This window comes from Colletotrichum karsti (genome assembly GCF_011947395.1).
Source record: "Colletotrichum karsti strain CkLH20 chromosome Unknown Scaffold2, whole genome shotgun sequence".
NCBI classification, from domain to species: Eukaryota; Fungi; Ascomycota; class Sordariomycetes; order Glomerellales; family Glomerellaceae; genus Colletotrichum; species Colletotrichum karsti.
Window position 1 is genome coordinate 1,497,819 of NW_024065902.1, and position 135,300 is coordinate 1,633,118.

The 135,300-nt window shown below is 54.9% G+C and overlaps 33 protein-coding genes across 33 annotated transcripts in view; 21 read left to right on the plus strand and 12 right to left on the minus strand.

Annotated features, from left to right (window-relative positions):
• Positions 1-6,512: 6,512 nt before the first annotated feature.
• CkaCkLH20_00973 (uncharacterized protein) lies at positions 6,513-9,419 on the plus strand (the record flags this gene model as incomplete). The annotated part of the gene is made up of 5 exons (XM_038883693.1): positions 6,513-6,670; positions 6,908-7,414; positions 8,186-8,280; positions 8,340-9,217; positions 9,276-9,419. 5 exons carry the CDS (start codon positions 6,513-6,515, stop codon positions 9,417-9,419), a joined length of 1,782 nt encoding a protein of 593 aa, XP_038751288.1.
• A 546-nt stretch (positions 9,420-9,965) lies between these two features.
• Positions 9,966-11,537, plus strand: CkaCkLH20_00974 (uncharacterized protein; the record flags this gene model as incomplete). Its single annotated transcript, XM_038883694.1, has 5 exons — positions 9,966-10,182; positions 10,309-10,686; positions 10,736-10,832; positions 10,881-11,115; positions 11,382-11,537. The coding sequence occupies 5 exons, from the start codon at positions 9,966-9,968 to the stop codon at positions 11,535-11,537; spliced, it is 1,083 nt and encodes a 360-aa protein (XP_038751289.1).
• A 371-nt stretch (positions 11,538-11,908) lies between these two features.
• CkaCkLH20_00975 (ribokinase) lies at positions 11,909-12,886 on the minus strand (the record flags this gene model as incomplete). Its single annotated transcript, XM_038883695.1, has 1 exon — positions 11,909-12,886. One exon carries the CDS (start codon positions 12,884-12,886, stop codon positions 11,909-11,911), a length of 978 nt encoding a protein of 325 aa, XP_038751290.1.
• A 1,966-nt stretch (positions 12,887-14,852) lies between these two features.
• CkaCkLH20_00976 (cytochrome p450 monooxygenase) lies at positions 14,853-17,024 on the plus strand (the record flags this gene model as incomplete). The annotated part of the gene is made up of 10 exons (XM_038883696.1): positions 14,853-15,066; positions 15,139-15,271; positions 15,347-15,535; positions 15,592-15,740; positions 15,803-15,918; positions 15,972-16,115; positions 16,187-16,353; positions 16,421-16,501; positions 16,584-16,877; positions 16,979-17,024. 10 exons carry the CDS (start codon positions 14,853-14,855, stop codon positions 17,022-17,024), a joined length of 1,533 nt encoding a protein of 510 aa, XP_038751291.1.
• A 3,535-nt stretch (positions 17,025-20,559) lies between these two features.
• Positions 20,560-22,278, plus strand: CkaCkLH20_00977 (NCS1 nucleoside transporter; the record flags this gene model as incomplete). Its single annotated transcript, XM_038883697.1, has 4 exons — positions 20,560-20,846; positions 20,908-21,075; positions 21,133-21,534; positions 21,582-22,278. The coding sequence occupies 4 exons, from the start codon at positions 20,560-20,562 to the stop codon at positions 22,276-22,278; spliced, it is 1,554 nt and encodes a 517-aa protein (XP_038751292.1).
• Positions 22,279-22,616: 338 nt separating this feature from the next.
• On the minus strand, positions 22,617-23,423 carry CkaCkLH20_00978 (uncharacterized protein; the record flags this gene model as incomplete). Its single annotated transcript, XM_038883698.1, has 1 exon — positions 22,617-23,423. One exon carries the CDS (start codon positions 23,421-23,423, stop codon positions 22,617-22,619), a length of 807 nt encoding a protein of 268 aa, XP_038751293.1.
• A 5,355-nt stretch (positions 23,424-28,778) lies between these two features.
• Positions 28,779-30,653, plus strand: CkaCkLH20_00979 (homogentisate 1, 2-dioxygenase; the record flags this gene model as incomplete). The annotated part of the gene is made up of 10 exons (XM_038883699.1): positions 28,779-28,939; positions 28,995-29,175; positions 29,235-29,518; positions 29,573-29,658; positions 29,707-29,838; positions 29,890-29,968; positions 30,023-30,206; positions 30,253-30,373; positions 30,423-30,494; positions 30,556-30,653. The coding sequence occupies 10 exons, from the start codon at positions 28,779-28,781 to the stop codon at positions 30,651-30,653; spliced, it is 1,398 nt and encodes a 465-aa protein (XP_038751294.1).
• A 2,662-nt stretch (positions 30,654-33,315) lies between these two features.
• On the plus strand, positions 33,316-33,717 carry CkaCkLH20_00980 (uncharacterized protein; the record flags this gene model as incomplete). Its single annotated transcript, XM_038883700.1, has 1 exon — positions 33,316-33,717. One exon carries the CDS (start codon positions 33,316-33,318, stop codon positions 33,715-33,717), a length of 402 nt encoding a protein of 133 aa, XP_038751295.1.
• Positions 33,718-34,452: 735 nt separating this feature from the next.
• Positions 34,453-35,903, minus strand: CkaCkLH20_00981 (uncharacterized protein; the record flags this gene model as incomplete). The annotated part of the gene is made up of 3 exons (XM_038883701.1): positions 34,453-35,546; positions 35,602-35,802; positions 35,861-35,903. 3 exons carry the CDS (start codon positions 35,901-35,903, stop codon positions 34,453-34,455), a joined length of 1,338 nt encoding a protein of 445 aa, XP_038751296.1.
• A 2,747-nt stretch (positions 35,904-38,650) lies between these two features.
• On the plus strand, positions 38,651-42,694 carry CkaCkLH20_00982 (uncharacterized protein; the record flags this gene model as incomplete). Its single annotated transcript, XM_038883702.1, has 2 exons — positions 38,651-38,982; positions 39,034-42,694. The coding sequence occupies 2 exons, from the start codon at positions 38,651-38,653 to the stop codon at positions 42,692-42,694; spliced, it is 3,993 nt and encodes a 1,330-aa protein (XP_038751297.1).
• Positions 42,695-43,158: 464 nt separating this feature from the next.
• Positions 43,159-43,632, plus strand: CkaCkLH20_00983 (duf427 domain protein; the record flags this gene model as incomplete). The annotated part of the gene is made up of 3 exons (XM_038883703.1): positions 43,159-43,351; positions 43,464-43,544; positions 43,601-43,632. The coding sequence occupies 3 exons, from the start codon at positions 43,159-43,161 to the stop codon at positions 43,630-43,632; spliced, it is 306 nt and encodes a 101-aa protein (XP_038751298.1).
• A 208-nt stretch (positions 43,633-43,840) lies between these two features.
• On the minus strand, positions 43,841-45,090 carry CkaCkLH20_00984 (DNA-binding protein hgh1; the record flags this gene model as incomplete). The annotated part of the gene is made up of 3 exons (XM_038883704.1): positions 43,841-44,662; positions 44,715-44,828; positions 44,887-45,090. The coding sequence occupies 3 exons, from the start codon at positions 45,088-45,090 to the stop codon at positions 43,841-43,843; spliced, it is 1,140 nt and encodes a 379-aa protein (XP_038751299.1).
• A 419-nt stretch (positions 45,091-45,509) lies between these two features.
• Positions 45,510-47,082, plus strand: CkaCkLH20_00985 (rRNA processing protein; the record flags this gene model as incomplete). Its single annotated transcript, XM_038883705.1, has 3 exons — positions 45,510-46,132; positions 46,186-46,614; positions 46,665-47,082. 3 exons carry the CDS (start codon positions 45,510-45,512, stop codon positions 47,080-47,082), a joined length of 1,470 nt encoding a protein of 489 aa, XP_038751300.1.
• Positions 47,083-48,611: 1,529 nt separating this feature from the next.
• On the plus strand, positions 48,612-49,419 carry CkaCkLH20_00986 (uncharacterized protein; the record flags this gene model as incomplete). The annotated part of the gene is made up of 3 exons (XM_038883706.1): positions 48,612-48,834; positions 48,886-48,923; positions 48,976-49,419. 3 exons carry the CDS (start codon positions 48,612-48,614, stop codon positions 49,417-49,419), a joined length of 705 nt encoding a protein of 234 aa, XP_038751301.1.
• Positions 49,420-49,785: 366 nt separating this feature from the next.
• On the plus strand, positions 49,786-51,055 carry CkaCkLH20_00987 (uncharacterized protein; the record flags this gene model as incomplete). Its single annotated transcript, XM_038883707.1, has 2 exons — positions 49,786-50,355; positions 50,405-51,055. 2 exons carry the CDS (start codon positions 49,786-49,788, stop codon positions 51,053-51,055), a joined length of 1,221 nt encoding a protein of 406 aa, XP_038751302.1.
• Positions 51,056-51,953: 898 nt separating this feature from the next.
• CkaCkLH20_00988 (uncharacterized protein) lies at positions 51,954-54,720 on the plus strand (the record flags this gene model as incomplete). Its single annotated transcript, XM_038883708.1, has 4 exons — positions 51,954-53,396; positions 53,445-53,606; positions 53,665-54,093; positions 54,145-54,720. 4 exons carry the CDS (start codon positions 51,954-51,956, stop codon positions 54,718-54,720), a joined length of 2,610 nt encoding a protein of 869 aa, XP_038751303.1.
• A 3,064-nt stretch (positions 54,721-57,784) lies between these two features.
• Positions 57,785-58,822, plus strand: CkaCkLH20_00989 (uncharacterized protein; the record flags this gene model as incomplete). Its single annotated transcript, XM_038883709.1, has 1 exon — positions 57,785-58,822. One exon carries the CDS (start codon positions 57,785-57,787, stop codon positions 58,820-58,822), a length of 1,038 nt encoding a protein of 345 aa, XP_038751304.1.
• Positions 58,823-59,993: 1,171 nt separating this feature from the next.
• On the minus strand, positions 59,994-61,030 carry CkaCkLH20_00990 (uncharacterized protein; the record flags this gene model as incomplete). Its single annotated transcript, XM_038883710.1, has 2 exons — positions 59,994-60,635; positions 60,728-61,030. 2 exons carry the CDS (start codon positions 61,028-61,030, stop codon positions 59,994-59,996), a joined length of 945 nt encoding a protein of 314 aa, XP_038751305.1.
• Positions 61,031-62,594: 1,564 nt separating this feature from the next.
• On the minus strand, positions 62,595-65,014 carry CkaCkLH20_00991 (developmental regulator flba; the record flags this gene model as incomplete). The annotated part of the gene is made up of 3 exons (XM_038883711.1): positions 62,595-62,717; positions 62,784-64,118; positions 64,244-65,014. The coding sequence occupies 3 exons, from the start codon at positions 65,012-65,014 to the stop codon at positions 62,595-62,597; spliced, it is 2,229 nt and encodes a 742-aa protein (XP_038751306.1).
• A 5,985-nt stretch (positions 65,015-70,999) lies between these two features.
• CkaCkLH20_00992 (uncharacterized protein) lies at positions 71,000-71,374 on the plus strand (the record flags this gene model as incomplete). The annotated part of the gene is made up of 1 exon (XM_038883712.1): positions 71,000-71,374. The coding sequence occupies one exon, from the start codon at positions 71,000-71,002 to the stop codon at positions 71,372-71,374; it is 375 nt and encodes a 124-aa protein (XP_038751307.1).
• An 8,274-nt stretch (positions 71,375-79,648) lies between these two features.
• CkaCkLH20_00993 (uncharacterized protein) lies at positions 79,649-80,410 on the plus strand (the record flags this gene model as incomplete). The annotated part of the gene is made up of 1 exon (XM_038883713.1): positions 79,649-80,410. One exon carries the CDS (start codon positions 79,649-79,651, stop codon positions 80,408-80,410), a length of 762 nt encoding a protein of 253 aa, XP_038751308.1.
• Positions 80,411-83,591: 3,181 nt separating this feature from the next.
• CkaCkLH20_00994 (uncharacterized protein) lies at positions 83,592-84,954 on the plus strand (the record flags this gene model as incomplete). The annotated part of the gene is made up of 2 exons (XM_038883714.1): positions 83,592-84,843; positions 84,893-84,954. The coding sequence occupies 2 exons, from the start codon at positions 83,592-83,594 to the stop codon at positions 84,952-84,954; spliced, it is 1,314 nt and encodes a 437-aa protein (XP_038751309.1).
• Positions 84,955-87,022: 2,068 nt separating this feature from the next.
• CkaCkLH20_00995 (methyltransferase) lies at positions 87,023-89,751 on the minus strand (the record flags this gene model as incomplete). Its single annotated transcript, XM_038883715.1, has 3 exons — positions 87,023-89,306; positions 89,358-89,584; positions 89,644-89,751. The coding sequence occupies 3 exons, from the start codon at positions 89,749-89,751 to the stop codon at positions 87,023-87,025; spliced, it is 2,619 nt and encodes an 872-aa protein (XP_038751310.1).
• A 927-nt stretch (positions 89,752-90,678) lies between these two features.
• Positions 90,679-91,674, plus strand: CkaCkLH20_00996 (class II aldolase adducin domain protein; the record flags this gene model as incomplete). Its single annotated transcript, XM_038883716.1, has 3 exons — positions 90,679-90,927; positions 90,980-91,118; positions 91,175-91,674. The coding sequence occupies 3 exons, from the start codon at positions 90,679-90,681 to the stop codon at positions 91,672-91,674; spliced, it is 888 nt and encodes a 295-aa protein (XP_038751311.1).
• Positions 91,675-91,836: 162 nt separating this feature from the next.
• Positions 91,837-93,612, minus strand: CkaCkLH20_00997 (obg family GTPase CgtA; the record flags this gene model as incomplete). The annotated part of the gene is made up of 1 exon (XM_038883717.1): positions 91,837-93,612. One exon carries the CDS (start codon positions 93,610-93,612, stop codon positions 91,837-91,839), a length of 1,776 nt encoding a protein of 591 aa, XP_038751312.1.
• Positions 93,613-95,929: 2,317 nt separating this feature from the next.
• CkaCkLH20_00998 (uncharacterized protein) lies at positions 95,930-96,718 on the plus strand (the record flags this gene model as incomplete). Its single annotated transcript, XM_038883718.1, has 2 exons — positions 95,930-96,057; positions 96,112-96,718. The coding sequence occupies 2 exons, from the start codon at positions 95,930-95,932 to the stop codon at positions 96,716-96,718; spliced, it is 735 nt and encodes a 244-aa protein (XP_038751313.1).
• A 1,372-nt stretch (positions 96,719-98,090) lies between these two features.
• CkaCkLH20_00999 (nuclear segregation protein) lies at positions 98,091-99,713 on the minus strand (the record flags this gene model as incomplete). Its single annotated transcript, XM_038883719.1, has 3 exons — positions 98,091-98,219; positions 98,272-99,429; positions 99,573-99,713. The coding sequence occupies 3 exons, from the start codon at positions 99,711-99,713 to the stop codon at positions 98,091-98,093; spliced, it is 1,428 nt and encodes a 475-aa protein (XP_038751314.1).
• A 762-nt stretch (positions 99,714-100,475) lies between these two features.
• CkaCkLH20_01000 (uncharacterized protein) lies at positions 100,476-101,357 on the plus strand (the record flags this gene model as incomplete). The annotated part of the gene is made up of 3 exons (XM_038883720.1): positions 100,476-100,559; positions 100,685-100,767; positions 100,832-101,357. The coding sequence occupies 3 exons, from the start codon at positions 100,476-100,478 to the stop codon at positions 101,355-101,357; spliced, it is 693 nt and encodes a 230-aa protein (XP_038751315.1).
• Positions 101,358-103,578: 2,221 nt separating this feature from the next.
• On the minus strand, positions 103,579-108,334 carry CkaCkLH20_01001 (uncharacterized protein; the record flags this gene model as incomplete). Its single annotated transcript, XM_038883721.1, has 3 exons — positions 103,579-104,776; positions 104,889-105,278; positions 108,126-108,334. The coding sequence occupies 3 exons, from the start codon at positions 108,332-108,334 to the stop codon at positions 103,579-103,581; spliced, it is 1,797 nt and encodes a 598-aa protein (XP_038751316.1).
• Positions 108,335-113,519: 5,185 nt separating this feature from the next.
• CkaCkLH20_01002 (beta-tubulin cofactor d) lies at positions 113,520-117,391 on the minus strand (the record flags this gene model as incomplete). Its single annotated transcript, XM_038883722.1, has 3 exons — positions 113,520-114,252; positions 114,305-117,177; positions 117,230-117,391. The coding sequence occupies 3 exons, from the start codon at positions 117,389-117,391 to the stop codon at positions 113,520-113,522; spliced, it is 3,768 nt and encodes a 1,255-aa protein (XP_038751317.1).
• Positions 117,392-119,315: 1,924 nt separating this feature from the next.
• CkaCkLH20_01003 (uncharacterized protein) lies at positions 119,316-120,124 on the plus strand (the record flags this gene model as incomplete). The annotated part of the gene is made up of 2 exons (XM_038883723.1): positions 119,316-119,547; positions 119,610-120,124. The coding sequence occupies 2 exons, from the start codon at positions 119,316-119,318 to the stop codon at positions 120,122-120,124; spliced, it is 747 nt and encodes a 248-aa protein (XP_038751318.1).
• A 9,922-nt stretch (positions 120,125-130,046) lies between these two features.
• Positions 130,047-132,781, plus strand: CkaCkLH20_01004 (eukaryotic aspartyl protease; the record flags this gene model as incomplete). The annotated part of the gene is made up of 4 exons (XM_038883724.1): positions 130,047-130,138; positions 130,190-130,317; positions 130,377-130,730; positions 130,779-132,781. The coding sequence occupies 4 exons, from the start codon at positions 130,047-130,049 to the stop codon at positions 132,779-132,781; spliced, it is 2,577 nt and encodes an 858-aa protein (XP_038751319.1).
• Positions 132,782-133,670: 889 nt separating this feature from the next.
• CkaCkLH20_01005 (flavodoxin) overlaps positions 133,671-135,300 on the minus strand; it is a gene marked incomplete at both ends in the record, with an annotated part of 2,401 nt that continues 771 nt past the window's right edge. The window contains one exon of the mRNA XM_038883725.1: positions 133,671-135,132. Within this exon, the coding sequence (XP_038751320.1) occupies positions 133,671-135,132 (1,462 nt within the window). The remainder of the gene's footprint in view (positions 135,133-135,300) is intronic.

Here is a 135,300-nt window from a genome sequence, read left to right on the forward strand (position 1 = left end):
GACCGTGACCGGTATGGGAAGAGTTCACCGCAATTACTTCGGGAGAAGAGCGGGGGAGGCAAGAATCGGAAGCGCGACAGGAAGGCGCCTTCCGTAACCATTTCCCGCACAGCACCTGCCTCAATGCAGCTTGCCCTGTCTGAACGGAAGGGCTCCAAAAAAGGTAGGTATCACGGAAGAAACAAACGGAAGGAAGTCATCGGCACCTCAACTACCTGGCCAGGTAGGTATCTTTGGTAGGTAGGTAACGACGGGAATACCTGCATTTCCAAATCCACATACATTCCAGCCCAGTCTCTCTCTACCCACTTGATCCCGTGCCTGCCTACCTGTTTATCTGCCCTGTCTACTTCAGTACTTGAGACACCTAGAGCCTACCTATCTAGGGCCTAGACATACATCATTGCCGTGCGTGATATACCCCTACCCAAGACATGCAAGCAATCAGACCGCGTGGTTTGGATTTCTGCTGCTTCCGTTTGCCCGTTTCGAGAACAATCAAATCGACGGCACTTGATTGACTCGCTGAAGTCACTCGGTCTGCCTTCTGCCGCATCATCCTCCCTCTCACTGCATTTTCCCGCCCCAGGTTGGTACGGATACGTCGCGTCGCAATGCGGCTGCGAATACCTTCAAACGCCAATCTGCGGGCTCCTGCCGTCATCGGGAATCGCCTTTCCAACACCGTGTCTGCCTATCTGCAACAACCCGACATGTCTCGAAATCTAATCATAGCCCGACAAGAAGGAAAACAAAACACCATTTTCTCGAATCATACACAGTGTTCGCCGTGCTCCGCTGCCGCCTCCCGCCTTACCTGCTTCCGTCGTTCGTTGGCTCTGACAACAATCTATCTCCCCGTCGGATCTCCCTGATCTCATCCGGCCTGACCCGACTGCTGCAAGTATCCATTCAATCATTGTTTACGACCTGCTGCTTTTCTTTCCCAGTTGGGGAATCCAAGATCTGCATCTTGTCATCAGCCATCACACAGACTAACACATCGCGCAGTAAGCCGTCATCTGATCAGTCTTTCCTTTTGTGGCTGCAGCGTCAACCTCGAGTCGCATACACACCGCATACCGCCTGTCGCAACGCAGCCCACGAACATAGGCTGCCTGGCCCGCCGCGGTTTTGCCATCCGAAAGGAACACACGCGAAATCAATCGATTCGGCATGGTGATGCTTGGCACTGATTAGGTGCCAACACCATTCTACGGATACAGACTGCCAATCCACTGCGGTGACAGCTACCCGTGTCCAAGCTCTATCACGCAGTTCAAGGCATGGGCAGGCGTCGATGGCTCAATCCTCGCAGAGTAGCATGTATGTCACACAACGTCCAGCTGTCGGAGCAGTTCATCCCTTGATTTGGACTCGGTCAGACACACACAAAGTCCCTTTCCATGCGTGAAGCGACGAAGCTGCATCCCTGCACTTGGTTTCGGCAACCGCACGCACCAGCTGCCAAATTCAATATCGACCCATTTACAACGTCCAGTGCATAGCAATTGTGGCCATCGCCGACTATTTGCTGGCAGTGGTCACGCTACCTGTCAACGAGAGCGCCAAGAACATTGCCGTCCGACGACATGCTCAAGACCATGAATACCGAGCCCTCCGTACGAGACACACTGAAGGGAGGGTGTGGCGACATTCTTTCTTCCTTTCCGGAGCCTTGATTAGATTTTCACGGCCTATCAGACCCGTCCAAGCTCCCTCCAGGCTCCGAGGCCGGGTTTTTCAACAACATCATCAAGTCGCCCTGTTCATCGACTGTGGGTCACCAAAGACGGCCCATTGCTTTTCGCAGAAGCACACTCAAACTTTTTCCTGGGGCTCTGTATGCAACAATTCTGCCAACGGACTTATCACCCGCGTTGGCAATCAAGCAACTGCTCTTTCTGCGACCCATGGCGAGCTGGGCTGCACATGTTGTTGGTCGCCAACAACCACTTGCTTTTTTGCCTTACGCCTCACCGATGCCCGACCTTGCCATGGGACACGGCATCAGACGATGATTTGCCAGTTGTCTTGCTGATCACGAGTACAGATCAAGTTGCGTTTCTCGCCAGACTGTTGCCGCTGCTTGATATGTTTCTCGCAAGCTGCACCTGCATTGGGAAAAGTGAAGCGATTTCCTCTCCCGTTTGCTGCTCAGAGGGGCTTTGATACTCCCTAGTCAAGTCTCGCAGGCACCTGAGTGCTGAAATCCATCATTTCCACATCGCTGGGGTCTGTACGCCCGTTTCTCGGTTGCTATCCAACATCCGTAACGTTGTGGTCTAGGATATGCGAAAAAGAAAATGTTGGTAGCGGATGAAGAGCGTCTGGGGCATCCCACGGAGAGGAGCGGTGACATCTGCTTTCTTCAACTCGGCCAATCATTCATGCAACCTGTTCCACAACGTCCCCTGGCGCATCCCGACCTCCGAAGCCCGGAAGCCCGGAAGCCCTCCATATACCCTGGCGGCCGCATTGGACGGTAAGCAAGGATCGGCTGATCCACTCCCGTCAACTCATTTCGAGTATCCCCGATGGCACAATTGGCTAGCGCGTCAGACTGTTAATCTGGAGGTTGGTGGTTCGAGCCCACCTCGGGGAGAATTGGTGGTTAAATTCCACATTGACGATCAACGATATCTTTTGTCTTTTTTGGCGGCGGTTATGTGTTTGAGACTTCTATGCTGCATGTCTCCGGCTCATGCATGTATCAGCCGGCCGTCGATAGACTACATTGTCTATTCTACGCTTCCGTGCGAAGTCTTCTTGCCCCCTCAGTCTCCAGGGTCCCCAATCAACCAATGTACGATCTCTTGGGAATTGCGGATTTGTCTCTTCCAGCCTATCGTACGTTGCAATGTCAATCGTCTGCTGTGTCTCACGGTTCGCTGATCTACAGTGACTGGCAGGGTAAGGATCCGGAAAGCCTGTCGTTCACCCCCGTGAACGTGGCTCAAAGCGATTAGACATGCATGTTGGTATTCCATTTGCGAGTTACACCCGGACACGGCCGTACAAGTACATGGGTTGCCATCCAGATAGGTTGGCCGGCAGGTCGAGTGTCACACCCGGCCCTGCGGTCAACATGGGTCCGTCCACGTCTGCGACTACGAGTCCAGGGTCGACCCAAATCCGTCTTTCCTGAACTCGCCTGCGAATTGGCGACAAGAGATTCAAACGATTGTTGCTCGACATGACTGGAATCGTGCCAACCCAAAAGTCGCAGTAGTTGTAAGTTACAACATCCAACTACGTAAGTTTTCACATAATACGAGAAGCAGCTGGCTGAAGTTTCTAGGGATCCTTGTCTCTTGTACAGGTCTTGCATTTTCTCATTGCGACTTGCAGTTTGCTTTCTTTTTGCATGCCAGTAGTTGGTCATGCTAAAACCCCAGTCACATGCCCAGCCTGGCTTCGACTGAAGAACCTATGTAGACGGCGCTATTGGATGGCTTCACCTTCGGTCAAGGCTTTCTCACCGGTCTGGTTTGCTGCTGGATGGCATGGGCTTCGTCCCTGTAAGGGGTGTTTCTCCACCTCAATATCGCTAGGAGCCTTAAAGCTTGGCTTCCGTATGGTCTCGGTGGCCCCCATGTGAGTTTCCCCGTCATCGTCTTGTGACAGGTCACTTACCACCATGTTGTAGCCTCGTAGATCTTTCACCGCCGGCCATCAAGTGAGGCACTGGGGTTAGAGGTATTGCGGCTGGAAGGGGGCACAAGCCGATGACGCATACAGCTTATTGGCCAGCCGCGCAGTTCCATGTTGTGGCATTTCCCGACAAGGCTTTTAGTGATGGCAATGCATGTCTCTCGGGTCCTCGAGATTTCCTAAAAGCAGCATTCTTCAAGGCTGAGATCCTTGCGGCAGGCATTATCACGTTACACAGCCTTAGACATTGCCTGCTGCGTTGCACTATCCCTACTTAGGAGCCTGGATTCGGGTCGAGATCTTTACCATGCTCGCCCTCCTCTGGCACTCCTGGTCATTTTTCACGTCTTTCCTCTCTGCCCCGGGACCGTTTCCAATACGCTATCCATGGATTAATCACCTGTTGAGCAACAAGGGGCCCATGGAGCCTCTGCCTCATGCCCAACGAGGGCCAGCTTCGAAGAACCCGGGATTCCGATCAAGCTGATACGGTGTTTTCATGGGTCTCCAACAGCCTCTCGCATTCCGTTCGTCGGTGTATGCTTACACCGCTGCTTGGGATTGGGGCGATGCTTCAGTCATCCGAGTCGTCCGGGGCCCAAGGCTGACAGCAATCTCTACTATCCCGGCTGTGAAGCATTGCCGGTTCTGACGCACGCCGCTCTAAATGGCAGTCAAACCCAAGCAACAACTGGCCAACATCGGCCTAGACCGTTTAAGCGAGCCAAGGTGAGGCGAGTTCGAGTTTGGAGATGTTGGATTCTGCCTCCTATTATTGTTGTCAGGGGCATCTGTGTATTGCCAAAGGCCCTCTATCCGGTAGAGCTCCGCAGGTGTCCAAGTTGGTCCTGTTGCCTAAGACCAAGAAACGTATGCGAATGAACACGTCAGATCATGATTGACGCGTGTCCAAGCCTAGCGAAAGGATCCTCATCTCACTGTCCAGGAAGTGAGGTGATATCATCCAGGCTGTAGATTCCGTTGCTTGCCTGGGCCGGTCACAAGGAGACCAGTTGATGCGGAGGCCAAGACGGATTCGACAGCAGCATCGGCAATCCTCGGCAAGCGCAGCCAACAACTGATTGCTGTTGACATCGGCATGCCGGATACATGCGAGGCAGTTGATCACGGCTGCGTAGCCAGAGGCTTGTAGCTGTGATAGGGATTGGTTGGGCAGCAACGTGGACGAGCAGGTGTCGGAGATGATGGCCAACGTCGAGTTGGAGGTCTGGCATATAGGGCCGGATGGCTCAATTGGGTGACACTTTGTGCGACAGAAGGACCGGGAGGGAATTTCCATCACAGATGGCCCCCGAGGATGCAGTGGACGGGAGTGGCAGTGAGTGATGAACTGGCAGATGCTAACCACATAGGCACGGTCCGATGACCCTGAAACCGATCGATATCTGGAAAACGAGGCGTCCTGTTGGCGAGGACAACGCTGCAATGTCATGAATGGGGGGGCTGTCAGACTTCACGACGCATGAATGCCAGCGAGATGTGAGCCCTCCAGCAATTAGCTGCATGTCGCGTCGCTGGACGGACCTACGACATCAGGTCTTGGTCCTGAATAGGGCAGGGTGCTGCAGCATATCTTGACCGAGCCTCTCGCTGAATGGTCGAGACGTCGACTCGGTGAAGTAGAGACACGAATGGGTCGGTACTTTGAGATCAAGTCCTCGATACATGTCGTACGACTTCAAAAACGCGGACGCCGCAGGCAGAGGCTTGCATCAATGTCAGCGCAACCACGACACGAAGGCGGTGATTGATGAATGGGACGAGCGAGAGTGGTCGGGATTGATAGATGTTGATGGATGGATGCGTGGGCGGCGGAGGAAACAAGCGCAGATCTGCCCTGTTCGGCCGGGGAGGCGGCCAACGTCGGGCTGTTGGATGCGGAACATGATGTTCTGCGGCTCGTTCCAATTACAGAGCGACCTGCCCGACGACGGCCGGATGAGTGAGAGTGAGTCCCGTGGTCATGTTGGCCAACCCCAGCCATCTCTGTGCGCGCAGGCAAACTGCCTGAAGCTATCGAATGTCGTGCTTTGTTGTTTTTGATATCGGCGGAAGCACGAAAACGATGTTTCTCGGAGGGTTTTTGGAGGTGTGACGCACATGCCCTGCGCCGTTGGCCTGTACCGCAATCACAATGGAAGTTGGCGGCGGCGGCGGGGGAGCCGACCCCACTATCGTCCGTACCGTGTGTCGCACAAAGACCGACACTGTACCTCGGTTGCGACTTCATCACCGAATGACTCTGAATTTACAATTATCTGGGCGACGACGGACAGCAAGAGATGGACCCAGCCTGTCGTTGTTGCAGTGGCTTGTAGCACCTCATGGAAGCAATGGAAGCTGCAGCGGCTCTCGCTGATTCGTCCGAATATGTTAGCCGGGCTTCGGATCGAAGTAGTACCACCACCTGAACTGAACCTATCCGCTGCTACACCTACACTGTCAACACTCGGCCTTTTGTCACGGTTTCTTTTTTTCCCTCCCCTTCACTTCTCCCAACTTCAACCATCCCTGACCACACTGCACCGCGGTATCCAACGCCGCCCTTCCGCTCCGCCCATCCTTCCTTGTTCCATTTTCAAACACACCTCGACCGCGGAGGAGACAACAACGTATCCGAGCCTGTTTTCTCTCGTCCTACCACTTCCTCGGGTCGCACAAACTACCCACGCACACGAGATAGCTTTGACGCACCAACAGGCGCCAGCCACGAGCCACGCACGCGGACACAAGCTACATACCGCACGCAACCTGGTATAGCAGCGCCTCGCATCGCATCGCACCGCACCGCACCGCAGCACACACACCGCCCTACACCAGGAAAAGAAGCAACAGCCATGGCGGGCAAGAAGGGAGCAGGCGAGAACAGCAAGAAGGCTGCCGGGAACGCCCGCAAGGCCGACGCTGCCGCCCAAAAAGCTGCCGCCGAGGACGCGAAGAAGGCCGCCGTCGAGGATGCTGAGTGGTCCAAGGGCTCCAAGAGCAATGCGAAGAAGTGAGTGACAAAGGGCAATCCCTCCAAGAGGGCAAGATGAGAGATGCGGGCGGGGCACATGCTTCTCTCATGGCAGCAACCACAAATCGCGCGACAGATACAATGCTGTCACATACACCATTACTACCACCCATCACCATCACTTCTCATCCGCATCTGGCGAAACACACCGGATCTTGTTACCCCGCAAAGAACAGCATGGCACAGGGTATTGGCTGACACGTTCTTCGATCCCAGGGAGGCGGAAGCTGCCAAAAAGGCCGAGGCGGCCAAGAAGAAGGCCGAGCGCGAGGCCGCACTGAAGGAGGAAGAAGCCAGCTTGCCGTCGCGAGCCGGGCCCAAGAACGCCAAAACGGCCGTCAAGAAGACCCGCGGGCTCGATCTGTCACAGCTGGACGACAACGGCGGCTCGCAGGGTGCCCTCAACGCCTCTGGTATCGACAACGCCCTCGACGCCCTCTCGCTTACCGGCTCTTCCGACGCCAAGATCGACAGACACCCCGAGAGACGCTTCAAGGCTGCCTACGCTGCCTTCGAGGAACGTCGCCTCGAGGAGATGGAGGCCGACGGCTCGGGCAAGGGCCTGCGTCTGCAGCAGAGGAAGGACAAGATCAGGAAGGAGTTCGAGAAGAGCCCCGAGAACCCCTTCAACCAGGTCAACGCCAAGTTCGACTCCACCAGGGAGGAGCTGGCCCAGCTGAAGGCGAGCGAGAAGCAGAAGATTGAAGCCAGGCTTGGTTCCAAGTAGGCCTCTCTTCGCATCTATCACGCCAGCCAGCCTGAGATACACATATAGACATAGCACAAGGATGCCGAGGCTGGGACGAGTCTAGCATCGGTCACATCCCTACGTGATAAATGACCTGATTTTCGATATTATGCATTTGATCATGAGGCCAAATTTACCCCTCCATGGCAATTGTGCGAATGAGATTTCTTTCCGGTATACACGACATGTAACGTTCACTGACGGACAACCGCCATCCATCGGGGAAATACTCGGCCACGCCGTCATCTCTCTTCCACGTTGTCTCTTTTTTGTTCCCGCCTCAGCCGACCCGACAAGAACGACGATTCACTCGACCGAGATCGCTGCGAAATTTGGCGGGGTAGCTCGCTCTTACGTAGGAGGTGGGGTAACGTACTGACTGCCCTCCAGATAAGATTAGAACGAGAGCTTCTTATCGTGATAACGAATAATTCCGGCAGAATCATACACCGCCTTTCTTGACCGCCCTCAGCTATGCATGAATGAGTCCGTCAACAACCGTCTCATGTCCTAACCGCATCATTATTGACAAAATTTCATCTCATCAGAAAAAGGTCCAGCTCACGAATGCCTCATCGAGACCCAAGATGGCGAGTCTAAGAATGGGCAGTATGCCGTCGTTGAGACGGCAGCACCTTCTGGCCGAATTGTGAGGTTCTCCCCAAGTGTCAAAACACACATACACCACCCCTGAATACGGGAATGTGGACCACACATACATGTAATCGCTAACACTCCGCTTATAGCGCCGGTCTCAAGCAGGCATGTCCAGAGGGCGTATTTGTGAGCTTAACACCAGGAGACCCGATGCTGTGGTCTGGCGTCATGTTCGTGAGGCACGGTACTGCAAGACCCATGATGAGAAAGGCTCCAGGCACACCTGGCTGAGACTGTTCACAGGACCCTACGCCACGGCCATCCTTAGATTCCAAATTTCGTTCCCCGACACCTACCCGCGGCTACCGCCCCTCGTGACTTTCTCGACGGACATGTTCCACCCGCTCATCACTCCATTAACGACGTACATGTACACCACCGACATCCAGGACAACGGCACCGTGAGCGCCACCGACGCCGAGCGTTTGCCGCCCGGCGGCTTCAGCCTGCGACACGGTTTCCCGGCTTGGTTTGGACGGGGAAGTCGGAGCGCTGCGGGGAGCAGGCAAGTTAGCGGACAGCAGCAGCCGCCCGCGACGCCGGCGAGAGGGGGTGCGTCGAGCAGTGCGGCCACAACTCCGAACTCGAAGGCAACTCCGCCCGGAGGACGCCCCGGGTATTTGGACACTTCGAGGCGAGAGGTCTCGACTTACGAGGTTTTGAGGTATATTCGGAGCACATTCGACGACGAGAGCGTACTTGATTCGGTGCCGCTTGAGGCCGCGGGAAACCCCGGTGCGTGGCACGCGTGGAAGTCGCGTCAGAGACAGGTTGGCAAGGGCTCTGTAGTTGCTGTACCGCAGCCAGAGGAGAAGAAGGAGGGGCAGGAGCAGGAGGAGCAGATCAAGGAGGGTGAAGCTGCCGATGGCGAGGGAAAGACGGAGCAGGATGCCCCAGTACCTGAGGCCGAGCCTACTCCTGAGGCCGAGCCCAAGCCCGAGCCGTCGACACCAGTCGCCAACGCGATTAAGAGGAAGCCTGTGTCTGGTGTCGTTCCGACCCCAAAACACCCGGGAGAGTGGAACTGGGAAGGCGTGTGGGAGGACAGAGTTCAGAAAGGCATCGCGGCATCTCTTTCAGAAGCTGTCCTATACGGAGCAGCGAGTGGCGGTGATGATCTGGTGAGTTTTCTCTACTCGTTGACAGGCAACCTCGGAAGCAGATGCTGACTCAAAACAGATCAACTTCCTCGCAATGGAGGACATCGAAGTGGACTCTGTGCGGGATAACCTGCTGAGGACGCTGGGAAGCGGCACCGCGACTCCTGAACGGAAGAGCATGGACCGAAGGTCTAGCATGCAGGGCGTGCCTGCCGCCGAGTGATTGGTTTCTTGATAGCGACTTCCTTCTTTTACCTCATGACATTACCTTAGATGACCCCTCCTATATCTCTGCTGCTTGCATGCAACCGCACTTGGGCTTTTCTCCCGACTTCACATCACTCATAGCATCGAGACTCTTCAATAATAATCATCTTCAACGCCAGACCACTGCGCGCGAGCATCTCTTCTCGACTATGGGCATACCAGCCGCCCTATACGTCTTTCTGCTTGTCCTTGCCACCATAAGCTTCCCCGCTGTCTGCTTCGGTTTACTTTGGGTCTTCGTTTTCCGGCATTTCAGAGACGCCGCCGGGCTTCGCGAACCAAGCACTCGACGCTAGTTGGGTTTGAGGCGGAAGCATTCCGGAAACAGCCTCGGCTCGCGTTCTCAGATCCTCGCGGACTCGTGGCCTGACCTCGAGAGTGCTCGCGCACGCGGTGATACACCTCCCCCGCGACTAGGCCTTGACATTGAACTCGCCGACTTCGCAGGCCAGGTTCAGGAACCGTCAGCTACGTGGCATCCCCCGAGAGAGACCCGCCTGACATGGAGCTTTTCGCCGACGAGGTTGGATCGGGATCGGAGGGCCCGGCGGCACGGCCACGGCCACTCCGCGTACTCAAGAGACTCGGGAATCGGGACGGACAAGTCGGAGGACGCTATGGAACAACATTGCAATTGAGCAGCGAGACGAATGACAACGAAAGCCAAGGTAGTGGCCCAGAAGAGGCTGACGAGCCCTTGGTAGTCATGAAGAAGAGAGGTGAGAGACATACGCCTAGGCCCGTTGGACTTGGTTAGAGCCCGGCCTACAACTATCGTCCGCCATTTCCGCTTTCTACTGGTACGTGTCTCTCCTACATGAGAAATATGCTACTGACAAGAACAGTGCTCCGCGGGACTGCCAGCACCGACAACGAGGGAACCGGTACAAATAGCAACGACATACGCGGCTTCGACATCGATAGAAATGAATTGCCGCTCAGTTCCTACGATGGCCATCATCTCACTACCCAGCCATGTAACCGCCGCCAGCTTTCCGATCCGTTCAGCGACCCAATTCCAACGCAGGAAGCAGCAATTCTCGTGCCTCGAATCATTGTGACTCCGTCAGTCAAGGCCATCGAGGGCAGCAGAGGTTCCATGTGGGTTGCGATTGAGGTTTCAGCAGAACTCTCTCGTCCACCTAATGTAACACTCAATGCAATGGATCTCGTCTTGCCAGGCGGCTCTAAGCTTTCTGAAGATGGCTGCCGCGAACTAGGAGGTGCGGGAGCATGAAGATTTTGCTCGTGCCGTTGCTAATTATAGCTCAGATCGTTACGGCTGCATATACGACATGAATATTCAACTCATTCCAGTAGGGAATAACTGCATCCTTGAGATGATTCAAGAAGACGAACCCACACCAACGTAAGTTCTCGTGTTGGACTCTCTAGGCAAAGTCTAATGAAATTGCAGAATGATATTCCTAGGGTTGAAAGTGCTTGTACTTGCAAACATCCACTTTGAGCCCCAGGGCCCTGTCCCTTTCAAGCCCAACGGTCATATCCGGCAGAGATCTGACGAGTTGATCGACGACCTGGAAAACCAACTGGGGAGCTCGAGGGTCGAGTACCTCCGCATTGTGGTCACTTATAAGCATTCAGCATTTCCTAAACATGACAAGTCTGATCCAGTCGACGGCGTTGCCGATGTGGGTACCAAGCTGGAGACGTCGGCCACAGCCGTAATTCAGCAACTCAACCACAGATCGCCTTGGTCTCCGTGTCCAACGCCAGCGACGAATCCACTCTTTGGCATCATCCATCAGCATTGGCCTTGGGAGACCAAGAAGGGAAAAGAGGTTATTCAACGAATTGTCAGGCAGCGGGCACCTCCTGAACCACCAGCTAGGTCGAAGCTCAGATTGCCCATAGATGACTCGCCAATGTCGATGCGAACACCGCCCCAGGTGCCCAGACGGCAAGCGAGCCTGAGCAAGGATGCCACGGTGCAACAACCGGAAGCAACTCGACCCGGATGGTCCGAGCTCCGGAGGACTTCGGCGACGACATGGCGGAAGAGCCGCGCGGGTTCGCATCGACGGGTGCCGTCTTCTGCAACGTGCCCCGATGAGCCGGAGGCCGGTGACAGGGATCTTGGATCCGTGAGAACACTCAGAAGTCGACGTTCAATGGGTACCGTGGCTCTACGAGGCACGGGGTCTTCAACCCCGGACAATGTCGACGGTCACACAGCAGAGAGAAGAAGTTTAGCTGGTTCGGTCCGCGTGCGTTCAAAGCAAGCCAGCCGTTGGGGTTGGGGTTGGTGGTAGACGAGGTTTCTTAGTTTGTTTTTTGGTGCAGTTGGTTCATAGACTTAGATTCAGGGGCATTCAAGCACTTTTCCAATGACACTCCTGGTTTAATCATGACGTTTGAACTTTTTTTTCGTCTTCGTCTTTGTAGGGGTATTTTACTGTTTTTAAACAAACTTTACGATCCTTTTTACTGGAGCTCATCCCTCCAGGGAATGGAGGTCTGCGCGCCCTTACGCTCGACGGTCTTGGCCGCGGCGTGGTTGGCCCTACGAATGCTCTGGGCGATATCAAAAGTCTTTCCCTCGGCCTGGGCGGCGACGGCAGAGACGCAGTAGGAACCGACAAAGGTGTCGCCGGCGGCGGTGGTGTCGACGACCTTTGCCTTCTCGGCGGGGATCAGCTCGGAGGAGCCCTCCTTGTTGACGTAGTAGACGCCGCGGCCGCCGAGGGTGATGATGACGTTCTCTACCTTTTTCGCGATGAACCACTCGCCGACGCGCTTGAGGCCGTCGAGGGTGTCGAGGTCGGACTCCTTGCAGCCGGAGAGGATGGCGGCCTCGGTCTCGTTGACGACGAGGTGGGCGAGGCCGTCGAAGGCCTCGTCGGGGAGGCGCTGGGCGGGTGCCGGGTTGAGGAGGACGGGGACGCCGGCGGTCTTCGCGGAGCGGAGGGCGGCGAGGACGGTCTCGAGGGGCACCTCGAGCTGCATGACCAGCAGGTCGGGCTTGGGGGAGAGGGTCTCGGGAAGGGAGCCGAAAGACTCGGGAACGACGGCGTGGTTGGCCTCGGGGGCGAGGATGATGCGGTTCTGGCCGGTGGGTTCGTCGACGACGATGATGGCCATGCCGGTCTTGAGGTCGTCGCCGACGGTGACGCGGTCGGTGCGGACGCCGTAGCCGGCGAGGTGGGAGAGGAGGAGGGAGCCGTAGGAGTCGTTGCCGACGGCGCCGATCATGGAGACGGAGGCGGACTCGGTGGCGGCGTCGGAGGGGGACTCGCGGGGGCGGGAGAGCTTGGCGCAGGCGACGGCCTGGTTGGCGCCCTTGCCTCCCGGGGAGATGACGACCGAGTTCGAGGTGAGGGTCTCGCCCGGCAGGGGGTGGTGGGGGACGTAGGACGTCAGGTCGATGTTGAGGGAGCCGAGGACGGTGATTTGGGGAGCCATTTTGGGTGGTGGTGAGGCGTCGGTTGATGTGAGGTGTTGTTTGTTTTGTTTTGGTTTCGGGTGACGGAAAGGACTTGACGATGTCTTCTTATTAGATGGTCTTCCTCGTCAATCGGCTGTTCGAGCAAGTGAGTGATGTGCTGTATCCGAGCGAAATGAAGGCAGCTCGGGTAACTGAGGCACGGGGACGATAACGGTAGGGCGGATGGCTAGAAAGAGATCCAATGACGATGAGGGGCACAAAAGGAGCGACAATTTTTTTTTTTTTTTCCCTTTGGCTGAAGAATTTCCCAGCCGACGAACGGTGAGGGGACCCCGCCGTCGGAGGTGTGGGATGATGATGTACTTGGCGGGGCAACTCGGTGATGGCTGCCAGGTTCGCGGTTGGAAGGGAGGGGCACCCCCCCCCCTGAAGAGAGACGGAATTGGCCCTATGGGCTTGGAGGGATGTGCTTGGCCCTGCAGTGTTGGCTGTTTTAGCGCTGCAATGGAATGTGTGTGGAATGTCCACAGAAAAAGAAGAAGAAAAGAAAAAGGAAAAAAACGCTGCGAAGAATTTCGAAGCAAGGAAAAAGGGGGGTCGTTAACCAGGGGGGGTTATCCACTACTGCTTATTTTATGCCCTGAAATTGTGAACAAGAACTGCATCGTCGAGGTTTATCTGGGCGGTGTTGGACCGATACTGCAAAGCAGATGCTAAACTGCCCGCGGGAAACTAAGGGAATTCGGAGAGACGGTTAGACTCACAGTCTTGGCTTTTTCTTAAAGGCGGGTTTACTAGTAGTATGCGGTACGGTACGCGGTAGGTGCTCGAGTGTTAGATCCATACTTTTACCTCACGTTAAGCCTGGCTGGAAAAGAGCCGAGCCGAAGAACGGAGCCACCCTCGAGGTTACTGTAAGCTGTAAGCACATCCGACCCCTTAGCTTAACCCTTAACGGGTCACGTAGGTAGTCCAGGTTAGAATCCGATCGGGTGTTGCACTGATCCTGCCCTTCCCTTCCCTTCCCTTCCCCCGTCCGCCCGCGCCCAGATGGGATGGATGGATCTGAGATACATATTACATTACTCGACGGTCTAGACTCTCCAGATGACCCTTATCTTTCGTCATCGAACATAAAGGACGCACACTTCCCTCGAACGTAGACAGAGGGCATCCGTCTTTGCCTCCATTGGATATCTCTCAACTTGGACGAATAGTCGGGAGAACGACTGCAGAGTCTCTCTCGGCTTTCGCTGCCGCCATCCGGCCGGGCTGCCGGAGAGAACCGACCGTTTGTTTCGTTTCGCCCAACACGTGGAAATGAACGACATCACGCCCATTTATACTTTGAGCGTGCAGACGGCATGCGAGTAGACCCGATTCCCTTGTTGCCTCTTAGCTGCCACGCCACGCCATGCTGCATTGGGGGTGCTATCAGCTATGGGTCAGGGTCTTGTTGGTGTGTGAGGTTTTACGTGTGCGTGTGTGTGTAGAGCTCCACGCGGTGTCGGTGTTGGCGCACCTTGGGATGAATGACTTGTAAAGGATCTGGTGGAGGGCGCGAGCGTGACACGGAAAAAGAAGGGTCTGGCGAGAGGAACTGGAGGAGTAGAGATAGACGTAGACGTAAGGTGGAAGCGCCCAACCCTCCTTTAAGGTGCTTCACATACCTACCTTACCTGACCTTACCGTACAGCACCGTCATGCACCAGCGGACGAAGAAGGGAAGGGCCGTGTCCTACGTCGGAGAAGGTTCTCTTGCCCCTTCAGTCTTCAGTCTTCAGCCATCCGACTCCTGCCTTCTTCTAGCCTCAGCTTCTGATCCACCATGACTTCTTTCTCTTCTTGCAGTTTGCATTGGTAATCATTCTCATAGCGATTCTCTCCTTTGCCACTTTTTTGCGTTCCCAGGCCTGCACCAACTTACTTCTTCCTTGACAACGAAGCCGCGAACTGCCATTTCCTCACTCCTCCGTCTGTGACATGATGGACAACGACCGTCACACTTCAGCCTGGACAACAACAGCGGCCTGTCTGGCGGTTGTGCTCCTTCTTCTTCTCGTTAGGCCGCGCTCATCTTCGTGGGGTCATCCTCCTCTGCCCCCCGGGCCGCCGGGGGAGTTTCTCCTCGGCCATCTGCGTGTTATTCCCAAAGAGAAAACAGCCGAGACGTATGCGGAATGGGCCAAGAAGTACAGTAAGTCGTTAGCACTCTTACCCCCTGGCACCTCGCCTCCGGAAGGATTCATCAAGACTGAGACCTTCTCAGATTCAGATGTCATCCACGTCAAATCTCTTGGGCAGCACATTGTAGTGCTCAACAGTGTCGAGGCCGCCAAGGACCTCCTCGACCGTAGGGGCGCAAACTACTGCGACAGGCCCAGATTCACCCTCTTTGAGGTGTAAGTTGCCCCGAGACCCGTGTGGACGTACGTGTCTTATCAACGTCATGCTGAAGCAAACTACCCGCCCTGCAGCATGGGTTGGGGCAAGACGCTGACCTTCCTACCCTTTGGGCCCCGCTGGCAAATGCACCGAAAGCTGCTGCAGACCACTTTCAGCAACACAAATGTGCGACAGTGGTACCAACTGCAGACGACAGAGGCCCGCAAGTCCGTTCACAGCATTGTCGGGGACCCAGACAACTGGGAGGTTTCCATGAAGAGGTAAACGGCCCCCAAATACCCCTAGTCGATATGCTTTGGCTCATACTACATGCCAGGTTCGCGGTTGCCATCGTCCTCAAGGTCAGTTACGGAGTTGATGTCAGAGATGACAACGACCCATACGTAAAGATCGCCGACGATGCCATGTACGCAACTGGAAACGGTGGTGCACCCGCCAACAGCATCGTCGACATTTTCCCCCCTGGTAAGTTGTGGATGCTCAACACACACGCCTGAAGCTTTCACTGACAGCAATTCTCGCCGCAGTTCGCCATCTGCCCAACTGGCTGGTCAGAGACTGGTCGCTGAAATTCGCGCGAGAATGGGGCTGGGCTATCCAGAAATTGCACAACGTTCCATTTGCCGTGGCTCAAGATGAGGTGGTAAGTAGGCCCTGGTTCATCGTGTCAACGCCCGCAAGCTCTGACAGGTCAAGGCTCGAGGCAAGGAAAACCCGTCCTTTGCGCACACGTTGTTGGAAACGTATACTTCCAACGCCAAGAAAGGAATGAAGAACGAATGGTCACTTGACGACATCAAGGGTGCAGCGGGCGCCATCTTCATAGCAGGGGCAGACACGGTAAACTACGCGCACCGCACCGACGCTGAGACTCAAACCGAGTAAGACAACGCTGACTTCAGCTACAACAGACCTGGGCCACCATCGTTGTCTTTGTCTTGAACATGGTTCTCCATCCTGAGATTCAGCAAAAAGCTCAGGCATTAATCGACCGGGTCGTCGGGCAGGAGAGACTGCCGGACCTCTCAGACAGACCATCCCTCCAGTACATTGACCACATAGTCCAGGAGGTCTACAGGTATGTCAACCCAGTCTGAACTCAGGAGCACGTGGGATAGAGAGATGGATGCTGAGTAGAAACGCAGATGGTCTCCGTTGGCACCGTTGGGAATTCCCCACAAGTCCCTCCAGAACGACGTCTATAACGGCATGTTCATCCCTAAAGGGTAGGTTCTCATGCCCCTCTTCCCCCTCAACGGCCCGAAAAGCTGCATGCTTCTAGAATGAAGTGCCAACTGCCTTCCCCAGGTCCATTGTTTTTGCCAACTCCCGCGCCATGACTCAAGACGAGAGGATATACCGGGACCCCAAGTCTTTCAACCCAGACAGATACAAGCCGCCGTCTGCTGGCGGTCACGGTGAGCCCTTGCCCCTTGGCCAGTTTGGCTTCGGCCGTCGTGTATGCGTTGGGCGCTTTTTGGCGGACAACAGCGTCTGGATAGCTGCGGCCACGATGCTAGCCACTCTCAACATTGGCAAGAAGGTCGGGCCAGATGGTCAGGTTGTAGAGCCAGAGGTGGTTTTCACCAATGGTGGCACCTGGTAAGTTGCTTTAAAGCCCCATAGCTTGCCAGGGGGAGTTGCGTTTCTGACGTCAAAACAAGCCACCCAGAGCATTTCGAATGCTCAATAACGCCACGCAGCGAGAAAGCAGCAGACTTACTGCGCCAGACCGTCTCTGCTTCATGAACAGAAGCTTAGATAAAAACAAAGTGAGGCGGTCTAGCCTCCTGGGGCTGGTGTACTAAGCTTTTAGGCTTCGGCTTGATGAAACCGTGCGCCTTTGAGTTCGAGGGATGCCCCGGATGCCCAGGTAGCATGCTATCCCTCACTGGAAGGAAAGCCCTCAGCGACAACTAAGTCAGCTCTTGGTTCTAGAGAAAGAATCATGAATCAATGACGGCAGCATTGCGATCCATTGTCGAAACAGGGAGACTTGTTCTGGCGCCCCTATCGACAATCAGCGTTGCATTTCAAGTAAGAACTCTCTCAATGAACAAGCAAGCAATCCAAAATCAGTATGGCCACGGGACATCTCCACCGTTTCTCGCGCAGAGCTTTTTAATAAATGGAACCGAATGTTGCCACGGCCTTGCACTCCGGATTGGGAGTGACCAGCAGGAACTTGCTTGGCTGAGCCGTCTGCCGATCTTCAACAGCTCCTAAGCTGCACTGCTTAGCTGGACGTTCTTGCTGCAGTCATACCAAGTCTGCGGCCGAACCAGGACCCTTCAAAACGAGGATCCGGATTCGCTTTCGAGCCGGCCTGATTGGAGATCTATCTGCCACGCAAGGAGGACGTCACTCTTGGCTTTGATTCAAGACAACGAACCGAAGCAACATCCCCCATGCCTGTCTGTTGCAGGACGGACGGCTGCGAGCGTCATTTCTTCACCTCATTTGTGCTTTCTCCTGAGACATATAGTTGTCGACAAAAGCGCGACTGGCGTCCGCGAAAGAGTCATGCGAATAAACGGTCAGAGCCACGTTATTTGCTAAGTGTCGCGCCGTTGCATGAGCCATGTCACCCTCCATCAAATGCTGTCTGCCAGCGAACATGTGAGGTGGGTTGAAATTCATGCCGTCCGCTGACAGTACAGCATTTACGGCCGGAATCCTTGGCCGAGAGGGCATGGACGTTGTCGTCTTCGTCGTCCGTACTAGCAGCTACTAGCAGCCGTTCTGGATGTCGAAATCGAAACATGACGATCGTTCACGCCGGCGCCAGTCTTCATGCCTCGCCCTATCGGTGGTCGCGATGCTAGTCCCCCCGGGGGGGTAGCTGAGCCGCGCCGTTCTTATTGACAGGGTTACGACTCGCGGGAAGGGAAGCAGAGCTGGCAGCAGCATCTCGTGCATGGGGAGATCTTGATCGCGGCGGAACGCGACGGCTGGGATCTGGAAAATCGTCGTCTGAGACGTCCGTCTGGACGCCGTTGAGGAACGACCAACGAAGAAGCCATGAATGAGCCACGAGTTGAGCCGGGATCAAGCCTCCCTCCGTTCTCCCCTCCCGTTTTCTGCTTGGGGGCTGGAGTTGGGGGCGCATCGTAGCCCGCCATCCGCCCTCCCTAAAACTCGAAGCCGCATCTCGTTGACTTTCCCTAAAATGGGACTCGTATACAGCTGCAGTAGAATAGGAAGAAGCAGCTAGCAGAATTTCATGACACATAACGCTCGACGGCGCCGATATAGGCCATCGTGACGGTGGTGACCGCACACCGGCGGGCCCTACACCGGCGGACCCTTTCTTTCACCGCAACCTAACGAAATCATTTCTTCAAAGTTCAGCCCCGGCGGCTTGGCTCCGCGGGGCGCCGAAGGAATCCGACCCGAGTCTTCGCGAAGGCCGGACGCTGGCCCCGGCGTGTTCCTTTTCTTATCAATTCGACGGACTCCCCGGGCTCTTGGGCAGAGCTATTGTCCGCTTGCTTGCTGTCGAGGAGCAATTTACAGCCGGAAACTTTGACAGCTTGGGACCCTGTCGCAACATGACGCAGATCCCCGGAACTTCGCGCTTGACCACGTGCAAATGAGACATGACTTGAGCAAGGGAGAAACAAGGGTCTAAGGTGTCGGGAGACAGAACCGGATAAAGAAGGCGGGAGAACAATTCCAGAAGAAGAATGCATTGCAAAGTGTCAACGTCGAGACCACGGCTCGACGGCTAGTGCGGCAGACGGCGCGTCCCACGAAGCCAGCGGTGGAAAAGGGCTGAAGAAGCACCGTCTTAAGGTTGGATACAAAGGTGACCGACCCTAAATTTCGACGCCGGCGTTTGCGGACTTGTTGATCGTCGTCAGGCGGGACCTCCCCTCCATTGCCTAGGGTTCCCAGGACTGCTTGGGTCCAAAAGCGGCGAACCTTGCATCACTCCAACGTATCTCGAGAGCCCAGCCAAGACCACGGAGAAGGAGTGAAAGGAGGGCCCCTGGGAAAAGGATTGTGACGCAGTTCGGTGCAAGATTTGTTCTTCTCGGCGCCAAAATAACCCGCCATCTGAAGCTTGGTCTTGGCTGCTGCCCTTCGTTTTGAGCCCTTAAAAAAGTCTCGCTCAAATTGAGCAGGACTTCTGCTTTGCTCACGTCCCCGTCTGATGCGCACACGGTATACTGCTGCTACCCCTCATCGGCAGCTCTGGACTTTTCCCCCTTTCCCGTTTCGCGCTTGACGAGCAACCCCCCACTTGGGATGTTCGATTTTTGCAGACGACCAAAAAAAAGTCGTGGTTGTTAAAAATGTGTTTGCGGAAATGAGATATAGCGGACGTGGAGTATTGTCATCGGTGTATCGCGGGAACGTCAGCAGCGTGTACCCCCTCGTCTTTCAAGATTCGCACATCCATGCCGCCCCATCCAGGCCCCCCTGACCCGGTAGAGCTTCCGTCCGCTTAACCTTTGGGGCGAAACGGTGCTCTCGAACTGTAGCTGCGGGGGCTAGGATCGTCATATCAAGGAACGACCTTCGACGGTTTGTAGGCATAACGATGACTCGAGCCGTTTCGGAAGGCGTGAGCTTGCATACGGGCGACTCGTAATCCCAACGTTAAATATTGTCGTCGATTTGAACGACAACCGCGTCTCTTCATATTGCACAAGGCGTGCTAATTGAGGAAACAGGGCCATCAATCTGTCCCCCCGTCATCCCAACTATCTCGACTGCCCCGGATCTTCACAACCTTTTCCCAAAGACGTCGTCTTCATCCAAAAGCTGCCTGCTCGACCAAGCTCCCCAATCGATCCCGCTCGCGTATCGAAGTTTCTCCAGATATTGGCTGCCCGGGCCGTTTTCGCCGGCCGTCGATCCCTTTGCAATCGTACAGTCTGGAATGCCTCTGTCCCGCTGCTTATTTTGACGAATCTCCGACCGATACCTCTCAAGCACACCCGCACGGAGGAAATCTCAGAGCCGCGAGATAGAACACCGAAAGCCTCTTGCGACTGGCAGACCGTCGGCAAGGTCCAGCTGGGGGTATCGGGAGCACGTCACCCATACGGGCTATCTTCTGCCGATCGACGCCCGAGTCTCTGGTCGGGGCGACATCTGATTGCCCTACTCCCCAAAACCCCAAAGTGGCAGATCCTGTGCGTCCCGCCGTCGGGTTAGGAACTTGAGCTTTTCGCGGAAAAGGTGTTCGAACCTTCGCATTCCTAGCAACGTACCGGCAGCGACAGTGGATGGTTGACTGGCTTTCGTCATAACCCAACTCGGAATTCTCGGTGCCATGTCCTCTCGCACTTCTTTGTCGCAGAAGGAGCAGGCTGAGGTATACGACATGGAAAGCCAGTCCCCGGTGTCCAAAGGCCAAGGCGGCATTACCGAGCTTTTGGAGGTCCAGGATGGCGAGGTTTACCGGAAGGGGAACAGCCAGAACCCGAGGTGGTTTCAACGGCTTCTCGACGCCGGCGTGGAGGAGAATGGCATTCGGCCAGTTCCCATCGAAGAAAGAACCAACACCAACTATAGCAACCTTTTCACGGTCTTCTTCTCCAGTTTGCTGTGCTTGCTGCCGTGAGTTACCGAAAACTTCCAACCAGACCGCGGAGCCGAATTGCTGATAGATTTCCGATAGAATTCCAACCGGCGCGCTGGCCACGGCCCAAATGGGACTTAGTCTCAGAGACGCGACGCTGGTGATAATCTTCTTTGCGGCCTTCACAATCGCGCCCCCAGCGTTTATGGGTATCGCAGGCTCGTACACAGGGCTGAGACAGCTTGTGCAAGCAAGGTATTCGTTCGGGTAAGTCGATGCGCCTTTCGTATGCCCGACCCATGACTGACCGGGCTCGCGGTTCAGGTACTACCTCGTTGGTGTTCCATTGCTTCTCAACGCCGCGACGGTGACTGGGTTTTCTCTGTCTTCGGCGATTGCCGGAGGCCAAACTCTTGCGGCCGTCAACCCAGGACATATAGACGTCAAAGTTGGCATCGTAATTACGTGCCTCGTCAGTTTTGCCGCGTCGTTCATCGGCTATCGCGCTCTTCATATGTGGGAACGATGGCAGTGGCTTCCGAGTCTCATCGCCATCGTCATCGCTGTTGGATGCGGCGGCAAGCATCTATCGAAGCAGGCAGATGTACCGCCTCCCACTGCTGCACAGATCTTCAACTATGGAGGTCTGATGGCGGGTTACTTCATCACCTTCGGCGGCATCGCGTCAGATTTTACCGCGTACCATAACCCCAACAAGACGACCAAGTGAGTCCTACGCCACATTGATTAGTTGAAGTACTAATGCAGTGGAGATTCAAAATCTTCTCTTATATATACCTGGGAATGTTCACGCCCTCTGTACCACTGCTGATTTTGGGCGCGGCAATCGGAGGTGCTCTGAACAATGTCCCGGAATGGAAAGCGGGATGGGATACGTATGGCATCGGCGGTGTTATGGCGGCTATGCTGGCTCCTGCCGGCGGTTTCGGTAAATTTCTCCTCGTGGTCCTCGCCCTGACTGTCATCGGCAACATCGCGACGTCCATGTACTCCGTTGCGCTGTGCATGCAGATGATGCTCCCTGTCTTCGCCAAAGTTCCTCGGGTCGTTTTTATAGTTGTCGCTCTGGGGATCATGATTCCCATGGCCATCCGCGCCGCCGAATCGTGGGCCGACTCGCTCGAGAACTTCCTAGGTTTGATCGGGTACTGGGCCGGTTGCTTCGACGCGGTCATAATCGAGGAATTGGTCATCTTTCGCCGCATGAATTACGACTCATATGACCACACTGCCTGGAACGTAGCCCGTATGCTGCCTTCCGGCTTGGCGGCTATCGGAGCGAGTGTACTGAGCTTCGGGTTGGTCATCCCGGGAATGGACCAAGCATGGTTCACGGGGCCCATCGCGAGAACGACTGGGGACATCGGATTCGAGTCGGCTCTGATACTGACAGCTATCTTCTACGCCCCTCTCAGGTGGCTAGAGATCAAGGTGCGGAAACGGGTTTGAGTCGGTTGGGCGTTTGTCGAGACGTGACGTTGGAGGGTATACAGAGTCTGGCGAGGTATGATAGACCGACTTTCTCGTTGATGATGGCAAAGGGGATGTAGTGGCACGATTTGGATTGCAAGACCTGACGTGATGGGGCAGTCTCGACAGTTGTCAAAATGATACCATTTCTTCGGCGTTCAGGCGGGGGCTGCTTCGGCAGCCTGCTATGGTGACTACCCGGCAGCCATGTGCGCACTTCCGTCTCAAACGCTCGTCTATGAAACCCATGGCAGTCGATGCCTAGAGCTGCGATACGTTAGATGAGGAGAGTTGGATGTAAAGAGACAGTAACTGACCTAGGCTTCATGACTTAGTTGTCCACAAAGAACGATGTCTTCCCCGAACTGATGCCACGCGGCCCCGGCCAGGCGAGCGGCAGGTACAGGCATTCCGTCAGGGCCTTGGACTCGGTCGGGGGACACGACAACGCCTCCGCGACCAAGCCAGGTAGGTGCAATGGTTACGATGACAGTGTCGACGAGCTGCTGGTAACTGGGATGAAGGAGGGAGTTGATGACCTGTCCTCCACCTTCAACCATGACGCTGTGTAACCCCTCAGCGTGGAGAGCGGACAGAATGGATGGCCAGTCGAATCTTGGCTGTGACTCCTGGGCGTCAAGGAGAATGAATTTTCCGCCGTGGGCTTCTAAGATGGCCTGCCTCTCGGGGTTGACACCCGCCGCGCCGGTGAGTACGAAAGGCGCCAACCCCTTACGGGCCCGGGCGACTTCGAAGACCTTGCTGTCTTGAGTGAAGTTCCAACGGCCACGAGGGTCTAGAATGATGGGTCGAGGCTGGGCACCAAGATCTGCACCATCCATACGACAGTTCAAGCCCGGGTCGTCGGCGATGACAGTCCCAACACCAACCAGAATAGCAGCATGGTGACGGCGCAGGTGGTGGGTCATGGCCTTGGACTCGGGGCCCGAAAGGCGAGTCCGCACGCCAGGAGCAAGAGAGAGAGAAGAGTCCAATGAGGTCGCAAAAGTAAGGGTGACAAGTGGGCGGTTCAGGGTTTTGGCTGACTGGATGGCAGAATCTGACGGCAGATGCGGCGCGAGCCAGGCGGCATCCGCGTCGGGGATATGAAGGGTCTCTGCCATTATTATTGATGCGTTCTTTTCCGGCGGCCAACGAAGTTGAGTGGTGGTCCTAGTGAGGCGGATGAGTTGTACTGATTTGTGCAATTTAGCAGCTCCCTGCGTAGCGCCAGACCAGAAACTGTGGCTATTCGAGTACCGACCAGGTGCCCCCTAGTCGTCTGAAGGTCCAGACTACCGTCGCTTTGCAGACTAACAGTAGAGAGAGCCCTTCTGCCTGCCTATCAGAGTACTGATAGGCAACAGAGAAGTGACGAAAATGTTTCGTCGGGTATGCCGTCAAGGAGCAGCGCGACAGACACAAGCGGGCGTCCTGGTAGCAAAAGTTGCAGAGAGGCCGTCCACTGGAGTTAGTGCGGTATTGGTCCGGACGAAGTTGAGCAACGGCTCCGAGAGCCAATGTCCTGCGGGAGGCTCGAGTACGGTAACGAGGACTATTCCCAAAGGAGCAGCAGTACGCCTTCGGATGACTCTAGGTTTGAGGTGCCTGCCGGGAGAAGTTCTCACCAGGTTGGACGACAGGGCACTAGAAGAAATGGCGGAAGTGGCGGAGAAGGAGCAGCGGCAGAGAGGCAAGAATGGCCCGCCGTGAAGGAGGCAGTGTCCCAGGATGCCGTGATGAAGTTTTCAGATGAGCGGCAGGAAATGGGGCTGGTGCGAGAGGTCGCAACAAGCGTGATGGTGCGTGTGGTGTGCGAGGTAGCCCGTTCGTACCTTGGCTTGGGCAGTCCTGCGTAAGGTAGGCGCACCAAACAGGATTACGATGAGGATATCAGCTTGACGTCGGACCGGCGAGGTGGTCTGGTGGTCTGGTGGTCTGCGCTTTGTGGACGCCCCCCGTTGATCTGTGATCGGGAACACGATTCACCCCCAAGTTGGAGGAGCGGAGATCTCTCCGCAGGTATCGACTTTGATGCAACGACGTCGAAGGTGAGCGTGACCGAAACGTCAAGCAGTCAAAACGAAACGCGGCAGCCAAGTCCAGACTCCGGGCAATGAAAAGAAGTAAGAGTCGAGTTCGGGATTCGAGTTGAGGTCTCTTAATACTCAAGTCAAGTGCTTGTGGAGGCAGAGATTCGGTGATTGATTGACTCAGAAAGTTGGCCAGGTCTGTGTCAGGTCGTGTTTGTGAATGGCACCGCACGGCACCGGGGGCCAGCGATGGCGAGGCGATTGTGGGAAAGATGGACAACGGCGCAGACCTGAGTGAAGCGTGCCGCGGATCAGGACGATCAGAACAATGCCTCAGGCGACTGCAACTGCGACAGCGACAGCGATTGCGAGTGCAATTATATGAGGGCAGGGCAGGGGAAGATTGTGATGGAGGGTAAAGGTAGTCGCAAGTCGCGATGGAGGAGAGCTGATGCAAGTGCTGCAAGTGCAAAGTGCAAGTGCGAGTGCAAGTGCGAGGCAAGAGGCAAGAGGCAGTCACGATTGGACGAGAGAGATGCTTCCCGGTTTCTCGTCACTCGCCTCGCCAAATGTGAACCCGACCCGACGACGTCCCTCCTTCCTTCCAATTCCAGTGAGAGTCGACCAGTCTGGTGGAGAGAGCGGCCGGCAAGAGCCCCGCCGCAGAAGGACGCACCGTCGTGGTGGAGAGTGGACCGGGGATGTGGACTGCTGGTGGAAACCGACACCGGGTTGGACAATGGAAAGATGCACTTTCGATGCTCCTTATTGGACCACAACAGAGTCCGCTGCTGTGTGTGACTGACTTAGAACGTCCAGCAGCCAAGAGACCGTCTCCATTCTCGCGTGTAATTCTGCGCCCTTTTTAATGGTCCTTTTCTCGGCCTGTTGTTTCGCGAGTATTCCAACGTCTGGTTCTCTGTTATTACCTTCCTGCCTCTTTCAACAGAAGGTATCGTGGACGAATCCTCAGCAGCCGGTCGTCCGAGTCTGGTGGCCTCTGCAGACAGGGGAAAAGGAAATAAAAACGTAAAATAAATGTCAAGTGGCATCTGGTGGCCTATGTTGTTCAACCCATCTTTCTTTTCTCCCATTACCACTTTGGACTTTTGACCTCTCACCCACATGAGGTTGACGTCCTCTTTGACTTTTCCGATGACCTCGTCTCCCTGCCCTATCTGCCCTGCCCTGGCCATATTACACCTCCATTCGCCTTACCACAGACAGCACGCCCGCCTGCGACCTGCCCCTCATCCAACCTTACCCCGAGGTACCCTGCCTCGCTCTCAAGTCTGAAAACTACCTACCTTACAAAGTAGTACCTCGATATCCCATGTCCTTGGCGAAGAGGATCTGTACTATGTACTGCACTACTGCAGTGGGGGCTCTAATGATTCACATTGCATTCTACTTCAGCTCCGGGCAGGCAAATCCGCATACACGGCACTCTCACGAGCACTGACCACCTCCTCTTCATCCCGCTGCGGGAGGGAATCCCTTAGCCTTAGGGCCACCCATCTCCAGGGCCGGGATTCCATCTTGCCAACATTCACGACTCTCGTCGGCTTTCTTCCCTTTCGGGCTATCTCAACACGCGGCTGTTTGGCCTTCAATGGAAGTAAAGCCATGCCTTGCTTCTCTTAGAGTTTCTCTTCTTCTCGGTCTGCATGTTGCCTCTGCTCTGCCTGCACTCACCCAGTACAACTACCTTACGCAGTACACCAGCGGGATAGGCCTTTTCCGGACACATCCGTCGGGCCTCTCGCTGAAACTCCCCGGTCACGCTTTTACTCTTCATTGGATTCGCCTGTTCTGCAGCTGCTCAGGGTCACGATACCTGCCTGCTTTTTGCTGTCGACTCCAACATCTCCTGCGCCCCGGTGCTGGGGCGCCTCCGAAGACACCGACTTCTTCATGTCGTTGCAATACCTACCCTTACCGCGAGACCACCTTATCCTACCTACCTTAGGTACCTTACGGTAAGGTACATGCAGGACAGGCACACTTCGCTCACGTTTGGGTCCGACATCCATCTTACTAGGTAGTACAAGGAAGAAGTCACCACCACATCACGCAAAGCTCAACCTTATCTCCGACATATGCGACGTCTACTTAGCAGAGCTGCGGCTAAACCACCTTACTTGCGATATTCGTCTCCTAAAATATCTGCCCTTACACTATATCCGCCGCCGCCGCTCAGACTGTTTCTTCCGATTGGCGTTGCTCGTCCCGCCCTTGGTTCCTCCCGTCAGCTGCGTCACAATCCCTGGATTTCCCATTCACCAAATGTCCATCCCCGGCCTCCGACAAGTGCCTACAGGACCCAGATTTGGGTCACCCGAGCCCCCCTGGCGCACACCACCGCACAATAGCACGCACTGCTATCAGGATTTCCTCCCATCTTTCCTAGGTACCAAGATGTGGGGAGACTTTGTCCAGCTGCGATGTCGACAAAACCTTAAGAAACCACACTACTGCTACGCCCTCCTTGGCCGCCTCCAGATGTGCCAATCTGCGTCCAACGGGCGGGCACTTAGGCCATCCTTACTCAGAGTGACGACTCCTTCGTCCCAAGCCTTACTCGATGGTAATCAGGCCATTTTGCCTGTCATGAGATCGAAATCCATGGCCGTTACCAGAATAGCTTTGTCTACATCAACGTGGAATCCGACGAAACATGTGCAGTCTAGCAAATCACTGTCTCCAGGACGCCGTTACGGAGACAGCTTCGAATTCTATCCTCCATTCGTGCGCCTAAAGGATCCATCTCAGTTACCCGAGATCAGTACATCTGCAAATTCCAAGGGACGCTACGCTAGTCCATGGGCTGGAGCTGATATCAAGCGCTATTTTGAGAGGAGATGGCGCCCAGTGAGCCCCGAGGCCGACCTGACGGCGGGAGTTGCCATTAGCAATCTACAGGGGGGCTCTCTGAGCTGCATGTCTGGTGCTGAGGAGCTGACGTTGTCGGCCATCTGCTCACTCGTTGCGAATTGCTCGCGGAGACGATGGCACTAAGGGCGACCAGCGGCATCTCGAAGACAGCCCCAAAACGCAGAGCGCCGTGCTCCGAGACAGAAACTCGTACCCGACAACGGGACGCTCATGAAGTGCCTCGGCCAGAACCAGCCTGAGGGGTCTGGCGGTCCAGGCAGTGTCTCACTCCTGAGACTGCCGGTGACGAGCAGTCGATCAGCATGCCACTTCGGTTGACCGCTGGTACGACCTGCAGCACCTTCTACTCATATCTCTACGGATCCTGATGTTAGGTCGGGGACGCTGCAGAGGAGCGATCTGGCGATCACCTAATGCCGAAGGAGGCCCAAATCGCCAAACGTCTGGAGCTAACAATTGCCGGCCGCAGGTGATGGCGTTCCTCTGCAATCTAGTTGGAGCCCAATCATCAACTGTCTCTACCCAGGGATGTGGCACCTGTCACTTGGCTGTGCCTTTGCGTCTTCGCAACCCCATCCCAATGGTCTCCTGCACGCCCGTCTGCGCCTCCTTTGATCCGTTGGACTGCTGGACCGCCGGACCGCTCGCTGCTCAACTTGCAAAACGACTTACATGAACATTCAACTGCCAAGAGGCCTGACAGACACACTGAGACGTACAAGCAGAGGTCCAGATATAGAATGATCAGATCGCCCGGCTTTCCTTCCAGATTCGCCCTACATCTCACATTTTTCGAGGCAGAGTGGTGTTCGAAGCCAGACACGGGATCCTGGTTCGGATAACGGCCGACGCATCCCATTGTCCAACCTCAACAGCCGTAGCAAAAGAAAAGACCAGCGCAGACCAGATGGCGGTCATCGACAACGCCTGTGCGTGAGATCGGGGCAGCTTGGCCTCATATTTCCCACTAAGGCCGTGGGCTGCGCAAAAGGCGAGCGTTGGCCAAAGCTTACATCTGCCCATTCCGAGAAGGCATTGCACTAGTGTTTCGACATTCCGGTGACATCCTGAGATCTGGCCAATACCCGAATGGGTTTGTTCACTTTGAGTTGCAGCAAATCGTCCATCACGGGTGGGGGAGAGTAGAGGAGGGAGGGGGGGACACCAGATGCCCAGCACCCCGATCACCACCGGTCCGGCAGGCAATAGACGATACGTTCCCTCACCCAGTCACCCGGATACGTACCACTGCGCCGTGTCCGTACTTCTCCAGTCGGGATGTCCAATATCAATATCTGCGCCAGCAAAGGCTGGTAGATTGATCTGCCTTAGTGTCATCGGATGCAAGGGCCTGCTCTCGGCCCAGGTTTCTCGTTCCATCAGCGGTAACCAGACGCCACAAGCGTCGTATGTGGAACTTCACATTTATCATTCTTGAGACCCTTCTGCCCACGACGATATGGCGGCCAACTCTACCTGTCCTCCCAACACAGACTTGGACATCATCGTCTAGCCATTCTTTTTCTTCGGTCTCCTGGAAATCCCATCGCCATGGGAGCCATCGTACCCAACTCCAAGAGGTATCCGAGAGTCTCAGACCCACCCCCGACTTTTGGTGCTTCTGCCCAGCATGCTTTCTCTACGGATCCCGCTCCGAAGGATCCGTACACCTATCAGGTTGGATTTGGAAATAGGTTTGCCTCGGAGGCCGTGTAAGTCACGATGCTTGGAATCCTGCCCCGTGAGATTTTCAGCTGACGAGTGAAGCCCGGGAACTCTTCCGCAATCCTGTAACGTGCCGCAGAGGGTCAAATACAATCTGTACTCGGAACAGCTGAACGGGTCGACGTTTGTCGCTTCTCGGGCCACTATACAACATGCCTGGTTCTATCGCATTTACCCGTCCGTGGCTCACGGAAATTTAACAAAAATGCCGCGCAACCCAGATGTGAGTCAGCTTTCGAGCCAAGTGCAACCTCACCAACCCTAACCCCCTTGACTGCAAAGATCGAGTCGAAATTTACGTCTGGCAATGAAAATATTGATTTTGTCCCTGGTGGGCTTTGCTGGAGGGCTTTCCCGATCCCCAACGCCGACGAACCAGCCGCAGACTTCGTCCAGGGGCTGAAGACAATAGTCGGGCACGGAGACCCGATGACAAAGGAGGGTCAAGCCGTGCACGTCTACACCGCGAATACGTCAATGAATAAGCGCGCGTTCTGCAGTAACGATGGAGACATGCTCTTTGTCCCGCAGGAGGGAAGACTCGACATCCAGACGGAATTCGGAAGGTAGAGTAATGCCAGCCCTCCCGATTCAGCTGTGGCAGGCTGACCTCGCCTTAGGATGATGGTACGGCCCGGGGAACTGGCTGTAATCCAAACTGGTATTCGGTTCAAGATCGACCTGCCTGATGGACCTTCCAGGGGCTGTAAGTATACTTGAAGATGTCTGTTCGATAGTCAGCTAAGCGACGCAGATGTACAAGAGCTATTCGGAAGTCGTTATGAGCTTCCAGAACTCGGTCCTTTTGGGAGCAACGGCTTGGCCCTTCCGCGTGATTTCGAGTCTCCGGTCGCCTCCTTCGACATCGATACGTCGGAGTGGGAAAGTACGTCTGCCTGACCTCGTGGTACAACAACGCAAACTGACAAGCATCCAGTCGTGTACAAGCTGGCTGGGAAACTCTGGTCTTGCAAGCAGAACCACACACCATTCGACGTCGTTGCGTGGGACGGAAAGTAGGAAAACCCCCTCCTTCACCCCTATTTCCATGCGCTTAACTCCGTCGGCAGTTACGTCCCTTTCAAGTACGCAGCCGAAAAGTTCGTCACTGCAGCTTACACGGACAAAGATCAAGCGGATCCCAGCTTGTACACGGTCTTGACAGCCAAGTCCAAGATCCCTGGGGTTCCGGCAACGGACTTCATGTTCTTCACGCCAAAATACTCGTCAGCGACGAACGTTTTCCGCCCTCCGGTATGGATCTCGACCAGTGCAGAGCTGCTTGGCTAACACGAATTAGTACTACCATCGAAACATGGCAACAGAGATCGTGGGAATCGTTTACGGCGATTACAAGGGCACGAGCCGCAACCTGGAGGCTGGTGGGCTAAGCTTCCAGTCGAGCTACATGCCCCACGGAGGTAATGCTCGATAGTCTCCTGACTGGCCGCCCTACTGACAGAACGACAGAAACCCACGAGGCATTCGAGCAAGCGACGACAGCCGAGATAAAGCCTCAGCAAGTAGGCGAAGGGTTCCTCGGTACGTTCTTGTAGCTGGCGAGACAAACAACTCGCGATGCGACTAACACCCCCGACCGCAGGGTTCATGTTCCAAGTCAGCACGCACTGCGCGGTGACACAATACGCCTTGGAAAGGAGCGGAGTCCTCGAAGGCAAGCAAACCATTCTGCCCTCGTGATCACCAGAGCCAGCAAACTAACCCGAAGCCACACGCAGTGCCGCCGGCATCTCTGTGGGACACTATGGAAGGGCACTTCTTCGAACACCTCGACGAGGTCAACGAGGACTTGAAGACGCGGGGGCTTCCGCAGCTCGGAGCATTGACCAGCCCATAAGAAACGATCGAAACGAATTTTGCTTTCACAGCGATCATCTCCTATTGTCGTCAAAACAGCGCAGCAAAGCGAAGCGATTGCTTTTATGCAACACGTGCGAAATCTAATTGGAGCGGCACTCCTCGACCGATATCGAGCATTTTCATAGCGATGACGACAATAGTCATTTTGCGACAAATGGGAAGGATGAGAGTTTTAGATTGAAATGTAGAAATCAGTGAATTCAAACATAATTCTTGTTTGGGAGGTGGCTTCTCCAATGCTCGGGTGTGCGTGAGGGTCGAGGTGGGTCGTGCGCGCAACCTACTTGGGACAAAATTTTGGCGGAATCTTCAGCAAAATCCGATATGGTGTAGTGGCCAACATGATGCCCTCTCATGAACTTGAGAGGTTAGGCATAGCCCCGAGTTCGATTCTCGGTTTCGGAACATTTCTTTTGCCTGTTATCCATGTCAACATCCAAATTGGCCCTCAGAGGCAGGCGCGTATTTGCGACTGCTTTTTAATGCGGGTTTATAATAATAAGTCGCACGCAAATAAGCAGAGAAATATCATGTGCATACAGCATACCTATGCAGCAGAAGGTACTAATTAACAAGCAGCAAAGAATAGCACCTACATCGTACTTACTTACCTATCTATGCATTTTAGAGTGAACTATTCCAGCGATCCTTCTGCAGCAGGTGTCTTTCACATCGATTCGCTGAGAAACCGACTTGCCGGCCAACATTTTCACAATCACATCTGCATCTTTTAATACCCTCCATTTGTCTTGCCGAAAAAGTCGCATTCCCATTGGGATTCCCATCCGAAGCATTCTTGGGACGGAAATGCGCTTCTGAGAGGGCGACAGCGCCAATCAGGGCCTGGCTTTTGGATGCTGCACGTCCCTCATCATGCAGATCATTAGAGATGCACAGGGATGCGGCGATTTGCTGTGAGGCTTTTGGTGGTGTGGTGCACTGGTAGGCAGAAGATGACGGGACTGCGGAGGCGAGCGGTGTCTGTTCGCCGTGCAGGACGCAGGTCAAAAGTGTGATGGTTGCGGATAGTTCATAAAATCTGCCAATGCAAGATTCAATCAATAATGGCAAGTAATATCAACGTTCGTTAGATCATATACTGATAGGACGATGAGGCTTGATGGCGCCCTGTGGTACTGACATCGTGATCGTTTGCTGATGGTGAACGCGCGGAAGACGAGACACTGCCTCACATGATAACCGTCTCATACATATTCGCACACCGCCTCATCGCTGTGCGTTCGCTGGCCACTAGTTGACACGCTCCGGCTGCTAGGACTCGCTCGTCCGTCCATGGAACCCCGAAAGCTCCGGGCCCCATCGCCCCTCTTCCGCATCCGCGACCCGAACCAACGGTCCATACCGGAGCCGGGAGTGAGTGGAACCCCTCCCGTTCTGTCGCGCCCGTTGGTTGGGCGCAACAAGCTCAACCAACCTCGACGGCGAAAAGGCTGCGTCAGCTCTTGTCTTGGAAACCCCTCCGCCAATCCTCTGCCGCCCTCTCTCAAGAATGTGAAGCGAGAAAGAAGGCAGGGGGTCAGGGGAATTGAACGACGGGAAGCGAAACATGGGGAGAGGTACCCGCTTTATTTGGCCATGTCGCGAAATGCACCAGCCGGGGGGCCGTCGTTCAATCGGGGGGCCAGTCCTTGTGCGCCTCCCGGAACCCGAAGCAACATGTGAGACGGGGAGGGTTTTGGGGGCTGGATGTTGTTTTGTTTGGTAGACGGTTGATGAGTTGAAGCAGTATTTATTCTCACGGTGATGATTGTGAAAGAGACTCGAAAGCCATGTAAACGAATACTCAACAAACACGAAGTCTCTTTCACAGTGTTGCAGTACCAAGACCACCGGCGCGAACGCCCAGAGACTTGGTCGCAGACACCATCTCAGGCTAGAGTCACGAGCACAGCAAAGTTTAGGCTTTGGAGAACCACTTTTTTGGGTTTTTTTGTGGTGCTGTTGCGACTTCAAACAGAGGAGCTTGCAGCAACAGGACTCAGGAGCTGTTGGTATGACAAGGTACAGCCGCCCTTGGCTCCCTCCCTCAGAGGCGAGAGGTTCTTCCTGCCGCGCACGCGCATGCGGCTTGGCTCTTTCCCATCCAATCCACCCATCCCATCTCTCAACGCTGCTTTTTCCCCCGGTGCCCCCAAAAGACAGGCACACCCTCCTTCCCAGCATCGCCACGTTCTCCCGCGTGGCTTTCTAATCCACTCTTTCTAATCCTTCTCTTTAATCTACCCATCCTGCACACCTGTCCGTTCATCCTTCATCCGTACACCACACTCCCACACGTCGTTTGACCGTTTGCCTCCCGACCGAGGCTCGATCGCCTTCATTTCAACCGCGCGGAACACGATAGAGACCTAAACACCTTCGCTCCTTTCGATCACACTCGTCCGACCGTCGAGCTGCGATAAAACACGCCGATCGCTCTCTCTCTTTCTCCTCACTCACACCACAACCAAAACCCATCGCGATGGCCGACCACGACAAGCCCCCTGCCTACGGCGGCCCTCCCCCTCAACCTCCTCAGCAAGCCTACCAAGGCTACGGCTCTCCTCCGCCCCAAGGTCCCGGCGGCTACGGCACGCCCCCGCCCGGCCATCAGGGCCAGTACTACTCCCCCGGCCCCGAGATGGGATACCCTCAAGGACCCTACCCCCCGCCCGGCCAGTACCCTCCCGGACAATATCCCCCGGGACAGTACCCTCCGGGTCCCTACGGCCAGCCGCAATACGGACCCCCCGGCGGTCCCGGATACCCGCCGCAGGGAGGCTACTACCAGGACAACCGCGGTGGCGGCGGCGGCGGTAGCGGTATCATGGCTGGTCTGCTCGGTGCGCTTGCGTGCTGCTGCTGTCTCGACTGCTTGTTCTAAAGGGTGATTGCGCGCGATAAGAAAAAATCGATACCCGAAATGCGATGGGAGGACCCAAGATGCTGAGAGCAGACGGGCATTGGAATGGAGCAGCAGTTTTGTCGGGTTGTGGGTGAAAGATTGCGGTATCAGCATGAAGAGCTGGGAGATGAGCGGTACTGGCAAAGAGCGAGCATAACTCTGCAAAAGGGCATTCATTTTTTATCGTACGGCGTCACGGGCGAATGGGGGCATCATCACGCGCAAGAGGGAATCACAGCACGACGAGGGCATTCTCCTGAGCTTGGATTTGGGAGATGACAGCCCCGGTCTACTTCGACAGGACCCCCTCCATCGCTGATCGGGGGGTCTTCTTTCTGAGTACACTGATTTTTTTTTTTCATCCTGCGGTGTCTGGGAAGAGGGTTTGGGAATCATTTGTAATTAGTCGTGTCGTATTGGAGACGTTACGGCGATCCTGTCGAGCCCTTCGGCATAATTTCATCACGGTGCGACTTGAACCCGTTCGTGGAAACTCTGTGAAGAAGAAAACAGGAGCTGAGTGCGGGGTAACGTCGCTCTCGGATCACAAGGTACCTGACTAGATGGCGTGGCTTGGGCTACGACACTGTCATTCCAGAGCTCAACGCCACGGGAACAGAATCGAAACTCGCGGGACGGGCAGCCACTTGGGCACGGATGATGGGCACTGACTAGTTCATGCAAGTGTCGAATTTTCAGATCTGTCTACTATTACTACGCCGCGCTCTTGTATAGCTCGTCAAAGTCTCTCTGGATGTTGGCCACGCAGTCGTTGGAGTAAATCATCTTCTGCACGTCGGGGGAGGCCCACTTGTCCGGCACGCTGCCGGCGGCGCCGGACTTGTGCTCGGCGAACATGCGGTCCCGCTCCTCCTTGGCCTTGCCCTCGCCGAGGTGGAGCTGCTTGCCGGACAGGAAGGCCATGTTGACGAGCTGGGAGCACCAGTCGCGGCGGGAGAGCTCGTACGTCTTGAGGCACCGGCGGAGCGTCTCGGGGGAGGTGTCCGGGGCGCGGGCGAGGACCTCCGCGACGACGGAGCCGTCCTCGATGGCCATGGCGGCGCCCTGGCTCAGGTGCGGCAGGGTCGGGTGGCAGGCGTCGCCGAGGAGGGCGACGGGGCCGCGGGTGTGGACCCAGGCGGGCAGGGGCTTGTGCATGCGCAGGCGCCACTCGCAGACCTGGCCGTCCGGGACGAGGTTGAGCATGCGGTGGACGAGGGGGCAGAAGTCGTGGAAGACGTCGAGCATGACGGACTTGGAGCCCTTTGTGGTGTAGGTCGCGTTGGTCGCGGCGGCGAAGTTGGAGTCGGGCTGGGTGGTGGACAGGTTGTAGATGGAGTGGGAGGAGACGGGGTAGGCGATGATGTGGCGCTTCTCGCCGATCCAGCGGATGACGTCGTCCGAGTCGAGGAGGGCGAGGAGTTCGGGGTCGTCGGCCATTTGCTCGCGGGTGAGCATGATGCGGTAGGCGGCCTGGCCGGTGTCTTCCTCCTCGCCCTTGGCGCCGATGGCGTCGAGGAGGGCGGTGCGGACGGCACTTTTGATGCCGTCGCACGCGAGGAGGACGTCGCATTCTACAGAATAAGCTTCGCCCTCGCGCGGTTGCACTGTGAATTTCGGCTTGGGTTCAAACGCGTCGACGGACGCCAGCGAGGCTGCGAAGTGGAACGTGATGGCGGACTCTTTCTTGCAGGCGTCGTACATGCGACCAGCGAGAGACGAGCGGTGGCCGTTGCAGTGCGGGTAGCCGTAGAGCTCGCGGATGTTGGGCATGTCGACGTGAGCGAGCTCGACGTTGGTTGACCCCTCTATTCTCCGGTGTTAGCCAAGTTGTGTGAGGGTGACTTCAGGAGGGCTTCATACGTCTAATACTTGAACCCTTGACGTCCGTGGCCTCCTTTTCGATTTCCGGCCAGCAGCCTAGACGATCAAGTGTCCGAACGACGTTTGGAGGCATCTGGATACCGGCGCCGACGAAGCCCAGGTTCGAGGCCGTCTCGTAGACGTTGATGTGCTTGAACCCCTTTTTGGCGAGGGCCAGCGCTGCGCCCAAGCCGCCCATGCCTACGTTGATTTCATGTCAGTTGTGAGTTGACCAGAGTAAGGGCACAAAAAGACGCACCGGCGCCAATGACGGCAATCTTCAAGTCTTTCGGATCCGACATCGTTTCTGCAACTGTGCCGTAGTAGTCCTCTGAGGCGTAACAAACTGAAGAGCTCAATTCAACCGAGCCGTCCGAAATCACCATCCCCAAGGCTGTTTATGAAGTTGCAGACCATGGAGCCTCACATGGGGAATGTGGGGGATCTGAGCAAACTCGGGGTCCATTATCGGCTGGAGAAGCGGGGAAGCGCGCGACAACTGAGGGGATGTTCGTTGTCTTCTTTGGCTTTTTGGAAATCTGGTAACGGGTCCGGGATCGAGAGACGGGAAGTGACAGTCGCTGGTTGGATAGGATTGGCAGATGAACCAACTGCCGATGCGCCGAAGGTGTAGTGGGGGTAATCCGAACTTTCGAATATTGCCGAACCCCAAAGTCGGGCGGTCAGAGTTGAATGTTTAACCACGTTGGTTGTTGAAGAGTTCTGAATGTGATCACGTTGGATTCGGAACTGAGAGTCGGCATGCACAAACGCTGTGGAAGGTCGTGCACACATTTATGCACATCATGGGCTAGCGCCATCATTGACAGCGGCGATTGTGTCCGTGTTCGACTCTGACATGTTGACGCCTTCGCCTAGCTGTCCGTGTTGGGGACGCCATGCAGATTTGGGGAAAATGCCCGCGTTCGGCGATGATGCGGAGGAACGGCCGAAGTGTTGTCGTCATTCTGCGAGAAAACGGGACGGCGCCCCGATCCCGGGACTGATTTGATTTGCTTCGCTTTTGGCCGTGATGTGGAGCTTATCCGAACGCTCCTGCGAGTGTGCCTGACACACGCTTCGGGACACCTACTCGTCGGCCAGTTCCTTCGGACAGCTGGAAGAGCTGAAAAGAGAGAAGGCCGGGAGTGGTGGACGGTTGATGATGGATGACGGAGTGGAGGGTGGCATGCAGTAATGCCAGATAGCCACCAACCATCGATATCAGGCTTTTGGTAGTATGTCAGATTCCAGCTCCCTCTTTGGGCCACCTCATGTGATGACTGTCTTGCTGTCAACGTCGGGACTTTATGCCAAGGAAATGAATCTCGCGAACCAATGCGCGTGAGAATTATCGAATGTAAACCTCCACGATCTTGGAAGTTGATGGTCTCGATGACGCAGACCCCCTCACACTTGCTGGTATGTGGCTTAGCCTCTGATTCCATTGCTCGGCAGGAACATCTCGAAAGCTTCGATAGCCGGAGCTGTAGCTTGCTCGGTTTCCTGTCAAGGCCTGTCCTTGTATTGTCCAACCATTTCTCACTAAGCAAGGCGTTGCTGCCTTTCTCAATGCGAGCTTATTCCATGCCACAAAACAGCTCAGGCCTAAGACCACGTGAACAGGCGCCTTCCGCGGACTTCAGAGACCTGGAAGGACGACGCGCCATCGTCAGGGTTCTCGGCGAGGTATCCGGCTTGTCGCACAGCCACGCATACTCGCCTCCGGTGGGTGGCCACGACACAGCCATTGGTGTTTATGAGCGTGCCTTGGTGGTGGAGAGGATTCTTGGCGGCTTCGCCTTGAGCATGCATGGCTCTCCTGGTCAAGCTTTGAACCGCCACTGGTATGACTGGCCACCCGTTGCGCATCCGCGTCTCGTCTCGTCTTGTGCAAGTCCAAAGCAACACAGACTTCGTACTCCATACGTAAATCAACTGAAGTAACAGTTCTTTTGTTGTGATCCGTCAGAATGGAGATCGTCCCATTCAACCGGCGAGTAAACAAAACTGGAGATCTTTCTCCGGGGTAGCAAAGTCTTGGATCAGGGAAAGGAGCTGGTTCGGTTAATCGGGTTGGTTGTGGTTAGGATGAAGCGCGCGCTGATCTATTTCTGCGTCAGAAGAGCGCGAGGGTAACGAACCTCAGACGGCGGGAGCGAGAGCCAGACACCAGACAGCTGGTCAGTGGGTTGCAGCAGCCCAGCCCAGCGACTGGAGAAGTCCACAGTCCACGAATACCCTGCAGGAATGAGTTAGCCGAGCGTGGGAGACGGGAAATGATTGGATCAGAAGCAGCAGTAACAGTGAGAGAGATGGCGAACCGTGGCGGGATCCCACTTTTGTCCCGCAGGGCGACAGGGGTATGTTTCGTTTAACGTGACTGGCCAATGAAGCCTCTGATGTCACCAACTGCAGGGCTTCTGGAGGGATGCCGCAGTATTACGGCGCAAAAAAAGAGAAAGCGATTGCCTCTGCAGCAACTGAAGCAACTGAAGCAGCTGCAGTAGCCCCTGTCCTAGACTCCACCCTGGTTTTGTCCTGCATCATCTCAGCCAATCAGTGATTCACTTCTGCCCTGCTAGTCTGGTCAAAACCCTTTCGGCTGGACTCTGGACCTGCTTGGCGCCCTCTTCTTCGTCGCCGTTCTGTCGTCTGTGCCTACCGCTGTCTATCTTTATTTCTTCCGTGTTCAACGCAATCAAGTTGGCCGGGGGGGATAACAAAAAAGAGGCCACCGCCAGTCCTAACGAACCTGCGGGCCTTCTTTGCCAACGGCTTCTCCGATCTATCCTGGTCTTTTTGTTCTATTGATACTTGAAGATTCGACAACGACGCAATGTTCGTCTCATTGTCATCGTGATCCGTCCTCTTACCAACCTCACCTCGAACCGCACCATCGCCGACAAAGAGCACGACGCCGAACTCTTCGTATAATATCCCTCGACCCCGACTATCCTCCTCTCTATACTTGACCGATACTTTCGACACCGAAACCTACTACTACATGGACGGCTGAATATACGTTTGACGGTACAACTACTCCAAAATGTCGGCTACCCCGACAACGGCGACCGAAACGTCGTCGCTGGCGACGTCTCTGGCCTCTTCACTGGCCTCGTCTCTTGCCTCATCCCTTTCTGCCACGCTCTCCGGGACAGCAACTGCGACACTGAGCGGCAATGGAACTACCACTTCCCATTCATCCACCTCCTCGACTGCCGCTGCCACCACTCCTGCTAGTCTTGGTATTGGGTCCGCGCAGACCAAGGAGGGAATGACTCTCGTCAGTTTTCTTACTGCGTTGGCCACCGGTGTGACCGTTTTCGCCATTCAAGTTCTCGCCTTCCTGCTTCTGCGTAACAAGCTGGCGCGTATCTTGTCTGTACCCCATTCTGTAAAGTCTGAGCACAGCATACTGACAATCTGCAGCAAACCAAAGACCTACCTGGTTCCCGAGCGCGAAAGAACCGAGTCTCCTCCCTCCGCACCTTGGAATTTGATAGTCACATTGATGAAATTCAGTGACCGCGAGGTCATCAAGAAGTGTGGCTTGGACGCCTACTTCTTTTTGCGATATCTCAGGGCCCTTCTCACCATCTTCATTCCAATTGCTGCTGTCGCCATCCCTATTTTGATCCCGCTCAACTACAATGACGGAAAAGGTCACGACTTCCTCGACGAAAAAAAGGACAACAACGGAACAAACGGAACAACCAACAGCACGACCCCTTCTCGGCTTCTCTTCAGAGGTATCCAGCTATATATCAGAGCTGAATCGACAAATTCGTCGGGCGACACCGCGAATGGCACCATCCCGTCGGGCTTGGACACATTGGCGTGGGGAAACGTCGGACTCAACCATACTAACCGATACTGGGCTCACTTGGTACTGGCTCTCCTGGTCATCATCTGGGTTTGCACTGTGTTTTTCTTCGAACTCCGAGTATACGTCAAGGTTCGCCAAGACTATCTCACAAGCGCCGAGCATCGACTACGCGCTTCGGCCACAACGATTCTTGTCAATGGTATTCCTTCCAAGTGGCTTACCGAGGAAGCCCTGCTGGGTCTGTTCGACGTTTTCCCTGGTCAGATCCGCAACATTTGGCTGAATCGAAACCTATCACGACTTCTTGAGAAAATCCAACTGCGCGAGAAAATCCACTCAAGGTTGGAAGATGCCGAAACCGAGCTCATTAAAGCAGCGAAGAAACAACAACTGAAACGCCGTAAGAAGGAAGAGAAAGCAGCCAGAAAACAGTCCAAGTCTAAGGGACCGACGAAGCAGGAGGCACTTCTCAGGCGGCAGCAAGAAGATGATGCAGCAAAGAAGATGGCGCAGAGTCACCAAGGTATCAGCTCTGGGGAGCACGAAGAAGTACCACACGACATCGCCGCTGTAATGGAAGATGAGGACAGTAAATCAAGACGGTCGAGCACTTCATCTTCTAGCTCCTCTGAAGACGGCGACCGACCCCAGTCCAGAGGATTCGGACTTCACGTTCTCGGCGATGGCATCAACAAGGTCGGAAAGGGGCTCCTTGGAGGTGTCAGTAAGGCGCAGAAAGAAATCAAGGAATTCGGTCAGGATGTCGAGGATACTGTCGAGACGACGAATGGCTTTGCCATGCTGCAACCCGGCGATCGCCCTCGCAAAGTTCAGATTCTGGCTGAAGGAGAGCGTCCTGCTACCGCAAAGAGCGTCACCAGCACCGGCGATCAGCTGAAGACGCAACAGACTGCCGATACGCAAAAAACTCACTCTCGCAACGCGTCTGCCGCCACGCAAGAAACGTCCGGTCCCAAGCACAGCTACGAGCCGTTTGGAAATGGCAACACCGTGCGTAAGGTTAGCAACCTGGACCACATGTACGACCAAGAAACTCGAAAGTTCTGGCAATTTTGGAAAGCACCCGCTGGCGGTTACGCGTCTCCTATCCCCCAGGGGTACGACCCTGGCGAGTTTCCGTTTGGTCAAGCACCGAAGGACAGGACTGTATGGCAGGTGCTTAAGTCGTTTATTCCGTTCATGGACGATGATGGGGAGGACCCAGTCGAGTACCCTGAGTGGAACGCAATTGGCGACAACTACAAAAAGGTCCTTGATGATGAAGCTGAATGGCGAAAATGGGTCAAGGAGAAAAATAGGCCAACCCATCGTCTGCCGCGCTGGGGCTTCCCTGACTGGCTTGCCTGGCTTACCTTCGGCCCCAAGGTTGACACCATCTACTGGTGTCGTTCGGAGCTGGCGCGTTTGAACGTCGAGATCGAGGACGACCAAGCCCATCCGGAACGCTACCCTCTCATGAACTCGGCCTTCATCCAGTTCAATCACCAGGTTTCTGCACACATGGCTTGCCAGAGTCTGATGCATCACGTCCCGAAACACATGTCCCCCCGAATCAACGAAATCTCACCCAATGACGTTATCTGGGACAACATGGCAATGACGTGGTGGGAAGAATCTCTGAGATCTGGCATTGTCACCGGTATCATCATTGCCATGGCTTTGTTCTGGGCCGTTCCCATCGCTTTCTCAGCGGGTCTTTCGAATATTGATTCCGTCGTTAAGCAATTCCCTTGGCTCGACTGGATTCAAAAAGATCAAACCGTTAAGAAGGTCGCCGGCGCCATTGCTGGTGTCTTGCCAGCCGTCTTGCTCGCTCTCCTGCTGATCATTGTGCCGTTGATTTTGGAGCAGCTGGCGATGTTCCGGGGTGTCAAGACCGGTTCCCAAAAGGCTGAGTTCGTCCAGAGATTCTACTTCGTCTTCCTGTTCATTCAGGTCTTCCTGGTCGTTTCCATCACGTCCTTCTTCATTGCCTTCATCCAGGACTTCAAATCTGCGGCTGAGAGTCTCCAGAGCGTCAACTTCATCCTCCAAACGCTCGCGGAGAACCTGCCCAAAGCAGCCAACTACTTTTTCTCCTACATGTTACTGCAGGCGTTATCTGTGAGCTCTGGTACATTGCTACAGATTGGCGCTCTGATTACGTGGTACTTGTTGGCTCGCATTCTCGACTCAACGGCACGGGCAAAGTGGAAGAGGAACACGACCTTGTCGACCATTGCTTGGGGCCAGTTTTTCCCGGTCTACACCAATTTCGCCTGTATTGCCCTGGTCTACAGCATCGTCGCCCCCTTGATCTCGCTTTTCGCAGTTCTCACTTTCGGTCTTCTCTGGTTTGCTCAGCGCTACAGCATGCTGTACGTCAACCGCTTTGAGACCGACACCGGTGGTGTCTTGTACCCTCGCGCGATCAACCAGACTTTCACCGGATTATACGTGATGGAAGCATGCCTGGCAGGTCTGTTCTTCATCGTCGTGGACGACAAGGGCAAATCTCCAGCCACGGCACAGGGTGTGATTATGCTGGTATCACTCGGGCTCACATTGCTTTACCAAGTCTCGCTCAACTCGTCGTTCTCGCCGCTTTTCCGTTATCTGCCCATCACTGTTGAAGATGAGGCCGTGATCAGAGACGAAGCTTTCCAACGTGCGCAGAATCGACGTCTTGGGCTTCTCGACGAGGACGATGATGCCGATGAAAAGACGCCGATGAACGGCGGCGATGCCAGCTCGGAGTCTCGTGGCATCGAAATGCGGAAGCTTGGAGACACCTCCGCCCCTCAGCGAAAGCCGTCGACCATGCGCCGTGTTAAGAACGTTGGCCACTGGGCGAAGGAGGGAGGAAAGCATCTCCGCAGCAAGACATGGAAAATGGGCCCTGCGACCGTGAAGACCGCGGCCGAATACAGACGCCAACAGCGCGACAAGGATCTCGAGGCTCAGAGGGCGCTCGGTGAAGCGCTGTATGGCGGGTTCCATGACGAAATCGAAGACTTGACGCCCGAGGAGCGCGATGCACTCGTTAAAAACGCGTTCAAGCATTACGCTCTTCGGGCTCGAGCACCTGCGGTATGGATTCCTCGTGACGACATTGGCGTGAGCGACGACGAGATCAAGAGGACGAAGGAGTACAGCGAGCACATCTGGATCAGTAACGAGGGCACAGCGCTTGACAGCAAGGTCCGCGTGGTGTACGGTGCGAACCCGCCCGACTTCTCCGAGATCGACATCATCAACCTGTGATGGTTTGTTTGTTTTTTTCTTAGTGAACAAATGCATATACCCAGCCGGCGTTTGGGGGAGGAACATAGCAATAGAACAAAAGCAAATCTGCCAAGTATTAATCCACTGTATAAGTTATCTCGAGAGATCTCTTTTGATGTGAGGTTATTACTGTATTCTTCCATTGAATTCATTTGTCTTCCTACTATGGTAGATCCCAAATCCAGGGAAGCTTTTGAGACCCAGAGCACAAACCGCTCATCTCAACATCATTGGATGAAGTTCCGGCTTATAAATCATGCGACGCAAGACCAATGACGCCGTCGATACACCATCCCCCGCATCGGCCCGGCGTTCTTTGTCTGTAACTTTTACCTCACCAGGACAACATACATCAACTTAAAGTAAACAACAACAGCAGCCAAAGTCTGAGGAAACAACTACAAAATTACAAACTTTCAATCTCTTGAAACCAAAGAGCGAAAATGACCAAATCGGGCAAGGCCAAGGCCGTCGTGAACGGGACCACGGTCGCGGAGGCGACGGAGTGGGAGGAGGTCGAGGGCAACGTCTACTTCCCGCCGTCGGCGGTCAAGACGGAGGTGCTGGAGAAGACGAGCCACACGACTTTCTGTCCGTGGAAGGGGACTGCGGAGTATTACTCGCTCAAGGTCGGAGGTGAGAAAGAAGTCTCCTGATTATTGAATTATTACCCCCCGCCCTCTTCCCTCCTTTGAATCTTGTCCTTGTTGTATTTCTTGATGGCGCGTGGCTGACGGATGGGGAGTAGGTGACAAGTTGGAGAACGCGGCTTGGTATTATCCCACGCCCAAGGACGCTGCTGGTGAGATCAAGGATCACGTTGCTTTTTGTAAGTCGTGTATTGAATTCCAGCGTTCTAATCGTGAACTGATGATGGTGTTGAAGACAAGAGCAAGGTCACGGTCACCGTTGAGTGAAGGACTTGAGGAATGGACTTGGGACGGTGCCAGTTCGATCATGGGCTACTCGAGACTCGTGAGCTTGAAAACAGAACCGTAGTCTAACGTATCAAAATCTAAAGTGCCTAAATTTCAAGAACATTTTCTTCGTCATCATCCGGTGGACCTGGGTATTCCTCTACATAAGCCATGACGCAAGGAAACTTCGTGCCAGTTCGCCGCCGCGTTAGACTTCGACGATCTCGTTGTCGTCGTCCTCGATCTCCTCCACTCTGGAACCGTTGGTCAGCTGCTTCTGCCCGGTCTCGGTCTCTGCCTCGCCCTCGCCGTCGGCCGGCGCCTCGTCTCTCATGAGGACCTGCACCAGACGATCGCAGGCTTCCTTGACGCCCTCGTTCTCCACGCGAGAGTGCGTTTCGCGGACGATGGGGTAGACCTTGACCCTCCTCATCAGGTCGCGGGCTTCTCTGGTGGTGGTCAGAAGCAGCAGGGTCTCGAGGTGCGTCTGGATGATGGTGGGGTCCGACTCGCGCTTCTTGTCGGGGGACAGGAGCTGGAGGTCGGGCAGCATGCCCTCCATGTCGTCGTCGTCGTACTCTTCGTTGCCGATAATGGGCAGCAGGATGTACGGGAGGATGTCGACCTCGTCCTCGTCGAGGAATTGGGGGTGGAACTGGATCTCGAACGCGACGTTCTTGATGGTGCTTGCGACGCCCTTGCGGCGGATGTCGGAGGCGTGCTCGGTGAAGACCTTGAGCTTGGTGATGGGCACGACCTGGTCGTAATCTTGGCGGGTGACAAAGTGCTGGCGCACCTCGGCGTGCTTGGTCAGATCGGCGAAGAGGTAGGCGAGGTAGTCGTAGTCCGCGTCCTTGTTGTAGCCCTTCTCCTTGACGAAGAGGTCGATGAGCTGGTTGAGAACGAGATCGTTCGACTTGAGTTCCTCGGGAGGAGTCTGCTTGCGGGTGACGATGGTCTTGAGACCGTCGAATTTTGCCATGTTGGCCAGCAGCATGGCCATCAGGTTGGCGTTGGGCTCATCGGGTTTCTGCGACGGGTGAGTTTAAGACCTCACTGGTATGCTCATATGAGAGACTTACAACTATCATTCCGGCAAGTTCTCCGATGAACTTGTCATCTGTGGCAACATTTTCCAGAACATCCTTCTCCGCAGTAAGGTTGATCAGAATTGTAAGGACATGCTCTGCGATTTTCTGGATGAAGGCATGAGTGGATGTTCTTTTGTCTGTTCGATGGCCGGCACTGGCTCACAGGATGGTCTTTGACCAAGAACTTGAGATGCTTTACAGGTGTCAAGCTCTCGGTCTTGAAGATTGCCGGCTGCGCTTGCGAGTACCCAACAAGGTTCTCAACGGCCAGCTTCCTGATTTGCGGGTTTTGATGAGCGATGAAGCCCACGAGCTGTTCTGCATGAGCTGAGTTCACTCTAGCCGGCCGGGTTTTGCTGCCATACATACCTCTTCGAGTTCTGTCGGCATTTTGTATGATTTTTGAAGTGATTTCTAGAAAGTGAAAATCGAATTCCAGAAGTCTGCCAACTTTTTAAGAGGTGTTCCAAGAAGGGTGTCTCGCTCCTGTTGTAAGACAGGCCGAGAGAGTCACTCGCAGAAGCTTTTTGGTGGGGTGTTATGGAGGGGCAGTCGCTGTGGTGGCCGATGAAGTCAAAGCCCAGGGGTGTGATTGGCCTGAGAACGGACTCGACCCACTATAAGCCGGCCCAGGGTTCTGGGCACTAATCAGGCGCGGGGCAAATCGATAAGAAAATCAAAAAATTTCTAGCTCACAGAAGGGGAGGGAAAAAAAAAAAGAGGCACCGCCAATCCCGACTTGTCGCTCTCCGCCAGACCACTTTCTGTCGCAAATTCCGATCAAAAATGGGCAAGGCCACCACCCCGACCGACCGCCAGGCGCGCAGGCACAATCCTTTGCAGGATGACATTTTGGCTACGGGCCCCTTGAAGAACAAGGTCGGCAAGAAGAAGAAGGGCAAGAACAGCGACGACGAGGACAATGGCGACCATTTCGTCGATGCGACTCGGAGTCGAACCATTCTCAGGCTAGGTCGCGAGCTTGCCGACGAAGATGGCTCTTCGAAGCCCACAGAACCTGCAGCGAAGCCGACCGTCGACCTTTTCGGTATTGAGTCAAGATATGGCGCCGACGTTGGCGGCGACGAGCAGACCTACGAGGACGAGGAGGCCTGGGGCGACGAGGATGAGATTGTGGAAGAGATCGAGATCGACCCTGAAGATCTAGAGACCTATCGCAAGTTTCTTCCAGAGGCCGAGGAAGATCCTGCCGAGATGTTGAACCAGGCTGGCTGGGGAAGCAAGGGCGGTGACGAGGATATGGCTGGCGGCGGCACCAACTTGACCGAGCTCATTCTCGAGAAGATTGCCGCGCACGAGGCTGCGGAGGCTAGAAAGGCTGCCGGTGTGCCGGTGGACAATGACGACGACTACCAGCTGCCTCCCAAGGTCATCGACGTGTACACCAAGTATGTGACTCGGCGGCTGTTGTTATTGGGAGGAAATGGCTAACATGCGCTAGGATCGGCCAAATTCTGTCGCGTTACAAGAGCGGACCCTTGCCGAAGCCCTTCAAGATCTTGCCGACCCTGCCACACTGGGAGGATATCATCGAGGTCACCGAGCCCCAGAAGTGGACGCCGAACGCGGTATACCAGGCGACCAGGATATTTTCGTCTTCGAAGCCTGCCGTGTGCCAGAAGTTTATGGAGATTGTCGTTCTCGACAAGGTCCGCGAGGACATTTACGAGAACAAGAAGCTGAATGTCCACTTGTTCAACTCCCTGAAGAAGAGTTTGTACAAGCCGCGGGCGTTCTTCCTCGGCTTCCTGTTTCCTCTGCTCTCCAGCGGATGCACAGTTCGTGAGGCGCATATCGTCTCTGCCGTGCTGGCTAGAGTTTCGGTACCGGTGCTCCACTCTGCGGCCGCCCTCAAGGGTATTACTGAGATGTATGTGATTCGTGACTGTCGATTGTAACATTGCGCTGACGTGCACATAGTGCTGCCCAAGAAGCTTCTGCTGGTACCGAGGGTGGTGGAGCTGCGAACATCTTCATCAAGACCCTGCTGGAGAAGAAGTACGCTCTGCCTTACCAGGTCATCGACTCTCTTGTGTTTCATTTCCTGAGGTTCAGGAGTGTAGACCCTGCGTCCATCAAGGAGGGCCAGTCGTTTTCCGGAGACATGGTCAGATCGCTGCCTGTTGTCTTCCACCAGAGTCTGTTGGCTTTTGCCCAAAGATACAAGAACGATCTGAGCGAAGACCAGCGTGAGGCGCTTCTTGACCTGCTCCTCTCCCATGGCCATGTTGCCATTGCACCGGAGATCAGGAGGGAATTGCTTGCTGGCAGAGGAAAGGGTGTAGCGGTTGAGCAGAACGCCCCCTTTGATGGCGATGACACGATGCTTGTGGACTGAACGAACTACAAAAATGGGAAAACGGGAGTTGGAGCTGGGCCATTCCCTAGGCATTAAAAGGCGTTAGAAGGTGTGATTTGATACCCGCAATCCTAATCGAATGGATTATGAGAACCTACACATATCGCGTGGGGTGGCCCCTTCCCTTTGATATCCCGAATCGAGCCATCGGAAGGGGACGTAAGTGCCTTCACCAAGACCTCGTTACCTCCCATGTTTGTGACTTCCCCCATCCCAACGTGATGAAACGGCGAGGCACTTCCTGAGGCAAGCGCTTCCAACATCCAGGCCTTCCAAGCCCTTGCGGAGCATTTACTCTACATGGATCCGTGGATTTCACATTTCTACGTACATATTGTTTCCCTTTAACTCGGCGCTCCTCAACCTATTGCATGCGACCCTTGCATCCTATGTATATGCGCATCGCCTATCTCTTTCATTCGACCCTACAACCTATTGAAGACCTAGAGCATGGCCGATGCTTTGGTGTTCGGTAGCAGTCACGAGGCGATGGCACGCCGAAGTTCAGGATCCGATCCTCCTGCAGGCGCCGATCCGGTTACCAACTCCAGGCCTACCTATAGACGAGCGTAGGGACCAAGAGGGAAACGGAGAGATGCCCGCTCAAAGCTGATATGTATCTCAGTTCTTCTTCGCAAACGATTGGTGAACCCCGGCGAGATACACAGAGACTTTCGTTCAAAACCGCACTTCGACTCATAGTCCCTGATGGATCTTCCGACACGCCAGCTGATAGTTGGGACGGATCCAGCACCCCCAAGCCGGCATTTGTAGATGGTTACTTCGCGCAAACGACAATTACTCCCCCAACGACGCGTTCGACAGTCCAGACATCGTCAACGTCAACGCCGAATCGGACACCAGGACGAGGATCCAATCTCGATCCACCACGACCTCCGAAGGAAGGCTTTGAATAGGTTTGGTTTCCAGAAGGGTATTGGGCGGAACGAGAAGTCATCCTGAAGGCACCGCGCAAGAACAGCAGCAGCAACTACTTTTAGAAAAGGTCGACCAGGTCACTCGGACGTACTCCTGCAAGTGAAAACTCGCCTTCCGAAACCGAACCATCGCCGTTCACAGCTGCTTACCGTGGGCCATTGAGTCCGTCATCAGAGCAGGCTCTCGTGCTGTCTCTACAGTATCCGCGTTCTTCCAGCATCGAAAGGCTTCATGACCAGCTACCTAGCATCTCTCAGACTATGAATATCGCCGAAACGAAGGCCGTGCAAGAAGTTGAGGTGATCCTCCAGGTAACCCCCGAGGTGAGCCTGGAACGAGACCGGGCGTCCTCGGATCATGGTGGGTATGACACGCCGCGAAGCTGTCTGTCTATCGGCGCGTCAAGCAACAAAAGTCGACGCAGAAGAAACAAGTTCCGCATGCTCAAGTGTAAAGCCGTACGTATGATGTGATAACATACTCCTTGTACTTCATTCATTGATCATGGACAGATACAGGCGCCCAATTCCACGAGCATCTTACCGAAACCTCAAAACTTATCCAACGTCCTGAAGAAAGTCACAACCTCGACAAATCTCAAGGCCCTGAATTGGGGTACTGGCAAGGATGCGGCAAACGGTTCGACATTCGGAGTACGATGGTTCGGAAAGGCACCGTGGCACCGCAAAGATTCTGAGGTTACTGTCGGTAGTGTGTCAAGCTCCGTCCGACAGGTTCTTGCCGGGAGAACGCCTCCTGCGTCTCCACAACCAGAGGCTTTTCTCAATCGAGGTCAGCCCTGACGCTCTCAGCTTCATGTGTCAGACTAACGGTAGACATCAGGGCCATTTGACTATGAGCTGACTCCCTACCCAGCTGGGGTGAGTCTTGCCGAAATCCGTCTAGTCACTGCAATTCTAAGCGTTTGAACAGGAGGCCACCCGCGTCAAAACTCCGCCTTTGCATGAGAATACCGCTGACGGAAAACCGCGAGGCTTCTTCGGAGATCTGATGCCGCCCGGCGAGGAGATCGACGATTGGGATCCTGCACATCTCACTCGACCTGAGACGGAGAAGTACGGCGGAATCTGCGAAAAGAACTTTCCAAAGAAGCCCAAGGAATGGTGGGATGCGAAGCAGCGGGTGCAACTGAAGAAAGTAGTGCCAAGTCCACAGCCATTCGAGTTCGACATCCCGGAACATCTACCGAGTAGCCCAATGTGTCCGTCAAATCCGAAACATTCGTCCGGCGGCAAAGGACTGTGTGTCTACCATGGAAGAAGGAGGGAAAGCTCGGGACTGAAGGTTGAGCAAGTTATGAGAGAGCGACGTCAGGGATCAGAAGTATCCATCACCTCGCAGGGCGACGAGTTCTAACATGGCGCTTGTCGGGTATCTTACATACCTACTACGTAGTAGCTAGCAACGAACAATTCATATTCAATATGCTTAGGTACGGTCGGGTGTTTTGGTAGGTGTACCTTACTTCCAGGTCGTGTGGCGCGCCTATTTAATATGGGACTCTGTTGTGGCTGAAGGTCGGGTGTGGCCCGGGCTCTCCATCTCCCAGCTGGAGCTGATCGCATCCCAAAATTCGAGGCTGCCTCGAACAACACCATCACCAGTGCTGGTCGCGCTCAATTCACATCAAGTTCACCATCTCGCATAACGTAGGCAAAAAATCAAGATTCGACCATACGCGACACAGCTTAACCCGAGATATCAACACCAAAGTCTACCACAATGGCTGCCATTGAGCAGGATCCGCTGCTCCTGCTGCGCCAGTCGATCGCATCCAAACGACCTGCTGTCCCGACAGCATCCTCTGATGCCACCGCGCCCGAAGTTCCCCTTTCGAAAGCTACCCACCTGCGATTCTCTCACCCAACTACGGTTTCTATCCCGCTAGCTACTCCAACGCGCTTCATCTCGAGCGACCGCCCCGTCGACCTTCGATCGATCTACTTCGCCTGGCTAAACAAGGACGTCGCCATTCCCGAGTATAATGCCAGCGCGACCCGTCTTAACGAGGAGCTGGGCAGCCTCGGCACCGTTCAAAATCTCGCCTTCGTTGAGCGTCTAGACCTATTTACCTGGTTGGAAGGAGCCAGCGAAGAGAGTGAGCACATCAAGCCTCTGGCTGGCGACAAGGAGGGCAAGGAAGGAGCTGGTGCGAGCGCGTCCAAGGCTGCTCCTGCTGCGGCATCGAGCCGATCTGGTCGCGGAACGCTGGATCCTCGCTTGGCTGTCATCTACAACGGAGAGCGCAAGATGGGTGATCGCAACTCCGTCCTGCGTGGTGCGAAGCCTACAGTAAGTTGCGCGCCGGCACTCTGCTTGCATTTACTGACATACGTCCCAGGACTTCTCCCACGTCCGCAAGCTGGCCGTGCCATTCATCCAGAAGAAGCCCCACGGTTCTTCCAACATCAGCTCCAACCCCTCCCTCGCTCTTAACCAGAAGCCCCCGACGCGTCGTCCGGACCCCATCATTCTCCTTTCGCCCTCCGCCTCGTCCCTTCTCCGCCTTTCCAACATTCGCTCCTTCCTTGAGCAGGGTCGCTACACCACCCCAGATGGCGGCGCTGCGGCTTCAAACATGCTGCACGTCTCCCGTATCATGAAGGAAATCGACCCCTCTCGTCCCATGCGTTTCATCCTAGTTGAAGGCCCGGAACAGTTCAAGCCTGAGTACTGGAACCGCGTCGTTGCCGTTTTCACCACGGGCCAGTCGTGGCAATTCAAGAATTACAAATGGAGCAACCCCCAGGATCTCTTCCGTCGCATCCAGGGTATTTATGTCGGCTGGCGAGGTGACCAGCCGCCTGACAGCGTCCGCGAGTGGGGCCACCGTGTGATGCACATTGGGGTCGACCGCTGGCGCGATGGTGCTGGTGCAATTGAGGCCGCCAAGTTCAGGGACAAGGAGGCCTCTGAGACAATCTGGAGGACTGTTGAGGCCAACATGAAGGCCAAGGGATGGACAAAGACCACTGCGCCCACTCTGCTGTAAAGAGGCGATAATGAGAAGGCTGGCAAGAAAGCTAGCACGCAGAGGACGCAGGAGTCTTTTACAGGGAAGGAGGGACGCACAGGCGTGAGGTGTATGTATCAACAAAACAGGGCTGGGGAAAATAGTTCACAGCGACGGCGTCAAAATGGGCTGTTTTGCACAGGGCAGAAGTTGGCAAGGGCCTGGGCTGTTATATAGCCCCTATGGATAAGGCTGAGTTAGGTCTTTGCCGCATGAGAGGTTCACAGGGGGGCTAGAACAAAGATTGATAATGAGATTCAGTTTCTCTATAATGTACCGAGAAGTGATGCGCAGATCTTTGCTGTTGAAGAGATGGGGGAATACCTGGCTCCTCTGTAGATCACATGAAGTAAACATATCACAGCTAAAAATCTGTGGTCTATGACTTCAAGGGGTTGGTGCTGCTGGCCTTCTCAGTTCCTTCCTAATGCATCTTGAACGGGTGATTGAGGAGCAACCTTGCAACTAAGAAACATCAATAACAGCATATTTCAAGTTTGGATTTCGAAATCCAAGAATTTGCACAATACAATGAACAGAAATACACTAAACAATGTGAGAACATGTTTTGGGGCCAAAAACAAGCATTCATCTCAACGGAGCATGAGGCGGAAGGCCGGGCAAGCCCCACTCGGCCGAGATTCCCGGGCGCTCGGACCACACCTGCTTCACTTCGGCGCGTTCAATCCCAATCCTGACGACGCGTCGGACCCCTGTCCCAAAATCCCCGACGGTAACCCCAGAGACCTGGAGAGCCAGCCGTCAAGCCACCCCATGTAATTTATCTAGGACTTGCTGGCGACAGCAATACCTTCGTCTTCATCTACACACCTGCCGACCACGTCGACGACTCAGGCTCGCCTTTGAGGATATCACAATGGCACCCGAAACCGGCTCCGCAAGCCGTAAACGCAAAGACCCTGCGCCACCGTCGTCCCTACAGAAGAAGCGCAAGCTGAACGGCGCCGTCAAGTCCTCCCCGACGACGCCAAAGTCCACTCCCGGCGCCGCCTCGTCGGCGGTGAAGAGGTCAATCCGCAAGACCGCCCCGGCGGCCAGCTCTCCTTACGATGTCCAGGCCTCCGACGAAGACGACAACCCGCCGCAACGGCACCGGAACGTTAGAAGCGTGAACCGGCCGACGCCCAAGGTCCCGATCGCGGCTCGTGGGCAGATCGATGTCGATGCGTACGAGGTTCCCGATTCCGACGACGAGCTGCAGTTGGATCCGAAAGAGGCGAATGCCCAGAAGAGGGGCTCTGTGAAGAAGAGCAAAGCCGTGGGAAAGGAGGCGGTGATCGAAACCGGGTCGAAGAAGAAGACGACGACTACAAATGGAAAACGAGCGTCTCGCAAGGGGGAAGAGGAGGAAGAGGAGGCTGTGATCAATGACCTCGAGGACGAGCTTCCTTCGATAGAGGAGTCGCCGTTGAAGGTGCGGTCCAGCGGAAGGCGCAGGGTCCCGACTGCCAAGGTCTTGGAAGGAACGGACGAGCAGGCTGGGGGAAGCCGTTCGGGCACGCCAACATCCCGCGCGAGGTCTTCGGTCGCCCTCAACGACGCTCAGGATACAAAGAAGGCGACGGATAAGGCGGTACGGAACGTGTCCATGCCATTGAAGGGCATTCTGACGCCGTCCAAACGTGACAGGTCGGTGAGGAGAAGCAAGAGCGTCGCTTTTGACTCTTCAAACGAACAGGCTCAAGAGGAGGTCTTTTTCGAGGACCTCCCTAGCAAGTCGGCGAGTAAAAAGCCATTGCAAAGGGTTACTGGGGCGAAGGCTACAGCAAGTGCAACGAGGAAGACGAAGCCGCGAAAGGGGGCTGCCAAACCCATAGAAGAGGAGACCGGGGAAGAGGAAGAAGAAGAACCCGAAGTTGAGTCGGAGATTCAGCAAACGGAAGAAGCGGAAGAGGAAGGGGAAGAGGAGGATGAGGAAGTTTGTGAGATTTGTTCAAAACCGGACTCGAAACGCGGGAACATGATCCTGTTTTGCGACGGATGCGACAAAGCATATCACCAAAAGTGCTACGACGTCCCGAAAGTACCCAAAGGAGACTGGTTCTGCAAAGACTGCGTACAAAAGAAAGAAACCCGGGTCGCGGCGGCGGTGGACGTGGCCAAGATCCCGAACTTCGCGCACCATTTGAGCAGCATGAAGAGAGTGCTGCTGGATCGGTGTACGGGGCGCCGGCGAATCAAGTTGATCGACCAGGACGAGGCATATGACAAAGCACATCAGCTTGTCGAGCAGACGGTACTATCAGGGGAGGGAAACTCAATGTTGGTGATTGGCGCGAGAGGATGTGGCAAGACCACGGTACGTGTTGGAGAAGCAGGACGTGGAGCCAGGGCTAATGAGGAGTAGCTTGTAGAGAGTATCGTCGACGACCTGTCCCTCCAGCACAAGACAGCGTTTCACGTCGTGAGGCTGAACGGTTTTATTCATACTGATGACAAGCTGGCTCTCAAGGAGATTTGGCGCCAACTGGGCAAGGAGATGGATGCCGAGGACGACGTGACAGCTCGGGTGAGTAATTCCACATTGCTGAGTTGAAGAATATCAGCCATCTGACTAACCCACGCAGTCAAATTACGCAGACACCATGGCCTCGCTCCTCGCCCTTCTTTCCCACCCGTCAGAAATGACTCAGGCAGAGGAGGGCGTAACATCGCAGGCCGTCGTGTTCGTCATTGACGAATTCGACATGTTCGCGGCGCATCCCCGCCAGACTCTGCTTTACAACCTTTTCGACATTGCGCAGGCGAAAAAGGCGCCCATCGCGGTGCTGGGCTGCACGACGCGGATGGACGTGGTGGAAATGCTCGAGAAGCGCGTCAAGAGTCGGTTCAGCCACCGATATGTCTACCTGTCGATGCCGAAGAGCCTGCCGGCGTACTGGAACGTATGCAAGCAAGGTCTGACGGTCGACGAGGAAGACATGGAGGTTGAGGGGATCGATGTGAGTCTGAAGGGCCATGACGAGTTCCAGAAGGCTTGGAATGCCATGATTGAGGTATGTGCCTTCCGTTCCCGCGAGAACACGCAGAAGGTTAACCGTCTACAGGGCTTACGCGAGGAGAAAACGTTCCATGGTCTCCTGCAATATCACTATTTCACATCAAAGTCAGTGTCCGGCTTCTTGTCGGAATGCATCCTCCCGCTATCCTCATTATCACCCGGAGCCCTGAACCTCGCCATTCCGCCCACGAACGGCCCGACCGTCTCGCTTACACCACCAAACTCCAAACTACACATCCTCCCGTCCCTCTCGGAGCTGGATCTGGGACTGCTCATCGCCGCGGCCCGCCTGGACATCGTGGCGCATACCGACACGGTCAACTTCGCCATGGCGTACGACGAGTACGGCTCGCTGATGGGCCGGCAGCGCGTGCAGTCGGCCAGCTCGGGCATGCTGGCGCACGGGGGCGGGGTGCGGGTGTGGGGCCGCGGAGTGGCCGCGACGGCGTGGGAGCGGCTCGTGTCACTCGGGCTGCTGGTGCCGGCGGGTCTCGGCACCGGCCGGGCGTCCGGGTACGGCGGCCTCGAGGGCAAGATGTGGAAGGTCGACATGGCGCTGGAGGAGATCCCGGTGGGCGTCAAGCTGAACAACGTGCTGGCGCGGTGGTGCAAGGAGATTTGAGCGGCGATTACGCGCAGAATAGGCAATTCGCCGAAACAAGAAATTTCACGGGCTATATACACTCGACTGTTCTCTTACGTGGGCGCACTTTAGTGTTGCAGCCCTCGAAACATCAGTGCCGCTGCCTGCTCTAGTCTATCCTATGCTGAAGACTACCATATCTGCCTGCATGTGTAGTGTGATGTATGTGAATCTGACAGCATCGATGCGCCTGTGATAGGCACGGGAGGTGACTAGTTTGCAAAGGAGGCTGACCACGCGCGCGTATGCCGCGAGGCGCGACGAACGGTCGACGTATATTTAGAGGGTGAGAGTCCCCTTCGCGCGGCGCTAAGCAACAGCCAGAGCCAGGATCTGTGTAGGCTTGCATCCTCCCGCAAGCTTCGTGTGGAATCCTTCGTTTCTCACGGACAGAGAACGCCCTCTGGTGAGATCTAGCAGGTTTGGAAAGGCTTGTCAGAGTTGGGGAACGGACGAGACGGAAAGTTTTGCGTGGACGAGCCGAGTTTTCCGAGTGAGGCGCCACGGCATAAGGGGGTTTGTTCAGGGTTCAGTCAGTAAGCACTTAAAATAATGATGAGAAGAACAAATAATAAGGTAACACCTGGGGGCTCGAGTGATCATCGGAGGCAGCCTCCCCCTTCCTCGTCTGCGCACGTGTCCACGTGTTTACTAGTACTGGAGATCTCGGGCTGCGATCCTTTGGAGCGCGCAATACGGAGATCGCCAGGAGAACGGACCGGGGGTGGGAGGGAAGGGGCTGGTGACGGGATCTGGTGTGACGGGATCCTCGAGGCGGGCAGGGCGTCGTGAAACGAGTGATCGACGGTGAGGGCGACGGCGACGGCGGACGGCAGGAGGAGAGGCTTGGAATAGGCGGACTGCGTCATGTACCCTTCACCGTTGTGGTACTATGTACTTTTGTACACTTACGAATACTTACAAGCCAACAGGTGGACAAGACAGGATGGGATGTAACGTTGTTGGCCGAGGAGACGGGAAGAATTTGAGACCTTTTGTATCCCAAGGTACGTGAGGTGATGTAAGGTAAGGTAGAGTGAGTGCGGCGGCCGACATTCTTTGGTGGCCTCGTGCCAAGCGTGTAAGTCGCCAACTTGCCAGGTAAAAAGTACTTTGTCAGGGTCATATCGGTCTCGGACAGAAGAACATTCCATTTGTCTTGGGGAAGAAGCTTTGAAACGATTGTGGGCTCTTGACGTCTTTGCCCAGAAACATTGGTACTTTGGTCGACTCCATGCTGACGAACCGCACCACTTTAGTTGATCTCGTTCATCTCGTGTAGACGGCAGAGGTATCGGTAAGGCGGAACGAAAGGGCTCTCTCATATGATGCTGGAAACCAGGACTACATCGGACCGGGGACACAATTTCGTGCGGCTGTATTGATGCCGCAGGCTAGGCGCAGAAGCTTGTGAAGTTCAGGGTTAGTGGGATCGCGGGGCGCAGGACGTCGACCCAATGACGAGAGGCAGAATCGGCTCCAGAATGGTCTTTGCCGTGTGGACTATGGACTTGACCCACGACAGGTGCATTACCCACGGCGCATGGCGGCCGCCGCCACGTTGTGAACAAGCTCGAAGCGGTCTTGATTCCGCCCGTGACCCGCTTGCTGCTCAGTGGATTTCCCACCTGTGCTTCCCTGTCTCTGCCATGTCTCGCTGTTAGTCTTAGCAGGAACCCTCCGCTGGCCAATCCGAGTTGATGCCGACCACGAGACGAGACTCAGCTACACTAAAGCCCGTGATACGAAAGACGGATGACATTGTTGAGCCTCCAACGCTCTATTGTCCAGGAATAAAAGGCCCGGGAGAGGCGCCAAGACAGCAAGTCCATGTAGCTGTCATCCAATACCTCGTCGACAAACCGTCTCACACTCTCGCATTCGATTCGACCCCTGGCCATTTGCAGCCTACTCCGTGTCTAAAACATCCCGAACCCATCAGCCAACCAACTTTTGTGTTGGTCAGGTCGTTCCGGGACGCTGCTCGTACGGATGCTTGGCTGGCTGGTGCCTTGGTGTTGGTGCGTTGGTGCGAGAGGAGAAGAGGCGGCCGCCGCCCAGCTTTGGCAGGGCAGGGACTGAGAATTAAATTCCTCAGTCCTCACATCTTGTCACATCCATCACAGGCAAAATAAATCCTTTTTCGGGAAACAAGGCTCGAGTACGGAGTACTAATTAAGCTAGGTGGCAGCGGCAGATTGATAGCTCCCTTCCCCCGCTGTTCTCTGGCTACCTTACCTAGGTAGGTAGCTGCTTGTCTTATTTGAATCCTTGATTGCCCTCTTTCCCTTCTACTTTCCAACTTTTGCAATTGCCTACGACAACCAACAACTCCTGTCATCGCTTATTTTATTCTTCCCTCTCCTGTTCCCCCAGAATAACCACCTGTCACATCTGTTTCTTCGTTCCTTGAATAACCCCAGCATCCCTTCTCACCTTCTCGGTACCCAACCGGCTTCTTCAGCTTCCGACAGGGAGCCATCCACTGCTCCAACTGGGGGAAAACAGGTCGGCCTCACCGTGCGACGAAGCCACCGCCAGCGCTACGCCCCGCGGATTGCTCCTGACCCGGGGGCACATCATCTGCTCTGCGCCTCCGTCATTCCCCGTCTCCGTCTTCACCTTCACCTGGCACTGCCTCCGCCTCTGCCTCCGAACAGCAAACACCCTCTTCCATTCAATCCTTCACGCGACCGACCAACCGCATCAGCTGCCTTCTTTTTTTGCCCTCCCACAATCTCCCCCCGGCATTGTTCGCATCATCGACTACTCCTTTCGTCATTGATAACCATCCCCCATTTCCTGATTGGCAGAACACAACCCTTCAAGATTTCCGACTCTTGAAACTGAAATCTTGTTCCGTCTCAAGAACGAAGCCGGCCGTTCACCCGAACTCTACAAACCTTAAACTCACCTCCCATCCATCCATCTCCGCCTCATCCAATCTCCCTTGTCGCATGGTTTTGGTTCGGTTCGTTCGTTCACCAACTAATCTGAACCCTCTTCCCGCCCGCTCGTCCTTCTTTTCGACATCACAGCAATCATGTCGAAACGCACCACCTTCACCACAATCTCCCCCTTGCCCGCCGGCATAAGTCGCGAGGCCGTCCTCGACTTTCTTCACAACCACCTCGAGATGATCGACCTGAACCCTCTGATCAAGGAGCGCCATGTTATCAGCCCACCCGCCCATGCACCTCCCGAGGAGCACTCGTGCGTATGGTACTCTCTCACCGACGAGATTTCCTACCTCCCCGGCGGCTTGGCTACCGGCGACGTCACCTACACCTGCGCCTTCCACGACTTGCCAACCGGCCTGCAGACCCACTGCTACGCTCCGATGGGTCTCGAGATCCGGGACAAGTGGACCGTCGCCGGCTCTCTTCCGGGTGAACCCATCGAGCCCGTCGAGCTTGGCATCGGCGCCCCGCTGACCGGCCTCTACCTCCGTGAAGACGTCGACATGCGTTGCAACGTCTTCACCTCTTCCTTCGTCAAGAAAACCCTCAAAAAGAGCCACGGCCAGTTGGTCGACCGCATCAAATCCAAGATGCAGCAGGCTTCCGCACAGCAACCTACGGTTACAGGCCCGCCGTTCAGTCCCTTCCAGCTACCCTCCACCTCGCACGCCCGGCATCACAGCCAGAACTCTCTATCCGCATCCTACACCTCCGGCTCAAACGCACATAGCCCGCCGCAACCTCCATTGCAAACCCAGCATGCCCCGAGCTACGCGACACTCGGGAACCAAATGAACCTCCCTTACAGACCATCCTGTAACAAGTCTCTGCCGGCCACCCCGGATGACGAGAACAAGAGCGCCTATCCGCAGCCTCTACACGTTCGCCACACCTCCAAAGGCAGCATTCCGGCACACGAGCCCTCGTGGCCTGCCATCAAGTCGCAGCCAGGTGCTCGTAACAACTACGTCCACACAAATTACTCCGACTTAAACAACAAGTCGTACGAGGTCAAATCGCCGCCCCAGTCGGTATCCCAGGCGGCATACGCACCAAATGGTGACGCAAATCAACGCGCTGGGCGCCAACAATCTGGTCCTTTTATGGCCGAGCTGGAGTGAGGCTGACCGCACACACCGCCGGCTCTTTTTTATTTCATTTTGGTTATATATAGCATAGCCTTCGTGCGTTGGTCACAAATTTCGATACCCCACAATATCTAGCAAAATCACTTGAACATGTTACCAAACTGTTGGTCTCCCTTCCACGTCATACATGTGCAGCTTGTTGGTGCGGCGCAATCTTCCCACCCCTGCCGGGATCGGTCGTCCAATGGCATGTTATGCTTCGTCGCCTGCCAATAAATACCAAGACAGATCTCACAGCACTAATATTCTCCGGGACCCCCGCGTCCAGATGTGTCCGGTGAGAAATGATCGAATGTCATGCATCTCCTCGGAAAAAAGAAAGAATAAAGTGGTTTGCTCACGGTTCAGACAGATTTTCATGTGAAATGATGGTATTAAGGTATAATAATGATACTTCAAACGATGAGTGTTCCCCCCTCGGAACCAAGCCAAATACAACAAACGATTCTACAAAGGGAATCATCATCAACCGGGGCCCCCTACAAAACATCGTCTCTTCCCCCGGTTTTTCTCCCAGGTTCGGAGCGATGAGGCCGCTTCTACTCTCCGTCTTTCTCTCTCTCTCGACTCCTGTTTTCGCCTAGTCGTCTCCTCAACTCAACTCAACTCGACACTTTCCCTCCTTCCGTCTATGTCTGAGGTCGCTCATCTCTGGGCATGTCGGCGTTATGTAAAAATAAAATAAAGAAATGACGGGGGCGGGAGGGAGACATGAGTTGAAACAGCAAAAATGACGAAGAACATGAGATGCGATAAACCACCCCCTTTTCCCGCTATGTTGTCGATTCCAGCAACTACCACCACCCGCCGGATGTCGTTGTGACTGTCGCTCATGCGTGCTGCTGAGTGTGAATGGCCCGCTCAAGAATCTTCAGACTTCCCATCCTCCCCGAAACACTTCTTCTTTTGTGACACGACCTTCTCATGAGAACCGGGGGGCGTCAGAAGGCGCAGGAGAATCCCTGGCTTCTAGATGACGCCATGCTGGTGGTGGGGTTCCGTGTGTCTTGAATAAGAAGGTAGAAGAAGAATGATGAAAGAGAGAGATGAGAGAAAGGGGGGAAAACGGGATGAGAGCGAGGCTGCTTGATCGAGACGACGAAAGACGACGTGGTGGCGGTTGTTATTGTTGCTCTTCTTCTCATTACAGAGCCAGGACGGCGATGGCACCGGCGACCAGGGCCAGGGAGCCGGCGAGGGCGGCTTGCTTCTCGGCGCCGGCGACGGTGACGTGCGTGGGGCAGGGCAGGCCGTTGCAGAGGGCCGGGGAGCCGGTCGGGGAGCCGTTGCCGCCGTTGCCGCCGTTTCCGCCGTTTCCACCGTTGCCTCCGTTGCCTCCATTTCCGCCGTTGCCGCCGTTGCCTCCGTTGCCTCCGTTGCCTCCATTGCCTCCGTTGCCACCGTTTCCACCATTGCCTCCGTTGCCTCCGTTGCCACCCTCACCACCCGGGGTTCCGGGGGTTCCGGGGGTACCAGGGCTGCCGGGAGTGCCAGGGCTGCCAGGGGTACCGGGGGTTCCGGGAGTTCCGGGGGAGCCGCCCTCACCACCGCCGGGGGTGGCAGGAGTGCCGGGAGTGCCGGGGGTACCGGGGACGGTGGGGACGCCGGTCTGGCCGGGCTGCTGAGGCTGGCCGGGGACCATGGGCTGACCGCCGCCGGGCTGCTGGGGCTGGCCGTCGCCGCCGGGGCCGTTGGGCGGGGAGACGCCGGTCATGGTGGCGACGGGGGGCGCGGGGCCGGGGGCGACCGGGGTGGGCTGGTTGTAGCCGGGGCCGCCGTGGGAGGTCTAATCCGCTCAAGTCAGTAAAACAGAAACATACACAACATAGCCAAGTAATCGTCTGTCGTCATCCGTAGAAGCAGTTTGAATTCACTTACCCAGACCTCGGTGCAGGGGCAGTTGGGGAGGGTGAAGGTGGTGGGCTTGTCGATGTAGTACGTCTTGTTGTTGAAGTAGAGCGTGGTGGGCTCGGGGCACCAGGTCTCGACCTTGTCGTGGACCTTTGTGTACCAGGTGACGGTGCCGTTCATGGGCTTCCGGGGCAGGCCGCCCTCGGGGTTGGGCGCGCCCATGTCGCCACCCGGGCCGCCGTGGGTGTGCTGGAAGGGGAGGTGGTTGGGCTTCGCCGAGGCGGTGATGGCGAGGGTGCCGACGGCGACGAGGACGGATTGGATCTGCATCTTTGCTGCTGTTGTTTGTCGAAATGAGTGACTTGAGTGAGAGAGTGCTGAGGAGGAGTATTTCCGGAGAGTCTTGATCGGGTTGATGATGTATTAGATGGACTCCAAGGAGAATTTGGTTGCGCGTTGCGTGTTGATAGTGAGTGAGTGTGGTGTAAGTGAGTGACTGGGGCCAGATGAAACCACGAAGCAAAAAAGGAGAGGAAGGGGGAGAAAGGGGGGAAAGAGTGGCAGACAAACGAAAGCTGTCGAGTCCTGGAAGTTGTCGAAGTGTGTGAGTGATGAGGTAGGAAATCCAAACCCTCTCTCCTCGAAGCCACGAGCCGTCTCTTTATGCTTCCCCTTCCCATCTCACACATCGAGTCCAAATCAGGGGGCTTGCTCTAGACATCGGATCGGGAGAGACACTGAGGAACAGAAAGAGATGAGCACGATGCCTACTAACCTCCAAGACACGAGGCCTCGGTCCAATGAGCGTGTGCGACATCGCGGGCCGGAATGTCGGTGGACCTCTCGGGCGCCGTGTTTGTTGTGGCCGCCCTTGCGCCAAGAATGTGCGTACCGGCGGCCGGTAATCGCGGCGCATTCCAGACGTCAGGGGGGCGAGAAGAAGGTTCACCAGTAAGGACGTTTTTTTACCGGCCGGGGACGTCAAAAGTAAACAAACGGCCATGCATGTCCCCCCGTTCGAGGCGCACCGGAGCTCATCAAACTCACATTCCGGGAATTGCGGGTTTTGGTACCACTTTCATCTGCTTTCTCTCATTCAGGGTATGTCGAAGGGTTGAGCGGCTTTCCGAGTCGGGTCGGGAAGCGCTGAGATATGTACAGTTGAGTCAGACCGCTCGACGACGACGGCTCTCCTCCCTTATTTTGCTTTTCCCCTTCGTTCGTATGTCCTACAGCTGCTCTCTCTCTTGTCGTCGTGTCCCACATGATCCTCACATCCCGACGTGCCAATGCGGCAGCGGGCTTTCGCCTCGCCTCGTCCCCTTCCCCCTTCTCGAGGCTAACAAGTCATTCGTTGGTCGCCTTTAGCTTCGTCTCGCGGTCGTGGTCGAGATTCCTGCGTCCATGCCGTCCTTCTATGATCATCCACCCCGCCAGCCAGCTATGATTCAAGACAAGTGAAAAAAAAATTAGAAAGAAAAAAAAAGGAACAACATTCAAGTCCGCATGTGATGATGATGACGTGATCATGTCTCGCGGACTCAGTTTCACCGACTCACGGGGTCTCCGTCTAAGAATAGTGTCCGTCCCCAACGCCGTCATTTCCAAAAGAATCCAGATGGGGGGACTAAGATCGGCCCGGATCGGGCCTTTCTGTCAGAGAGAAAAAAAGATCCTGCCCACCGCCTGGTAATGAATCAAAGACCACCGTGTATGCACAAGATTATGGTTTCAGGAAAAGTGCCGTAAATGCCAACATGGGCCTGCGCAACCTGCATCGACGAGGCGAGATTCTAAATAATGCAAATCGGTCGTGTCGTGATGCGAGATGTGCAAAAAATGTCGCTCTTCATTTGATCGTTGCGTCAGCCGTCATAGGCAATGCAGACAGTCTTCATGTGCGGTTGGAACGACTCGTGCTGCGTTCTACAGGACGTCCGCCGCCGACCGAGTCAAAGTCGTAGTTCTTCAGCGTGTGCTCGTATTTGGGGCTTCTCAGGAACTTGGGCACGGAGTCCTGCAAAGACGGGTTAGTAATCAACTCAAAACGGCTCGATAATCACGGGGTTGGGGAAACACGTACGCTAGCCATCAGCTTGAAAACTGCGTTTTGCGCATCCTCGAACAAGGACATAACTTCTTGCAGGGTGTCGATCATGGCGACATCCTGGCCGACGGCCTTGGTCATGCGAGTGGCCAAGTTGTTCCGCAGTTGGTGGTCAATGTTGAGTTCGCAAGGAGAGCCGGGGGCGAGGAATGCGTTATAAATCCCGTAGGCCTGAGCCATGATCTCCTTAATGCCGTCCATCGAGTTGGCGTTCGGGTTCTTCTGGGCGACTCTGATCGCTTGGCGGCAGCTCCGGACAAAGTCATCGACGTCGAGGTAGAAAGACAGGTTCTCCTCGCAGTGCGTTTCTCTCAGGTTTTCCCTAAACAGCAGACGCAGAGCGGCATCGTTGAGGATCTTGTCCAAACGCTGCGTGTTGGAGTCTCGCGCGATGACATTGCGAGACGGGGTGGCCGCTTCACTCTCGGACGTTCTTCCACGCTGACCGACACCGTTGATCAAGTCCTTGCCCTTCGCCGTCAACTGGTAGATGGCGTGCTTCGTGGGTTGGAACAGGTTGTTGCTGGGGTATTGTGCCATGTGAGCACGATCCTGTACGACCGGCTCCATCAGGTCGTATTCCACGAACAGAGACGCAATGTCGTAAGTCTCCCGTCGGTCCACAGTCGTACAACAGTCCATCAACCAATCAGTGGCAGCCTTGCCGGTGAACGTATCCTTGTACGTCTTGCCGTTGACCTTGCGCTCGCTAGCCATCTTGACACCGGTAAGACCGTCCTTGTAATCGCTCAGAGAATCTGAGTCGGCGGAGCTGACGCTCGCCTTCACATTGGGGCCGTGTGTACCGATAAATCTCCTGAAGATTACCTCGATTGTGCCACGGTCTGTGATGAGCTTGTCAGTCTGGCTATCCCTCTCGAGAATGACCAATTGCGACAGGGTGGCGCCGACGAGATCTGAAATGGACTTTTGTTGAATGCCGTTGCGGGAGCAGAAGCGGTCGAGCACGGTGACGCCCTTGGGGGTCAATTGCCACACGGAGCCCTTCATGTTGTACACCTGCTGGTACTTTCCGTCGGCCGACTCAATGAATCTCGCCTCGAGGAATTTTTGGCAAATAGAGCGGGCCATATCCTTGGCCATGGAGAAGGTCGTCGTGGTTGTCGTTGTGACTATCCTGGAGGGGTCCTTGGGGTCGGGCATGCGGTTGGACTGGGAGAACTTGAGGGAGCCGAGGTTGTTGATCGCATCTTCGGACAGAAAGGTGTTTTCGACTCGTGTTAATCGTACGCGGTGGGCAGACAAAGGCAGCAGGCTGACGATGAGTGTCGAGAAGAGATCCTTGAAGTCCTGTAGGTGAGGGTGTTAGCGAAGTCGAGGCAGAGAGCCACGGGCGGGGCGGAAGCGAGGGCACCACCGCCCACCGCGTGAAGGGGATTTGACACGACACATACAGAGTATAAAGGACGACTGACCTTGGTGAACGGGCGTTCATCATCCGTCATGCGGAGGAGCCGCGAAGATGTTTGATGCATCTTGCTCTCTACGTTTGGCAATCGGATTGGAAGAGGCCTGTTTGGGTCGGTCTCGGTGTAGGGTTGAGAGGGTGGATCCTGTACCAGCGACACCTGGCTTGGATGCTTGCCCTCTACGTGGTTGAGAGTGCTGTTCGACGACGAGGAGTAGTTGGAGGGACTCCTGTATCGCGGGTATTTGTCTGTCGGGCCAAGACTGGCAACGTCGGAAGCCGAGTCGGGGGTGAAAGAGGCCCTGCCTAATGCGGAACTTGAGGCGCGCTGGCGGATGGACTGGTCTGAGGAGGAGAAGGTCGCAAGAGCGGATTGCGTCTTGTCAAAGGCTGCAGCAGCAAAGCCAAACAGACCGCCGGAACGTTGAAACTTCTGGAGAGAACTGGTGGAAGGCGAGTGTTGGTGAGAACGGTAATGCGGACGATTCACCGAAGAGACGGGAACAGCGTGGTAGGGATCGGTCGATGATGATGTAGTGGTGGTGGTGGTGGTGGCAGCAGCAGCAGCGGCGGCAGTAGTAGCAGCAGCAGCAGATTGAGGAGCGGCGGCGGTGGTGGTGGTGGTGGTAGTAGCGGTGGACCGTGGATTGGTACTGCTGGTATTGGTGGTGGTGGTAGGGTTGGGGTTGGCGGTGTTGAGTGTACGAGATTGTTCGATGACCTCGTCAGAATGTGGCTCGTGGTTCGGAGGTCGGGAAGTCTTGGAGACAGCGGCCATCTAATGGGAAGAAGGGGGTTAGAAGAAGGCGCGGACGGCGTGCCGGGCGTTCAAATAAAAGGAAGGCGCAAGAAAAAAAAAAAGAGAAGAGAAGAGAAAGCGGGCTTGGTGAGGCAGGGCGTGGAGGAGGAGAGGAGGTGTGTGGTGTCGGTGGTGGTAATGGTGGAGGAGAAGGAGAATAAGGGACATGGGGACGTAAGAATGGAGCAAGGCAAGTACGGTAAGGCAAGGTAATAGCAGAGCGAAGAAATGGAAGTACAGTACAGAGTACACAGGCCTCAAGGGGCTGATGTACATGTAGACGGCGGAACCCTGCAAGTAGAAGATACAAGGGGGGGCTAGTAGGAGTGGAAGTGGGAGGAGTGGCAGTTGACGAGGAGGTACATTGGCCAAGGTACCTTGGATTGAGGAATTTGGTAGAGACAGGACAGGACAGGAGGAGAAGGACACCACACGCCGCACACACACTCTCTCACACACTGGACACACAGCACACAAACAAGACACACCACCACCGCTCATCCGTGAGGTGGCTTTGTAAGGTAGGTATCTCAGTTACTAACTCACACACAAGCCTCAAGGCAACTGGACGCTCGCTACACACTACACGCGCTACTGGGGGCGCGGGTGGGCGGCCGGGCAGGCTTCAGGCCAGTTGCTGCTCGTGGCCGGTGTTTGGTGCCGGTGTCGGGTGTCGGTACTTGAACAGGGCAAAAAGAGAGACGGGATATAAGGACATGTGTGTGTGTGTGTGCATATATAGACGGATATATACACACGTATGTATCGTGGTGAACAGGTAGGGCGGGAGTGAGAATAGACAGCAGAAAAGAAAGATGGAAAAGGGTAAGGTGAGGTGAGGTACGAGTAGGTAAGGTAAGACGAAGACGGCCAGGCCAGGCCAGGGGGACTCACTGGTGCTGATGGTGATCTGACTGATGATACCATGGAATCCAGGGCTTGATAGTCCGTGAAGGACCACGCAGGGCTGGACGATGTTCACGCAGCCCCGGGAGGCATAGGGCAGACGGTTGAGAGTGAGACAGGGCTGGAGCGGAAATAAGAAGAGGCGTAACGGTCCGGTATGGTATGGTAGGGTACGGTATTAACGATCCAGGTACGAATATGAGTGAGGTAAGGGTGAAAAGCGAGTAGCGAGTGAACCAGAAGGGAAATGAGGCACGATGGTGCTTCAGGTACGGAACGGGAACGCGCTTCCACGTCTCCTAGAGTGAGAGCGAGGGTTTGATGAACCGACGAGGCGTTCGGGGTGGTTGATGAGATGGAGAGGCAGCGAGCGAACTAGAGCCGGGCTTGGACTGGGCTGGAACTCAGCTTCGACTGGATGGGAGTTGGCTCTGAAGGTTGTTTCCCGTAAGACGGGCGGCTTGGGTTTTGGAATCGGGTTGGGCTTGAATTAGACTGTATTCGAAGAGGGGACTGAGAGTGGATGGTTTCGTTTCTCGTCGATAGACCGTTGACGTCGAGGAGTCAGTCGGTAGGTATGGTAAGATAGTCGATCTCAGTTCTCAGGACTTGGGTAACAATGCGAACCAGACGGAACGAACAGACGGTAGAGTGCGGAATGGACGACAGACCAGCAGAAACCAGAATACTTCAAACAGGGGCAGGGGCAGCCTGACTTTTTTACTCTGTACTGTGAGAGAAATCCAGAGTTGATGTGAATGGCACTGGCAATGATAATGGCAATGGATCCCGACTTTTTTCTTTCCTTCTTCCTTTTTTTTGCAGAGGAAACTGCCACTTGCCGTTTCCTACCTTACCTCACCTCAGACCCCTGGTCCGTTCTGGTGGATCCCATTACCAGCACCAGTCCCCGCTGAAGGCGGCCCTTTGCAGTATGGCCCCTCCTTTACAGGCCCTCCTCCCCTCTCCTGCCTTCAAGGCCACCACCCCAACCCCAGCAGCACACAGCAACCACCCCTCTTTATGGCCCCCCTCACTGCCAGTCGCGGTTCTCAGTGTCACACTTCACTCGCTATAGTGTGGGTCCCATAGGCGAAAAGGGGGGCTGCTGGCAGTGGCACATCACCTCAACCCTCCTTCAGCGGCCCAGGACACATGGGCTGCCATGGACTCACCCGCAATGCAGAACAGACACCTGCTGAATACCTCTCAATTGACGACATAATACCCGGCTTTCCATGTGTCCAAACCTCCTAGCCATGCCGTATCCCATCATATTTATCAGTCACACCTCACTCGACTTACCCCAGCACGCCTTATACCTCCCAAGATATACCCTGCGTTTCCCTTTCGCAAAATGGTCGATGGTCGTCTGTATGTAATATGTATGCCTTGTCCTGCCCTCCTAGCCATGCCGTGCCATGCCTTGCCATGCCATGTCAACGTGGTGAGCGACTGGAACCTCTGTAGGGATTGTCATGTGGTTCCCCCTCCTTGAAGGCGGCAGTGGGCAGGGGGCCATGTAGGTGCAGCTGCTGTTACTGTTACGACTAAAGAGTATCCGTACCGCACCTTACTGCCACTGGCACTGGCACTGGCACTGCTTGGTTTCCGTCAGGCTCAGCCATCTCCATCTCCATCTCCATCTTGATCTCGACCGGACCTTGGCTACAGTGTGTGAGAAAAGGGGCGACAGTGCATGGCAGCTCAGTTCCCTTTTCGTCCATCTCGCATGTGCTTAGGTTGAAAGAAAGAATTGCCGCGTTGCAATGGGACCCCAAGACGGACGCGGGGGGCGGCGGACAACAATGCGAGTTGCAAATTTTTTGAATGAATGCTACCATCGTCGTCGTTGTCGTACATGGTCCCCGAAACTATGATGCGAAGTAAGATCCATCAGCGATTATCAAGACGGGCAAACAAACTAACGGGAGAGCCAGTTCGCGTCGGGAAGCGCTTTTCGGGTCCTTCTCCGACCGGGGCTCACGCTTGCTATGCATTTTCGACCAATTCTGTCCAGCTGCCATTTTCTTTTTTCCTTAGATTTCTTCCCCGAGGCATCAAAGAACCGTAAGTGATTGCTAATGTTTCTTTGACCGTTGAATCCTCGGTCCCCCGACCGCATAACCCGGATGAATGACGTCGGGAAACATGAGGCCCGTCTGGTCGCCGTTCTCGGGCTCTTCTTTGTCCAGGCAATGCCGCCTCGCCAACTCGCCCCTTTGCCTTCGCCGTTGCACTTTGGAGTAGACGAGGTTTCGTCCGCGGCTGGGTGCCGTTTGATCGGATGTCACGGGCAGAACATCTGCCATGTCATCAACCATGGCTGCATGCGAAGGCAATATACCCCCCTCGTCATGCGCCCAGCTGAGCAGAAGAGCAGGTGCTCCGTATCTGTAATCAGGGAGATCGCTACCAGCGTCTCGCACGCGACGGGTTCCGCAGTCGACATCTCCTCACGGCCGTCTCGGCTCGTAACGTCGATAATGACGTTGGGCAGCCATGTTTGCGCAAGGCTTCAAAGAAACGTTGTTGAATACGGGCCATGTGTCTTGAGATTTGAGGAAAGTCTGTCCCACCGACACCTTCGTCTTCTCACGCAGCAACCGGGCTGTGATACGACGGACATATCCGGGTCGGCGATGAAGCATCTGCAGCCCAGGCTTTCACTCCTGATTACCTCGAGGGTAGACAATCTAGACCTCGGGGTTTACAGCATACGTGCGTCCGTCCAGATGCCTACTACGGTAGGCATGTCTGCAGGCTTCGTGCAGAGCCTTGAGCGATCTAAGCACAAGGGACGTCGTCGTGGAGGGTGTGCTAGGTATGTATGTACCGCCGCGCGCTGAATGGCAGGCATCAGTACAATGCGGTGGCAGACAATGTGAAGGAACCCGCCCCGACTCGGAGGAGGCGAATGAGAAAGAGCTCCGACGTGTCGCCATCTGATATCGGCCTCCCAACTTCAACTTTGTTCCTCCCACCTTGTTGGAAAGCAGGAAACACTAAGGCTGAGGAACCGTGTCAAAGCACCAAGGGGGCCTGGCCTGGACAGAGCTACTGAAGTACACCACACCAACACACAAAAACCAACAACTCGCCCTGAAGCTTGAGGTATGACGGGTGGTGCACCAATATGGCAGCCCATCGTGCGCTGACTTCAACGATGTTGTCGCCAGACCAAGCAAAACGTGGGGTTATGTTAAAAAATGTGGAGTGGGCCATGGCACTGAGAAAGACAGTCAATTGTAACGACCAGACCAGACCGAGTCTAGAAGAGACAGGAAACGGGGTCGTTTATCGAAGAAATGGAAGAAGTCAAAGTTGAGGCATCTCTGCACTGCGAAACTGATGGGCGGGTATTCCCACAACGGCGGCAAGGGTTGAAAAAGGCGGTGATGTTCAACGCTCGTCCACTCTGGGACTGGGCGGAGCAGAAGAAGCTGGCTGACGACGTTCTCGATCATGATGGTACAGATATCCGTGGAGTGCCGGGTTTTACGAATAGCGCAATTGGATGGTTTGGTGATGGTAAAGTGGATGACGGTGGATGAGAGTCCAAGGAGTGAGACAGGCCAAGCAGGTAGAGTACAAGACCTCGTGCTGACAGGGGAGTGGCGGTACGTATCTATCCGGTACCTCTGCTCACATCAGTTTGGAGAGAAAGACCTCAGTGACAAGAGGCGTGCAAAACAATGGCACAGCATCGGGTGGCTCCATCTCATGGCTTCCATGTGTCGCCGGGTACTTCAGGCAGGTACCCAGTCGATTCGACCAATGAAAATTGGCGAGTGGTGGATCCAGTGGAGGTGACGAGGGTGGGGAGGTAACAGCAACACCACGACTCCACTGAACAGTACGAGATGGATGCAGATGCCATGCTTCGGGAGAAAATGGTAAGGCGGTGGGCAGTACGTACCGTTTTGCCGTGCAGGTGAACATCGAAAGGTCGACACTGAACCAGGCAAGTGACGGCTGAACATGGCCTGCCATTCGCCTGATCATCGCGTACTATTCGTACGAATTGAATGCTCCGCGGTTCGCAACAACGGCACAACAGCATCAAACCCTACGCAACGCATAAGAGCACAATGCACCTTTCCGTACGCCGTCCTGCGTTCCGCATCTCGACGCCGGGTACGGATAGTCGCGTTCGTGAGGTAGGTAGGTACCGTGGAGAATCTTACGGTACAGAGAGAACTCACTGAAGCAATGCAACGGGTGAAAAAAACACCAATGAGGCAGGGGTCGGGTACCACTCCTCAGATCTGCGCGTGGCCTCAGGGATTTCTCCCACCAAGCCAAGCTGTTTTGGGCCCGCAACTTCCCTGCAAGCCACGCAGTGGACCCGAGTGGATCCGCGCCTTCTTTGGCGGCGTCACGTTTCTGCCACGCAGTTTGACCCCTGTCCCCGTCCTTGCATCTTTCCCCCCCTCATTTCCCACCCAATTCTTTTTTCTTTTCTTTTTTCCCTTCTGTGCCTTTCCTTCCTCGTGGCTGGCTGGCTGGCTGGCTGGCTTGCTGACTGTTCCATTGCTGCTGCTGCTGTTGCTCTGCTGACTACCAATTTTCCAAAGTACGGAAACCATACATTGACAGAAATATCGCCAATGCAGGCCATCCAATCCGAAATCGCCCACACCATCCAGCTTTTAACTCACTTCACACGTTGGACGGGGCCTAGCTCTGCTTTCTGCTTTGCTACTAGCATACCCTTACTCCCGCACACCACCATTCGGCAAGCGAGCCGACAGTGTTGACCGCCCGTCCTCTTCCCCAGGCACTGTACGGCCCTCACCCAGACCGCTTGGGTTTGGATCGCGACACCACGCCTACCACTTTGTACTGTCTTGTCTGTCTAAACGTCTGACATGGACGATTGGAGTCAGAAGGTTTCTGCTTACCCGCCCCTCCATTCCCATTCGCCCACTCGTCGACCACGCCGGCTTTCCCTCCGACGGCGATTAAAGAAGCCTGAAACAAGACGACGGCAATCGAACAGAGCCAGATCAGTCAAGGGAAAACGCAAATTCGCTGAGAATCCCAACACCGTCGGCAATGATTTCGGCATTACAACACGGAAACGGCATTGCCTTTTCCCTTGGACCAATCCCATTGTCATGCACCGCTACAGACACGACCTTTTTGGTCCTCAAAACCACCATCATCGCAACCCAGAACGTCGTCTGCAGAACCAAACAGAAGGACGCTGAAACCTTCCCCGTCCGTACCGGTTACGTGCCAGTACGGAGTACTGCAACCGTCGCTGTCATGCTTGGCCCGACGGGTGTGAGCCAAGGTAACCGCTCCCTCGAGATCGATTTCGGAGTCACCGTGATGACTGAGGAGCTCCTGGATCATGGATGGGGTCGCCCGCTCGTGGCCTGTGGCTCCTTATTTCCGAACCACCTGCTCCCGGTCCCTGAGCCCTGAACGCCGATCTTTACTCCCTTGGCAATCAGAGCCTTGTCGCCGTACCCCCAAAACGCCCACTTGGACGCCGTTGCCAGCCAGGCCCGCGACTCAACTGCCTAACAAAGCATCGCCTGAAGCGCTAGTCGACCACCAGTCCTCTCAACAACCTAGCATCGCTCTCCAAAAACCACCAAGGTTCCAGCTCCACGCCGAATCAGGGTGTGCAGACAACGTGGACCTCTGCAAGTCTCCTGCTACGGTACCTTCATCAACCACGCGCTACTATGTAAGCCCAAGCCCAATGAGCTTCCGCCCGCTACAAACTCCGTCTACTCTGCGGTAGAGCCTGCTGAAGCCTGCCTGCTGTGTTGGTGGTTGTTAATTCGGCCACGTTGTCTCGTTGTCGTCTGACGAGGCTGAGAAAAGTTGATGCCATGATCATTCGCATCTCTCACGCCACCAGTCAAGCCATGTCAACGTTTCGCGTCATCACAGACCCAGCCTGATGTGAACTACTCTCAGCAGCCAAGGGCGTGCCCAACGCGGTGCCTTGAACCCATCTCGACGCCCGCAGCCCGCAGTTTCGAGTGCGAATGAGTTATAGGCACTACTTGCCAGTACTGATACTGCTCTACAGATCCCTAAAGACACATGCCGCTTCTTGCCGTGGTTCTACAACATAGGAGCTGGTAGATCAGAGCGAAGCTTGTACCGCTTGCACTACATGGCCTACGGATGATCCCTACGACTTGACTTCTAGAAGCATTCGCGGAAATTTGACTGAGGGGACACCCTGGATTCGATTGTGGTTCAGGGGACGAGATAACCACAGACTGATTGTCTAACCAACAAACCCCAATTGCCTGTCTATTCCCACTGGTGGTTGAGACGAGGTCTCCCAAGCTTTGCTTCAGCTAGCCTAGCCTGACCCGCCTCGGCTTCAAACGTCTGACGTTTCGCTGGCACTCCTCCCGTGTCCAACCTCGACATACGGGGACAATTTTAGTAATGATAGGTCGAAAGTCGCTCGGCAGTCCTGGCACAAATCGAACTTTACCACCTATCCGAATCGACATCAGATCAAACGAAAATCCGCGGACGCCCGACGCAAGAAGGGTTCTCAGAATTCTCGAAGCACATGGCTTGGCGAACTCAAGGGAGAAGGTCTCAAAGTCTACGTTCCAGAAGGAATCAAACACTTTGCCAGCTGAAGGGCAAGAGAAACAGTCTGGCCACTATCCGCCATGACTTCTTGCCTCCAACGATCGCTTCTTCCTTATTTTTCCCTTCCCTGCCGCTAGGAATAACGCCGACCGACGTTGGCGGGTCTGAGGGATTCCGTTCGAACACTTACGAAAACCATCTGGGATGCTCCCTGCTGTTTGCTGCACGAAAGCTGCCGTCTCCAACTGCCAAGTGCGGCACCATTCCACAATACAAATGGCTTCCGACACCAAGATTGGGGTGGTGGCCGAAAGCCTAGCTAAGCCCGGAAAGGCATATCCATAGCACGTTGGCCGCGGCTCGCGGACCGTGTTGCCACACAGCAAAGCGTCGATAAGAAAGGACGTTGAAGCAAGACTTTCCGAGGATCACCCACAGCAGAGCTCAGCCGCCGTTGCAGAGATTGGCCAACGCATAGGGTAGCCAAGCTTCGATACAATCTCGGCCTCCTCAGCAGTCACGTACGATATCAGCAGCGATGACGATACAAGTGTAACAGCGCGACTACTTGGATCACCCCAAATTAAAAAGTTGCGACAACAAAGACACCGTGGAATGCAGTGGGAATTCTGGGTCACACAGCACGTGTCTCCTCGTTTGGCGGGTAGCTCAACGCGTTTCGATTGATCTGAGACGGTTGATCCATCTACGAGCTGAAATTACGCGACGAGATCAAAGACATTAGCTCATCGCCCGCGGGGATTGATAGCCAGGGGTGCTGTTCAGGCGCCATGTGTGACCGTACTAAATTTGGCCTGGCTCAATGCCAGACTCGCCTTCTAGAATGATGAGCTTGAGCTTGAGCTTGACCAACGAGCTAGCGATTTGGACGTCGATCCCATCGCACTACAAACGACAACCAACAGCGGTCTCGACTTCACAGCAGTTCAAATTGGGTCAAGTTGTCGCCGGTTGTTGCCAATGTGGGGTGCAGTCAAATCTCAACTAAGCTCACGGTAGCATTTCGTGGCCAAAGAAAGGCTTTTTGCACCCAGCACGGTGGTTTTGATGTGCATCCCACGTCTCCAGTCACCGCTCTGGACCTTTGCGAGACGGTCAACATCGCATCAAACGAGCGGTGAGGTGCAAACCGATTGAAGGTCGTCAACATCTTGGTTTCTCGGCAAGCACTGCTGGCAGCTTGCAGTTGAAGCTGAGGTTTGCGTCTTACGACGTTGCTCCAGTATCCGTTGGTCCGACCCCTGGCTTCCCCCCTTCTTCCCACGTGGAAATCTCGTGAGGGGGTTTCTTACATGCGGCCAACATTTTCTTCTTTTGTTGTTTCCGCCTGTCAACCCGAGTCTGGGGCGGCATCTGTAGCACGCAGCAACACGTGCCCGGGAAGGCTTGTTTCAAGCGGTCGTTTCTTTTCCTCCATTGTGCGACTTGTTCGAAATCATTTCGAATGAGGACTACCTTGTCAGTTTAACGAAACGCCTTTCAGCTCAACGGACTTCGGAAACTACTGGATCTTTGTATACAATACCGTATGGACATCCTCGGATACACCTTGTGGCAGGCCCTCTGGGATCGATTAGACGGCGGAGACGTCGGCCATGGCAAAGACCTAGCGACACCGAGTTATCTGGTATCCAATTTTAATACGGCGCCATCATGCACTGGGTCTGAAGTCCCTTTCCTACTTCAGTACGTGTCAAGATAATGGCGGTACGGAGCTAAGCCCCTCGGCATCGGTTTCTTCTCGACTGACTGGTGTCAACCGGTTCGTCCTATCGATGCCAAACCCCTGTTCGCTTGCGCAGTCTATCGACAAAGGCGCCGCGTCCGGACATTCGGCAGGCGCTTTTCGTCGACATGCAGATGCCCAGTCGAAACACCGAATCGTGCCAATACGAAGAGCATTTGGATGCGAGAACTCCACGAGATTGCGTTCAAATTCGAGCGGAAGTCCCTTGGGTATGCAGTGGCAGGACGCACTGGTACCGATACCGAAGAATGGCTGGCAGCAGTTGTTGGAGCAAGAAAAACCGCTGACCCCTGGCTCGGTCTCACTGGTGGAGATTGCCACGTGGTTTGGCAAGCCGCACGGAAATTCGCACACGACGCTGGGGGCCTGGTCGAGAAGGATTTGGGGTCCAGCTAAGAGTTGGGGTTGGGCTGGCACGCTGGCACATGGTAGGCCGGGCTGAAAAATGAAGCCGCGACGAAGCAGACATTGGCAGGGAACGCCAGAAACCGACTTGTCACCTGAGTCAACATATCCCCGAGTCCCTGTCAGTCTTCTAGAAGGGATGGATACAGAGACGCCGCTTGAGTCACCGTTCGCTTCTGCTCAGTCCGTTGCCCTGGAATGGCCCTTTCTTTGTTCAGTAGATGGAAAATGCGCGTTCCTAGTTCGAATTCGCCAATCTCGTCGCGTTGCGACCGTTGACGGCTACGCCGATCAAGCGTGAAACCGCAGAGATGCGAAACCAGCAGGGTGCGGGACGGATACCGGCGTGGCTTCACGCTTCGTATGCGTGCCCTGGTGTTTAAATTGCAGGTCTGCGGGATCGTGGGAGGGAAAAATCTCCAATGCCACATGGCAGGGCCGGGTATTCCCTTGCCGCCCTGCCATGCCTTTGGCTGAGATCGGGCATTCCACCGTTTGCACACACGGGAGAAAGGCACTTACTTTCAGGTCATACAAGCCTGGTTGGTGCGCTTGCCGTCTGCGTTACGGAACGATACATGTGTGGAAGGGTGACGCTGATGATAAACAGAGAGAGGACAGGACAGGCTTCTGTGGTTTCCTTCCGGCAGGGTCGGGGGCGACGAGCGACGAACCATTACTGCGGTACCAGCCAGTGTCGCACCGGTGGGATGTCACCAAAAAGGGCGAGTTGTAGGTCGGCCGCAAGCCGTGATTCGCAACTCAGGTCACCGAGAGTTCTGAGGAGCTATGAGCACCGCGGCTTGCGGGCCAATGATGCTGTTCAGACAGACGCATCGCATGCTAAGTTGACTTTTTGGATTCAACATGTTTGTGTCGGGGAGGCTACCGACACCTCCACGAGCCAAAGTCAAGAAGCAAAAGGGGAACGCTATCGCCAGCAAATCCCAAGCATGGCTGGGGTTCAAGTGCCTCGCTCGCCAAAGTCACACGTAACGAGCCAATCTCCACGCGGTCGACGACGTGAAACTTTTCTGCGCTTCTTCTCCTTCTTTCACATCAAATCAGTTTTCCCCACAGCCAGACATCACCGCCTTTTTTGCTTCGTCCCCGCTCCGCTCGTCACAGCGTCGCGTGGCATCTGTTTTTTTGACACCGGGCCCAGAGCAACAAGATCCTTGGTCAGGCTGTTCCAGCCAATCCCTGGACGGCGCAAGGTACCGAGTACTCACCGCAACAAACGGTTCTACAGATACGATGTACAGGCCACAGCACGCTGCGGAGAGGAAGAGAGAGCGGCTCTCGTGGGTGGAGCCATGGGCGATCGGCACCCCTCCGTCGTACGACGCAACCAAGCCTCCTTCAAGGCTCGGGGCTGGCAGGTTGATCAGACCCCTCGTACTCTGTGATAGTACACGGTACTTTGCCATGTGTCGGATTGCGTACAGCCTCTCTCTCTCTCGGGGGACGACGTGGGTCGGTCGCGTTTCCAACGCTGCTGCTGCCCGGCTTCATTTCGAGGCGTTTGACCTGACGCCTGTATCCATGTCAAGTCACGACGTCTCGTGAGATCAAATAAGACCGTTTCATTCAAAATACTCACAAATTGGGTCGCGAGGGGCTGGTTCCATGATATGGACCGTCTCGACCTGGAGCAGAGGGTCATTTTTACGGAGACCGCCTGGGGGTAGACTGGTTCTAGAATGCCAGTGGAAGGAAGAGCTTAATGGCAGACAAGGGAGGTTGAAGGCCCTGTCTTGGATCATTTTTTACCGGGCTGCCAGGGGGATGGATGGATCACTCGACTTCCAATGCCAGGCTTCTGTCGGCGAGGAGGTCTTCGACCCATCCTGTCATATTGGAGATTGCGACTTCCGGTCTCCAGACGCTGTTCGTCAATGCTCAGCCGAGACGAAGCGACCTTCATTATGGCCAATTGATTAGGCCTGGCAATTGTTCTCGCGGTAGCGATCCGTCATTCGCTGGTCATCCGCAGAAACGGCTCTAGTACTTGCCGAAGCAACAAGCGCGCTTGGGGTCCCTGACAACTTCGCCGTCACCGCTCCCGGCAATTAGCCTGAGAAACGTTACACAAGGAAGACGACATGCCGAAGTCCAGTGGCCACTGTTTCTTCTGCCTCCTTTGACTCGGCGAACACAGTGCGGGTGGTAGACTCTCGGTCGGCCCTCAAGCTTTGTTTGCCTAGGTTTGCAACTCATCTGCCGTTCGGGTTTCTCACTTGAGTCTGCCCAATTACGTAGCGTCGAACCGGAAACGACCCGGAAAAGACATCTCAGGTGCCGGCATTAGTCCAGCCTCATGTTTCTCCGTATGACGGGACTCAGCAGCCTTCCGAGTCCAGGGCTTCAGTTGTCTCGGATGCTGAGCAACCACCCATGAACGCAGCCGTCCTCGTCTCTCGCGTGGCTAGGGGACCTTGGTGCTACCGCGGGTACTGGCTTTGTGCGTTTTATCTCCATCGGGCTTGGTCGGTTTGCTGCTAACACCTCTGTCTCGGGTTCCAAGTCGTTATCAAACACACAATGAAGTCCGAAGAGCGAATAAGTGGCTGAGAAAACATGCGGCTTCAAGTGCCACAGCCGGGGTCTGGCTCTGGTCAGCCCTCCGTCTTATCGACCGACAGTCACTCGGCCGTTATTGCCATGAGACTACAGGAGGTGTTCCTTCACTTCGGAGGTATTTACTCCTGGAACTTGACATGTAAAGATTTCAACTAGCGATGGCGCGGGTCCAGACTAGTCGCCGCACATACCGTCCATCTGTCAACTAACTCTCGTCCCAAGAGACAGACAGACATTGCTCTCTGTGCATTGCCTCGGCTCCTGCACTCCTGCAGAGGTAGCGAAGCGTTCCTGAACATACGACTTAGCAGACGTTGTAAATGGCCTGACTATCCGACCCCCTATTCTCACACGGACACGCCTGGAATGCTGGCGGCGAGCTCGTCACATCTACTGGCGTCTGCGTCTGCGGCCGAGATCGCCGTTGAACGGCGAGAGGGTGACCACACGCTTACAGAAGATTGTCAGCAATGCGTTGTCTCAAGTAGGGCCGAATGACATTACACATTCGGCTGGTTCTCAGGTCTCCGGCGAAGGTGGGCGCCGACGAACGTCAACTTATCAACGCTCTGCTCGGCTTGATCAGCGATGACGAGGTAACGGAAAACAAGGAGACGCCATGGAGATATGACAATGCAACGACACTCGCACAGCACGCCCGCGTTCAGCTCGTGGCCCGTGACCGCTTTTTTTTTCTCTGTCGGCCCAGGACCAGCATCGCCCGCAGGCAGATCTCAGTCAACCTCTGCTATGCTCCGGCAATTGCAGCTGGCTGAGGACGACGGTCGAGAGGAAACAACTGCATGTCGAACAGAGCACCGGGCAGTCTTAGCGGCAGATCGGTCATTGTCCGGAACCCTACTTACATGAACGGCACATCACGAGTCCGCATCTGCTGCACTGCTGACTGTCTCACGAACTCTCACGTCGCAGCCACGTCCCTGACTGGAGAGCGCATCCTCGGCGATTGAGACTCCCTTTCTGGCGTCTGCCAAACCTTTGCGGCTATGTTCGTGACCGTTGTGGCAGTCTGAGCCTCATCGCGTCCCGATATAGCCCTGCCAAATGTCGATACGTTTAAAGGGACGTCAATCGGGAACGCCCAGAGTTCTGACGATGACGGTGCCATGATGGCATAATGCCGGCGAGAATGACTCGGGAGCCGTGGCGAACAACCGACGTCTTTCGCCCTCGGTGCATTGCTCCACCGACATTTTGGCAGATCCCACATTCCGAAACCGACGGTCACGATGATGGGCTTTTACGCCTTCCACCCGGCCGGTCATCCTCCACACCGGCCGGCGCCGATATCCCCAGGGGGCCCGCCGCGCCAACCTCGTCTCTCCGATACTCGAGCGCCAGAAACACGAGACGACGGCGGCGCGCGCTATAATGTTTCTACTGCCGTGCCCCCATCCTCCACGAGCTGGTCTCCTTTTTCGTTTACAATACGGTTTAACGGTCGTCTTCGGACTCTCTTATGCAGTATGCACAGAGGCATGCACACACAAACGCGCCGCTGCGCATATATATGCGGACACACAGACGAGGGCACACTAAAAGTACTTGTCTTGTTTCCGCCAAATGCAGTAAGGAAACAGCAAACCAAACTCTGAATGGTATCATAGTGCATGCGCGCCGCCTGTATGGGCGCAGCTGGGGGCCCTCGGACCCGTAGGTGCAACTTGGACTTGCCTTTTGACGTACGGGTAATGCTGGACCGGCAACCTCCTCAGTAGACGAGGAGACCGCAAGAAACATATTCCCGCCTCAGACCCGAGGGCCAAGGGATGCGAGGGCGAAGCTTGAGCCAAGACCGCAAAGTCAATCTAGGGTTTCGTTAAAGGGGTGGGATGGGAGTTGGAGGGAGGGGATGGATGGCTCCGTGCGTTTGGATGGCAGCGCGGCTTGCCTCGCCCGCGCGGCCGTGAGGCTCTTGTCCACCGACGCCTGGCCCCCGGCTGCCGCGGGAGTCGGGAGCTTCGGAGCCTAACAGCTACCTGACTCCCATCTCTTCCGGAGCCAACTGTGAAGTGATCCAACTGATCACCGACTCCGATCGATGGTTGAATCCGGAGCTACCGTGTTGTGTTATACGCGGAGCGCGAGATTCGTCGTGCCTTTCTCTTCTTCAACTTATCCCCGCCGAGGACGCTGGTATGAGTACACTCTGCCCTGAGCGTCTGTCGTCATAGGTGCCCTCCGAGTCAGGTGGACTCCAGCCAGTTGATACACGCCAAATTAACCCCCCTCCTCCTTTTGGACGCCCAGCGAAAGCCCAAGACGCCCGTGTCGTTGTGAGGAAGAGGAGAGAGATTGTGTGTATGTGTGCGTGAGAGAGACGTCGTCGACGAACACACACATCACCAATCATGAGCTCCTCGAAAACCCTGACACCTCCGCTCGACGAGGGCTCGCCTCAACTCAAGCTGTACAGAATGGAACGACCGACAGGGCAGCTGTTCGAGCTCAAGGAGCTTCAGAAACAGCAACTCGCAGACCTCGACGAGGTCGACGAGTTCCCTCCACCTCCTGGCCCCCCTCCCGGCGCTCCTCCCCCTCCTCTACCCATCCCCCAGGGCGACGAGCGCGGGCTTCGAGAATTCAACTACAACGGACGAGACATCAAACCCCGCAACAGCGAGCGCAGCTCGGGCGCCATGGGCCGGCGTCGTCTCAGTTCATATTCCCAGTTTTCCGACTACTCGTCCCATGCCTCTCTGTACGAAGCTCCTGATTATGACCGCGGTATCGGGAACGGCGAGGGTCGTGGCGGTGGTGGTGGTGGGAGCGGAGGGGTGCCGCAGGTCGAACACATTGAGCGGCCGCCGAGACGGCATCCGGGAATGGAGGCGACGCTGGGCCATTTGCGGACAAGGTCGGACAACACCCGCGGCGGCGGCGTAGTTTCCCAGCCGCCCCCCACGTATGCGCCGCCTCGGGAGCGGGAGCTGTTCAACCGCGTGAGGTTCGCGGAGCAGCAGGAACGAGCCCGTCGCGAGGAGTCAAGGGGTCCCGGAGCGCGAAGGATCGATATGGTCGATGTCGTGGGCGGTCCCAGTGTCGGCAAGCTCTGGGTGTACGCGTGCTGTGCCTTCTTCTGGTATCGTTGTTTGTGGGACGAGGACTTCTGACGAACGGAGTCCCGTCTCGATAACGACCGAGTTCGTCACCTCCTTCTCTTATACTTTCCCCCCTTCTCCTCGACGAGACGATGCTGCTTCTTCGCGCAGCTCATGACATGACGACATGACAACCGAACCCCTTTTCTTCGTCATCCTTCCGTCTTCTTTTTTCCCCGCGCCTTCGTTCGATGACGATAGTTCTTCGAAATTGATTTTGGCCGACTGTCCACTTCGGTATATATATGCGAAGGGGTTGAACACGACTTCAACGAGCCACTTTTGCTGCACTGTCAACAATGACGGTGGAAAAGCCAGACAATAACTAGTCTGGACTATTTCCCAGCAACGATAACAATGATGATGATAATAATGACAGAACAAAAGAGGCGACTCGACCAGGCAACAGATACACGCAAGTGACTGCAGATGTTTTTTGTTTCTTTCTTTGTACAAGTATGGTGGTTTGACAGGAACTGGGGATACTCTGGAGTTTTAACGGGATTTCGATCCAGGTAGTTGTGTGAAATCTCCTGTATTATAGAACAATGCGCATTATCAAATGAAGAAATGACTAGCCGTGTGAAAGGTGGGAAATACCCAACCGGCCGCTCCGTGTAAGTATGGACCGGTGATATATATGCATGGGGAGGTTTTGATATTCGAACGTACTTATACGTGTGTGAACATCCCGTGTGCCCGTCCCGTCTCTGCGTCACCATCCCTGTGTAGGTGAGGGGCCTGGGGGACGAACAGGTGCCCCTCACTTTTCAGGATGTTTTGTAAATATCTGTATTTGTATTTCCAGTGCCCTGGCATGTTGAGATGAGGAGATTGGCCGGCATAGTGTGAGGTTGAACGGCATGGTGTGGGATTTCCTGTGTGATGCGGTTCGGTCGGCGTGCCGGGTGACTGGTCCGACGATCTTATTTATGCGTTGTTATGGGAGGGGCACCCGGCACCCGGGGTTGATGATGGTGGACGATACTTTTTTTGCTTCTGAGGGACGGAGAATTCTCGAGACGGGTTTGAGAGTTTCTATTGTTCGTCACTCGGAGGCAATTACTGATCAGGGGTTGATGGACTGGATTGTGATGTGTCTATTCTTTTTTCTGGAATTCGGTGGTTGAGCTCGAGAATCTTGCGCATTTTCGTTTTGTCGTCAAGACCCGGAAGTACGCGACGAGTAACAGTTATACTGTCCATGCCACTATAGAAATATTCTCGATGATCCTCGCGGGCTGGCGACGTGTTCACTCGTTCATGGGGAGCTTGTCGTCTCGAAGCAGAGTGCATGAGGGGTGTTCATGCCGTTTGATACCTGTCAGGCACGGGGAACTGGTGACCATGTCGTTCGCATATTGACAGGCTACCGGGGTTTGTTTATTCGGGTCTCTCTCTGTTTATACAATACATGTTGAGTATGTTATGGCTCGTCTACTCCGATTGATTGACGTGCTGGAGCGCAGATGAGTGCTTTCGGGGGCGCGGACAGGACGGCGAGGTAGGTTTGAGTCGGGAGGCACGCACTTTATGGCCTGTGAGGAATGGCAGTTTTATCGGTCCGAATGAGTAGCTCGAGACGATTACTGGAATGCATCGTGTGTTATCGATCTTTGCAGGAAGATGAACATTAGGGCCAAGATTGATGAGTTATTCATGGGGATGGAGGGACAGGGGCCGGATCCGAGACAGTCATGACCAGGTTTTCGGGTAATCTTATCGGAGCCCTCAGTGATGGGATATATCAAACAGATATGCCTCCAGGTATAATTTGTCATGTCTCTCATACAATGCAGGAGTATCGAGCTCGTTGTAGATGAATTCGAAGTCGCGATCGTCGAGCCACGAGAGGATACCAAGTCACGATCTTGCAAGCTGCTCTTATCCAGATCTCTACTCTTCCCGAGTCTCGCAGTATTGGCGATTTCAGAAGCTATTGCTTGGAGTATTATTAGTCCTTTATGACGATATAGGCCGGTCTTGCTTGCTCTGTCGAATGGGAGATAGTCGCTGTTCCCGCCTGGAGCTGTTCCTTGTTCTGAAGCAGCGTCGAATAGCAGTGCTGGCTTATGGCCCGACATTGTGGCTAGCGCTAGATGATTAAGAGAAGTATGTGATTCTATTCTACATGTATGTCTTCCGTTGACTGATAGCTAGCAGCTTCGCGGTTTTTAAATCCGGGCTTAAATCTTCTGAGACCGATCCCATGACCGACTGATGCTGCTTGATGCTTGTTTGTCTTATGTCTTATTCACCCCCCTTCAGAAGAGACTGGCGTCAAACGACTGATAAAAGAGTGAATATTGTCGTAGCTAAATGCAACTTGAATTCGGTACGCATTAGAATACGTCCTGGACGATGGACATAGACGATGACCGCAGCATGTTGATGCTCCTTGTTCAGCGTACACGACCTGAACTTCATCCATGAACTGCTTGAATCAGAACATTCGACTCTGGATACAGATACGAGGAACCTGCATGGACTTTTTCTCTCTATAGTCCTCGCCGACAGTCGCGTTTTAGCTATTTATTTGAAGAAGTGAACTCGAAGTTGAGATTGGTCCCGTTGAGAAGGGTTTGAATAAACTGAATTACTCTGAGCTTACGTGTTGAAATTTTTGCGTACATTTTGATCCAAATACTCTAGGAGCGACGATGGCGAAGCCAAATTAAACGGAGTCTCCAGATTTCGTACGCGTGAGCGGACATCCTCTGCCGTGCAGACTACGATGATCAGCCAGACTAGGAGGATGCTTCAACCAGCCTTCGGAAATCAAATATCAGAGCTTGAGATCAACCACGACTAATAATCGACGGGTGCGTGTCTTTTGCTTGTCTGCGTATACCGTCGTGTCGCCCACCACGAGGTTGACGTCTTGAGAAGCAAATTTCAAGAGAGGCTTTCATTCGGCACCAGTAAATAAAGGGCCAAGATTGGGCAGCTCTCTTCTTCATAGGCCAATTCTCTACATCTCGCAGTCGCGCATTCATTGGTCAAAGTCCCATATACCGCGTCCCTTCCGTCCAGTCGCTTATCTGTCACGGAATGGGGCTTACAGGTCTTCTCATGTCGCGCCCAGCTACCCCGCCGCATCAGGCTCTGAAGATTACTAGATCTTTCCACCGAAGACCGATGCATTTCGGCCGTGTCTTTCTCTTCGTCTCGCCTCTTCCTAGTAGACAAAACAATGGCCAACTTCGTCTACGAACCCCTTGACACTTGCACGTTTCGCCTGCTCCGCCTCTTCAAAGGCCGGAAGCATTACGACGACAGAGTCTGTTGCGAACTTTACGAGGCGCCACATCCGAGTGAAATCGATGACGATGAAGACGTCTACGAAGCCCTTTCTTACACCTGGGGCAATCCAGACGATACCGAGCCCAGCCCGGATGAAACTAAAGATATCCTGATGAATGACCACCAGGTCCCGGTTACTAAGAATCTCTACAATGCTCTCTACCACCTGCGGTACCCTGGAGAAGACCGTATAATCTGGGTCGACGCACTCTGCATCAACCAACGAGATGCCTCGGAGCGGAGTCTCCAAGTGAGACAGATGTGTGTCATCTACAGCAAGGCCAAGAGTGTCATCATCTGGCTTGGAGAGTCGTCTGAAGGGATAAAACTACTTATGGAGGGAGTACGAGAGCTTGACCGGAGGATACTGCGGCGTCCCAAGCCACAAGAAAAAGACCGCCTGGACGTCTGGTACGACGAGGGGCGTAGCTTCGTCCGCAACATGGCTGCCAGTAACTACCAAGTCAGAAGAGAAGCATTGGAGAAGTTGATGAAGCGAAGTTGGTTCAGAAGGGTATGGGTTGTGCAGGAGGCTGCAGTTGCGTCCAGGGCGACGATTCAGTGCTCGTGGGAGTCGGCTCCGACGAGGACTTTCGCACTCATGCCGGAACTCATGGATGTAAAGCCGCAAAACCGGGCTCGAACGCTGCTGGAGGTCATGCCAGGACCATGTCGAGAGCAGTCCTGGTGGCGGAAAGATCGTCGCTTCAATACCTTGTTGCAGAAGTTTGGCTGGTTCGAGGCGACGGACGAGCGTGACAAAATATTCGCCCTTCTCGGAATTTCGGTCGACACTGCCGTCGCCGATTGCCCACTGAAAGTCGACTACGACGCAGACATGGCTGAAGTTTGCCGGAGAACGATCTCTTTCCTCGCTTGTGGAGATATTCTGGATGTCGTGACGTACTCTTCACCAGTCTGGCCTCTGAAGGAACTTCGTCGGATGCTACCTTCACTTAGAAAGAACGTATTTGAATGGGCGCTGAGGACAGAGGGAAGTCATGCCCCGCTCTTGAGGAGGCTTATTCACGGAATGCCGCGAATCGACATCAACGTTCCACTAGATGACGGCGGCAGTTATCCGGTAATGGTCCTCATTGATAAGGAGAATTCGGCCGAGGATTTCGGAGCGTTACTTGACTGTGAGCACTTTCAGGTCAACAAGTTTCTGGGAGCCTTTACGCCTCTCAGTTACGCATCGAGATGCGGCCGAGCTGACATCGTCCGTCTACTCTTGGGACGACAAGACATAGAGCCATGGCTTCTGGACCCGAACGGCAAGTCCTCACTGCACCGAGCGGTGGAAGGCGACCACCTCGAGGTTATGGATGTTCTCCTCGACCGCGGCTGCACAGAGAAAACAGATTCCGCGAGGAGCTGGTATGGAAAACAGTTAGAGTCGACTATAATATTCGCCGCCGTAGAAGGGAAGGTACCAGCCATCAGTCGTCTTCTGAGCCGGGGCGTGAGCCCTAATACGCAGAGCTATGGTGAAGTTAGCCGGAACTTTGCAAAGATTTCCCTGGCCGAGGCCACAAAGAAAAACCGCCCCGAAGCAGTGGCACTGCTTCTAAACGCAGGAGTAGAGCCCGGGTGGTCGAGAGAGAAAGATGCCCTCCTCGGCACAGCCGTTTCCAAAAGTTTTCCGGAAGTCGCTCGTATGTTGCTCGACGCAGGAGCCAATCCCAATGCCGTGTATGGCGAAAACATTCTCTTAAGAATTGCTGTGCAGAACTCGGACACCCAGATCGCCGGGCTCTTGATCGACAAAGGGGCACGTTTGAACTCGAGGCGCCTCGGAGGCGCTACGCACTTGATCGTAGCGGCATGGCGAAATGATGTTGCCATGGTCAGGCTGTTGGTAGCCCGGGGGGCAGATATCGAAGCAAAAGAAGACGGATGCAACACCTTTTGGCACGCTGTGGTTGCCGGAAGTTGCGCTGTTGCTGAGTTTCTTGCGGGTCAGGGGGCAGACGTGACAGTTCCTGCACGCAGCTTATATCTTGACGCGTGGACCAGAGAGGAGAGCTGGTCATTACTCACACCAAATGTGCTTGAGTATAAGCACGAAACTGTCAGAGTTCTTCTTGATATAGGTGTATTTCCTTGCAAAGACGGCCCGCCATCTTGGAGGGACATGTGTCGGCAACACTTGAGTTGCGTCAACAGAGTTGAGGCGGTTTCTCCTCTTTAGACATTAGGAATATCTTCATGAAGGTGCACATACTTAAAGACCGGTATGTTAGGCCAAAAAGGCAACACTGTCTTCCGCAGTTCTAGAGAATGTCCTTGGCCGGATCTCATCCATCGTTCAGCCAAGTTCCCTTCCGCTATGTCCATCCTTCATCCGCACATAGTTCATGAATTAGGCAACTTCAGCCAACCTCTTCAGATTCAAACCAGCACTCAACTCTCCACAAAGGTCATCGCAAACCAACCCACCCGCTCCACGATGGGACGCCCTTCCCTCTCTCCCCCCATCATAAACCCACCTGCCCGTCGTCTCCATAACAACAGCATACATACGCTCGCCCGGCTAGCTCAATCGGTAGAGCGTGAGACTCTTAATCTCAAGGTTGTGGGTTCGACCCCCACGTCGGGCTCAATTCCCGTCCGCGATTGGCGCAGCTTTCATTTTTTGCGATTTTTTCCTTCTTCCTTTTTTTTTTTTACTTGGTCTACCTGTTTTTCTAGAGTGCTTTTCTAGAGTGCCCTCTAATTGCGTTAATTCTAGCTGTGCGGAATTTTTCAGAGTGATTTTGAGGCATGGAACAGTGAGTTGTAGTTAAACTAGTTTTCCAACCTAGAAGTCACATAACACCACGCAAAAAGTATCATCTTCTAAGCCATGTCTATTGATAGACTGTATGTAATATGCAACTGCAAACGATTCATGTACTCATACATTTTTCTTCCTTTTGAGTCTCGCCCTTCCACCAAAAGTATTTGACTGGCGGCATTATACTGATACCCCTGGACCAAATGCTTCATGAAGCCCTCAGGATATGCTCTCTGGAATTGCGCGGTCTAATGACGTTCCTCAGTGCCCCCCTCAAAGAATCTTGCGTTGTTTGAGAGTTCACTGCCGTACTAGCTGTCCCTCAAAGAGCAATTGTGTTGCTCTTTATTGCCCTAGTCAGCCATGAGCAATGTCTCTTCCTGCAATAGCGGTACCTAACGCGGCCCGTTCACTGCAGCAACATCTTGATCATCATCAATAACGACGGTCTGCCGAGCCCACATCACGCTCCAGAATGGGTCTTGCGTGTGATGTCTCCAAATTTCATCGGCCATATCAGAACCAGGTATAAAGGGAGGCGCCTAGATTCCCTTTTCTGTGTCCTCAGCCATGGGCTCTGCGGCGGTTGAAGAAGGTTCAGCATCCATCTCCTCAGGGGTGGGTGCGTCCTCGATGTCGACGAAATTTTGCTCTGCCAGCGCTGCGTCCTCGGCAGCCTTGACCTTGGTCGCCTCGTCGATCTGCTTCTGCTTTTGGAGGCTGTTGTTGATCAACGGGGTGGTGTCGTTGAAGATGCGCAACAACATGGCCGTGCGGTCCTCCTTGGGAAGCATGAGGTTGAGGGAGTGGATGCTCTTCCACAGAGGGAGCGCCATGCGCTCACCGAACGCGACGTCAGTGCCGTCCGGCTCGACACGAAGCACGCAGCATCCCATGCCAATGTCTCTGATGCGCTCGCCAATCTCACCCATCTTCTCCCACTCTCCGTCGGCGATGCGGGGGAACATCTCAATGAGAAGCTTGCGGAGCGTCTCCTTGTTGGTGAGGCGCACGACGCGGTCCTCACCGACGTAGCCTTGGAGGATGGGCATGCCCTCGGACTGGATGCGCCAGCGGCAGACCTCAGCGGAGGGGGCGTCCTGCTTCATGAACATCTTGACACCGGCGTGGATGACCTTGATGCCACGGCCCTCGTTCTCGGCGAGAATGTCGCGGGCAAGGGCGGAGGTGTAGTAGATGGCCTTGGCGGGTTCGCCAGTGGCGTTACGGACCATGAAGCGGTCCTCGGGGAAGCGCGAGGAGATGTGGTAGAAGGACTTGATGTGCTGGATGACCTCGTGCTTGGGGTCGAGGTATTTGTAGGGCTCCTCAACCTGGCCGTACGCGTTGCGGTTCGATCTTTGAGGCTTCTCGATCTTGGGCTTCTTCGCTTCTTGTTTCTCGCCGTCAGCCGTCTCGTCCTCGCGCGGTCGCTTAACGCCATTCGAGGCTGTCTCATCGGCATCTGCCTTATCCTCACTCTTATCCTCAGTCTTTTCCTCGACCTTCTCCTCGGTCTTCTCCTCGGTCTTCGCCTCGGTGCCGTTCTCGGCTGCGGGGGTGGCAGCAGCGGTAGTTCCGTTCGACTTGCTGGCGTCATCGGTCTTCTGCTCCTCGGGGCGGATCTTGACCTCGGACTTCTTCTGCAGGACAGTGATGAAGAAGCCGCCGGTGTCCTGCTGGTGAGCGTAGACGCGCATGCAACGCTCGAGAGGGAGGTCGGCGCAAACGCTGCCCTCCACGGGCGGGAACATGGTCTCGACAAGTCTGCCAGGAGCAATACCGTCGGCGCTGGACTTGGTGTACTCATCAACCTCGGCCTGGGAGCTCCATAACCTGCCGGACTTGTCCATGATCTGCCACTTGCGCATACCAGGGGCCCTGACGAGACCCTTCAGCTCGTTGCTGCAATCGACGATCTCGACCTTGTCGGGGCCACCGCAGCGGTCGATGGCTGCGGCGATGACGGACTCGTTCTCGACGGGGTTCATGGAGCAGGTAGAGTAGACGACGCGGCCGCCAACCTTGAGCATGGCGAGAGCGCGCAGCAGAATCCTGACTTGGGTCACATGGAGACCCAGAGCATTACCGGGCTGCCAGTCCTTCCACAAGTTCATGTTCTTTCGCAGGGTTCCGTCACCAGAGCAGGGCACATCAGCCAAGATTCTGTCAAACTTCAGGTATGCGGGCTTGGTCGGGGTCGCGGGGTCGGAGGGGAGCTTGATCGAGGGGTACTGGGTAGCGTCGTGGTTCGTGACCAGCAGGTTCGGGGACGAAAGGCGCTTGAGCTGATGGACAAGCATGTGTCCGCGCTTGTAATCGGCGTCGTTGGCGATCAACAGGCCTGTGGTGCGGCCGTAATCCGAGGGGTCGGCCTCGAGGTCAGCCTGGCGCTCCTCCTCAGTTTCCACGCCGAGGTCGAGTCCGTCCTCCTTCGCATTGGCGCGCAGAACCTTCCTGACTCTAGCCTCTTCGCCCTGGTGAATCATTTCGAGCAGCTGGCCGGCCTTGCTGCCGGGAGCAGCGCACATGTCAAGAACAGTCATGCCGGGGCGGATGTCCATCAGAAGAGGAGGGATCATGGAGACGACCTCTTGTCTGCTGATGTTTCCAACGCTCGTCTCGGAGACGAGGAACTTCTGGAAGGATGAGAAGGGCGCGTATTTGCGGATGACGTTCTTCGGGGTGGTCATCCACCAAGCGAGTTCGTTGGGGTACCACTCGAGCGGCTTGGGAGGTTCGACGGGGCGGCCATCGGCGTGTTCGATCTTGACGATTTCCGGCATGTATCGGTTCTGGAGGAGCTTCTTCACGGCCAAGGCGTGGCTGCGCCGCAGTCAGCAAATGATCGATCGTCGCGGAAGCACTGTCACATACCCCTTGGAACCGCAGAAGCGGAAGCTGTTAGGCAGATCTCTGCGCAGCGCATCCCAGAAGGGACCCTGCTCCTCCTCCGACAAACCAATGATGGTGTTGTAGTAACGCTGAAGCCTCTCGTTCTCCTTCTTGACGGCGGGGTACGACTGCCACGACTCGCTGCGAGGCTGGCGGCCACGGTCAGCACCTTGAGCGCCACCGCGTCCTCCCTTGCCCTTCTTTCCTCCCTATCGGACGTGTCAGCACGAGACGAAAAAATAATCAGTTCAGTGCGAAGATTACTAACTCTGAATTTGCGACCCATGATGGTAGCTTTGTTGACGTGCGAATAGTGATGTTGTGGGCGCACGTGTGTGGTGGAGGAAGAGGAGCGAGGAATTTGAAGATGCGACAATCGAGCTGCGGCGTCGCGCGGTTCTGAATTTTTGCGGTTACCCAAAGGAGAAACCGCGAAAAAAAAAAAAAAAAAAATGGAGGTTCGGGCGGAATGCGCCAGCCCCTCGGTTTGGGGAAGATTGACCAATCACACGAAGTTAAGTGGATCTTGTCACCCCGCATTGTACCCCTGTCAATCAGGGTCTCACCCCCGGCTTGTATCCGCTCGAGCGCACCTGAAGGAATGCTCCTCGACGTCCACAGACTTCATCTCAACTTGCACTTTTCAAACTGCAGATTATCAACACTCCAAACTGAGAAATCAGTCCCGCCGCTGGCTAGAGGGACCTGGATTCTTTCCCACCAACGTCCGAAACCTTGTCCCTCCGTACTATCCGCGGGGGCAAACTGTCACGTGCCTCTAAGTACCTGCTCCAATGCAGTCTACCAAAATGACGGAGAAAGAGTAGCGGTTCAACCGACTCAGAGTCGAGGCAAGCTAACGCAAAGAGGTGTGCTGTGTGCTAATGTCTTGATACTCATTGGACTATCTCTTTGAACTGATGTGGGCACCGAGGCAGCTGTTTCAAGGATACCACCTTGGCCCATCCACGTCGTTGATCGTCCAATGCGGGGTTGCCTCGGGACTCGGGAGCCTCTTACACCACATAGCGTCCCGTCTTCTCTCATTGCCGGAGGCCGGTGTTCGAGCTTAAGCTGCAGTCCCCCCCAACAAGAGGTAGTATGGGGGAAACGGCACCCGAAGATTGGCGGCTCAGAGTCAAGACATCCCCGCATGATGCGAGTTTCCCGCGCCTTTCGGGCTTACAAGGGCGCGACCTGGAGGCGAATCTGCAGTGCTTAAATAGCACGGATGAGACCTGCACGATTCCTCACGACTTCACACCAGATTGCGCATAACAACCAACAGTGATTTGAGACTACAATGGCACCCGCGACGACTGTGAACCAACTCCCTCAGGCAGACGCCTCTGCCGCCACGAAGGGTACCAACGGCAACGGCACAGCCGCCGTAGATAAAGGCACATTGAAGCTCTCCAGCGTCGTCAAGCCCGTCAAGTACGACGACCCGTATCAGCAACGGCAGCATCTCAAGGAGCGCCTGGCCCTGGGCTTCCGCCTCTTTGCCAAGAACGGCTTCGACGCCGGCGTGGCCGGCCACATCACCGCTCGAGTGCGTTTGATTCTCAACTTGTTTGTGCCGCAGAGACTGACGACAACACAAGGACCCCGTTGAGCCCGGCACCTTCTGGCTGAACCCGTTTGGTGTTCCCTGGCCGCTCCTGAAGGCTTCGGATCTCATCCGTGTGGACGAGAACGGAGAGGTCGTCGAAGGAGGACCGGTGAGGCTTCTCAACACTGCCGGTACGCCTATTCTTCGCAACTTTTGATGCTATCGGAGATATACTGACACGATACAGCATACATGATCCACCACGCAGTTCACGAAGCCAGACCAGACGTCATCTGCGTGGCGCATTCCCACTCACTTTACGGCCAGGCCTTTTCCACCCTGGGTCGCAACTTAGACATCATCAGCCAGGACACCTGCGCCTTCTACAACGACGTTGTCCTGTACGACAGCTTCGGCGGTATCGTGCTCGGAAAGGAAGAGGGCATCCGCATCGCAAAGGCCCTTGGCGAGAAGAAGGCCGCCATCCTTCAGAACCACGGTCTCATCACCTGCGGAAAGTCGGTCGAGAGCTGCGTGTATTGGTTCCTGAGTCTGGAGCGCTGCTGCCACCAGCAGTTGCTCGCCGATGCCGCGGCGGGAGGTCGGGGTCATCTGACGGTGAAAGTCGACCAGGAGGATGCTGAATTCACGTACAAGTCCATCGGCACCGAGCTCGCGGGATGGTTCTCGGCAAAGCCTGCTTTTGACATGATGGAGCATGAGTCTGGTGTGTCGTATAAGATGTGATTAGGGGATGGCGGCGGAGCTCTTCTCTAGGTCTGAGGTCGAGACTGTGATCAATTCTCGGTACTCGAGGGGGATTTATGAACGGAAGGCGTAAATGTTGGTTCTGTCATTTTCATCGACAATGAGTGGTATTACACAGAATGGTACAAAGATATGGTACAATTACTCGTCGAGAAGTCCCACCGTCCAGTGAACAATTCGGTCAACTCCCTGGCCATGGATGGCGCTAACAGGAATGACGGCACAGTCCTTGACCCAGGCACCTTCAACGCCACTTGGATGGGGTACGGTGCCCTGGTTGATTTTCTCGAGGTACTCCTTGAGCTCCTTGAAATTCTCCTGGGTCTCGGGCAAATCAGCCTTGGTGGCAACGACGAACCAAGGCTTCGCGGTGATGTGCAGGCCCGACTCCTCCTTGGGCGCCTCGGGTGCGTCGGCAACCATCATATTGTTCTCAATGGGTCGTTGCTGTTTTGTCTCTGAAGCCAGATCCCAATCGATGCGAGAATCGACTTCCCGGTCCCGCTCCTCTTCCTCGCGCATCTGGGCATAGAGGCCCACTTCCCTCCACAACGAGTTGAGCGCCGCTACAGCGGGACCTGCGGACAGGTCGACGACGAAGGCGAGCACGCCAGCGCGCTCGACATGACGCAAGAATTCCATGCCGAGTCCACGGTCCAAATGGGCGCCCTCGATAAGACCCGGGATGTCAGCAACTGTGAAGCGGGTTCGCTGCTCAACGCGGACTTCATCCTCAGGGCCACCAGGCGAAGTGACAGCGTTCGGGTAACGCTTATAGCTCTTGATAAACGGACGACCCTTGTAGTTATCCAACACAACAGTTCCAATATTCGGCTGCAGCGTTGTGAAAGCCCAATTGCCGACGCGGGTGCGCGAGTTGGTGAGTGCCCGGAGAAGTGTGCTCTTTCCAGCATTGGGCAGACCTACAAGGCCAACGTCGGCGAGCAGCTTCAGCTCAAGCTCGATCTGCATCGTCACTGAGCGCTCGCCCTTGGTTGCAAAGATAGGACGAGGGTACTCGCGCGATACAAAGTGCGGGTTGCCAAGACCGCCGATACCACCAGTAGCAAGCAGAATAGGTTGTGGTGTTGGGCGCGACAAGTCGAGCTGGATCGGACCAGGAGGCTGATGGTAGAGGCGTGTGCGGCGGGGCGGTCTTGGTAAGGATATCGACTTCAGGTCGGACTTTGACAGCCCTGGGTATAGAAGCCACTTATGACGCTCCGGATCTTCAGGTTCTTCTTCCTCGGGTTCAGGCTTCTTGGCCTTGCGTTCCTCCTCTAGCCATTCTTCCTCCTCTTCCGTCCTTTCCAGTTTTTGCCGCGCAAGCTCCTCCTCACGCTCCCGTTTCGCCCGCTTCATAGCCTTCCTCTGTGCCCTTAAAGCGCGTTGCATCATGGTATCTTCGGCGACGGGATCTTCTCTGCTGAGCTCTCGGAGAACTGTGCCGACGGGTACGGTGATGATGACATCTTCACCTCGCTGCCCACCCTTTGCGCTGCCCTGACCATGCTTTCCTCTCCCAGCGCGGACGAAGCGCTTCCTTGCTAGCTTATGTAGGGAGGTTTCGCCGTGCACGGCTTGGATGTAGATGTTGCCTCCGTGACCTCCATCGCCACCATTCGGGGGGCCGTCGGGAAGATATGCATCGCGCATGAACGATATACAGCCGTGACCACCGGGACCTGCGTACAACGTCAAGCTGGCTTTGTCGGCGAAGTTTGGTGCGGCATAGTCATCTGGCGCAGGGTTGAGTCGGCTCGCGGGTGGTTCTTGGGCGACGTGGGTCGAGCTATGGCGGCGACCTGCAAACGCTCTCGCGGCGAGGCGCGGGGCATTGGCGCTCCTGGAGAGAAACAAGGAGGGATACAGAAACGGAAGAAAAAGGGTATGGCTGCCGGAGCATCTCGACGCCATTGTTCCCGAATTGGCTTTGAGCAAGCCGTTGACAAGCTCCTAAATGAAGTCTGTGGCTGAGACGAAGCTTGGGAAATTTTGGGTTCTCGCCGGTGTCCGATAAGATAAGGAACTCCTTACATAAGCGAATTGAGCACGGGCTGGAACAATTAGTAGGACTGGGATCAACCGGCAGCGAATGCTGCTGTCAAACGGGGGGTTCATCTGATTCGATATGCTCCGACTGAGAACACTGCCTCGTTGCCTCAAATTGCCTGATTTGGGATAGAAAAGCATAAAAAGACGACTGTGGTCTTCTTTTCAGCCTTTCTAACGTTCCAAGAACGACACTTGACCAAAGGCTACGCCGAGGCGAATTGGATCGAACCAGAGCCGCACGGAGAAGGACGCTGCAGAGTGAGCTTGCCAATGGTGGATTGCCACAGGTTTATCGCCTTGAAGTTCCGTAATCTGACATCTCAATCTGTTCAGGTATGTGCTGGTACGTTTTTGCCGTCTGCGGCAGGCTGTGGGAGCACAGCTGCATGGCCGGTCTCAATATGCGGTGAGCCTGACTGAAGTTCCGACAAAAGGGGGGCTGCAGATGTATCGAAAAGTCTTTGGAAGCCAAACACCGGCGGCAACGCTATGGACCAAGTGGTCAGTTTGCTTTTGGGTGGTGAGATATCAGGGAGATGACTTCAAGTGAGGCTCAGCACAAGGGCTGAAGGATGGCTCGGAGCATTCCAGACATTGTGGAAAAGGCATCGTCCTGAGCAAGTAGATTGGGCCATCTGGGTTGCATCCATCAATGTCTCGTCTGTTGGTTTGCAGTCCTTGTCAGTTCGAATGTGGTGGAGGTAGGTGAGGTGCAGACATGGACTGAACGTGGAGTTGCAGTCCAGCCACTCCACCCCGCCGGCCGTGTCCATCGCTGTCGCTGTCGTTGTCGGCGTCTGGGAAGGTCAGACCCGCCCGAAAAGTGCCCCTCTCCGCTTTCTTTCCTCTTCGGTGGCTCCCGTTGGACAGAAGGTGCTTCGTTCGCTTCTCGCCCAACCTCTCGTCTGTCCCCGCTTCACAGCAAACGCCCCGCGACTTCTTCTTACTGCAGGAGCCCAGGTCACAGGCGCCGGGTGCATGCTACCTTACATAGGTCCGCAGTCTCTAAAGCAGCTGCTCTTGTCAGCTAAAAAGTCAATGTACTGGACCGAAAGTGGTTGACCGCCTTGAGGCCCAAAGGCGGCGGAAACGGCACCGGAACTTCAACGAGGGGCGAACAACGCACACACATAATCTTCCCCCTCCACTCTCATTGCTCAGACTGCTGCACCTCTTCTCCTGCCATACCTCTCCAGTCAGTCAATTTTGCTGCAGTTTGCACAACAATATCTCTCATCTTCCACCTCTCCCGTCTCTCGTCCCCTTCCACGAAGGAAAGACGCAGAACCCGCTTCTTCTTCTTGTCTCCTACTGGCCGCCGATCAAATCTCATTGGGACGCCATCGGGCAGACAAGCTCTCTTCTGTTGCTTGCTGCCACCCCCGCCATTGGGCCACTCTGCCCCCAGACTTGCATATTCCAACACGCTCGCATTCGAGCCACGACACTTGCTGCAGTCAAAACCCCGTTCCCATTCGATCTTCTCTTCTTATTCCTGCGTCCTCGTGTATCGAACTATCTTCTCCCCACGTCTCCTCCGCATCGCCTGCTTTTGCCCTCTGTTGAATGGGCGTCGTTCGTCACAATCCTCTCCCTCTAGCAACGAGTACGACCTGTCCTCGTTGTTATCCGGCTCCGTCTTGTCCATCGCGCGACCTTGGAATCGTTCTTCCCGTCTGCCGCTTGCTTGCTTGCGTTGCCGTTTCATGCTTCGATGCTGCATGATACATAGCACCAGCCGACAGTACCAACTCGCTTTATTCGTCCTAGTTTTGTTTATTCCCAATTCCTCCCTTACCGCCGCGCCGACACGTCTCCTGGGCTGTCACCATCTCCCCTCTTAATAATAAGACTCAGGTCAGTTCATCACCGCTTTCCTGTCTTTCTTCCATCCTTTCCTTTCCCCTCCACGACACCTTCGTTACCCCAACCCACCCAATCTTTTCCCGTGAGACCCATGACTTGGGTCTCGAGGAAGAATGACCATTGTACTAGTAGTGGATGAACCATCTTGATCTCCTTGTACAATATCCTCCTCCATAACCTCCATCTCGCCTACGGAAATACAAATCGTTGGTGTCCCATCCGGGAACTCCCCGCTAAGATGTATACCAGAGACTTCAGGCCGCGGACGCCACGCTCACGCACACCTCGTCAGCGCAAGACCACGACAGTCAGGATGGACCCCGACTGCGCTATTTGCCATGCTCCCGCCACTCTGGCATGCGACTGCGAGGCCAAGGGCCTCGAGGTTGCCATAAAACAGGCCGAGCATCGTATGATGCAGTCGATATATAACGACATTCGGTAAGCCTAACTGGGATCAGCGGTCGTCTCACTGATTACTGACCCAGCTCACAGTACCTGGGTTCGAGCACACGCCCAAGACTATATCCTGGAGTATTTTCGCCTGCTCACTGAGCGCCGAAAGGCTGCTCATACCGCCAACCTCGATCGTATTACCGCCCACGCCTACCACTACTACCACGCTCCGCCTCATCCAAACGAGATCGCCCAGGCACAAGCAAGCCTGAAGCGTGGCATTGACGAGGACTGGCAATCCAGTGTTCAGCGATACCCCGAGGTTTTGGAATACTTTTTCAGTCTGGTTGAGCTGACTCTCCCTCCCGACAACGATGCCGCGGTCAAGGACCCCCCGCTGAGCGCTCTCAGCGGCTCGAGGAAAGCCGGCCGGAGAATAAGTGTTGGTCAACAGGCTATCACAGGTGCTAGCTCCCATGAAAAGGATCCATTTGCGCAGATGGCGCAGAGAACACCGCCGCCTTTCGACCACCCCAGTAGAATGGAGACGAGAACACCAGGTCGCAGGGATAGCAGGAGATCTGTTCCTCCCCCGGGACCCCCGGTACACCCAGGAATGGCGGGCATGTCGGGACCTCCAGCACCCTTTGGCCAACGGACCGCGCCACCGCCGCCACCCGGCTCTTACTACGGCTGGGGTGGTTGATATCACCCAAATACTCGCTAAGAAACCCATATGTTGGATATGCCGTCCGGGATTTTGGTCTCGTTTGTATGGCATACAAAGCCTTGACGCCTTTGTAACGACGTTTCATGATATCCACGAAATATGCATAAGCCCTCCCTACCCGGCGTCCCGAGACTATCGCATCGCAGAATGGAGTGGCACGCTCAGAGATCCGCTGCGGCGTTTGTTGATACGTTTACTAGAGACAGAGATTGATTGTGCTCCAGTTTCACCAATTCTTGTACTTGATTTTCTGGTTTCCTCATTATGTCTCTCGGTAGGTCGGCGTCGGTGTACGGGGCAACGGAAAGAGGAAATATCTCATCATGGCTGGCATTTACGACGGCGCAGGCCGGATACCTTTGTTCATTTCCTCCCCGAGCTCTTCTATCTACCATTTCGCACTAGTAATCTACGAACAGGATGAAATGCCCTCAGATATGCGGCTGCTAGAGCAATACCACAAAACCTATTTGAAAGCCCCTCCTCTTCTGACTCCTCCCTCTGCGCGCTCCCTCTCGCTCCAAGATATTATGACTTGATTCGGGTACACGTCGTGGTCCCAGGCCAGCATCCGACCGACCCATCGCCGTTCCCCCTTTCCGCGAATGGGGAGACGTCATTTGATCACACACGACTGTGAGCAACCGAGGTTACTTGCACAAGCTTGCCGTCGTCTCCCCTGTAGGCGGGCGGCACGTCATACGGGTGCTTCCCCAGACAATAACAAATGTTCGGCATGACGCGCGCAAGCAGAGGCAAAGGCAAAGACGAAGCACACCTGCCCGACGGGAGCCCAAGGATACGGACCAATGCCGGTGGTTGAGCGCCGTGATAGGGTCGGCAACGCATATGCACGCTGGACATGACAGCTTAGCTAGCTTGGGCAAGGGTAGCTTCGCTTTTGCCCGGGGCAGCTTTGGGTGGACGCGGGCCTGAAGATAAGGGCGACTTCGATGATACGCTTGGGAAGAGGCCCGCTGCCTTGTCTATACATCACCGCAGATAAAGAGATGAAGTTTTGTCATGTACAAATTGAAATGGCTTTTCTCTTTCCTCTGATTTTACTTGGAACAGGGGGAGCTGCTAAGTACAAGAAAGCCCTCGCTCGAATCGAGTGGCCGAACAAGCGGGCTAGAAAGACGCAAAAAGGGCCAGATTTATAAAAAAAAATTGTTTGCGTCCCCGAGATCCGAGTTTTTATGCAAGGGAAGGAGGCTTTGTGAGTGTTGCGTGTATCTTTAGGTCTGGCTTTTTCTTCGTCCACGATTAATGGATGAGTGAATGAGCCGATTGGTGGTGGTTATGGCGAGTCCAGGCACAGGCGGCGCTTTTGGAGGGCACGGTGGAACTATGCCTTCTCCTCGACGGAGGTCTCCTTGAGGTCCTGGGTAAGGCCCTCGACACCGTCACCGTTGCTGACACCGTTGGCCTCGTCGGCCTCGAGCTTCTCGAGCTGCTTCTTGGCCTTCTCAATGTTCTACGACGGATGTTAGCTACGAAGCAATAAGATGCGTTTGCTGGGGACTTACTCTTTGAGTCTGGGCCTCCTGGTCGGACTTCCAGTGCTCGAGCTTGGCCTTGACCTTCTCGGCGACGGCGGGAACGTCGGCTTGGCTCATGGGAGGGTCGATGTTCATGAAAGCGCAGTCCTCGACGACAGAGGGCGGGCAGTTGAACTTGCCGCCCTCGGCAGCAGCAGCACCGCTCTTCTTACCCTTCTTGCCCTTCTTCTGGGCGGGGAAGTACTCCTCATCGCGGTCCTTCTTAGAGACGACCTTCATACCCTTCAGACCAGAGTCGTCAACAGTACGGGTAGCCTGGGCGCTGAGGCCGCTGTCGGCCATGAGAGGCGCCTTCTCGGTCTTGTGGGAGGGGTCAAGGAACTGGAGCAGGCTGTTGGCGCGGCGGATCTCCTCGAGGTAGGCCGGGTCGCTGGCCTCAGAAAGGAACTTCTCGGCGTCGGCCTTCTTGCGCTCCTTGATGATACGGTCGTGATCGGCCTTTCTCCTCTCGCGGGCCTTGTCGCGGGCCTCACGCTCGTAGGCCTGGGCGGCCTTGCGTCCCTGGTAGAACTCGTCCTTAAGGGTCTTGACGGCCTGGTACTTCTCGTTCTGGATGGCGTGGAGCTTGGTACGCTCGTCGCGCAGAGAAGACAGGTTCTTGTAGGCCTCGTCACCCTCGGCCTTGATAGCGTCCAGCTCAGCCTGCAGCTTGTTATACTGCTCGCTCATGGCCTTGGCCTCCGGGTCGTCCATCGAGTCCTTGATCTCCTTGATCTTTGCGCGGAGGTCGTCGATCTGCTTCTGCGAGTCGTCGAATTGGGAGAAGTTCTTCTTCAGCTTGCGCAGGGAAGAGATCTCGGCAAGAGCCTTCTTCTCGTCGACAATCTTCATGGAGCCGGAGTTGACCTGTTGCTCAAGCTTCTCGATCTGGCGGTCGACCTCCTCAACGCTCTTAAAGTTGACCTTGGACTTCGCCGTCTTCTGCTCGTTGATGCGAGAGCGGAGCTGCTCGTCGAGGCGCTTGATTTGATCGAGCTTGCCAGTGCGGGCATTCTTTCCGGCGCCCTGCTTCTGGCGAATCTCGTTGAGCTGGGAGATGAGCTCCTGGCGACGCTTCTGGGTGGGAGAGGGCTGGTCCTTGTTCTTGTTGGGGGTAGCGAGGTCGATCTTGGCCTTGATGGCTTTCTGCAGTAGGACATTGGTAAGTATTTGCGACTCATATGGAGTTGTTATTTGATGCCTGGAGGAGCTTGACTGCGCCTGCGCTTGCCCTTAAGCTAGGGAAGACATGCGACAGCAATTCAGTAGTGGCATAAATGTGTACATACCAGCTTGTCCTCGGCCTCCTTGAGCTCCTTCTCGGCAACGTTGACCTTCTTCTTGAACTCGGCCTCATCAGGCATGGCCGGTCTTGCCTTCTGCTCGGCCTTGTCGGCCGCCGCAGCGGGTGCCTGCTTAGTATCCGCCATGGTCGAGGTATATGATGCCTGTCGTCCTGCAAGAAAGGACGATCAATTGGCAGAAGCAGTGGATGCGCACAACAGAGGTCGGAGTTGTGAGGTGTAGAAGGGGATAAGGATGGGCGAGGGAGAAATAAATGGGCCGCGCAATAGTGAACTTTTGGCTGTAGAATGAAAGGGCCCCCCCAAATTTTGTTGAAATTCACCCATTTGGGATCCGTGGCACCGTGGCAGGTACGAAGTACTTTCTTGGGTAAGGCCACCTGCTGTCTGTCGATTGTGGGGTTTCCAAGTCCATCTGGCACGTGCGCTGCACACTTCTTCTGGACCCTTGGAAGCCGTGAACCTAAGGGCCCGTGGCTGGTGCGTGCACCTGCCACCTTCCATTGCTTGCTGGGGTGTCTGTCAATCCCATCCTGACTTTTCCACATCCGGGCTTCCATTGGAAATTGTTCCGTGTCGTTGCTGTCTCGGATAAACCTACCCCTGTCATGGCTGGAGATTTTTCCAGAAAAGCCCGTCCACGTCCCGCCTTGGATGACTGGGTGTTTTTGGGGCGCTCGGGCCCCACTTCGAATTTTCGCTGCAAGGCTGAAGTGAACCGCCAGAACTTTTTGGCGTTGCGACCGACGCCAATCTTTTTTCGACCTCGACGTCGACTCCCGGGAATCCAACTCCAACCTCATCCACGACACCCCACGCCCGACCACACCCGTTTTATCGAGGGACCAGTTACTACTCGATTTCGCCGAATAGTCGACCGTCGTCAATATGTCGGAGCAGAAGGACGTGAACAAGGAGGTCACCAGGTTGTGGCGCGCCTGGAGGACAGCCCACGAGATGGCCGCGGATCGCGTACGACACCCTCAACATTGTCTTGTTGGACGAGAACTTGCGGTTCCTCAATGAGCTCCTGCGTATTCTCTTAAAACAGACGAACAACCGCGTGTTCGCGACATCACAGCTAACGACGGATGCAGGGTTACGAGCTCGCCGAGGAGGAACTCACAATCTCTCTTGACCGCTTCAAGATGGAGTACACTAGCGGCGACGGCAGCGTAAAGTAAGAGCGCATCCTGAAATCGCATCTTTTTATGCCTCTCCATACTGACAGGCGCGTCTTCCAGCCGTGGCAAGCTCCAGTTCTCCGCAAACCCGTCCGCCGACATGATCCGCAAGTTCACACCTCCCCCGACGCCGCAAAACCCCAACCCGACACCCGACTGCGGTACCCTCTGGGTCGAGTTCCTCGCCGACACGACCTTTGGCATCAAGGAGATCAAGAAGTTCATCCACCACCTCATTAGTAACAAGTACTCTTCTGGCATCATGGTCACCCACGTGCCTCTCTCCCCCGCCGCCCGCAAGATGCTCGTCACCATCGAGTCCTTCGCCAAGGTCGAGTGCTTCCTCGAGGAGGACCTGCTCGTCAACATCACCAAGCACGAGCTCGTGCCCAAGCACATTCTGCTCTCCCGCGAAGAGAAGATTGCGCTGCTGAAGCGCTACCGCCTCAAAGAGACCCAGCTGCCCCGTATCCTGCAGAAGGACCCCGTCGCCAAATACCTCGGCCTCAAGCGCGGCCAGGTCGTCAAGATCATCCGTAACTCCGAGACGGCTGGTCGTTATGCCAGTTACCGTTTGTGTGTATGAACGAATGGCGCGGGCGAGGGTGCGCATTAGACGACCAAGGCGACGAAAGGCGAAGATAGAAAGACGGACAGGCGGAGGGAGAGAAAACTGAAAACGACAAGAGGATCCCCAGAGGCTGGATACGGCACTACATGCGGGAGAGACAACCCGTCCGGGCGGCCTGGGGAGACGAGGGGGGGAGTTCACATTACTCTTTGCATCACTCTGAGTTTGGCGTTGAGGGAACGGCTACGGTCTGCTGTTTTGTGTATGAACCAAACCAAAAAAGAGAGGCTTTCTTTCATCTAGAAGGACAAATACCAACCTATTACTATTCAATTCGTTTCGTCGCGGCAGATGGTGTGTTTGTTTGGACGGTGAAGCATTTGGCATGAAGGGGATCGTTGTTTTGCGCATGCAACGTTCAACCGAGAGGCTGTTCGAGCCCCCGACGCTTGGTCTAACCAACGACTTTCTTCCAGACCGTGATGCAAATTGCAGTTATTGGGCATTCGAATAAGAGGCGATTCCATTATATCATATCGCCTTTGCAAGACCCTGGAAACCCAAGGGGCTCTTCGAGGCTCCAAGCCTTGACTCAACCCAACCATCTGCCGTCCCGAAAACACCCAAACCTGAATCGCTCGCATGAAGACGAACGCAAAAGCGAGATATTTACCGCGATACTCTAAACTTGTTTACTCATCTTTTTTCACGATAAGAAAGGTGGTGTTTCTATGCATCGTCCGAAAATCCTAAAGGATAAAGGAGTGTTCCATCCAGGCAAACCCGCAGATCTATCCAAGTCAGACGCACCCTACCCCTCCCCCTGAGATGGTCCATTGCAGGATCGGTAAGTTCGTGAGATGCGACGAATCGCCAAGGCAGACTATTTTCTTATCTTACCAGGAGGAGGGTTGTACGGCCCAGGCTCATTCATGCGACGTGAACCGCGGAGGTGACGGGGGGTGTACGAGTTAGAATTACAGCTGCAAGTGGTTGCTGCGTCTGCGAGAAACACAAAGCGCATATAATCCTCTCTGATACGAAAATGCATCATGCAATATCAAGAGGAAGTCCACCCCGCGTTGTCGTCTTTTACCAAGTAATAAAACCCCCTTTTCTCAACGGAAGAGGACTGGATATCCCAAGTCAAGGGAAGAACCCTCGAGTATCTGTCTTTCTCACTCCATCCGGGGAGAACACCGGACGAACGGTGGTAATTTAGCCCCCTCATAACTCTGGAACCAACCTAACACCGTTCCCATCAAATCATGGGCAGTCTTTAAGGCATACACAAGAAGACATATTAGAGCAGAGGGGTCCATCCCGACGCGTGAAGTCCACTTACACCCCGTGCCTCTTCCCCCCTTTTCCCAAGAAAACCCCAACCCATGCGTCGTCCTCGATAATGCATGCCTCCCGCGCGTGGATCCGAAGCGACGGCCTCTTCCGGCTCCTTCGGATCTCGGATTTCGGCTGGAGTGGAATGAATATGAACAAGGTTGACGGACAAGAGTCAGGGGCGCGGGACGTGGCAGGGCGGACAATATGCAGAGTGAGTCAGGACGGAAGTCTGAACCGAGAAAAACGAAAGACTCGGCGCGGCCTGAGGAAAAAGTTAAACAGGAAACATAGCCAATCTTTTAGGGGGTGTCAGAGTCAGTCGTTGAAATTGGGTAGGGGACAGGCAGGTTCGGGACAGAAAGACTGTCAATTGTGTGCAGGGACTGGGTATTGAAGGAATTGGCAGGGTCAAGGCGGTCGCGAGACCGAGTTTCTTTGGCTTTTGTTGGTTGATTCGTGCTTCATTATATTGTGGATGATGTAAAATATGTTGGTGAACAGGCTGGGCAATACAAACATGGTGGCAATTTTGCCGGGGTATATGTAACGATAAATAGCAATGCCAGCAGCTTTCGGAATCGTGGTGTCGTGAACACAGGAGGTTTCCTTCAAGTCTCCTTTTAGTCGAAAATCACCTGAAACCATGTTTCCCGTCGTGGTAATGGCCGTTCCGAGAAAACAGGTGCCGGTGACTCCAGTCCTCCCTTGACCTGAAAAGAAAAACGCCGCCCAAAGGTTCTAGACCTCTATAACTCCCCCGAATACATCCCAAACAGTCCCGCTTTGTTCATGATACATGGGCATGTTTGCCCTTCTGTTCTCGTAGATGTGTCGCTCGTAAGTCGTAAATATTAAGATGGTGCGATGTGGTGAAAGTAGCGTGGTTGTGAAGTAACTACTTCAAGAGGCCGCCGGGATCGATCAGAGTTGGCTCGCCGGGGCGTGGGTTATATGATGGGTGATCGTCATGTTGTGATTGGGGTATGGGTTGTAGCTCGGTACCGCTTCTGGATCTCTGTCGCGACGGCTTTGTGTTGATTGGTCCAAGAAGGCCGCCGAGGTCTTGCAAGAGGGCAGTCGAGCCTCGTCGGACACCATTTGACGCAGCAGGAAGGGTCGGTGACGGTATCCCGTGTCCTGGGGACGATTTCGGATCCACGCTCGATACCAGACTATCCCTTCGGTACGTGGGTGTTCCCAACTGGTCTTCCGATAAAAGTCCTCCGACGTCGAAAAATGAGACCCTCCGTGGAGTGATGGTCGAGTTGCTTCGGGACGACGAGAGTTGGTCATGCGGGAGTAGAGAAGCATCGCTGCGTTCGGCGTTACTCCGCTTGCGTTGGGGGAATTGCCAATTCTTCAGCTCGTCCCCGAAGGATCTTGCCACCGGAGCGGGGGTATATCGTGGCCTCTCGCCATCAAAATCATCGTCCTCTTCTCGCAAGTCAGGATCGACCCCGAGACCGACATCCCGTACCAGGTCCTCGTCACTGCCCCAATGTCGGTGAAGGGTTGGCCGCCGAGAATCAGAGGCACGGTCCATGGAGTCGGCCGCAACTGAACCGTACTTGAATTTTTGCTTCTTGAGTCCTCGATCGCGCACAAAAGAACCAAGCACCAGGGCATTCGCAGCTGTGGTTGCGAATAATAGTTCAACGGACGCAAAAACCGATCGCAGTTGCTGCTGTCCGTGCTTCCTGATGACGTGGGGAACCCGATAGATCGTTACACCGATGACAGCTAGGCTGAGAGAGAAAAGTAGCGTCAGTTGGACCTTTCGTTTGAGGCCCATTTGACTCCGTAAGATGATCGGGATGGGAAAAAAGACGAGGAGTGCGTCTGTGATGATGTTGCACGTCGCCATCGTGATAAGATGAGCAAACCCTTGTCGGCACTGTCCGCCCGGGTCAGGAGTGACCTGCCAGTAGTGATTGAAGGGCCTGCATTCCGCTAGGTCACTGATGATGATTGCGATGAAGGTTGCGACCAAAGTACATCTGATGAAAACCAGTGTCTGTTCGTACGAACGTGCCCAAGTCACGCCAGTGAGGCGCTTGAAGAACTCTAAAATAGTGTTCTTCAGCATCCATAATCTGCACAGACGAGGTGTCAGCAAGCCATTCTACCGTCCGTCCGGTTCGATAATAATGAAAAAGTCGCTGATTGGTAACGTGACAATCGTGGCTTGGGGGAGGGACAACATACGTTGCGGCGTAGAAAATGCGACTCGCGAGCACGAGACCACTTGCGATCCGCCTCCTTCGCGTCTCTTCGGCGGACAAGATGCCTAGCTGGGTGTTGTTGGTTCCGTAGAGGAGCACAAAGTGCACGCAGACCATCCGGAGCCACAGAGGGATCAGAGCGAGCGCGGCGACCTTGTCCTCCTGGAACAGCCTCTCAGTTCGAATGAAGCGGCCGGCAACCCGCAGCAAAATGATGAGGGTGCAAAATGACGTTATCCACCAGCAAACCAGCAGTGATGGCTTGTCCTCCGAGAAAGAGCGAAGCGGGGGTGGATCTGTGTAAAGGCCCATCGTGGACTCGTGCAATCCACGCTCGTCGACCTCCGTGGAGGGCACGACGAGCGAGGAGTAACTGCGTCGTCGAGGTTAGAAAGGCGAGTTCAAAGGCGTGTTCAGATCGGTCGCGTGGTCGGGACAGCTCGTCGTCACAATGGTAGGTGCGGGCGGGTATGGCGAGTTAATGCGATTCGACGGTTGGTAGAACGGTGACAAGATGTCGTCAGGGTGGAATATGAGCGTATAGAAGCGAATGATGCGTCCGATGCATGAACTTTACGATTGCGAAGGGACGAACGGTTCAACATCAGGTATATCGAATTCGGGCGCAAGTGAGGGCGTCGAAGAAGATCAGGCGGAGAGCCGTCTTATTGATGAGCAGCAAGATAACTGCCAGCTGTGGTCTTGTAGCCGCAAGACGGGTTCGAGAGTAGAGGTTGGAGGTGATGGAGGAACGCGGAGCCCGGCTTCAATATTGAAGAGGAGTGGGTGGGAGTAATACTTTAGCTGCACCCAACAGACGCAGATAGAGGCAGGTCCTGGTGAGCATACCGCCGCTGTCCCAGTAGCCCCGGACGATATGGATGATGGGGTGGCCAAGTTGGGGGGCAGTCAAGGATACCCGGTGATGGTCCCTTTGCACGCTAGGAACGATGGGGGATTTTGACCATCTGGGATTTGGGAGAGTCGGGGCGTGGGAGGTAGCGAAAGGACCAGGGGGAGGGCGTGTGTTGATTGATGGTGTGCATCAGCAACTTTTCTTGGCTGGCCAATCCTGATCCTGTCGTCTTTGGAGAGTGAGATGTGAGAGGTCGTGAGGAGGTCGGGTGGATGGACGGGTCCATCGGCCAGCCCAGGGGGAGAAACTTGAAGCTTCGAAGCCAGCGAAGCCAACGCTGGCCAACGCAGCTGGGCCGTGTTACTGTTCCAAAAGAAAGAATCGCAAGAAGATCGAAGCTGGCGTCTAACTCAGCCAGAATGCCGCCCCATCCCGTTGCCAGACAGCGGTCAGCCATCAGCCATCGTAGAACTGCCAACGTTCGCTAGGGCAACTCTAATCTCTTCTCCAAATATCACTGATTCGCTGCCCTTGACGTTTCCCGAGCTGGCTGGGGAGCTAACAGCTAGGCCGAGGAGCTGACCTCAAGCTTGCTCGTCCCGCGGCAAGGTCTCAGTCTAGGCATTCGACAGCCGACGGAGTACAATGGCACCAGGAGAATACCGTTGCTCGAGTCCGATTTAGCTCATTACCGTCGGCCTGGGACACTTTCGGGTTGCGACTAATAAGTATTTCCTTCAACTGTGAATTGGTGGGTATTTGTCCGTAGTCTCCACCGGCTTCGTTCGCTCCGCGGGTAGATGGAATTTGAGTCGAAATCGAATAGGTACTTGTGCAACGATTAATGACGACGGTGCTGCGCCGATCAGTTGCTGCCGCGCATTTACTACTAAGCTCACAGCGCCTCCGCAGTGCGTCTTCGGGGGTAGCATGGTGAGAATCCGCGGTCCAAAAACGGCTGCCTCTTCGTCGACGTGTTAATCGACTGCCAGCAAATCTGTGTCAGCATACTCTGGCTTGAGTGGCAGCAATGCAATCAGCAGAAAGCAGCGGCGCAGCAGCTCTTGTCATGTCTTCCTCCCGACTCTACTTCTGATGTAGGAAGAAGCGTGTATCAGTTGTTCCAAGACCTCCTGACGGCTTGGAGCTGTTGGGCGCATTGGCATTCACAGCGTTATCGTGTGTGCGCCGTACCAAAACGACCAACGAGAGCCCCTGCCGACTTGTCTTGTCTCTTCTGCCTGCGAGGCCGTCTCAATATGTGTCTTCCGTTCGTGTGTGCGCCTCTCTCTCCACCTAGATAAGGCGACAGCAGACGAGAGGCCAGCCTTTCTCGTAGGATTGGTGGACCGAGCCGTTGAAAGGCCGTTGGATTCACGCCCCCCTTGTTGCCGAAGACGAAAAGTTGCGGCGTTGCTTCATCGAATCAGCGTTGTCCTTATCTGTATCCCTCTTTTTTTCTCTTCCTGTGCACCTAGCAACCTGGGTGCCTGGGTACGCGGGCGCGGAGACGATGCGGAGGAGATTTGGCCCTTGCCCTTTTCTTTACCGGGAGACCGCGCTCGACGGAGGCTGCCAATTGGAGTCTGGCACTGGTAAAACTCGACAAGGGGGAAGGGTTGGTTCAGGAAGAGGTTCGTCAGTGCCAGTGAATGCCCTGGCGTCACTGCCCTGCCCTACCCCTCTGATTGAGGATAGGCGGCATGATCCAACGAATTGGTAAGCTTCGTAAGGTGTGGGCAGACAAGATTTTGGGACGTCGTTGCATGTGGCAGACGGGCGTGTCCATGCTTCCTGTCACTGCCTTTTGATGCAGTCACGGCCGCCATGGTCTGATAGTGCTGCACGGCTGAGGGCTGGGAATCCTTGAGGGCGCTGGCAGAGATAACCACGGCCTGGTTTCATTGGGTTTCTGTTAACGGCCGAATCTGCGCGGGTACGATGGGGTTTGCGATGTGCTTCTTAGCGTAGCGCGCTACCACGGCGCATGCTCTAGTGAGAACAGATGGCGAAAAGCAAAAAAAAAAGGGAAAACGCCGCCCATAGCCACTGACAGAGAGAGGGCAAGGGCTGGCTGACTGAAGCTTGAGATGCAGCTGATGATAGTGAAGGTTCCTAAGAGGGATTGGACGGCGTTGGGCCAGGCCGGTCGACTCGAGCATGTGTAATTGTGTACATAGTGTCGACTCGCGCGTCTCGGCTGGGTACCCAAAGCGGAGAGATGCATCGCCTCGTGTCCCCCCGTATTTCCAGTGCCTGGTGAAGGGTAGGATTCGCAGGCCAGGACGGCGCTAGTGTTGGTGTACATAGCATAGCGCATGGCAGAGTAAGGTAAGGTAGTGTATCCGTAATCGAGGGGAGAACGACTCCAGGACTCCAGGCAGTCGGAAGACGCAGGCCAGGGCAGATGAAAGGTCGACGGCGACACCCAGGAGACCAGAAGCGGGTGGCGGGTGAGGAGCGAGATGAGGGATTGCTGAGGTGTACGGGTACTGTGATGATGTTGAGTATGGGTGGCTGACGATTCGCCAAGTTGTCGCCGAGCTGGCGGACGACCCAAGAAGGGAAAGCATGCGCGGTATTGTCAGGTGAGGTGACTTGGTGATGCGAGTACAAGACTTCCGTCGGCGAGAAGTGTACTTGTTGATGTGAGTCGGGTTGCGGATTGGAGACGCGACAAAGAGAGAAACGATGTCATGTCTTGGGTCGAATGAAACAAGACAATGGCTGGAGGCTTCCCCACGGAGCCCATGGCTGTAGCATTTCTCGAGTCTGCCGTGTCTAAACACTTTACGAATTTTTGTCCCAGTGTCGATGAACTTGGCGCTGGAATTGGGGTTCAACGGTATTCTGAGGTCTCTGATGGCAGGGTATGCGTGTAATGACCGCAGTTGAAGGATAAGGTAATGGTGGGGGGCATTTGGAGATCGGAGAAGAGGACGTGGAGTCGAGAAATCGGGGACTGGAGACTGGAGTCGAGTCGAGCTGAGTGACTTCCAGGTTGGAGTGCGGGCTGGGGTGTGGAAAACGGGGAGGAGTCCGTTGGTGTGGTTGGGTGTGTGTGGAGAAAGAGGGACGCTTTCCGGAGGGGATGAACTGCCAGGCGTTGTTGGTAGTCACCAAGATTTGCTGATATTTCTCTCACCTCATTCTTCTCCTCCTGGGCAATAATTGGGGATAGACGTCTTGACACAAACTAAAAATGAAAATGGGGGTAAGGAGATAAGGTGGCAGGTTGTGTTGCCTCGGGCATCATCAGTAAGGGTAAGCTCATCTTCAAGAATCAGGTGGCAGGAAAGGTTAACCTACGGGGACCCCCACTTTGAGGCAGGTACGAGCGGATAACGCCTTCCCTCCTCTATCCGTACTGAACTATTACGGATGCCTTGTGTAGGTAGGATTCAAAGTAAGATTGAGCAGGAAAACCTGGGGCCTCTTTCCCTATCAATGTCGATGGAATCCGTAATTTGAAAAAATCGCGAATGCAACGAAAATCGCAGCTGTAGCTTTGCCCCTCTCACATGCTCAATCGTCAAGTCTTCATGTCGTCTGCATGTATCCGTAGCTTAGCTTGCCCTTACCCACTGCTCGGTAGACAAATGCAGGAAATGGAAATGGAGTTGGCCATCTCGTCATTTTGTTGGTCACGTCAGTGCAGAGCAAGCAGCATTCAGTGGGTTCAGGGTTACACGGTAGTTGACGAATACCACGACACCGATGGGTGCTGGGAGCTGGGGACGAAAGGCGGATCACAGCATTCGGGGATCGAGAAGCATGGACCACCGCTTAGGTTCCTCTGCCGCTTTTCACTGGCCAGACAGGGCACTTGGGTGTCCGGTTTCCTGTCAACGGGAAATGGAGCTGGTCCGGGCTGGCGGCGACATCTTCCCTCCATCCACTATGGACCTTGTGCCTCATCGTCTGTCACCAACACCATCCAATACCTCATCTGACGGCTCGGATCCGATCCCTCCCGCATTCGCAGGCTCCATGTAGCGCCGCCCCTTCTCTTCAGTCCCTTCAGTCCCTTCAGGTGCCAATCTGACGCCGCAAGTCTCACCTATTCTTACCTCGCTTGTCTTGCTCTTGCAGATATCACTCTGCCTTGAGCCAAGGCAGATTAGAAAAGACACGCCGCCTTCCACGCCGCTCATCCCCCAGCATCCTCAAAATGTCGCCGCAGTATTCTCTCCAGTTTGGAACATATCTCACCCACGGTCCTTTACCCCGACCGACCTGACTCCCAACACATCACGACACCATCACCCGAGTCGAGTCCAACTATCATCAAATGGCAATGCAACATCGACAGTCAAAAATCCTCCGGCCAGACACCCTCGGCACCGTCGGCTATGACTGATACTGCTGCTCATGCAAATGCAGCCTACGGCCAATTCCCGCCACTTCCATCTGTCCCAGCCAACAGCCTGTGATTTGGTCACTCAATCTGTGCCGTGTCACTCTCCGCGCATTCCGTCGTACATTCAAGCCGAATCAGCAGTCCAGATACAAATATAATACCTTGGCTGCCAGCGCCTGTGCCGAGTCTCTTCGGAGCGAATGACTGTCACAGTTGGTTCCGTCTCATTCTGTCGGCAGGCTCAGCACACCGCTGCTCACGCGACACCGCTCCAATCTTGATCGGTAACAACCCTCGGTTGGGGTTCTGAGCACCGTCTCCACACAACCAAGACAGATCCCTATCAACACGACGCTGGCTGGATGGCTGTATCTTCCGGACCTGGCAGCACCAACAAGCCCGCCAATCTCTCCGTCTTGCTTTTCGTCGCCTACTGTCACACGTGGACCCATGAGTCCTTTTACGACTTGCTCTCCGTACTCAAGCTCTCGTGCGCTAGAGGGTTAACCCCAAGTCGAGGAGCTCACGAAGAGTTTTACTGCGTCTGTCTGCTTACCCAACTGAGCAGGTCCTTTCGATGATACCATATACTTTTGGGGTGACACGCTAACTATGCGCCCGTCATTCTGCCCAATCCCAGCCTCTCGACAAAACGACTTATCAACCTCAAGACCGATGCCCGCACCCCCTCCCGTCTGCCGATATCCTCACCTCCGAGCCAATCCCCCGCGTTAGGTCTCTTGCGCTGTCTTCGATACAGGGTTTTTCTCCTTTGGGCCCTCTGCTTCACTGCCTCAGCAGTGCTTCGTGTCTCGGCGGAAATATGATCAAGGGACACTGAGTTCAGCTCCGCGTAGATGAATGCTACGCTACGCCCATATTTGGTCTAACTCGCCAGTCCTGGCAAGGCTGCCTGCCCTACTACCCTCGAGATTGCTCTCCCGGGCTAATTATCTTGTGTCACTTCCACGTGGATGGGCGGCAAGCCAGAGCAGATCAGGCCGCCAGAGATGAGCCACCGGAAACCGCCTGAACAAAGCGGGAAAAAGAAACCATCGATCCAGCAGTCATCACATCTTATTACCGGCTGTGCATTGATGACACCCACCAGATAGAGAGCTCCGGTCCGGAGCAACTCCCGAATGTCGACCTCAAACAACATGTACGATACGGCGCAGGCGCAGCCTTTCTTTTCAACATCATTGGCGAAGTCTTCCGTGAAGTATCGACGAATCAGTCCTCTCGCATCTCCTCGTAAGTGAGGGAGAGCTGTGCAGGATTCAATGTCGAATATCATTCGTTTCAGAATTCCCAGGGTGAATCAACACGTCGATATCTCGCCCAAAACGGCCCGAATGCTCACGCGAAAGGTGTCGAAACTTTAGCCTCGGCAGCGACCGTCAGCTCAAAAGTGCCTCGTAGGCCCGTCCCGGCAGTGATTAGCAAAGGCCGATCCGACTGTGTATTGAACCACTCTGAGAATGCCTACTCGTTCACAGCCTCCATCTCAACGTCATTCGGTCAACAGAACTCCACAACGTCCGTAAGCAGTTCAACGTCATAATTTAAACTTGTGCAATTCAAAGGCACGGTCTTCATTCCGCACTGAACAAGCTAATGATGTTTTTTGAGGGTCACAAAAGTCATACAAGTGATAGAATAAGCTGACTTCTACATCCAAAATGATTAAGCCCCGTTGAACGCATACGGTCTGCTATGTATCACAAAAAGGATCATAGTAAGTACTCTCTGCTCTACTGTTCATTATTATTGATGCGTCTGAAGAGCCTTGAGAAACGATCGGCGTCATTTGCGTACTACATCGTTTCCAAGTCATCGTAGCCACATACTATTCATATCCGTGTCGTCGTAAGTGCCAGCATCCCGTTCATATCTCAGCAATACTTCTCGCCCCGCCGCAGTCTGGCCAATCCAATCGACTCCTCGTCGTCTAGAGCCATCACGTCGTTCTTGCCGTTGTCGGAACATGCCTCTCTGAGCCGTATGAGCTTGTCTAGCTTGAAGACGCAGCCGCTCTGGCGCCAGCGGCTTTCGCGAGTGAAGATGCCCAGATTCGTGATATTTATCCCGATGCGTCCTGTGCTGCTTGGGTCGGCAGTGAATGTGTTTGGGACCCTGTGCGCCAGACACTACAGGCGAACGATACGTTTGCCAGTTCGTCCGCCCTGAATAGACGAGATGGATCGAGAACTACACAGAAGACAACGTCTGATCGCCCCAGTCCTCATCAGTTGAGCTTGTTGTGACCAAGCCGTGTCCGATTCTCGTCCCGTTCCTCACGCTCTGTACCTCTTCTGGGTCTAAGTATCTCTAACCCGATGGTCAGTATCATTTTCTTCCTCGCCGAAGCAGTTGAGTTCATTCGATAGGAAATCTCATCTGCGGTATCTCAGACTTGCTGCAGTAGCTTTGTAGGCTACAAACGTTGTGCCAGTGTTGATGGGAAACTGGATTATGTCGAAACGCCGCTTCTTCCTGCTCAAAGGGTTGTAGAGGAGAACTCGGCTGGGCACATTGCTGGGAGGAAGGGTCCATAACCTCTAATTTCACGCAGCAACATCACACATACTCCGTGATCGCTTTCCATTGCATTTGGAACACACGCTACTTGGACTTGGGTGAAAATCCCTCGTAGGAAGTGTATGGGTCGTCAGTTAGTTCTCGGCCTCGTCTTTTCAAAGCGATAGGAAGCGATGTCAACGACACAACAGCTGCGAAACGTGTCGAACATTCTCCTTCTTCGCCATGACGTTCAACCACCTTCCTGTTCCAAAACAACTACCGTTCTTGACACCTGAAGACCCCGAGCTGCCACGCCGACCCCCACAACACATCCGCAGGACACGAGCGTGCACGACAACGCAAGTCTTGGCGATGGCGAGCACGTCACTATCCTCAACAAAACGTCCAACGCCGACTTTGGTGACATTCAGAACATGCTCGACTAGGTCTTCTGCGGACCCAGCCCTACAGGAGAAGCTGATCGAGTAGGTAGTATTGGAAGAAGCACCCGGCATGGGGCGTCATGTCATGCCCGCAGCGCATTTCATGCCTGCGACCCTCCGCCGCACACCTTCCTTGTCGGGCAACACGCCGTGCGCAGCGACGAGTTCTGGTGGCTGGTTGGTGTGCGGCATCTGCAACTGGTTCGCGATCGTCCTCTCGCAGATCATGCAGTTTCTCAATAGTAGCAGACCAAGATTTGTTGTATTAGTTGCTGATTGATGGTCAAGGATCGACCAAATATCTTGTCGTGATATCGTGTTATCTGTCATAGACATCACATCGGGACCGTTAGAACCACTTCTTGAGTGGCGCTGCCGACCACGAGGAATTCAGTCTATACTTTTACACTATGTAGTCTGTTCTAGTCTACTCTATGCCGTCTGCGCCAAACCGAGCTGTTCAACAACACGCTTAATAGATCCCTTGTCAGCTCTACTCCAATCCACACTCTTCAACGTCTCAGCGCCGCCCTCCTCTCCAAACAGCTTCCACAGCTCATCCACAACCTGGCTCCTGACCCGGGGCCACGGATGGACCATGAGCGCCCCGAGCCTTCTCCTCGCCTCCAGAATGCCATCCCGTCTCCTGTCACTAACCTCTACCGGCAGCTGCAGCTCTGCATCAAACCCAGCCACGCAGCCGTACACCTTGATACACGCCTCCAACTTCCTCACGTTGCCCGTCTTATAGCCCGCCTTCTGGACCTGCAGACACAGCTGCCGCAGGTCGAGCTCCTGACATTTCTGGAATAGCCCGACGTGGCAGAGGAACGCCACAATCTCCAACGTCGGCACCACCACGCGGTCCTGGCCCTGTCGCGCCTTGAGGTTGGAGACCAGCGCGACGCATACGGCAGATAGGTTCGTGGGGGACGCCGCGCAGAAGTCGGCGAGGGCTGCGCGGGAGGCGATGACCAGGTCCTCGTTGCCTGTGTCGGCGGAGGTGACGTAGCCTGCCAGCAGCTCGCACATCCAAGCTGCGTGGCCGGACTTCGCTGTCTCTGAAAGTAGGGGGTGCAGGGAGGTTGGTGAGGTGTAGAGGTTGAGAAGGGTGTGGAAGTACTCGTGAGAGGAGAAGGTCAGTTTGGTGAAATTAGTCGCAGAGCTGTGATCCTGTCAGTGTCATGTTGGGGTGTCAAGAACGATGGGTTTCCTACCTCGGTTCTAGCGTCAGGGCGAGAACGGCGTGCGCCTCCGTACGGACTCGATCCAACTTCTCCGCCGCAAGACGAAGGATACGAAGGAAGAGCTTCGAAACCGCAGTCGAAAGCCACCCGACCTCGGCGCCTTCCGCAAAGGCAATCCTCCATAGCAATTTGGTAGCCCTCAGCGCCTCGAGTCGAACGTGGGATCCCACGTCACCTCTGGCGTTGGTTGTGTAGTCATTGAGGCCCTCGGCCAAGAGATCCAAGAACACGAGCGCGCGGTCGCGCAGCACCACGCTTTGCGATAGACTCTGAAGAATGGCTACGCGCGTGTCGATGTCGTTGTCACTGGCCCACCGCGCGAGAATCGTTTGACAGACTACGTCCTCTTCCTTGGCCTCCAGTTGAGCGAACGTGGTGGTTATGGGGTAGGCCATAGTAAGAGCAGAGAGAACGCCAGTGTCATTTGCGGTGCGGGAGGTTGGCCGGTGGCGGACCGATGATGCCCAGTCTTCGATGAGACTCCTCCGTGATGAAGGAGAAGAGAAGATGAGGTGGACTAGGGCTGCTTCGGAGGATGCTGCGATAGCTTCTTTCTCGGGGCGGGAGAGGCCGGCCGAGATCACAGGAGCGAAGGTCGAGGAAATGGATGTTACGGCTGCGGGGATTTCAGTGAGCTTCCCAATTGCCTCCATGATGGCGAGCAGAGATTGGGTGTTGGAAGTTGAGACGACTGTATAGCCTGACTGGATGGTCGACTCGCCGCTGAGGGGCAAGGTAGCTGCTTGAAGAATGGGGAGGGATGATGTTATCAGACGGCTGGAGGCTTCAGCGACTAGTTCTGGTCGACGATAGGTCGTCGCCTGGAAGTCTTTGAAAATTGTTTCCAGCTCGCGAATAGTGCGGTTGATCAGCTCGTTCGCTTTCCCATCCGTCTCGATGGCTAGCAGCTCAGGGAACTTATCGAGTACCGAAGCGAGGCAGAGTAACAGGCCGTGCCTTTCATCGACTTGTCTAGTTTGCAGCGCGCGAAGGCGGGCCATAATTCTGTCAATGGACGACGTGAACTGTTCAACAGGGCCAGAACCGTTCTGCTGAGCAAGTGCCAGCGTGAGCATGCCAAAGGACGTGCCAGCCACCCGACGAGAGGTTGCATCGGCATCGCCTATTCCTCGCCATCCGAGTAAGCCGTCTAGAAGGGCGATGCCGTATTGCGATGATAGCTTCGTAGCATTCAGAGCTACCTCGTGAATGGCGCGGGATCTCAGGGCAACGGCATGGTAATCGACCGTCTGGACGACCCAGATTCCCTTCTCCACCGTGTCTGGGTGCCGTCCGATCAGCTCCTGCAGAGCTGCCGAGGCACCACGGCGAATGTTGCCTGCTGAGTCGAGTGATGCTGTGACAACCAGCTCCGTAGCGAGAACTTGTAGGATGGAAGCGTCCTGGCTGTGAGGCCGAGCAGCAACGACGGAAGACATGGCGACTTCGAGGAGTTCGGAGGTAGTGTACCTTCGAGCTAAGGCCCAGATACCAAAACACGCAGCGTCGCGGACGTTGGTTCCAACGGAACCTCCAGAAGTGCTCCGCTTTTCGAAGGACAAGCCGAGGAGCAGGCCATGAACAATATCTGGAAGCTGACTAGCGGGAGGAGATCGGCGGTAGAGCAGGTGCGAGAGGGTTAGCATCAAACCATGCCATTCGAGGGGATCCACGGCCGCGAGGTCGCGGGTTTTAAGTCCTTGAGAGCTCCCAGGTTCGCGAACCCAGAGGACGTTGCGGTTCAAAGAGTCAAGAACTGCATCGACGACCTGAGAAGCCATGTCTGGGTCGAGTTTGAGGGTGACGATGCTGAGTGCTTTGGATGCAGCCAGGCGAACGGGAGTATCGTTGTCAGCTAGACATTCGAGGAAGTATCCGATAGATGTTTCGATGAGCTCTGTGCTATCTGGGTCTGGTGGTGATTTACGGAGAAGCAGAACAGTAACGGAGCGGATGACTTTGATCAGCATCTTCCGTGCAACCGCGACGGAGCGGATGGCAGCTGAGACAGGGGTTTCTTCGACGTCGGAGGAGGCCACTGCATGCGCGGCACGGAAGATTGAGGAGAGGTAGGCGTCCATGTCAGACGTGTTGATAGACGATCTCAGCACGCCGGCAAGGAAAGAGAGAACGCCAATGTAGAAGTATGGTGGCTGCGGGGTGGTGTCCGGGGATGGATTGAGGGAGGCCAGAGACCACTGAACGAGAGCAGTGAGAACGCCTTGAGATTGCATGTCTCGTCGCATGGCGATGCGAACGAGGAGAGCGCGGGCGCCATCGCGTTCTTTACCAGGAGAAGCAAGATACTTGATCGCCAACGGGAGAATGCGGACCGTGATGCCGGGAAGATCGGAGGACGGCCAGGTGAAGTTTGGGATCGAAGGGAGAGTGAGCTGTTCGTCTGCCGCAGCGGAGGAGATTGTGGAGAGGTCGAAGGGGGCAAGAAGGAGATGAGAGAGCCATAGAAGAACGAGGTATCGCTCTTCCCAGGACCATTGCTGCGTATTGGACTGCGGGGACAAGGGGCTGAGTGAGGGACGAGAAGATTTAGGCGAGGCAGACCGCTCTGCAGACTCAAGAGCTGAAAGAAGAGGTTCGATATGCCGGGTCTCAACGTTGAGGAAACGCACAACAACCTTTTCGCCGCGTATCTTGGTGAACGTGTAGAGAAGCTTTGATATGGCGAGGTTCAGGGGCTCCAGTAGCTGAGAGCGAGTTGAGAGCTGCTTCGGATTGCGAATACGGGTGTTGAGATGAGCGAGATAGGTCGTTGCGAGCAGAGGTAGCCAGGTCGGGAGATGAGGGTCAAGCAGTTGAGGAAGTTCTTGGAAAGGATCGAGGAGCTGTTTGTATGTCAGGGAACATGTAAGTATGAGTGGAGTTGGATGAGATTACACTTGAGGTTAGACGCGCAGTCTCTGAGGTGCGAACCCGGTTGCGGAGAGTCTGACCGTCGGGCTTGCGAAGGAAGAGGGGCAATGATCTGGAGAAGTCTGCGATGAGGTCGGTTGAAATCTTCTGAAGCTTGATGTCGCTATCATCTTCGTGGGCGTCCATCGTGGCGTTGGGGTTGTACGTGAGATGAGAACTGGTGGGGTTTACGACATCGCCGCGAGTGAGTCGGTGAGAGGCTCGGATTGTTTGCGCAGCAGGGGGAGCAGAATTTCCTGCAGTATAACGCTGGATTCAAACCTTATTGCTGGTGTGACTTTTTCTTTGCAAGCTCTGTTGCCCAGCGGTAGACAATGAACGCAATGGCGAAGCTGTGCTTGTGTGAGAAAGAGCTGTGAAGTTGATGCTGTGGACAGGGACCTAGGGACCCGGGTCCGCACAGTATATATTACTGTGTTCATTGGATTTGCACACTGTACTTCTTTCAAATCTCACTAAGAAGACCTACCTAATCTCAACCTCATCTCAGTTGATTTTCATACTCTTTCATTTCGTATCAAGATATGATACAAAAACCCATGAATCATTTTGGTTTGAATAAAAAAATGTAGCAAATATCATTCTGTAGCAGAATAATATCGGGCTAGCTGCTTTCCACATCTCTGCAAGTTTGCGTCAAAACCGGGACTTTGCCAAGCATATGACGAGTGACAAGTTCACATATCTTTGGGCTTTTTTTTTCATATGTGAGAGAATCTCAAGAGACATGTGTACTTCGTCTGATACCCTGCTAGGGGCTCCAATATAGGAGGCTTCAGGGGATAGTGTCGCGAGCTTGGTGTTCTGATCAAGTTCGCGACTGAGCGACCATTCGGGCTCTTTATGGAGAGTTGATATTCGTGCAGATCAGGTTTGAGTATTATAGAATAGACGGGATAGAAAATTCAATAGAATTTCATCCCCTGATTCTCTTTGCTTGGACCGTTACACGAAGCCCACCGCTAAGTGCGTTACCACCAAGGTTCATACCTCCGCCTGTTTCCGAGTATCAGTCAAGTCGAGGACATTCGCGATGTGCCAATGAAGTCCGAGACGTGACGACTTCCGAAGTGATTGCAGCCGTCGATATATACCTGCGGGGTAAGACATACTCACCGTGAATTCGATATGGGGCAGTGAGATCAAGCCCCACCCAATGTAGACATCTAGTTACGAGGTCATGTTGTAAAAGTGACAAAAGCCAGACGCAATTTTGGAGAAAGAGAAGCAGCTTATGAAAGCATGCTTGAATGCGAGATCTGCCCCGCGTGGGGGGACTTTCACCCGGGACAGTATTTGTCTTCTTGCCAAGCAGACTTAATTCCATCACCACATGTGGTGGTTCATTCACAAGCCACTTTATTCTGGCAACTAGATACGATGTTTGGATCTTATTAGTGGAGCTTAGGTATGATTATAACCAAGAATGACCACACCTGAGGCTTGTTCCTGAGCTGGGATTGGAGCCTTGCAGTTCCCCTTGATTCGCGCTGCCTATATGTCGAACATGAAGACTTGCTGAAGACATCAGGCCATCAAGACAATATTTACCAATGATCTAGCTAAAGTCACTTGCCAAATCGCAAGTTGGGGTTGATTGTGATAACTCGGCACCCCAATCCGACCCGGACGCCGCGCTGACTAAAGCCGAGAAACCGTAACGTAACATATCCACCATTGACACATGAAGCTCTTATCTTGGGCTGTCAACCATCCTTGATGACTCACAGAAGCTGTGTTTTGTGGTCTTGGCACCCCGCGAACAAGAAGTAGATGCCAGCAAGTAGTCACCGAAACTCAGACCCGCCGTCGGCGCGGCCTTCGGCGCCGGATGAGCGGAGAAGACAATGATATCATCTGGTCTGTTCAAAGACTCTCGGGCCTCGGTCGTTTCCACTAAGCTTTTGACCGGTCTTTGAGATTCCTCTCGAAAACTCTATATGGGAACTTGGCTATATAAACCCACTCACCTCATTACATAGGCCAAACCCTCGAAGTTCTGCGGGTATTGATACAGAGTGTCATACCAACAGCGCCCATTCACACCCTCATGACAGCGATCATGTCTCAAGACGAGGTCAAGGCTAACGGATGGACCGCCGTCCCCGTCGACGCGGGCAAGATCTTCGGCGACAAACCATTCCTCCACGAACCCACGTACATCTCGGTCAAAGACATCAAAATCCCCTCCGAAGACCCGGTGGTAGCCCAGACAATCAAATACGCCAAAGAACGACTCCACGCCCCAACCTTCAACCACTCGATGCGTGTCTTCTACTATGGTACCCAATCCGAAACACTTACTCCTCGATAACGGGAAAAGTCACGGCTAACGTCACGACAGGAATGGCGATAACAAAACAACAGTTCCCCGAAAAAGCAGCCACCTTCTCCCCGGCAACGTGGGCCCTCACCTGCCTCCTCCACGACATCGGCACGGCCGAGGAGAACCTCGCCACAACCCGCATGTCCTTCGACATCTACGGAGGCATCAAGGCCCTCGGCGTGCTCAAGGACCACTGCGCCCGCTCAGACCAGGCGGAGGCCGTGTGCGAGGCCATCATCCGGCACCAGGACATGGGCGTGGACGGGACGATCACGTATCTCGGCCAGCTGATCCAGCTGGCGACGTTGTACGACAACGTCGGCCGGCACCCGAACGTGAAGGAGTTCGACAGGATGATTCATGAGGCGACGCGGAGGGAGATTAACGAGGCGCATCCGAGGCTTGGGTGGTGTTCGTTCTTTGCCGGGACGATTCGGAAGGAGGAGGGGATTAAGCCGTGGTGTCATTCTACGCATATCGTGGATTTTGATAAAGATATCGAGAGCAACACGTTGATGAAGGAATGGGAGTAGGATAGCTGTAAGGATAGTGGGAGACAACGATGATGATATGACGAAGTCTCCCGGGAGACGCTACTATGTGAACCACCTTGAAGTATCGTCGTTGTCCCTATGTGACCATGACCGAACAATGTGACGCCGCTGAGTGAATGTCAGCTTCACACACTAAGCCAAAGTCGAAGCTATCAGATCCTCAAAATGCGGCCATCATCAAGCATCAGGAAATACTCACTATCTTGAAATATCTACGTAAGAATACATGTACTCATCCCAGGTCACGGCTACTAACACCAGCTTTCCCCCAAAGTAAGCAGCCCAACGTCTTGAACGTCAACTACACCCTATCCTCACGTCAACATTCCACTTCCTTCGTATATGCAAACAATGTCTCAAAGCCACGCGCCTCCAAAACACCATCTCAGAAAACCTCCCCGAAATGAGACATCTCCATTCCACCCATCCTACCAATGAATTCACGCAGGTCGTATAACCCCCCAAGCCTCGCGACGCCAACACCCCCCGCCTGCGAGTATCCTCGAGGTCGTCCAACGGTGAGACCTGAGCCACCTCACTCACCGCTAGGAAACCTCCGCGACGCCACAAGTGAGTCTCACGACGGGAGAGTTGCCGATACGAGGATGGAGCATTATAAGGCGTAGGGCTGACGGCACTGACATTCCGGGACTAGAACGGGCGGTGACATTCGATCAGTCCTTGGACGACCTCCTCGGCCAGCTACACTCCTAATATCATCACCTGAACAGGAACAACGGGCTCTCTCGACGACATCACTCACAACACCGTCATGTGACTCCCAAGCAGGCATATCTCGCCAAGATGCGTTCCTAGTCTAGTGTCGTCTAGCGGCACTCCAATCCACCTCTCAGACTATCCAAGGCATTGTCTTATCACAACCACGGCAGAATCCAGCGGTTCATAGTATTAGAGTTGACGAAGAATCCCGCCGACGTAGCTCCATTCCATCCCATCCCATCCCAGCCCGTCGAATTTCGCCTGATGGGACGCTTCAAAGCTCGCCCCGTTCGCATCTCCAACTCTGATGCTATCGCCCTCGCAAGTCCAATATCAACAGACATCTCAACCACCCACGACACGTCCACGGCATTCTAGGCCCCCCCCAATTCCCCGAAAAAGAGGGACAGGTTCCCACACGGTCCCTGGAGGCAAACAAGGAAGTCCAGCACAAAATAGAACCCACGCTCCAACGTCGCCTCCAGATGTGTGTTACCGTCGCAGGAGGAAGGGCTGAAGGAAGAGCGACAGCCCAATCTATCTGCCGGGGCCCCGTCTGGCCCTTTTCCCCGACCTCTTGGCGTTTAAAACCGGGTAGTGGATAGATTGCGCGAAGCCATCACACACATCGCGCGTTCGCCCATTTCCACTTTGACAGCTCTGGGCAGGTCGTTTCGGACCTTGGACGGACAAAGCGGGAGGGGCACGGCACAAACGAACCTCGCGGGCGCGCGCGGACTCGCGTATGTGAAGCATGTTCCTGGACTCCCTGGTTGATGTCGACATCCCCTATCCCGTCCCCCGTCCGCCCCCCCATCGGCTCCACGTTCCCAAGGCTGAGGTCTGCTGTGTGCCGTGCAGCTGCGCGTTGCCGATGTGACGATGTCAGGGGAAGGGTTGCAAAGGCTGGGTGAGGCCGTTCAGGGAAACTCAATCGTCGTCGTCGCCGAGACAAGGGGACCCTGTGACGTATGGCCATGTGAAAATCCGGCGCGGGGCACTGGAAGTGCCCCTCATGAACGTTCGCTTGGAGGTCTCACACAGTGTTGAGGAGCCGAACGACTCGTGTGCGTGTATCATCTGAACTCTCCCTAGTTCAGTCCAAATTCACTGCCCAATCACGACAAGTATGCCCCTTTTTCTAGAATGGTTCCTACCACGCTGCTGGAATTCAGATGATATGATGCGCGTCATCTTTATCGTTCTGCATCCTTCACGGCGGCCCAGTGACAGCTGACAGTCCAATGACGACTTGCGGCCGAGAGAGGCTGTGCCTCGCCGCTGTGACCTCGCCCTTGTTGAAGGTCCATTAGCAGCATGAATTATGTTTACAGGTGTATAATAATACAGTTCAAGAGACGTTGCGCGGGTCGCATTGGATGCCGACCCCCCGGGCCAACGTCCCGCCCTAGCCGTCCCTGGGTATCGTGCCATTCTGAGCTGCCCATGTTCGCAGTTCAGCCCTTCCCGCCTCTGCGCAAAGCCCCATTTCCAAATTCGTGGCCCTTCGTCTGTCTCGTCGTACCAAAAGAGAAGGCCGTCAGCGCCAGACGCATCTGTCATGTACCTTGTGTGTCTCAAACCATGAGCCCCAGAACCCAGACGCTGATCGCTATGCAAGCTTCAAGATGGATCCCTGTCCTCGTCCTCGCGTACCTGACGGCTGCCCCGCCGTTGGTCTTCGTCTCCGATGGCATCGGCGCCGGCGCTGCTGTGGTCGTCGGTGCGCTGAATGTGGTGATGACCGTTGGCCCAAAAGGATAGGAGAAGCTGAGTGTCGATACTGCAACACCAGAAGGACCAATCGTGATGGTCTCACCGCCGATGACTGTAGTCGTGGTTCCCCTTCCAGGACCCACGGTAAATGTCGTGCCTCCCACAACCACCAGCGAGGCTCCCACTTGGGTAATTGTTGCGCCTCCCACGATCTCATAGGTCGTGTCCGTGGGCTTTGCGTAAGGCCCGCCCATCGTCATGTTGTGCACAACAACCCCTAAAGGACCGACTAAAATAGTATCGTCGTCGACGACCTCAGTGATGGTGGATGAAACCAATCCATAAGTGAGTGTTGTCGAGCGAATAACTACGACAGTTGGACCAATGACAGTCATCATTTCGCCGCCTGCAACCACAATTTGTTTTTGCTCCTGGGCCGATCGACTGATCGAAACGGTTTGTTCCGGGAAGACGATTCCTGACGACTGAATCGTGATGGTCTGGCCCTGGACCACAGCCGTCACAGGTGTGGGTTGCAACTCAAACGTCGTTCCGCCCACCACGACGACGTTTTGCGACCTCTGCGGAGAAATTATGACAGGTATTTCTCCTACCATAGTACTCGAAGGTGCTACGGTGCTTCGGCCACCGTTAGCCGGCCGGTGAATGACTGTGCCTCCACCAACTACCTCGCTCGGGTTGATAGTAAAATGAGCACCGCCGACGTCGACATGGGTTGTCTCAGACGGCTTCGTCATGGTGAACGAGTGATCGTTGATGATCACCTTGGTGGGCGCGACGGTGACAGTGTAAGTTGCCTTCGGAGGTTCTTTCGCAGTTTCACGTGGTGGCACAGGCGAATCTGGTGGCCTCTGATCTTTGGGAGGGGGTCGGTCGGTAGATTTCTCTGCGGGTTTCTCCACAGCTGTGTGCTTATCTGGCGGGGGCTTCGTCTCAGAATTTTGGCCGTATCGTGGTGTACTGATGGTTGAAAACACGACTGACGGATTTTTGGCTGTCGTTACAAAAGTGAACGTCGTATGAGGGTCTACCTTCCACGACGTCGCTGTCGATGGCAGCCCAACTATAGTACTGGTGCAACTTATTCCACTGCATGGCAGGACGGTTGACCTCCCTGGAGCCGATTCGGTCGGGGGAGCACAAGTGATTGGCGTGGTGATTTCGGGGTACGGTGGTGTATAATCCTTGGGATCTCCATAGAAAGTTGTCGTTGAAGTATACACAATGGAGAATGTGGTCGGCATCTGCCCATCGGTTGTCGAAATGCACGTCGGCTCTGGGTCAACACTCACGGAAGCTGACATTGTGATCAAATGATCCCTACCAGTCGTGGTCGACGAAGTTATCGTAGTTCTGCTGGGGGTTTGCGATATCGATGTTGGGACATTGCCGGTGGAAGACGATGGTTTCAGACTTGATGTCAGAGTCGTCAATGAACTCGAGACTCGAGTCGACGTATTGTTTCTGGCGGTTGTGATTTGGGAGAAGGTGTTTGAAGATGTGTATGAACTTGTGCCGGGAAGGTCTCTAGTAAACGACAAGTTTGGCAGTTGTGACGTGCTGACGACGCCTGGGTTCTCAGAAGCCCAAGTCGCCACAACGATCGAACTGCTCGAGATCTGCGAACCGAATTCGTCTGATGTCGTCGGGTTGAAGCCGCCTATCCTTGTTACACCTGCGGCTGAAGAGATGATTGATAGCTGGCCAGGCGTGCCCGGTAAACTGCCGCGCGCTATTGAGCTGGTCGAAAGTGTTTCGCCTTGAATGAACGAAAATGCGTCTTGCGACGGAGAGCTTGTCAAGCTTGCCAGGCTTCCAGGCGTCGTGCCGTAGAATCCTGCAGCTTGACTTGGGAGTTCATCCCCTGCTGCAAAGCTGTTAGTCTGATAAATCCTGACCAGTTGATTGTTCGAATTGTAACCCACCAGTATCAGTATCGGTCGCATCAACTGAAGTCGAGAATGCGGCCAAGGAAAGCAGCGCGATGTTGACAAGCATTGCGATGCTCCGTCTTCGGGGACCGCTGTCGCTTCCTCTCGCACACAACCCTGTTCGCTTCGCCATTGTAATGGGATCGCGAAAATATGTCGATGTCGCGGCCACGTTCAAAACGCGACTATCGTACGCTCAATTGCACCCTCTAAACCGAGATCAAATCATCACTGATCAAGACAAGTGGTGTGAATGGAGGCTCTGTTGCAGCAGGAAAGGAGCAACGGCCAGCCAGCCCGGACGCCGCTCGCATTTAGGGTGCGGATGTGTTCATAATCGCTGCTAGTTCCGCGTGCCTGGAAACGCGCGGTCAACTTGCGAAGAAAAAAAGACAGGGAAACGACGCAGTTGCCCTATGTTCTCTAGTGCAGTCATATTCCACGATTTCGAAGGTGCCAGCCGTATGTGCCACTTACACACATGAGCCAATTCATTTGAGCTGGCCTGCCGTCAGCTTAAGACCGGCGCGGCTGGGCCCCTAGCGTCGTACCATACAGGCACCGGGGACTGCCTGTCTGGGATATGGGACCGACGAGATAGAGTAGCGCTGAAGCTCTGGCTACCACTGGTGATGTTGCTGCAGGTTCTAGAGTTGCAGTAAAGGATGCACTTTTGCAGGCTTGGGTCTTCGATCTTGACCAGTGAAATCTGTGAGCATTCTAGGCTGCCTTATTCCGGTATGCAGGATAAGACGGTGTACGAGGACAAAAATCCTTAGCGGCCAATTGCTGCCAGTCGACTGCGGCCATTGGCCGTGTTTTGAGCTCGGAGAAATGCCTGAGTGTATCTCTGTTGTGCTCGTAACCGGTCACGAGGATCGAGCAGGAGGTGTCCCGATCCATGAACTTTTGAGCCCGCGCCGTTGATAGGGAAATCAGGCAAGGCCCGATTTTCCGTTGTGTAACCACTTCTGAGGAAGCTGGTTCCGTCGGTAATGTAAGGGTTCGACTTTCCGATGCTTTGCCGTCACTCCGCACAACGAAGCCAGTCTTCAATCGGAATCGAGCTCTGATATCATCTCCTTTGGCAATTCCCCAGAATCATTGAAAAGCATGGCACTAGTCGTATTTGCGGTTTAGCTGGCAGGTAGAGAATGGCGGAAGCTTACGTTGTTCCACCTTAATCTCACTTAAGCTTCTTCCGAGAGTTGGCAGTTGAGTACGTGTTGTGAATGGCGGATGGCTGGTTGAGACACTTCCGCGATCCACCGTAGCCAACTATCCTGAGGCCCTGTGTAACGATTGTGTGTGTAAGATGAATCCGCCCTCCGCGGCGTGGCTGTTTTGAACATGCAGACAGGGCCGATTTGCTCGGCTTTTAGATGAGATGTAACGGGAGGCGCAATAATGGTCCAGTAGTTGAAGCTACCGCCCAACCAGGAGACAAGATTCTCGGCGTTCAAAGAACGTGCTGACATCCCTCGTGTTTAAAGGGCACGAAGGAAGTCTCGAGGACTACCAGTCAATCATCGTCGCCGCACTGCTGCGGCACATAAGGCTGACTGAAAAAGAGGGTGTCACTGTGCTGACCATCCAGCCACTTCACCCTGCATGGCGCATCAAGACCCAACTTTCGTTCAGCCTGTTGGCGGACTGTGCAGTTGAGAAGATTTACCGGTCGGTGTAAGACGGGTCGAAGCAGGGTCAATCCAAGTCTCGACGGACGGGCCTGGTGGATGTCCCCCCCCCTCGGCATTTGCTGTGAGAGATTGGATGTTCTGTGCTAGTTGAATCTCACAGAGTCGCCATTTCCGATTCCCGTATGCTGGCTACGGTGATGGCCGACATCAGGCCATGTCTCCATGATGACCAGCTGCAGGAAGAGATGTATGTACCGCAACTCGCGTGCAGAGACGAGGCAACGAATGGAAACGCAACAGACATTCGGCGGTAAGCCAAGATGCAATAGACAGTTGCCGAGCCCTGGCGTTGTAACAGACTCACCAGCAACATGGGACTGAAGACTCGCAGTCGACACCTCGCGCGGGGTCGTGTCAACAGACCCAAGAATGCGAGTCAGCACTGCCAGCCGAGTTACTGCAGAACGGTGATAGAATTTGGCTGAAGATTGAATTGTGCCTTCTTTGACCCACGTCTTGCTCGTTCGTGTAGTGCCGTTCCCGACCGTTTCGCAGCCGTCATCGGCGTGGAAGAAAGTCGCGCGGCCATGTTGCTGGTCGTGGAGGTGGTTGCTGCCGTCGAAAGCGCTCTTTTCTCTACCATCCCCAGACTCCATTTGCTTCCTTGTCGGACTTGTTAGAGGCAAAAGTGTCGCCGGGTTGTGCTTGGCACCCGTCTTGGTATTGAGCCCAGCCAGGCTGATGAGGTGTGTCAAGTAGACGAGGCTAGGTCGCTAAGCAAGAAAAGTTTGTTTCGCTGAGGTTTCTTCTGTCTTGACTGGGTGATGATTAGTGAGGTTGTTATAAAACACTTGCTGGGACTATTTCCAGCCGAGTCCCGAAGAAGCCGGTGTCCCAAGGCCTCGAAATGTTGATTGGAACCTCGGCAAGGTTCTAGGGCGTGTCCCGTCCGGCACTGTTCCGGGTGATGATACCGCGGTAACAGAAACAACGTCGTTGGTTGCGGGTAGGCTCTTGTGTCAAGCAATCATGGCTGCGACAGTACCTTGATGTTTCTGCGTCGCGTCGCGAGGCGAGAAACCTCGCACGCAAGTCTGGTTGAGAGACAACTGGCGGGCGTGAAGTCGAAAAGTCACAACGGACTTGGGGGCGGCAGACAACGAGGCCCAGAATAGAGACTATCCATGAAGGCGGGTGTATAGTTGCCGTGATAAGAGGCAAGCATCAGGTCCAGCTTGTGGAGCAAGTGGTGCAGCCGCAATGAATTGGGGAATGGAGATGGCCGTGGGGCACTGCCACTGTGGCATTGGAGATGAGGGAGACGAGGGTGATCCGTCGCTGTGGAACGGTGATGTGCATCATCGTTACTCCATTGGGGGCCTGGTTGGTACCAACAACGGGAGGATGTCGAGGTCGAAATCAGATCACCAACCAGGCGACAACTGATCAGGTGAGGCGAGGTGAGCCGGCTGAGCTGACTTCCATTGAGTCCCGAGGTTCTGCTGGAAGCTGCTGACTGTCCCGCGGCCGCGTCTGGCTAATTACCTCCAATGCAAGAGCGGACGGAGGTGGGGGGACAGGAGACGGGACGGAGACTCCGGTTCTTGCTGGTGAGTGGAGGTATTGATGGAGGAGAGAAGGCCAGGGAAAATGGACTCAACTTGATGGAACTGACAGAACCTTAACGGATACCTCATGTGCCTGATGCTTGAAGCGTTAGACGAGGGCTGCCAGGTCCCGTCTACTTAGTAAGATACCTACCTACTGACTGCATAAGCGGGGGTTCCTTACACGGAAGGCCAACCCGTCGTGCCACCGCGAGAATTGCTCTTTCCTCGGGTTTTGGTCATACGGCCGGGAAGGCAGCAGCGATTTTTGGCGGGCTCCTTCCCAATCCAACTTGGTCGGGGGTCTGGCAGCCTGGGTACTCTTCCCACCAACATCACTTCTTGTTTACCAATTCGTTACTTCACAATGCCAACTTACCGACAGATACGGGTACGGGCTTCCTATCAGCATGAATGTCAGCGCCAGCGTCTTGGATCTGTCCTCGGGCTCGACTTTGGACTACCCTACCTCACCTACCTAGTGGCGTGGGCTCATCGCCAAGTTCCAACGCCCTCGATCGTTCTACGAATACGCCAACCTGCTTCTACTTCAGCCACGGACCCTTCTTCCTCCTCGTGGCGTCGGAGCCCCATCCGCTAATAGTCGGGTACTCGCGCTGCCAATGGTCGTTCGCCCGCAATTGCAGAACAATATGATTCAAAGTCTTCCCCCAGGTTGATTGCCTCGACCTCTGCGACTTTAGCGAGATGGGCCACGCAAGGAACAACCTGTGGAAGCATCCCATGACCAACCACAGCAACCTGTGCCGCGCGAGCAAACTCGGCCAGGAAATGGCAGGATGGCGGACTGCATGATCGGCCAGGACCTCTCTGGGTCAGCTCAGCTCGTCAACATGGTAATTAGCTGCACACTTGCACCGGGTCAACAGTCCTATCAACACCTGATTGGTGCATGCATCTTCAATTTTCAATTCGGAAGCTTCGCAAAAGCCTGAGATACCGCTACGGACCCGTCGTTAGGCTATCAGTCCCCGACGTTGCTGTCGAGGCCACCGTTTTTTCTGACTCTAAGCCAGTATAATCTTGTTGGATGTCCCGTCTGTTGTGTACATTCGTCGCATCTCGAGGGGCAACGACAACACAGACAAAGGCGGTTGTTCAGACACTCGATCGTCCAAGCGCGGCCCAGCTAGCAGGTTTATGGCTCTTCCAACTTGCTTGCGCCTAACCTCTGGCGAAGCTGTGGCAACCTCCAACTCCATGGCTAAGCTGTGCGACTCACCAATTGTGCATCCCGCTACAGAAACGGCCAAAACTCAAAGAGGCATCACCTCAGCCCTCGCCTCGTGTCGCCAAGGCGTCTCCGTTCGCAAACATGCAGGACGTGGAATCTCGCGGATCAAGTGCCCACTCAACCCCCGCGAATCTCTCGCGCCTGATGTCTCGCTTGCTGCGTCTAACTCAAATCTTTCCGCCAGAGGATAGTCATATCGCCATTCTCAACCCCAGTACTGATCGAATCGCCGTGATACACTGGCATGTCAACATCTTGACGTCCGCTACAGAGGCGGCGGCGGCGGCGGCGGCGACACCACATCCCGACCCGTTCCATTCTTGCAGCCTCTCGATCTCTTGCGGGGCGGACACATGGTTGTCGACTCTGGAATGGACGACAGCAGCCATGCTGCTCACAGAGGCTTGTCATGCTCCGCCGCGCTTGTCCTGATGCAGGCAAAAGCACTGTGTGTCGATAAGAAAGCAGGGATATCTGCTTTGTACCCCGGTCCCCAGCTTTCCCAAGAACGACGGGACCACGAGACCGGTGCTGGACGGGGCCCTGGTCCTTGTCTCACACCCCGACGTGCCATTGAGCCACCCGGCCTTCCCTTGCTTGTTGCGGCACAGCCCATGTCCAGGTCGGTAGGGCCTGGCTCGTCCTTGCTTGGATAGCCATGGACGCTACTTGGACCGGCAGCCACCCACTCAATTCAATGGCACAACTAAGAATTTCCTGCTGACCATTCAAGTGCCCGTCATTCCCCTCCTCTTCCCGTCTTCTGCTTCTCACGGCACACCGATTGCTTGACGAGATCCCTCGAATTGGCTTCGTGGACAAGCCATGATCTCGAACCAAGCCGAAAACATTGTGTGAACGACCAAACCCGGCAACGGCTTTAGTTGATGGACAAGCTTCTTCCTGCGATCCGCTCTCGCCTCGAAACGCCCATGCCGAACACAAGGACAAATTGGTGACTGCGCGCACCTCGAAAGAACCACCAGCCTGGTGCCACCTCAAATCGACGATATGCTATCAACTGTTCTCGTCGCAACGGTGCTGGCTGGCATCGTTCGCGCACAGAATCCCACCGCCGTGGCTCTCACTCCCTCATCTGACTGGTATTTTTGGAACGCATCTATTCGAAATATACGGCTCTGACCAGTCTTTAGGTATGGCATCGACGGGAACTGGTCGACCGTCAAGTTCCAGCTTGGCACGCCTAAGCAGTCGGTCAACGTTCTCGTGAGCACATCACTATCAGAGTTCTGGGTTGTTGGTTCTGGTGGCTGCATCGCAAGTGAGTTCATGCCTTTCATTGCCGCCTCCAGTGATTCCTTGGCTAATTCCACAATCAAGAGGAGCCTCTCTGCAATGCCGCTCGGGGCAACGTTTTCACGGTTGCCGACTCCAAGTCTTGGGACCCGTTGGGTGGATGGCAACTCGGCCTCGACTACCTTGGCTACGGCGGCAATGGTGATTATGGCTTGGATTCGCTTTCGACGACTACCATGGCGGGAGATGCTATTAGCATGGACAACATCATCACGGCTTCGATCAATAGTACGGATTACTATCTCGGCTTCCTTGGTCTCGGCATCACAAAGGGTAGCTTTGGCAATGAAATTGCTGAGTCGCCCCTCACACAAGCCGTCAAGACTTACGGCTGGATTCCTAGTTACAGCTATGGCTATACTGCCGGAGCTTATTACAGTATATCTATCATCCCCGTCCGTCGCGCCCAGTACTAACGTTCTACAGAGGGCACTTCTGGCACGCCGTGCTCAATTACACTTGGAGGTTACGATGCCAGCCGATTCGTGCCTCACAACACGGAATTCTCCTTGGATCCCAGTGACGGACTGCCCCATGCTCTGGTTCGAGGTATTCAGGTCACCGCGGATGATGACAAGCCAGTTCCAAGTGGCTGGGATTCCCGAACTCGACTTTTGTCCAACATGTCAACTTCATTTTCAGCCATGATCGACAGCTCCACTCCCTACCTTTGGCTACCAGATGCCATCTGCGACGAATTCGCCAAAGCTTTCAACCTCACCTACAACAGCACTTTCGATCTTTACACAGTCACTAATGACCAGTACGCTGCCTTCAAAGCCGGATCGTCGTCTTATTCCTTCACGTTCTCCTTCACAAGTCATGACAACACCGACGATTTCGGACGCCCACTTCAAGTCCCTGGTGTAGTCAACATCACGATTTCAGCGGCAGCATTCGCTCAAGTTTTACGCTATCCGTTCATGGAGGGGACGATCGGATATGGCGACCCTGCTGTGCCATACTTTCCTCTTCGTCGCGCTTCAAACTTCACAAACACCTTCATCATTGGAAGATCGTTCCTCCAAGAAGCATACTTGATCACCAAGTATGATAGCGGTGTTTTCTCCCTCCACCAGGCACTCTTCCCGGAGAACCCGCAAGCGCACCTGAATGTGTCAGAAATCAAGCAACCTGACAACAGCCCGTATCCTCCGCCGCCTTCTCAAGGAAACATTCACGGCCTCTCAACGGCCCAGATGGGAGGTATCGTGGCTGGTGTGGTCGCAGCTTGTCTCATCTTAGTTATTGTGTGGTACTGCCTCCGCCGACGGAAGAGAGCAGCACGCAAAGCGGCAGCCCGGGCGATTGAGGACGGTAAGGACACAGCTTCAACCATCATGCCAGAGCCACCCAAGAGCCCAATGGCCAAGATCTTCTCCAGAATACTCGGCAGAAAGAAGGTTAGGACCCGCTCTCCCCTCGAGGTCATGGGCAGCACATCCCAGCCCATCGAAGTAGCAGCCGACACCAACCACGCAGTGTACGAGCTGCCGGCACCGAACGCTCCCATCGAATTGAACGGGGACGACAAGTCAGTTCATGAGCACTTCGTGTTCAACACAGAAGAGAGGCGAGACCTAGACTCGTACGAAACAGCAAGAAGAAAGGTGGAAATTCAGCTTCAAGGCCCTGTGCCAGCATACTCTCCGCCTGAGAATCCCGCAGACTTTCCGCCTCCTGAAAAATCAGTGCAAGACTTGGAGCCCGTCGCACCATACAGGCTAGCTGAGGTCAACTCGTCAGCATCTGCATCGACTCCTTCATCTCCCACGTCGCCAACCTCTGCCACTGCTTGCGACAACTTGTCATCCAATCAGGGATCCCTGCCGTCGCCGATGAGTAGTCCGCAGGGCAACTGGACGAATCGGATGTCGGACCTTCCCTCGCCTATGACTGATGAGCATACATACCCGTCGCCTTCCTTCACGCTTAGCAATTACGCGCACACAATGCCTCGGCCTGTCTCTATGGACAGTGAGATATTTTCCATGAACCGATCGAACTCATCCAGCGCGCCACCGTCCGCATCACTGCCGCTACTGCCTGTTTCTCCTGGATCGACATACCAGAGAACGCCTGTCGAGCCCTCCAACGTAGTTTGCGTTGGGCCTCTACCGGGCAACGTTTCTCTTTTGGAGCCCCAAGTAGTCGCCCCATTGTTTTCGCAAGGGAATACTCTTCTTCAAGTCCCCGACCTCGTAACTGATCGCCGTCTCTCGACCGATACCTTGGGAAGCAACTTCACCGAGTTCGAAGAGCAGCTCATGGCGCAGCAAGAGTTGACGAGACAGACGAGTCTGCCCGAGACCCAGCGAAGGAGCCGAAGCGCGGAGCCTAGTTTTTCGCGGACCCAGGGCCGACTCGACGGTACGGAATGGATTCACGTCCCGCAGCCTGCCGAGCGGCGATTCAGCTGGGAGGAGTAGTCACGAAGACACTGCCCTCAAAGAATCTTCAAACTTTTGCATTACTATTTATAATGCCAGCCGCGCCTCCATGTGGCGGTATATTATCTTTTTCTTTCATTCTCACTTTCATTTCGTCAAACATTATACGGATTATCGCGATATGCGATGGAGTTCTAGATACCAAGGGTCCGGCACGGGACACGGGCCAGTGGACAACGGCGTTTGGCTTATTTTATCACGAGAGTCCCGAAGTCTGTAGAGGTGCACGGAGGATGCCTGGGTGGACGCATCTTCGAGGGAAAACTAGAGACAGAAACAGCATCGCACATGAGGCCGGGGGCGACGATGACTGGGTCAGCATCGGATCAAAGGTCCGAGATGCCTTTTACGTGTACATGTATCACGAGATATCCATGGTCGAGGGCCAAAGGGCCTTCGAGGTCGAAGAGAAGAACATGTTAAAGACACTACAAAGCCCACATGAGTGAAGATGACCACGCAGATTATATGATGACTCTGCGCCTTTACTTCCCTTAGGTCGTTACTTCATCCGCGCAACTCGGATTACTTTCCATCCGCTGCCTGCATCTTTGCTGGTGTGAGCCAGCGCAGGATGTCCCATCACCCGTTGTGTCCCACAGGCGAGGCAGACATGAATAGAGACCTCAAAATACGTTGACGAGAGAAGAAGAATGCCGACGGGGAATTCAATCGGCACGCAACCTGCGGACCCGGCTTTCATTGGTATCTTGTATCTATCCATTAGACACTGGCATCCTTCTATATTCACGTCGAGCATTCCCCACTCTACTCCTCACTACAAACCAACTTTCGTCTAGTATGCACGAGCCGGACATCGTTTGAAAGAAAAACGATACGGTCTCCTCATCGCCGCATCTGTCGTCATCTACCAAATCTCCTCCCACCAGGTCAACTTTGCAAAAGCAGCCTCCACCGCCGCCTCGTCGGGATACGAGTCCTTGTCCCCGGCCAGGCAACTCTTGACGGCCTCCTTGACGGCACGCGACATTTTCAGACTGCCGCCGCAGACCACGAAGATGGCGTCGGAAGAGACCATCGCCCGGACCTCGGCGGGGCGCTTGCGGATCACGTCCTGCACGTACTCGCGGGGCGCGTCCTTGTCCCTGGAGAAGGCCGTGTGGACGTCGAGTCTTTTGTCGGCGGCGCTCCGGAGACGTTCCCAGACGTCCCGGAAGTGGAAGTCGGCGTGCCGGCTGCGGTTGCCGAAGAAGATGGCCGTGTCGCCCGTGTGCTCGTGCGAGAGGCGCTCCTCGACGAAGAGGCGGAGCGGGGCCACGCCCGTGCCGGTGGCGACGGCGACCAGAGGCCTGCGGGCGTTGGCGGGGCCGTGGAGGGAGGCGGAGCTGTGGTTTACAGTGACGCGGAGGGGCGTGCCGGTCGGGAGGGACTCGAGGTAGCGCGAGCAGAGGCCCTGGCGGGTCTTGCGGAGGATGGTCTTGTACTTGACGAGGGCGACGAGCAGCGCGGCGCTGGTTGTGCCGTCGTCGGGGTTGTGTGCGACGCTGGCGATGCTGAAGTCGCGGCCGCGCATGACGGGGAACATGTCGAGGACCCTGCGGAGGGGGATCCTCACCGAGGTGAACTCCTCCAGGACCTCGAGGATGGTGCGGCGCGGGCGGGTGGTGTAGTCGTAGAACTCGTCCGTGTACTCCCTCATGGTGAACTCGAGGAGGCGCTCCTTGTGGTACTCGTCGGTGGTGAAGTAGGACATCTCCTTGAGGAAGCTGCGGCGGGGGATGCAGGTTATGTCGAGGTTGTGGGTGAGCAGGTGGCGGAGGGTGACTGGGCTGTCGGCGTCGACGAAGAGGCCGCGCGGGAGGTCGGAGGGGATGGAGAGCGGGAGGTCGGCCACGGGGGACCAGTGCATTAGGTCGATTAGCTTTTGGACGTCTTGGGGGAAGTTTTTGGGAAAGATTGTCAGGCTGTCGAACGGGTTTATTGGAGGGTTGCCGGGGAGGGAGAGGGTGATTTGGCGGACGTCTTGGAAGTGTGTTGAGGGGGTTACGCGGTCGTTGCAGGTGAGAGTTGCCGTTTGGCTGGCTGTGATTGGAAGGAGAGTAGTTGGTGGTGTGTCGCTTATTTCCAGGGAGTCCGTCTTCTCGGTGAGGCTATCGATGGATGTCTGGAATTCGGGTTGTTGTTCTTTAGCATGGCCGTTGAGGTCGCTCGGGGTTTTGGCTGCGCCTGGAGTATCCGCCAAGGAGATACTATATCTCGGAGGCAGGAGAGCATCGTCCGGGATAGGTGAGAGATCCTCCGGGAGCGGGAATGTTTCGAGGAGCTTCTTCTGTAGATCCGCGGCCCAAGGCATATACCTCTCGTCGGCGCTGGTGCATTCGTCAGCCAAGTTCATAATAACATAGCGACTACTGTCCAACAACTACAGCTGGATGAGAACTGGCAACAGTTTTAACTACCACATGACCCAAAGCAACCTGATCTGAGTACGACTAATTGCCGTGAGGGCTGAAAGTCTGGGGATCCCTTATGTTTCA